At 43.2% G+C, this 144179-nt stretch overlaps 3 protein-coding genes and 1 long non-coding RNA gene across 8 annotated transcripts; 1 reads left to right on the top strand and 3 right to left on the bottom strand.

Moving 5' to 3' along the window:
• Positions 1–9924: 9924 nt before the first annotated feature.
• Positions 9925–73629, bottom strand: LOC109876023 (endoglin). Its single transcript, XM_020468501.2, has 14 exons — positions 73512–73629; positions 71348–71577; positions 39103–39251; positions 29675–29794; positions 23647–23818; positions 23322–23505; positions 23086–23191; positions 22647–22848; positions 20450–20598; positions 19808–20038; positions 19252–19318; positions 15603–15710; positions 15424–15471; positions 9925–15146 (listed from the first exon to the last, which is right to left on the bottom strand). The coding sequence occupies exons 2-14, from the start codon at positions 71409–71411 to the stop codon at positions 15022–15024; spliced, it is 1725 nt and encodes a 574-aa protein (XP_020324090.1). The 5' UTR covers positions 71412–71577; positions 73512–73629; the 3' UTR covers positions 9925–15021.
• Positions 73630–76390: 2761 nt separating this feature from the next.
• Positions 76391–78197, top strand: LOC109876019 (uncharacterized). The gene is made up of 3 exons (XR_002252914.2): positions 76391–76689; positions 76840–76906; positions 77039–78197. It is a non-coding gene; the product is annotated as an uncharacterized LOC109876019 (long non-coding RNA).
• A 99-nt stretch (positions 78198–78296) lies between these two features.
• On the bottom strand, positions 78297–96605 carry LOC109876022 (adenylate kinase isoenzyme 1). The gene is made up of 7 exons (XM_020468500.2): positions 96450–96605; positions 93232–93271; positions 92378–92413; positions 91657–91820; positions 91290–91406; positions 79053–79244; positions 78297–78780 (listed from the first exon to the last, which is right to left on the bottom strand). Exons 2-7 carry the CDS (start codon positions 93236–93238, stop codon positions 78712–78714), a joined length of 585 nt encoding a protein of 194 aa, XP_020324089.1. The 5' UTR covers positions 93239–93271; positions 96450–96605; the 3' UTR covers positions 78297–78711.
• Positions 96606–108888: 12283 nt separating this feature from the next.
• LOC109876021 (G-protein-signaling modulator 1) lies at positions 108889–142857 on the bottom strand. Of its 5 annotated transcripts, XM_031802851.1 has the most exons (16): positions 136852–137251; positions 134369–134479; positions 130340–131208; positions 128682–128903; positions 127612–127747; positions 127276–127418; positions 126654–126777; positions 126223–126338; positions 125744–125899; positions 121359–121467; positions 120997–121111; positions 116780–116850; positions 116450–116614; positions 111299–111461; positions 110895–111100; positions 108889–110651 (listed from the first exon to the last, which is right to left on the bottom strand). In XM_031802851.1, the coding sequence occupies exons 3-16, from the start codon at positions 130486–130488 to the stop codon at positions 110454–110456; spliced, it is 2073 nt and encodes a 690-aa protein (XP_031658711.1). In that variant the 5' UTR covers positions 130489–131208; positions 134369–134479; positions 136852–137251; the 3' UTR covers positions 108889–110453. The 5 variants fall into 5 exon arrangements, with proteins under 5 accessions (XP_031658711.1, XP_020324088.1, XP_020324087.1 ...); XM_020468499.2 differs by having other exon boundaries at positions 111299–111458; positions 130340–134479; positions 136852–137254; XM_020468498.2 differs by lacking the exon at positions 136852–137251 and having other exon boundaries at positions 134369–134570.
• Between the last annotated feature and the right edge of the window lie 1322 nt (positions 142858–144179).

Below are 144179 nucleotides of genomic sequence, written 5' to 3'. Positions count from 1 at the left end.
CAGCCGCTTACAATGAATAAGCCTAGAATCCTTACATCGTAATGCAGCGGGAGAGAGTGGTTTTGTCACTGTAGCACATTCTGAGATCGATGTATAGCCAGAAATTTGAAATAATCAATAGATTTGAAAGAAAAAACACTTTCCGTTTGTCATATATGGACAAAATTAATATGAGATGAAAGGTGAGTTCCTAGTGATTTCAGGAAGCCACGCTAGAGCTCTGTGTGATGTTAACCATGATGGGGGCAGACGTTTTGATAAAGAGAGCCCTTTAGAAAATGTGCAAATCTTCTCTATCCCTAAATATACAGTACATATATGTATTTTACAGTTATAAGGAAGTAGTTAGTCACTTTATAAACTGATTATACTAAATGTAGCCTTATTCATACAGTTTTGTTAAATAGGAAATACATCATTATATCAAAATATTTCATTCTCATATTTGTTTCATATTTATACTGTGTACTTGAGCTTGTGTCGTCAAAAGTGACTATACCTCAGCAATTTGTAATAATTTTTACCAAAAAAGGTGAGTTTGAACCTTTCTTGGAGTATGCAGCCTTTCTAGTTGTTGTTTATGGCCCTCTCATGATAAATAATTACTTTTGGGGATTAAGTAGATTACATTTAGTTACATTTAAGAGATTTTAAAGGATTACCCTAACCCCGGTTATGGGTGTGCTGTGTGTGTTTGTGTGCGCACACTTGTGTATTTGTGGGTATGCGTGCATCTGTGTTTGTACACGTGCCTGCACATACACTCGTCTGAATACTGGCTGTACACAAGCTCAAAGTGAGTAAACAACCTTGTCTGCACTAGAGTGCCTCAGGGTGTGAAAGTCTTGGGGAGAGGCAGCTTAGCCAGCAGGGGAAGTAGCTGCAGCCATGCTTACATCTAGCTTATAGAATCTAAATTGGCCTGGAGTCTTGCCAGGCTACACACGACAGGATCAATCATATATTTATTTGGTAACCCCCTCCCCAGACCACTGCATGGAAATATAGAGCTACTGTACAGTTTGAACAGAATTGGTTTGCTACCTTTGATCTTGCAGTACTCTCTACTCCACTGCTTTTGATTTGTGAAGTGCTATCCCAAAACAACAAGACGTATCTTGATTGATTATCTCTATAAAGCCTGTTCATAACAAACTGAGTCAGATGTTTACAGCATTTCCAGACACTTATACTACACTTAGTGTTCATATGCACCTCAGTAAGTTACTCACTGAGACTCCAGCAGAAGCAGGATCTCTGACATCATCTCTCCTCTTCGTACGTCTCAGCAGAAAAACATCCCCTGACATCGTCAATTGAGAGGAGAAGTGATGTGATTTATTTGGAATCGGCTATCAACTTTTACTTGAGCTAATTCAACTCACTCAGCTGTGTAGCTCATTTGTTTGTTTGCATTTGGTGTTAACTAGATAGCTAGCGTTCATGCCAGGCTGGTCATTAGGTTTTCAGTTGTATAGCGGGGCACGTGCCCTTGGGACCCCTTGAAATATTTTTCAATGTGATTGTACTATTTTGTGCTGTTGTTTCTCTGTAATACTACTAGCAACCTAGTCATTTTATTAAGTTTGCTTCAACTAGCCCAGATAGTTTCTCAATCTCCCCATGACTAGCTACCAAGAAACCATTTTAGGCTATCAATCAAGTTAGAGTAGCTAGCTTGTCTAACTACAGTGCCTTCATAAAATATCCATACCTCTTGAATTCTACCAGTGTCCATTGGAAATCAGACTGACCAGGTTTTCCTCTTGAATTTTACTTGTATTTAGCTCTTTTATGTTTCTTTGTATCCTAAAAAACACTCCTTAGTTCTTGCCGATGACAAGCATACACATAACATGATACAGCCACCACCATGCTTGAAAATATGAAGTGATACTCAGTGATGTTAAGTGCTGATTTTGCCACAAACGTAATGTTTTGTATTCAGGACATAAAGTTAATTTATTTGCCACATTTTTTGAGGTTTCATATTAGTGCCTTGTTGCAAGCAGGATGCATGTTTTGGAATAGGTGTATTATGTACACACTTCCTTCTTTTCACTCCATCATGTAGGTTAGTATTGTGGAATAACTACAATGTTGATCCATCCTCAATTTTCTCTTATCACAGCCATTAAACCCTGTAACAGTTTTAAAGTCACCATTGGCCTCATGGTGAAATCCCTGAGCGGTTTCCTTCCTCTCCGGCAACTGAGAGCAAGTGTAGTAACTTCAACCCGCTCAAAGGGATATTCAATGTCTACTTTTTTATTTGTACCCATCTACCAATAGGTGCCCTTCTTTGTGAGGCATTGGACAACCTCCCTGGTCTTTGAGGTTGAATCTGTGTTTGAAATTCACTGCTCGACTAAGGGACCTTATAGATCATTTGTTTGTGTGGTACAAAGATGAGGTAGTCAAAATCATGTTAAACACAATTTTTGCACACAATGGCGTGCAACTTATTATTTGACTTGTTAAGCACATTTTTACCCCTGAACTTATTTAGGCATGCCATAACAAAAGGGTTGACTCAACATATTTCAGTTCATTTTTTATTAATTTGTAAAGAAAGTCTAACATAATTCCACTTTCACATTATGGGGTATTGTGTGTATGCCATTGACAAAATCTTAATTGAATCAATTTAAAATTCTAGTTGTTACACAAAAAAATTTGAAAATGTTGAGGGGTGTGAATACCTTCTGAAGGTACTGTATCTTAGCTGGCATGCCGGCTTGCAAGGTTGGTAGACTTTAGAAAAGCACTCTCAATGGTGCAGCTGTATATCTTTTTTTGAGGATCTGAGGGCCCATGACAAATCTTTTTAGCCTCCTGAGGGGGAAGAGGCATTGTCATTCCCTCTTCATGACTGTGTTGGTGTGTGTGGACCATGATAGTTCCTTAGTGATGTGCACACCAAGGAACTTGAAGCTCTCGACCTGTTCCACTACAGCCCTGTGGTAAGGGGTGTGCTTGGTCCTCTGTTTCCTGTAGTCCACAATCAGCTCCTTTTTTTCTTGTTGATGTTAAGGGAGAGGTTGTTGTCCTGGCACCACACTGCCAGGTCTCTAACCTCCTCCCTGTAAGCTGTCTCATCGTCAATAGTGATCAGGCTTACCATTGTTGTGTCGTCGGCAAACTTATTGATGGTGTTGGAGTCGTGCGCTGCCCGTCAGGAAATCCAGAATCCAGTTGCAGAGGGAGGTATTTAATCCCAGGGTCGTTAGCTTAGTGATGAGCTTGGGGGGCACTATGGTGTTGAATGCTGAGCTAGAATCAATGAACAGGATTCTCACTTAGGTTTTCCTTATGTCCAGGTGGTAAAGGGCAGTGTGGAGTACAGTAGATATTACGTCATATGTGGATCTGTTGGGTTGGTATGCGAATTGGAGTGGGTCCAGGGTGTCTGTGATGATGGTGTTGATGTGAGCATTGGCCAACCTTTCAAAGCATTTCATGGCTACAGATATGAGTGCTACGGGGCAATAGTCATTTAGACAGGCTACCTTGACATCCTTGGGCACAGGGACTATGGTAGTCTTCTCGAAACATGTAGGTATTACAGACTAGGTCAGGGAAAGGTTGAAAATGTCATTGAAGGCACTTGACAGCTTGTCAGCGCATGCTATGAGTATGCGTCCTGGTAATACATCTGGTACTGCGGCCTTGCAAGTGTTAACCTGTTGAAAAGTCTTACTCACATCAGCCACGGAACACATAGTCATCCGGAACAACAGAGGTTGTCATGCAACACTCAGTGTTTTCCTTCGAAGCGAGCATAAAAGGCATTTAGCTCGTTTGGGAGTTCTGCGTCACTGGGAATCTCACGGCTGGGTTTCCCTTTGTAATTCGTTATCATCTGCAATCCATGACACATCCGACGAGCGTCGGAGCCGGTGTAATAGGATTCCACCTTCCTCCTATATTGTCCTTTTTCATGTTTGATGGCTCGTCGGAGGTCATGGCAGCCTTTCTTGTATGAGTCTGTCCGTTCTCGTAAGAGGTAACTCTAGCTTTTAGCCAAGTATGGATACTGCCTTTAATCCATGGTTTTTGGTTTGGATACATTTGTATGGTCACTGTGGGGATGACGTTGTCTATGTATTTATTAATGAAGCTTGTGACTGATGTGGTAAACTCCTAAATGCTATCGGATGAATCCCGGAATATATCCCAGTCTGTACTAACAACACAGTCTTGTAGCCTCGCATCTTCTAAATATGATATTGGTAACAGAGAATTTCAAGAGAAATTTCCAACCTTTATACACGGCTTTGTCAACTGTACATGTTTTTCTCACTAAACAGTAGGCGGGCGGTCAGTTAGATGTAATCTGATTACAAAAAACCTAACTTTAATCAGTTATGTTAGCAGCAAAATTATTGTAACAAGGTTAGAAATAATTTCGAAAAACTAGATGATTACTTCTTAGATTACTTTTAAATTCAGAAAGGTTGTTTGTGAAAAAATACATTAAGAAACCTTTGTTTTCTAAATGACGTTCAATTCAGCATTGATAAAAGGCACAAAAGGCTTTGTTTTGTTCCACCCAAGCGAGCGACCACAAGTCTATAACAACTGTGATGACACACCAAATGTATTTGATAGATCCTTTTTGTCTTCTTCTTCGGGGGGAAGTATTCCAAAAGTAACTGAAAGTAATTAATCAGATTAATCATTCATCCAAAATTGTGTTACTGATTACCATTTTGGACAGGTAACTAGCAACTGTTACATTTAGAAAGTCATCTGACCAACACTGATAACCCCTGACAACAACATCCATTGATGAACATCCTGTACTCTGTTTTCTCATGCGTTCCTCTCCATGTTGTCGTCTTCAGAGACCCACTGGAAGATACTGGCATATTGGACAATCTGGCAGCATCTGGTGGTTGTCAGGGGAAACTGCATTCATGCAAGGAACTGTAAACCATGAAGTAGGCCTATCCATTTAAGAGCATAGGACAGACGACCAATGACGGGGCCAATCTTCATATAATTCAGGTGCACTCAGACAAATGACAGGTTAGTAGACACAGTGGACGTACTCAGACCTTTTCCATAAAGGACAGGGTCAACATTACCTTCTGATATAATTTCCTGCTTTGTCTGCCCTACTCAAATTGAATAGCTTCAACCATGTCATATTGACTTGGAAATAATATTATAATGGAAAGACTGTAATATATAGAGCGGCAGAAAATGACTATTGCTATGGAACCCTCTAACAAAGGATTGGAACAGGGTTGTGAAAATACCTGGAATGATGCTATTGCGGTAGTAGGCTCCAAAAGGCAACTGGGAAAATTACATTTCCAGCACATTTCATATAGATTTCCTAGTTTCAAGTCAAAGGAAATACCAAGCCTTGTGGTACATTTTAAATGAGCATTAACTGTCTCCTGGGACTGAACATACATTAAGCTCAACACCGTTCTAGAAAAGCCAAGGGTTTCTCTATGGTCTACTGCCATGGGCTAATCGTGAACTAGACCGTAGGTTGCTGCATGTTCCCTGGGGCTAGAACCAGACAGTATTTTCCAGTAATAGAGTACAGTAGCTGTCTTTAGTTGATATGTACTGTAATGTAAGTGGTACTGTATGTTTCAGTGGAAGTACTGAGAAACACATTGGAGTCCAGAGAAACATCCCAGGAGTGACAATGATGAACCTTAAACACTCGACAACTTCTGTTTCAAGAACCAAACATTTCTATTTTGTTAATATTCTTTGAGTTTGGACTACTACGTGACTCAATGTACCAACTGCAATTATGTTGTCATTTACACAAAAATTCCACAAACTTATTTTTATGTAATTAATTTAAATTCATGAATTAGACGGGCTCAGTTATAACTCTAATATGGTTTGCCCTGTTGAAGCGCTCCATGCAAGCGCTGAAACAGTGTTACCGCAGATATATGACCTAAAACATTTCATACCCGATGGGCTCATATGAACTTAACAGACCATTTTCACCATTGAGTGCAGGTGCCCAATTTGAAATAAAACCAATTAATTTAAAATTATTTAAGGCAGTTTAGATCATTAACTACGTGTTTGTCAACATTCATTAGTATTCAGACCCTTTACTTAGTACAAGCTCTGTGAGGTTGGATGGAGAGAGTTGTTGCACAGCTGTTTTCAGGTCTCTCCAGAAATGTTTGATTTAGGTTCAAGTCCGGACTCTGACTGGGCCACTCAAGTACATTCAGAAACTTGTCCTGAACCCCTCCTGTGTTGTCTTTGGCTGTGTGATTAGGGTCATTGTCCTGTTGGAGGTGAAAAGGTGAAACTTTGCCCCAGTCTGAGGTCCTGGAGCAGGTTTTCATCAAGGATCTCTCTGTACTTTGCTCCGTCCATCTTTCCCTCAATCCTGACTCATCTCTCAGTCCTTGCCGCTGAAAAACATCCCCACAGCATGATGTTGCCACCACCATGCTTCACCATAGGGATGGTGCCATGTTTCCTCCAGACATGACACTTAGCATTCAGGCCAAAGAGTTAAATATTGGTTTCATCAGACCAGAGAAACTTGTTTATTTTACTGAGAAGTGGCTTCGGTCTGGCCACTCTACATTAAAGGCATGATTGGTGGGGTGCTGCAGAGATGGTTGTCCTTCTCGAAGGATCTCCCATCTCCACAGAAGAACTCTGGAGCTCTGTCAGAGTGACCATCGGTTTCTTGGTCACCTCCCTGACCAAGGCCTTTCTCCCCCGATTGTTCAGTTTGGCTGGGCAGCCAGTTCTCGAAAGACTCTTGATGGTTCTAAGCTTCTTCCATTTAAGAATGATGGAGGCCACTGTGTTCTTGGGGACCTTCAGTGCTGCAGAAATGTTTTGGTACCCTTTCACAGATCTATACCTCGACACAATCCTGTCTCTGAGCTATACGGACAATTCCTTCAACCTCATGGCTTGGTTTTTGCTCTGACTTGGACTGTCAACTATTGGATCTGATATACAGTTGAAGTCAGAGGTTTACATACACCTTAGCCAAATACATTTAAAATCAGTTTTTCACAATTCCTGACATTTAATCCTAGTAAAATTTCCTGTCGTAGGTCAGTTAGGATCACCACTTTATTTTAAGAATGTGAAATGTCAAGAATAAAAGTAGATGATTTAAATTCAGTAAATGATTTATTTCAGCTTTAATTTCTTTCATCAGATTCCCAGTGGGTAAGAAGATCTTATCAGTATTTGGCAGCATTGCCTTTAAATTGATTAACTTGGTTCAAATGTTTCAGGTAGCCTTCCACAAGCTTCCCACAAAGTTGGGTGAATTTTGTCCCATTCCTCCTGACAGAGCTGGTGTAACTGAGTCAGGTTTTTGGCCTCCTTGCTCGCGCACAGTTTTTCAGTTCTGCCCACACATTTGCTTTGGGATTGAGGTCAGGGCTTTGTGATGGCCACTCCACTACCTTGCCTTTGTTGTCCTTAACACATTTTGGCACAACTTTGGAAGTATGCTTGGGGTCAATGTCCATTTGGAAGACCCATTTGCGACCAATCTTTAACTTCCTGATGTCTTGAGATGCTGCTTCAATACATCCTCATAATTTTCCTTCCTCATAAAGCCATCTATTTTGTGAAGTGCACCAGTCCCTCCTGCAGCAAACCCCCACAACATGATGATGCCACCCGCATGTTTCACGGTTGGGATGGTATTCTTCGGCTTGCAAGCCGCCCCCTTTGTCCTCCAAACATAACGATGGTCATTATGGCCAAACAGTTATATTTTTGTTTCATCAGACCAGAGGACATTTCTCCAAAAAGTATGATCTTTGTCCCCATGTGTAGTTGCAAACCATAGTCTGTCTTTTTTATGGCGGTTTTGGAGCAGTGGCTTCTTCCTTGCTGAGCGGCCTTTCAGGTTATGTCGATATAGGACTCGTTTTACAATGGGTATATATACTTTTGTACCTGTTTCCTCCAGTATCTTCACAAGGTCCTTTGCTGTTGTTCTGGGATTGATTTGCACTACGTTCATCTCTAGGAGACAGAACGCGTCTCCTTCCTGAGCGCTATGACGTCTGCGTGGTCCCATGGTGTTTATAGTTGCGTACTATCGTTTGTACAGATGAACGTGGTACCTTCAGGTGTTTGGAAATTGCTCCCAAGGATGAACCAGACTTGTGGAGGTCTACAATTTTTTTTCTGAGGTCTTGGCTGATTTATTTTGATTTTCCCATGATGTCAAGCAAAGAGGCACTGAGTTTGAAGGTAGGCCTTGAAATACATCCACAGGTTCACCTCCAATTGACACAAATCACCTTGCATACCACTGCTGGCTTGCTTCTGAAGCTAAGCAGGGTTGGTCCTGGTCAGTCCCTGGATGGGAGACCAGATGCTGATGGAAGTGGTGTTGGAAGGCCAGTAGGATGCACTCTTCACTCTGGTCTAAAACAATATCCCAGTGATTGGGGACACTGCCCTGTGTAGGGTGCCGTCTTTCGGATGGGACTTTAAACGGGTGTCATGACTCCCGGAGGTCATTAAAGATCCCAATGCACTTATTCTAAGAGTAGGGGGTTGTTAACCCTGGTGTCCTGGCTAAATTCCAAATCTGGCCCTAAATAAACCATCGCGGTCACCTAATAATCCCCAGATTGCAATTGGCTCATTCATCCCCCTCTGTTCCCCTGTAACTATTCACCAGGTCATTGCTGTAAATGAGAATGTGTTCTCAGTCAACTTACCTGGTAAAATGATGGATTAATAAAAAAATTAAATGTGCCTATCAGAAGCTTCTAAAGCAATGACATACTTTTCTGGAATTTTCCAAGTTGCTTAAAGGCACAGTCAACTTAGTGTATGTAAACTTCTGACCCACGTAAATTGTGATACAGTGAATTATAAGTGAAATAATCTGTATGTAAACAATTATTGGAAAAATGACTTGTGTCATGCACAAAGTAGATGTCCTATCAACTTTCCTAAAACTATAGTTTGTTAACAAGAAATTTGTGGAGTGGTTGAAAAATGAGTTTTAATGTCTCCAACCTAAGTGCATGTAAACTTCCGACTTCAACTGTAGGTGTGTGCCTTTCCAAATTATGTCCAATCAATTGAATTTACTACAGATGGACTCCAATAAAGTTGTTGAAACATCTCAAGGATTATCAATGGAAATAGGATGCACCTGAGCTTATTTTCGAGTCTCAAAGCAAAGGGTCTGAATGCTTATAAGGTATTTCTGTTTTTCATTTTTAAAACATTTGCAAATATTTCTAAAAACCTGTTTTCTCTTTGTCATTATGGGGTATTGTGTGTAGATTTATTACATTTTTATTTTATTTAATACATTTTAGAATAAGGCTGTAACGTAACAAAGTGTGGAAAAAGGGAAGGGGTCTGAATACTTTCCGAATGCACTGCATATTGTAGGCAGTTAATCCGTCCATAGAAGTGTTCAAACAAGCAGTATGAATGTATACTTTGACAGACAGTAATAAGGGTGTGCTGTATCTCATGTAATGCTGACCTTCAACAGCACGGGGGTGGAAAAGTCAACTTTGCAATTTACGGACAGCACGAATCCTTGCAAACCAAATGAATCATTGTGTGGTACTTAAGAACACACAAAATCCAACAGCTCTAGTTTAAAAACACATGGTTCCTTTCTTCCCATGATCGGAAGTGATTAATTGAAGACTAAAAGCATGCTGCTGCTGGCTGGCTTTATGCGTGATGCTCCCTGCCTTGCCTGTGAAAGTGCACGGCCCAGCTTGCTAGCCTATATTATTGCTCTCTGATACTATGTGTCTAACATTGTTGGAGACCCAATATATAGCAGTGGCTTGAGTCGCACAGCAGCTATGTTATGTCTTCAACCCTGTTCTTAAATGTAATGCAGCAAGGGAATCATAATACTGTAGATCTGAAGATATCACAATAAGAGTCACAAACAATTCCTTTGGTTTATTCATTTTATTAAGACGTTTGATACACAAATAAAATATACATTTTTCAAAAGACAACATACAAATATATAATGTATAATTTTAGTTTGGTCAATGCGCCATAAAAGGAAAGATGGAATTCCCTGTGCCACGAGAACAACGCATTTAAAAAATATATATTTGGAGCAGCCATTTTGTTAAGATGACAGACTCTAACAAAGTTAACAATCCTGAGGGGTGACATTCTGTGTAGAGAGACACATTAAACACAGGTGCATCCAAGCTCCGTTATCTAAGGCCTTATTTCTAACACAGCAGCCCAGTACAGATCACTATGAGGAAAAGGACTTTATGTTGTTGCTTTCATTTCAGAAAAAAATAGATAACATAAAAAGGTATTCCTGTGAATAAAATTCCTGTGGAGGGAACTGTGTGTGTGGGGGGGGTGACTTAATGGTTAACTACGGTTTAGATACAGTACTCGGCCACTTTATTCTTCCTCTCTCTTTTAGTTACAAAATATGTGACCAATCGATTCGATCTTTTGTAGCAACATTTGAAATTGTGTTTTTTACAACATTGAATAAAAGCAGAGACTCAGATGTACAAAATTGAAAATCATACAACATGGTTGAGGAACAATGGGAAAGTCATTATTTGCAAGTTGATAAACTAGTAACCACACTTTTGAGAAAATGGCTCTTGAATGTTTTGATAATTCTACAGGAGAGCTCTTCTTTGATTACAACTATTTAGCATCATTCACACCCTCTTAAGCCTTAGACCCAGCCATCAATTTAAGGATTCACATGTAAGGCCATGTGCTAAACAGAGTGAGTAAGGTAGTAGCCTAAACTAAAACACTCCAGGTAAAACTGAACTTTATCTACTAGCAATACAAACTGATTGTCATAGCCAGCAACCATGCATGAAATGATGCAGTTTGAATCTGCAGGTAGCTAAAGCTAACCAACTAGGTTCAATGTTAGCTAGCTAGCTAACTTCAGGCTATAACTAGCAATGCAAATGGTTTCTGAGATAGGAATAATATTACTACACAGTTCACACACGCAACGTTTGCCAGCAAGCTAACGTTCACTAGCTAGCTAACAGTATGCTTTAACTTGCAATGAAAACACATTTCTGACAGACAAAAACAATTTGAAATGTACAATAGCTGAAAATGTAGCTAGACTCTTAACCGTACACATGGATGAACGCTTCATGGCAGACTAAAACCCCTTTATTTCCGTTTTGTTTGTACAACTTGTTTGGCTTGCGTTGTGTCAAGTCACTCCGGCTCACACTGACCATTTGCAGAAAGTAGTGTATCACAACTTTTTTCCACTGATAGTGCTTGCTAAATTCAGGGCAGAAATGCTGTGGAGAGCAGTAGCATATTATGTCATAAAACTCCAAATGTAATCAGCTTGTTTGAGTGACTACCATTGCATGTGATCACAGAAATACTGGATGACATTTTGCTCCACCACGTAGACCTTGCTTATTTGGGAGCATCCCATCTTGAGAGCTGCGTTGAGTTGATCACTCAATAATAAAGATTCCCTCTCCTTTCTGTATTGAAATAAAGACACCTTCCCAATAGACACACACTCTCAAATGCACGTACACGGTCTTAAACACACATACACCATCTGTCTATCATTGTGAGTACAGGGAAACGTGCAGAGTGTGGAAGATTGCTTGGTGCGTGTGCATCTCTGAGCAGAAGTAGTCAGAGCCAGAGGTCATGCAGGAATCTGCTGGGTTAACGACTGGATTAACTGACGGCTCATCTGATTTACCCTGTGTTCTGTCAGTATTCACAAAGAGCCTAGCTGTCACTGACTGTCTGATACTACAACTCTCCCTCAATCCACTGTTGCTTGCCTGTTTGGAGGTTCAGCTCAAGGGGATGCCACTCATTCACTGACTGTCATGTGTTAAGTTTTTGGCACACAATGGCTGCTGTGCATCAGGTGGGTGCTGCATATCGGTGGTGGATGAGGTTCATTTCTGTACCCCCAAACAAAGAAATTAAGTGCTGCTGGTCCACAGTATTACAAATGGAATGCATCAGCCTATCACACCAGTACAGAGTATCTTGAATCAGAGAAGATTAGCTTTTGTTATTGTATGGCAGGGGGTTTAGGGTGAGATTAAAGTTGAATGGAGTAAGTTAGAGCAACAATAACTGTTTACATAACACCAGTAATGTGGGCTCTGGAGTTTGGCTTTAGCGACTTGATGGTTGTTTTAATGATGTTTATAGAAATTAATAACAAAACCAATCATACGATTTAAACTGGAATATAGAAAGTATAAATCTATGGCCATCTGGTTACAAATGACTACAAGTTTTAAAAAACTGCATTTTGTAATAGGGAATAGTCCAAGTTCTTTGGAACATATGGAGAATAACACAGAAGCTATGGAATTTATAAAATAAGAATATAAGAAACAACACTCCTACAATATAAACTGTATGGACATTACATATAGAATTTACTCCTCATATTACGCAAATACTCAAGTGGCAATTTATAATGTTTTCCTCTGAGTGTACACATCTTAGAGTACATTCACACACACACACACACACACACGCACACTTGCATGCATGCACTCACTCGTGCATATGCACAGAAACACGCACACAACGCATTATTAGCTACATCATTTTAAAAATAAAATGTAAAAAACACATTGGGGCATTAAAAACACAGTGCTGGGTTGAGGAAGCTCACTTGGTTTTAAGATCGCTGCTTTTGGTGATGGTATCAAAACAAATGAATTACGAATCAATTATTAACTGCTTAACAAATATAGATTAGACTCTGTGTCGCTGTACATTGGCATACTGAACTATAAAATAACTAGTACAATCATTACAATAACATTTTAAATGATATACTGTATACTTAAGGTACAGTATTGCTGTTTCTTTAGGAGATACGGCTGGATGGAATGTTTGAAGGGAACGTCTTTATACCCAGCAGGTCATAACCACAAGGCTTTACTTTGTATTGTGAGAGCAATTTAAAATAGGTTTTAAAAAAAAGGCAATACAATCAAAATACATTTACATTTGTACACTTAGAACAGGTTTGCACTTACAATTCAATCTGATTTCCATTTTCCTTGGCACTTGACATAAATAATTTCACGCTAAATTACAATAATGCCACAGTTTTTCCTGAGTTCAATCATTTTGATTTTGAATCTTTTTTTCCATCTTAATAATGTAGCTCAATTTATTTGGTAACAACTTTTGCTTTGGTGTTGACTTTGGTCTTCATTGAGGAAAGTGAAATGTTTATCTAGACATAATACAATTTCAGATAAATATTATATTTTTAACAATTACTATAAAACCAACTCATTTGCTAAGGCTCATATACACTACATGACCAAAAGTATGTGGACACCTGCTCATTTAACATCTCATTCCAAATTTATGGGTATTAATATGGAGTTGGCCCCCCCTTTGCTGCTATAACATAATCCACTCATCTGGGAAGGCTTTTCACTAGATGTTGGAACATTGCTGTGGGGACTTATTTCCATTCAGCCACAAAAGCATTCGTGAGGTCGGACACTGATGTTGGGCGATTTAGGCCTGGCTCGCAGTCGGTGTTCCAATTGATCGTTTCCACTGAGCATTTCCACTGCTCCAGAGTCCTATGGCGGCGAGCTGTACACCACTCAATCCGATGCTTGACATGGCACATGGTGAGTTTAGACTTGTGTGCGGTTGCTCTGCCATTTCATGAAGCTCCCAACAAACTATTCATGAAGCTCCAGACAAACAGTTATTGTGCTGACGTTATTTCCAGAGGCAGTTTGGAACTCTGTAGTGAGTGTTGCAACCGAGGACAGACAATTTTAACGTGCTACGCACTTCAGCACTCGGCGGTCCGGTTCTGTGAGCTTGTGTGGTGTACTACTTCGCGGCTGAGCAGTTGTTGGTCCTTGACGTTTTCACTTCACAATAACAGCACTTAGTTGACCAGGGCAGAAATTTGACAAGCTGACTTGTTGGAAAGGTGGCATCCTATGACGGTACCATGTTGAAAGTCGCTGAGCTCTTCAGTAAGGCTATTCTACTGCCAATGTTTGTCTATGGAGGTTGCATGGCTGTGTGCTCAATTTTATACACCTGAAATGGCCGAATCCACTAATTTGAAAGGGTGTCCACATACTTTTGCATACATAGTGCAACATTTGACTTGCAAGAAATGTTTTGCTATAAATTCTGCTTGTATGTAAGACATGGCTCTGAGCAAAACAATATGATGTAACTCAAGTGAAATGGAATGAAAGAGAAAATAGTTTTTATTTATCTCACACTAGCTCACCAGAAGAAGCCATTGTCAAGCTTATGCTTAACAATCCGATATCTACATAAATTAAGAGGTAGCCTTTTCCCAATCTTTCCTAAATCCCATGAAGACAGATTCCCCTTGTTGTTGGAAGAGAACATGTGATATTATAGCTTTTTACTGTCTGAAATCTTTAAATCTGACATGGTGTCTTCCAGCCACCCATATACAGTAATACAAATTTTAATTCAAACTACAGTCAACGTCAAAGAACGGATGTCAGTCCAGAATCTATCTCTAAATTGCCTGGAAAAAGGGGCCTTGACATTTCCTATCACAACAATTGTGGATGTTGAGAGCCAAAACAGTTTATCTAATAATGTTTTTAAAGTCAATCTTTTGTCGTCCCCCCCCCCCCCCCCCCCCTGACTGATTCTTATTGTGCCGCCATCAGAGAGGAAGAATGCATTGAATTTCCTGTTAGTTCTTGGGGATATGCTTTGTTTTTCCTGTTGCTGGGAGCCAGGGCCTTTTTTTTCCACCCTCTCTGACTTCCAGTCTGGAACGTTTGCTGGGAGGACGGAGAGGAGGGTGTTAGGAGCCTAGACTAGACTACAGCTGCCCCCCCCCCCCCCGACCTAACCCCCCTCAGGTTGGTGAGAAAGGATGCGTGATGTGGTGTGACTAAAGAGAGGGGGTAATGCTTTCTTAAGCATTGTGAAAGAGCGACCAAATAGCATGGAGCCCCCTCAGTGTGACGGAGAGGGGAGACGGTGGTGGTGATGATGTCATGCCATGCTGCTTGTTGGCGTGCTCTGAGTGCTGCCAATGCTGGCGTTGGCACTACTGTTCTCAGAGGGGGAGGGGTTGTTGGAGACAGGTTGCCGTTTGCTGGTCAGAGAGCAAGGACATTCTGGAGAGAAAGGACAATTTTTTGATTCATGTTAACCAATTTGTCAAACTCAATTTCAGCTTGCAAACCAACTGCTTCTGGGATAATAAAGACTGATTGACTGGTTGGTTGGTTGTTTGAGGGATAGTGATCATGAGAAAGATCAGAAAAGGAGGAGGAGACAGGTTTACCTCATCGATATGGTTTGCCTACTTTACTATTCCCCCTTCAGGGAAAATAGAACTCTATACGTTTAACTGGGACTGGCATCAATCAGAAACAGTGACTAGCATCTTACTCGAGAGGTTTGCAGTAGTCGACCCTACATCCAGTCCGGTGGGGTATCCTAGATCCCATAAAACAAAATAATACTGTTTTAAATTAAGTTTGAATGAAAAGGGAAATAGACCTTGAAAAACCCTTTTGTATGGTATGTAAATGTAACACCACAAAAGAGATAGGCAGACTCCGACTCACCTGTGCGGATCTTGATGACCCACAGAGCTCCAATGAGCAGAACTCCGATCAGGAAACCTCCAAAGGCAATGCCCAGCACGGCTGACAGACCAAAGTCAATACACGCCACTAGAACACACAGGAGAAACACATGAATTCATGTCTCACATTGAGGTGTTTAGTAGAATTGTTGGATATCCATCGATATGGAGAGAGATTATTCCTCCTATGATTTCCTCATTTCCAGCACACAACCAGTTAACATTACAAGCTCATGAATTTTTCTTTGTCTCAAGCACATTACACATTGCACAATTGAGGCCAAATCTGTTTGTGGAAACAAATGGTTATCACTGATGTGATGAAGTTTTGGCTCTGTCATCATGTGAATTTAAGTTTGTGGTCACACTGCTTGGCCCTGGCAGTGCCCCCTGGGCAGCCTGTGTGTGGCATTGTCCCACACAAGCTGTTCCAGCAATTACAGACGTAGGAGCAAACAAAACAACTCTTAAGCCAATGGCTGAGGCAAAATTGCTCTCCCTCGACGGAGCTCTCAAATCAGCTTCGATGAAAACAGGCTCTGGCCATGTGCTGCTAGCTCTGGCACTGACACTGACACTTACACACACACACACACACACACACACACACACACACACACACACACACAAACACGTGTGCATCCAAGCACGCGAGCATACGTGCACAAATGTATGCACACAAAGACACACACACAAGTTCCCCAGCTTCTGCTACTTCCCTAATGGAAATCTCCAACATGGATCCTGAGAATTTGGGAGGAAGCTAATCATCCGTCCTCTGGGCAGGAGCCATCCTGTGTCTTAACAATGACTGAATATATGAATGGACAAGGCCATCAATCACGTGACACCATACATTCCTATGTGAAAACTCAATAGCTAATTGAAGCCAAATTAAGTATAATGAAATGTTCACATAACATGCGCAGTTTGAGCTACTCCAATCCAGTATCCTTGGGATGTCCTTAACCCATTGAAGTTGACATTTAAAATGGTTAAGGGTTAAGATTAAGTTATAGTTAAGGTTAGGGTTAGTGTAAGGGTTAGGAGGGTAGGGATGTCACAAAGATCCCCGATAGCACTGACCCTCCAGGATGTGACTTTGCAGACTGGCTCAGTGCTGCCCCCTCTCATTGAGTAACTCAAGTTGAATGCCGACTGGGGTACTGCAGGCTGCCATTAGCAACTAAATTATCCTTAAGTTCTTCTGCGTGCGGACATACATTTGGTGTATTTGCGGACATACATTTGGTGTATTTGAAGCAATTATTGGTTGTCTTGAATTTCTATTTTATTTACACGAAGATTGACCAGATTGCCATTTTTCCATTCACTATAGTGGGGGATCCTGTTTTCTAACAACGCCTGCAGTACCGCAGTCAGCCATGAACTTCCATGGCTTCAATGACAGTCATTCTCCCCTGTGCTTTACACTAGGCTCTCTCTTTTCTTGAAGGACAGGAAAGACAGGATGCAGGAAGAATGAGGGTCTGCATTCTGTTTGTTTGGCTGCACCGCTTGCCATCATCCTGCAAGCCTGTTAATATTGCTATTGATGGTTTCCATGGATTCATCTATACGAATAATTAAGATAATTCATCCCCTCACCCTATTAAAATCCATCTCTGCTCTGCTGTCACAACATAATGAAATGCTTGTGTACCATCATAATGAATCTAATGTGGGCTACATCCTTCGATTAAATCTCATGAATTAGATTGTAAGTGATTAAAGTAATCTTTATAGGAGGGGAATTATCTACTACCAGCATATCTACTACCAGCATTCCGGCACAGCCAGAAGAGGACTGGCCACCCCACATAGCCTGGTTCCTCTCTAGGTTTCTTCCTAGGTATTGGCCTTTCTAGGGAGTTTTTCCTAGCCACCGTGCTTCTACACCTGCATTGCTTGCTGTTTGGGGTTTTAGGCTGGGTTTCTGTACAGCACTTTGAGATATCAGCTGATGTACGAAGGGCTATATAAATACATTTGATTTGATTTGATTTGATTACCGACTCAAAGGCCCTGTCCCAGTCCATGTCTAAACAGAAGCATGTTTTAAAGTATTTTTTACATTTGTTTTCCAGAATGGGCCGGAAAGCAAACAGGGACAGGAAGTAGAAGCTGCGTCGCAGGTGGGGTGGAGGGGACGGACAGCTGCAGGCCTGCGCTACAACACTACGACTCCCAAGAGTCCTCTGGGGGACAGCTACCAAACAGGAAGGACAGCCGAGGGGAAGCCATATCCTGGCCAATCAAAACAGGCGAGGCTCCCAGCAGCAGCCAGCAGCAGTCAGCCGGCCTCAACTGAGCTCCAATTCTCTGGCCAGAATTCTGAAGAAGAACTGAGTGGAACTGACTACATGACCGTAGGCGACCAATTCGGAGAGCCCATAGAGTTGGTTGGCTCCAGTTGTTTGGTGTGTGCACTGTGTGGGCAGGCATGGATGAAAGGAGCGCTGAGGTCAATGAGGAGTTGCCTGAAGTTTAACGGGAAAAAACGTGGATCCCTTGCCACGGATTCCCTTTCATCCACCATCACGTCCCTAAGTCCCTCCACGCACTCACATGACCTTTCCTTGACATAGGGACCATAATGGGTTGGCTGACAAAACAGGGACACAATAACAAAAATGAGCAGTGAGGGCCTGGCAGCATCAGCCTAAAACACCAACATCAGCTGATGATCCAACCTGTATCCTCTTCTTCTGTGTGAGGAAATTGCAGGAAAAAATAAGTTGTTGGCCAAATTTGGGGAGCTGTGTGGTAAGCCAAAACATGAACCTGAAGTTTGTCGTCTTTTCTTTTCCTTTTTGCAAAAAAAATGATGGGTTTCCCTTCTGGGCTTACAGCGGTTGAGGAATGCGATATTTGTTCCTGACTCATCTGCCCGGAGATTGTCCTCCCCTTTGAAAAGTAACACCTTCCCCCTTTTGTGTTCAGGGCCTCTGTCTCTGACAATAGCGCCAGGCCCGGGGCCCATGTTTGGACAGATGGCCCAGCAGCCAGACCTCGGACACAATGGATCCCCCCCGAGGGTCATTACTGGCTGATTGTGGCCACAAGGTCAGGCTGCAGGCCTTCCTAAGGAGGAGGCCCCACCTTACATCCCCTCCATGACCCGTCTCTCTCTGTATATCCTGATCTCATCATCGGCATGATGACGGGCCCAACGTTGGAGTGGAGCTCGATGGTAGGCAGTAAAACCGAGATGGACAGACAAGCCAGCCAGCCTCTGCTGTGGCCAGAATGAAATGGATGATGGAATGTTCCAATAGAGGAATTATTGAGGGTTGAGGAGGACAATGCGGTGTCTCTCCTACTGTTGCATTTGACAGCAGTGTTAGTGGTGATTTCATTTGACTATCTTTTTTCTTTTTTTAAAAAGGAAAAACAATTGCGCAGAATAGGGGAAGGTAGGGTCATCTCAAAGACAGAGAAGAGTCGTGTTTTAAAATACACCCAAATATGAATTTGACTAACAATGGGATTATCATGTGTACTGTAAATGTTACCTGATGCCAAAACTGATCAGAGAAAAATGAAGGACAGGGTTGCCAGAAGGACAAACTACAGTACAACAACAGAGCTGGAAGGCTTTAAAACGTTGCAGTTAAAACTGAACTCACTTGGTGGTGGGATGTATGTCTGGGTGACCTCCAAGTTCCTCTTCACTCTTCCTCCATCTCCACATTTCTACAAGACATTACCAAAAGAGAGAGTGATACAAACCGATCATTAAGTGTACTTTGTTGACAAAGATACTAAAAAATTACTAAAGTAAACTCGAAACACCAAAAATGCCTTGATGATGAAGTGAAAGTTCACTGGAGATTTGGCTTGTTGACTAAGCTACAGCTTAGAATTAACATAGTTTAGTTAAACATGCCGGCACACACTATTACTTTAAGAATCTACTCAGCTTATGATATTTCAGTCTAACTCTAAAAGTACACGTACTAGAAGCATAGCTACTGTTATGATGTTGAAATAAATGTGTCAGAGAAAATTCAGATTTAATGAATAAATGCTCAATGGAAACATCTATTTGGATGTTTTGGCACACCAATTTTTTTATTAAAGAAAAGATACAAAAATAAATTACAGCAAAATAATGTGTCCTATAAGTCAATAAAGCAATACCCCTCTTTCCCCCCACCACCCATATCTCCTCCACCTACATACCTCGCTGAAGCAGAGTTTGACGGAGCACTCCAGGTCCCAGCTAGTGGAGGCCAGGTCTTGGAGCAGCTCTAAGGAGAAGCTAACCCTGGTACTGTTGGGGCACACGGTGGAGGAGCATACCTCTGGCCTGAAGGGCATGTCCCTCACCACCGGGCAAGAACCCTTGGAGCGCACCGAGCAGTTGATCACCTTGATGGTCAGGACAATCTCCCCCAGTGTCCGCCCTGAGATCTGGAGAGGAGAGGGATGTTTGGAGTCCTGGAAATGTTTGCATACACTACAGTATGGGTGTTATTTTGTAGCGTAGAGCAGGCCTGGTGGGAGATGGTGGATGTATTTGCTGGTGGATGTATTTGCTCTCATAACTGTATATGGTCACGCTCTATCATGCATGTTGTTATATACTGTACATAAATAGTACGATACTATCAAAATTATTCTCGAACAAGTTCTCTCTCAAACATGAATACCTGTCTAGCTTGCCATACTATGGAAGAGATGTTTTCTCTCTGTGTTCGGAGTCATGCAGTTGTGAAGGTGTGCAGGGCTTAGGGGGTGAGAATGTGGGCACGGCTGAGGAACTGGGAGTGGATTACTAAGAGCGGGAGGGTGCTGGAGTGAAATAAATAAAAGGGCTCTCACCTCTGCGTAGATCCTCTTGTCGCTCTGCACCTTGGTGTTGGGGTCCAGAGGGGAGCGGTAGTCTGGAGAGGTGTACAGTTGCATGAGTAGAGGCATCTGAGGGGGGCTGGGGGGCGATGGGGTTGTCTCGGTTGGTGCAGCCTCTGTGACTGAGACAGCAAGACACAAAAATCACCCGACAGTAATAATCCATTTGTACAGGATACTACAGGATTGGTGCACCTTATAGATTAGTTGAACTGATTAGTTAATAAACACCCTAACCCTAAATAATAATAATGTTGGCAAAGCAAGCCAGTCTATTACAGAGCTAGTCTAGTACAGAGCTAGTCTAGTACAGAGCTAGTCTAGTACAGGGCTAGTCTAGTACAGGAGCCAGTCTACTACAGGAGCTAATCTACTACAGGAGCTAGCTGGCAACAATGTCATACTGTTAGCTACCAATTACTGAGAGCTTACTAAAGCATATTTTTTACTGCACCATTTTACCAAACAACAATATGAGCATTTAAGTTCTTGTTGAACGGGTCACTCTGAATTTGGATTTACTGTTTGGGCAAGTTTCCAGACAATTGACAGGAACGGTGTCATAACACAACTCCCTAGTCATTCTAGCCTTGCTAGAGGTGAATAGTACTACAGTGGCTTCAGAAAGTATTCACCCCCTTGACATTTTTCCTATTTACAACATGGAATTAAAATATATTTTATGGGGGTTTGTATCATCTGATTTACACAGCATGCCTACCACTTCGAATATGCAAAATATGTTTTATTGTGAAACAAACAAGGAATAAGACAACAAAAAATAACTTGAGCATGCATAACTATTCCCCCCCCCAAAAGTCAATACTTTGCAGAGCCATCTTCTGCAGCAATTACAGCTGCAAGTCTCTTGGGGTATGTCTCTGTAAGCTTGGCACTAGCCACTGGGATATTTGCCTATTATTCAGGGTAAAACTGCTCTAGCTCCTTCAAGTTGGATGGGTTCCGCTGGTGTACAGCAATCTTTAAGTCATACCACAGATTTTCAATTGGATTGAGGTCTGGGCTTTGACTAGGCAATTCCAAGACATTTAAATGTTTCCCCTTAAACCACTCGAGTGCACGCTTAGGGTCATTGTCCTGTTTGTTGGAAGGTGAACCTCTGTCCCAGTCTCAAATCTCTGAAAGACTAAAACAGGTTTCCATCAAGAATTTCCCCGTATTGAGCGCCATCCATCATTCCTTCAATTCTGACCAGTTTCCCAGTCCCTGCAGGATGGTGTTCTCGGGGTGATGGGAGGTGTTGGGTTTGCGCCAGACATAGAGTTTTCCTTGATGGCCAAAAAGCTCAATTTGACCTTCTTCCATATTTGGGAGTCTCCCATATGCCTTTTGGCGAGTGTTTGCTTATTTTTTTCTTTAAGCAATGGCTTTTTTCTGGCCACTCTTCTGTAAAGCCCAGCTCTGTGGAGTGTACGGCTTAAAGTGGTCCCATGGACAGATACTCAAATATTTGCTGTGGAGCTTTGCAGCTCCTTCAGGGTTATATTTGGTCTCTTTGTTGCCTCTCTGATTAATGCCCTCCTTGCCTGGTCCGTGAGTTTTGGTGGGCGCCCTCTCTTGGCAGGTTTGTTGTGGTGCCATATTCTTTCATTTTTTAAAATTATGAATTTAGTGGTGCTCCATGGGATGTTCAAAGTTTCTGATATTTTTTTGTAACCCAACCCTGATCTGTACTTCTCCACAACTTTGTCCCTGACCTGTTTGGAGAGCTCCTTGGTCTTCATGGTGTCCCTTTCTTGGTGGTGCCCCTTTCTTAGTGGTGTTGCAGACTCTGGGGCCTTTCAGAACAGGTGTACACACTGACATCATGTGACAGATCATGTGACACTTAGATTGCACACAAATGGATTTTATTTAACTAATTATGTGACTTCTGAAGGTAATTGGTTGCACCAGATCTTATTTAGGGGCTTTATAGCAAATGGGGTGAATACTGTACATATGCACGCACCCCTTTCCGTAAATAAATAAAACATGTTTTCAACAAGTTCTTTTTTTCATTTCACTTCACCAATTTGGATGATTTTGTGTATGTCCATTACATGAAATCCAACTAAAAATCGATTTAAATTACAGGTTGTAATGCAACAAAATAGGAAATACTTTTGCAAGGCACTGTATGCTCACTGTGTCTCTAGCTGTATCTTACCTGAAGTGTGGTCCTTATTCCCTAGGACCAGTGTGACCATGGTGCCCTCGGTTCGGATCTCAGAGTAGCTGGTGATGGTACTGGCTCTGAAATGGTCCAAGGCCGTCTTCTGTACAGCATCAGCACTGTCTGTGGAGATGGTGATAGTGGGAGGGATCTTATGCATCATGCTGGTGGCAGCAAGCAGGATCACATTGTTGGACTGAGCGAGAAAGAGAGAGTGGGAAAGAGAGATCAAATGAACCATATATAGTAGAGAGTATTTTTCCATTTCTATAGGACAACTTTGTCAGTCACATAGAATAATTCAAGTTATGCACGCATAACTGGGCATGAAATGAACACCAGAAAAATGCAGGTAACATATGAGTCATTGGTGATTCAGTTTCAGACATTGATACTACAATTTAGCCAGCAGTAGATGTTGTCCAGTGCTTACACTGAAGCTGGTGTGCTTTGGGTCATGGATGCTCCACACGGTACCCTGAGGTCCTCTTAGGAACAGACTGATCTGCCTCTCACTGATGACGTGCACAGAGACAAGGCTGGAAGAACAAAATACTATGTTACTTTACAGTTCAAGAGCACCAACACACATTACAATCACCTATATAATGCCCCTATCATGGAATGTGTTGCTAATGTTTTCAGCCAAGAGACTCTTCGGTGTCGTACCGAATGCTGACATCCTCAGGGATGTTGACGATGTACAGTTCTTTCTCAGTGTGGCTGTGGGGAAGCTGGTTCGAGCAGGATTTGAGCAAACGCATGTTTGATTCTAACTTCAGATAGTGCTTGAGCGCATGCCATTCGTTTTCAAGAGTACAGTTGTTGGAGCCAGTTGGAAGGAGTCTTGTTCCTGTAAAATCATTAACATTTATTATTCAGATGTGTTACATTATCTGCCAATATTCCGCCACAGTTTATCTTAACAAACAAAGCAAAAAAAAGGACTTGAGAATTGTGTACGTTTGAGGAACGTTGTATGTATCTGTCTCACCCTCTCTCCCTGTGGAAGCGATGCTCATCGGGTTCTGGATGGTGGTGAAGGACGTCACCCCACCAAACTTCTCGGCGGCCCACCTCACTATATCTTTATTGTCTGTGGGAAAGGCTTTTTTCTGGACGTTCACAATTGTACCCATGATTTGCATATTGGAGTCATTTGCCACCTGGTGAGTAAAGGAAAATACATTCGACATTTAATTTCCGTACTTTGACCATCTATCTATTATTGCATGTCAAGTTATGATTCTATAGGTTCAAATCAATTGAACCTGTATTGCAATAATGATACCCAGTATCTCTTTGACCCCTGGTCAAACTAAATCATAGAAGAGTATTAAGGAGGCTGCTATAAACTACTAATTTCCTACTATTCTCAGGTTATTCTCACAAGTATATTTTTCCAGTTTTCTTAGAGAAGACGTGTGTGCCTAGGCAGTAGTTTATCAACAAATACACTACATGTACAAGGCAATTGAATATGACTGAATATGTCTGTTAACATGATCCACTACATTCTTTTTTGTTTCCTTTATGTACATGGAGGGATTATTTTTTATATACAGCCCTAAGTCATTAAGACACTACCTCTAGGAGGGCCAGACAGCTCTGCTTGTCAGAGCCTTATTTAGAGCCTGCTAACTCATGTTTGCCCAATGTGTCTGACAACAGCCACATTAAAGCACCCCCCCCCCCTCTTCCTCACCCTCCTCGCTCTCTCCCTCTTTCTGCCTGTCTATTGATCTCTCTCTTTTTTCTTTTTCTCTCTCTCTCTCTTTATTTTCTGAGCAGAGCAGGGCCATTTGAAAAGGAATGTTTATTATGGTAAAGTGTCCACGAGCCTGTTTGCACAACCCAGTTGGAGCCAAGGTCTTTCCTTTGCTTCCTGAGTGGGGCTGGGAAATGAGACCTTTTTAACTCTGTGCGTCAGTGGAGTCGGCTGGAATCTGGCTCCATACGGGTATACATATATACATCCAGCCTAGCGCATACACACCACAGCACACATTCCCCTGTTCCCCCGCCAGGCTAGAGGAATAATGGATTGTAGATGAATCACTCAAGTAGGGGGTCTACTGTAATGCGGCGGTTAAGTGACGTTTCAGTGTAACCTAAGAGTCGTGCCAGGGTTAGGATCAATTCTGAATTTCTTAATTCGATTCAACCCATTCATTGAAATTTACATTTTAATTGAACACACCCCACAGGAAGCAGAATTTGAATGAAAATAAGTATAATTTCAACTGAGACATTCAATTCAAATGAGACATTAAGCATGACAGTCTTATTCCTTTGACAAATCTTTTACCAAAAACATCTTCCACTTATTACTGCAAAGAATACGGATACCATTTCAAATATTATTGTCACAAGTTTTTATTTTTATTTTTCTCATTAGATTAGGTTGATCCCTTCCATTCTGTGGTTTTTTTTTGCATTCTGGGAATTTTGTATGAGATGTAATTGAATTATGAATTATTCTAAACCTACAAAAGGATTTTAGAATATTTCCAGACTACTGTAATTATTTTAAGTACATGTAAGGAGAATGAGTCTTAAACAATCTGTTCCATCCATATGTTTTAGATAGTATTGGTCTCCATATATCAAAAATAAACATATGTATAGTACTAAATTAGCCATTTGAATTTTATTGAATTAAATGATACTTTCTTTAATTCCAATTCAATTCAAATGCTGCTTCCTGTGGGGTGTGGCCAATTCAAATTCAATTCAAATGCTGCTTCCTGTGGGGTGTGGCCAATTCAAATTCAATTCAAATGCTGCTTCCTGTGGGGTGTGGCCAATTCAAATTCAATTCAAATTCAAGAATTTCATTGGAATTTAAAAAAGACACTCGGAACTCATAGCTGTAAAAGACAGCTATACCTCTAAAAGCATATTTTAAAAAAACATGCCATCATTAGTCCAAGAGGTTTAGACTAGTCAATGTATATACTATAGAGAGCAAATGGATGGCATTCAGCAGATATCTATTTCCCTTTGGATCCTGTCTCAACAATGGCTTCATTTTCTCCCCAATCAATGTTCTCATAGCTATTACCGTTGCATTCCAGCTACTGTAGCACACAGATGGACATCTTGTTCTGGAATGGGGGGACTTAAATAGGTCTGCTGTGTTACTACAATTAATTTCATGATAATGGATATCATGAAAACAACAACAAACACAATTAGCTATGCTGCATTGCACAAACTCACAGGAGGTATGTGCTCAGTGTTTTGCCAAGAAGAGGCCAGGGAAGGGGGAGAGAGCAGCAGTCGTTGTGTTTGGAGTTGGAGGAACAAAGTCCATGTATCTCCTGGTGATCCAGATGTTAGGCTGAAAACTGAGGTCTGGAAAAAAGACCACTGATTGTTTTCTTTCTGGACCTTCATGTTAGCTCTGTGTGTGTGTGTGTGTGTGTGTGTGTGTGTGTGTGTGTGTGTGTGTGTGTGTGTGTGTGTGTGTGTGTGTGTGTGTGTGTGTGTGTGTGTGTGTGTGTGTGTGTGTGTGTGTGTGTGTGTGTGTGTGTGTGTGGTGTGTGTGTGTGTGTGTGTGTGTGTGTGTGTGTGTGTGTGAAGGCCTGCCGGCTGTAGCCAGAAGGCTCTGCTGAAAGCCAAGAGAACCAGTGTGATTGATTGGTCCTTCTCATGCGTGTATATTTGGTTTAGATTGGATCGAAATAGAAAGACAAGAAACTACGAGGACAAAAAACTAAAACACGGAGAAAGGAGTAAGTCAGGAAGAGAGAAAAAGAGTGAGAGCGATCGATGAATGAGAGAAGGAACAATATAGACAGGAATTTGTCTCCTTGGGGTCAGAGTTCGACATGGCACAGCCCGGGGATATATTGCATGACAGGAAGTAGTCCAAGCAAGGAGTGGCGCTTCCAAAAACTTTTCAGATTAGACTTCCCTTTGCCTGATCCAGAGGGGCTGAATGAGCCTGGAGTCGGGGGGATATAAGTCTCTGTCAGAGAGAGCTATCTGATGGGCTGTTTAGAACAGGCACCCACCCAACAGAGATTAGGTTCAGGACAAGGCCACTCGCCTGTCTATCCTGTCTCTGTCCCTTTGGCTCCGAAGACGCATCCGGAACTGTCTCCACGAGGGCGTTCAGGGGACAATTCCAGAGGAATAATTAACTCTTACGTAACATAGTAGGGAGAGAGACCACAGTGTACTATGACTTGGTGTAATGGTAAACTACCCCATATTAGATGGGGAACAACCGTCAACTTCAAAAACAGTTAGGATTTGAGGGACAATTGAGGTTGAGAGACCTTGAACCTTGATGTTGAACCAACAGGTTGGTGGCTTTTTGTGAATGTAAGCAAATGTACTCAGTCCCATCTGAGTGTGTGCGGTGACTTGTCCCTGTCCCGGTCACAGCTGGATAGAACACTAGGCAAGTAACCAGCAGATCTGTCAGCCACGTGACGCACTTCCTCAGACACACACCAGATGCAGTTTCCTTCTTCCTTAAAATGGTAACACTCCCCAGTGATCCACTACACACTATCCCGTCCTTCCATTCCACAAAAACATCCCCTCTTCATGTGCAATGTTCCCCCTATCTGCAGGACATTAAAGGCTATACCACAGACTGCTGACAGTGTTGTAAACATTGAATAGTCCTATTTCTCGTGGAAGGTTATTGAGAAGTTGATATGGCCAACTTAAACAGAGACTAGAGGGTTGAAATAGATAAAAGATAAAGTTAGTTATTTTACCCCTTGTGTGAGATGCAGAGCTCAAGAGGAGGATGTGCTGTGCTGTGGACTTTGTCTGAACTCTCAGCTTTCATTGTGATGAAAAGCAAGAGTTCTGTATGCCTGCAGACAAGGGTTGGTTAAATTCCCAGGCAGGGATCCCAAATCACTAACACTATCATTTACTCAAACCTCCAAACAAAACATCCTATCAGTCCTAGAGATGCACACTTTCCCTTCTGCTTCATTTCCAATATTCTATTGACAAGATGAAACCCTTTGAGATGCACAATCTCTCTTCTGGAGTCATCTCTTTCTGGGATGATTGAAACAACACAATACTCAAGTTAATGTCTCCACCATAACACTATACATCCACTGTATGACTGAGACGACCCACTGGGCAAACTATGTCACATTAACGTGGAAATGTGAGAAATAGTTTGTTGAGATATTTATTCACCTACTCAAAATGGCAGGCAGAAGTTTGTTGAATTCCCAATGTGTTATCACTGTTCTTCATTTAATGACCAGATGACCTGGATTGCAGTTGATATTATATTAAAAGTACATAGTGCAAGTGGTCAATGCTGTTCGAGATTCTGACTATTCTGACTATTATAGCAATTGTGAAGCTCTCCACAGACCTGCAACCTTTGCATACTATCATCTTGAACATGCACACTTTCTATGATGACATAAGAAGACATATATAGTTACAGTAGGCTAACCTCAATATGTGGCCATGGATGTGGTACTGATTTTAAGGTTGAATAAATACTGCTACATTAGATTCTAAGATAGCCTCAGACTATTTACTATACTACAAAAGTATTATTGAATTGTGTTTGGTTGACAACGCAACAATATATCAACATTTGAATGAGATGTGTATTTAGTCTGGTTTTAATTCCAGTTTTACCACAAATTAATCATTGATATGTTGGACTCACATCTACATCTCAACCAAACATTGAAGTTAAAGAATATATTATTTAAAGTGTATTTAAAGTTTGATTTGCCTTAGATGGAGACTTGAATCCAACATATCAGATTATTAATTTGATGAACACTGGATTAAATTGAAACAATAGCTGTTGTTGACTTTGCAAATGCTATATAGACCTAAATAGCATCATTGAGGACATATGACTTATAAAGTTTGGTCACATTTCATTTGTTCTGTTAAACCTAGCCTTTGGCATGTCTTTTGATAGCAACAGTGAATATATTAGGTATTAAGAGATCTATCAATAATCATTCTCACGATAGCACATTGGTAGGAGTCAGTGACAATGTTTGGTCGAAGCTAAGCATGGCTGAGCTAAAACCTTGGGTGAGAGAACAAATGAATAGTTGTAGATAGACTCCAGTAGAAGGTGCTGCCCAGCTTATTGTTTTTTTATGATAGTGGATGCAATGTTGAAGATCTGACATTGTTTCAAAGGTACAAATTCAACATATTTTACACAAGGTTTGTCTATGTTGAAAGTGTGTTACCATGGTGACAGAATCCTGTCATTTCACCTCAAAACAACAATTTACCTTGATTACTTTTTTCAAATCCAATGAATTTTCCACATAGACTCCATGTCCCAATACATTGACAAATTATTTTGAAACCACGTTTGTTCCCAGTGGGCATTAGCTTGTTCTGATCACTCCCTACCTCCAACACACTCTGAGACCCTTTTTAGGATGCTAACCATATATAAAATACATACAGGTCCTTAGGGACCACAAAACTAAACTAACAAGGGTAATTGCTTCTCCAAACTGGCCCGGGGGGTTGCACAGCTGCGGCTGGTTGCTATGTCATACAGCTGGCCCATCTGGCACTGCAGGAAAGCATTTCTCTCCTGGTTAACGATGGAAGTAGGGAGGCCTGGCAGTGAGGCTCTACCCCCCCCCCCCCCCCCTCCCCAGGCTCCAAACACTAGTGCTAAACAGAGCAGAGCAGCTCAGCTGGCAGGAACAGGAGAAATGCCAGGCAAGACTCCCAGCCCTCGCCAAGCTCCCATTAGCCAGCTATCAGTTTCAATGCAGTCATACCTCCCGAGATCCTTCTCTATTGCAACAGAGGCTATTGGGCATTTAGATGTAAGTCTAATAGCCTAAGACGTTGAAGTTAGCACCTACTTTCCTCCCAGCTAGTGTAATATTTCTGGAATAATAATTTGCATAGATAGTCTTCATACTCTTCATACACTGACTTAATGTGATGCTGTTATACTAACAGATGCAAACCCCTAAGGAAACAAGTAGGATGCAAAAGGCAACACTTACATAAGGAGAGGTGGTACTTACGTAAATGCTGACATCCGTGTTAGCATGGGCATCAGTGTATATGATCTGCTTTGAGTCTGTGGTGATGATGAGGTGCATTGGCTTGGCAGCGGTCATATTCAGTGTAAACATGTTGGGAGTCTAGAGAAAAGGACAGAAAAAGCAAGTTAAACTTCAGGAAAAATGTGGTGATGACTGTAACACAATTTTTTAAATGTCATAATTCACAATTCGAGTTTGTTAAATTCAGAAAAATACGTTTGACCCCCTCCACCATCTGAGTGTTCAGTACACATCAATATCATCACCACATCAACAATGGCTATACATTCAAAACAGCGTCCTGCATAATATGTACAGTTGCTGTAGCATAAACAACACGCATGGTTGCCAGGGGAGCTGGTGGTGGTGGTGTAAATTCCCACAGGAACTTTGCTGTGATCAGGAAGAAATTTAATAAAGCGGCATAAACATTTGTTTTGTCCTCTGCCACTTTTGGGACAGGGTCACACTGGGGTGGGTGAAACAGAGGGCAATGTCTACTCTAGGATTCTGAGACCTAATCTGTTCTCATTTCGGTCACCCTACAGACCTTCCATAAGGGGCACTTTGCAATTATTTTGTTTTTCTGACTGACTAGAATATACTGCACACACACACACACACACACACACACACACACACACACACACACACACACACACACACACACACACACACACACACAAGCACACAACCAGGTTCCAAATCTATTCCCCTCATATATTGACTCCAAACCTCCAAAATCTACTTCCCTTTCAACAGTGTTATTCCATTTCACAGAGTCAGCGCATGGCATCATTCAAAATACAATGACTGCACACCACAATGTAATGATCATATGGTGGGGTAACACATGTTGTTCTCGCGACACAAATTTAATCCAACACAACACCTTAATTTATTTTGAAAGGACCGAGCTTGGGTTTGGAATGTTGTCTGACAGCTCAACACAAGGGTTTCTACTGTGTTTTCTCTCCCACAGAGAAAGTCATTGAGAGATTCCCATTTCTGTTCCCTTCCAGAGGCATCACATCAGGACAGTGCATGTGAAAAATACAAGGATGGCCCGGCCCGCATGCTAAATTATGTACCGCTTTCTCCACTTCTTCAATTCCAGAGAAGACAAGATGAGAAAGATTCCGTTGATGGTAGATGTAATTTGTGTGATTTGATAGCGTCAGCTGATGAGAAACAAGACATCATGTAGTCTCTCTAGTAATGGCAAAGTTAGCTACTATAAATCACTTTGTAATGTGGAAATATGACATTCATCCCCAGTGGCAGGTGTTGGCTGACTGTTTTAATGGCTAGGGCTGAGGAACAAGCTACAGCAGAGGAACAGGCTACAGCAAAACCTGTCCAATGCTACAGTCAAACCAGCACAACACTAGCAGGACCAGCTCATTAATCCAATCCAACAGCAGTGATCCAAGTCCAGCACCAGTTCCTGCTGTGAGGCTTGGGGTACCAGGAGGAGGTGGGGTGAGAGGCTTGGGGTACCAGGAGGAGGTGGGCTGAGAGGCTTGGGGTACCAGGAGGAGGTGGGGTGAGAGGCTTGGGTTACCAGGAGGAGGTGGGGTGAGAGGCTTGGGGCACCAGGAGGAGGTGGGCTGAGAGGCTTAGGGTACCAGGAGGAGGTGGGGTGAGAGGCTTGGGGCACCAGGAGGAGGTGGGGTGAGAGGCTTGGGGCACCAGGAGGAGGTGGGCTGAGAGGCTTGGGGTACCAGGAGGAGGTGGGTGAGAGGCTTGGGGTACAGGGAGGAGGTGGGTGAGAGGCTTGGGGTACCAGGAAGAGGTGGGGTGAGAGGGTTGGGGTACCAGGAGGAGGTGAGTTGAGAGGCTCTGGGTACCAGGAGGAGGTGGGGTGAGAGGCTTGGGGTACCAGGAGGAGGTGGGGTGAGAGGCTTGGGGGACCAGGAGGAGGTGGGCTGAGAGGCTTGGGGTACCAGGAGGAGGTGGGGTGAGAGGCTTGTAATACCAGGAGGAGGTGGGTGAGAGGCTTTGGGCACCAGGAGGAGGTGGGGTGAGAGGCTTGTGGTACCAGGAGGAGGTGGGTGAGAGGCTTTGGGTACCAGGAGGAGGTGGGGTGAGAGGCTTGGGGTACCAGGAGGAGGTGGGGTGAGAGGCTTGGGGTATCAGGGGGAGGTGGGTGAGAGGCTTGTGGTACCAGGAGGAGGTGGGTGAGAGGCTTTGGGTACCAGGAGGAGGTGGGGTGAGAGGCTTGGGGTACCAGGAGGAGGTGGGGTGAGAGGCTTGGGGTATCAGGGGGAGGTGGGTGAGAGGCTTGTGGTACCAGGAGGAGGTGGGTGAGAGGCTTTGGGTACCAGGAGGAGGTGGGGTGAGGGGCTTGGGGTACCAGGTGGAGGTGGGTGAGAGGCTTGGGGTATCAGGAGGAGGTGGGTGAGAGGCTTGTGGTACCAGGAGGAGGTGGGTGAGAGGCTTTGGGTACCAGGAGGAGGTGGGGTGAGAGGCTTGGGGTACCAGGAGGAGGTGGGGTGAGAGGCTTGGGGTACCAGGAGGAAGTGGGGTGAGAGGCTTGGGGTACCAGGAGGAGGTGGGGTGAGAGGCTTGGGGTACCAGGACGAGGTGGGTGAGAGGCTTGGGGTACAGGGGGGAAGTGGGTGAGAGGCTTGGGGTACCAGGAGGAGGTGGGGTGAGAGGCTTGGGGCACCAGGAGGAGGTGGGGTGAGAGGCTTGGGGTACAGGGAGGAGATGGGGTGAAAGGCTTGGGGTACCAGGAGGAGGTGGGGTGAGAGGCTTGGGGCACCAGGAGGAGGTGGGGTGAGAGGCTTGGGGTACAGGGAGGAGATGGGGTGAAAGGCTTAGGGTACAGGGAGGAGGTGGGTGAGAGGCTTGGGGTACCAGGAGGAGGTGGGTGAGAGGCTTGGGATACCAGGAGGAGGTGGGGTGAGAGGCTTGGGGTACCAGGAGGAGGTTGGTGAGAGGCTTGGGGTACCAGGAGGAGGTGGGTGAGAGGCTTGGGGTACCAGGAGGATGTGGGTGAGAGGCTTGGGGTACCAGGAGGAGGTGGGGTGAGAGGCTTGGGGTACCAGGAGGAGGTGGGGTGAGAGGCTTGGGGTACAGGGAGGAGATGGGGTGAAAGGCTTAGGGTACAGGGAGGAGGTGGGGTGAGAGGCTTGGGGCACCAGGAGGAGGTGGGGTGAGAGGCTTGGGGTACAGGGAGGAGATGGGGTGAAAGGCTTAGGGTACAGGGAGGAGGTGGGTGAGAGGCTTGGGGTACCAGGAGGAGGTGGGTGAGAGGCTTGGGATACCAGGAGGAGGTGGGGTGAGAGGCTTGGGGTACCAGGAGGAGGTGGGTGAGAGGCGTGGGGTACCAGGAGGAGGTGGAGTGAGAGGCTTGGGGTACCAGGAGGAGGTGGGGTGAGAGGCTTGGGATACCAGGAGGAGGTGGGTGAGAGGCTTGGGGTGCCAGGAGGAGGTTGGTGAGAGGCTTGGGGTACCAGGAGGAGGTGGGTGAGAGGCTTGGGGTACCAGGAGGATGTGGGTGAGAGGCTTGGGGTACCAGGAGGAGGTGGGGTGAGAGGCTTAGGGTACCAGGAGGAGGTGGGGTGAGAGGCTTAGGGTACCAGGAGGAGGTGGGGTGAGAGGCTTAGGGTACCAGGAGGAGGTGGGGTGAGAGGCTTAGGGTACCAGCCTGAGCAATGGAGCAAACGGAGCTGCTGCAAACGCTTGTTTAAATAAATAAATACAGCTGCACAGTATTGTCTTTTATCGGTTATGCGGTTATGATATCGTTTAGGACCTTGAGTGTGGCTGAGGTGCACCCATGACCAGCTCGGAAACCAGATTGCATAGCGGAGAAGGTACGGTGGGATTCGAAATGGTTGGTGATCTGTTTGTTAACTTGGCTTTCGAAGACTTTAGAAAGGCAGGGTAGGATAGATATAGGTCTGTAGCAGTTTGGGTCTAGAGTGTCACCCCCTTTGAAGAGGGGGATGACCATTGCACCTTTCCAATCTTTAGGGATCTCAGATGATGTTTTGGTTCATTGGCGTTAGAAAGCACTAGTTGCACCACTGGTGTTTAAAGTGAAAAGGCACCTGCAAAATAAAATAGTTTATCTACATTTGTATTGTTGTTTCATGTCCAATGGTGTTGGTCCAATGGCTCTGAGTAGGCTTCCATCAGCCTACCAAAGGTTGCACCTTAGCAGAAAACTGCAGGCCCAGTAGCAAGTAGATACCCACTGGGCACACACTAGTATGCCTAATATTACATGATTATATTTGTGACATAATTTTCCTCACCAAGGCATTTATCGGCATTCTGCATTCTTGGAGTGGAGGTGAGAGGCTTGGAGTACCAGTAGGAACAGAGGTGAGAGGCTTGGAGTACCAATAGGAACAGAGGTGAGAGGCTTGGAGTACCAATATGAACAGATGTGAGAGGCTTGGAGTACCAGTAGGAGCAGATGTGAGAGGCTTGGAGTACCAATAGGAACAGAGGTGAGAGGCTTGGAGTACCAATAGGAACAGATGTGAGAGGCTTGGAGTACCAGTAGGAACAGAGGTGAGAGGCTTAGCCATATCCTCTCCACTAATCTCTTCTCCCCTCTCCAGTGACAGCAGAGTCAACATGTCCACCTTGCCAGCCCCCTGCAGTTGACTTCCAGCCCTGACAGAGAGAGGACTGGATGTGCATCAATGCCCTCCTGTACACTATCTGCCTCAGTGGTCCTGGAGGAGATTAGACAGCCTCTATCTGAGTGGCAGTGGCCCCGACACATGCTTAGCTCACAAAGCACAGCTCCACTAGGCTGCATCAGGATTCAGCAGGCTGGTAGCAAAATGTACAGAGGGTCAGAGAAGCATATTCTAGTTCACAGTTCGTACCACAGTAGACAACAGGTAAACAGTGTTGGACTTCAGCTTTAGGTAAGTCAAATATGTTCTTACAATATATACCTGGTAAGTCAAGAATGCGTTGTAAGATAGTGACGTTTACAAAGAGCAACACAAAAAAGAGGAAGAAAGGATTTTAATATTCTGTTTTGAACTTAAGCCAATGAATTACCTTAAATTAATCAATTTTGTTGTTAAAATACTGAAGTGGACGACAGTACTTAAATACCTCCAAAATACAATTCTGAAGAGCTGGCTTTTGGGGAATTAACTATTAACATTAACAAAAAGCCACTTTTATCCAGACTTAAAGCCTCTAAACTCTTGCTTGTTTTGGAGCTGGATTCTCTTGGCTGCTGGCATTTGTGTGGAGGGTACTGTGCGAGGGGGTTGAGGAACACGGTGTCTTTCTGTTCGTCTATGCTCACTCTTATTAAATTGATCGTCTGCTGCCTGCTGTTGACAGCGTGCATTCTGAGAGGGCCATGCTGAGCTGAGGCGAGGGGCCAAAGTGGAAAATGTGGACCCCTAATGTTTGACGCTGGTGGGAGGAGACCCCCAATGTATTGTCAGAGGCCTACTGCAGGGCTAATACACAAGGCCTCTGCAAGGGCCATGTTCAACACACACACAAACACAAACAGACAGACAACACACCACAATAGCTGCTGTCAACAGGCCAGTGTGTTGTGGATGTAAGAGAGCAACAGATGCTGTGTCCATGAACACACACACTCATTTAGTGTGCCCAATAGGCAGTTTGATATCATCTCCCCTCTGTCCACCTTAATTGAATCACTCGTCTTTTCTATCAGTCATCTTCACAGAACACACCTGTGATCGTCTCCAATCCACAGACAAACCTTCGTCAAAGATTATGGATATACTTTTTTCTCAAAGTTGCCGGGATGTCACATGTCCTACTTATATCAGGACACTCGTAAAAACCAAATTACTGCAGAACTTATATTTGCTCAAATAGACCTCACATAGCAAATAAGCCATTAATTTTTATGTTGACCAAATTCGACACTCTCTCATTAAACTCCATACAAAATCTCATTGTTGGTGGGCGAAACAATACAAAAAAACGCCACCTGCTGGAGGGAGACAAATTTTCAACCGAGTTGGGCCTCTCTCTTTCTCTTCCTCTCTGCCTTCGTCTAATGAGTCTCGCAGGAGGGAAGTTGTCAGGGCCCATTGGCAGGAAGTCCAAAATAAAAGGCATCCCTGTTGTGTCCCGGCGTTAATTTTTAGCGCAGACTTAAGAACATTTTCAGAGGTGAGCAGTCTGGGGCACGTGGATTAGTGAACAAAGAGAATACTTAAGTGCTGTGTGTGTTTGCAAGGATGGTGGGGGAGAGTGTGTGTGTGTGTGTGTGTGTGTGTGTGTGTGTGTGTGTGTGTGTGTGTGTGTGTGTGTGTGTGTGTGTGTGTGTGTGTGTGTGTGTGTGTGTGTGTGTGTGTGTGTAAGGATGGTGGGGGAGTATGTGTGTGTGTGTGTGTTCATGTGCGCGAATTACAGACAAGGAGTCAGACCGAGCTGCAGGCAAACAGTCTAACTGATTACATTATCCGTGTCCCTTGCCACTGTCTATCATCACAGAGCATTAAAGTACATCGCTTGCCTAGTCTTTTAAGTAGTGTCAGTATAGGTTTATCATCGAAACTCAGAAAATGCCTCCTGAAATACCCTGAAGGAGCAGGATTACTCAATTACCAGTCAGCTGAGAGATGCATGTTTTCTTCTTCTGCCATTCATGATATAAATTGGCCTCAACAAGTGAAGGGGCCATAGTTTAGACTTTGTACTTTGCTAACAACTAGACTTTACACTTCCCTTTCAATGAAACACAGTAGGGTCTTAGATGGTTGGAAATAGTTTGGGGTTGAGAATCCTATTGTTATTCCATGAGTGTTCTAGCAAATCACACAGTATACAGTAAATGTATGACTCATTTTTCCTGTTATCTGACAGTGTACCAGTCTGGTATGGACAACTTATTCACTATTCACTCAGTTTGAGTCAATAGAGTCAAGGATGTGTCTGTGACTAATATACTATATGAGTCAAAAGGATTTACGCATGCAAATCAGTTGGGAAATACTTTCACGGTTAACCAAAACTCAAAGGTCTTTATAAAAGAACTGTCCTCGATTCTTCTTCTTACTTTCTCCATCACTATCTCCAATTTACTCTAGAAGTTGGAACAATGCACGTTGTCGTCCCTGGTCGCTCGCCCTTGCTATTTTTGTTCCTGTGCTTTCAAGATACAATTGTTTTCCTCCTCAGACTTTTTTTTTCTCTAGGGCTTTTGCTGGTGCATAACAGCTTCCCGTTATTCTTTGTCTCTCTCCCCTAACCTAAGCTGGCTCCGACGGTCCAGTCTCGGCTGTGAGCCAAGTCCAGTGCCAGAATGTGACATCATTGGGGTCTGGACAAGCCCCTCCCCTTCTGCCTTCTCTCCTCCCTTCTCTCCCTCTTGTCCCTCCATCCCCCTGCCATATTGAACAGACCGCCAGGCAGCCACACTTTCAATATGAAAGACAGACATACAGGCAGACAGACAGACAGACAGGCAGGCAGGCAGGCAGACAGAGACAGGCAGACAGACAGACAGACAGACAGACAGACAGACAGACAGACAGACAGACAGACAGACAGACAGACAGACAGACAGACAGACAGACAGACAGACAGACAGACAGACAGACAGACAGGCAGGCAGGCAGGCAGGCAGACAGAGACAGGCAGACAGACAGACAGACAGACAGACAGACAGACAGACAGACAGACAGACAGACAGACAGACAGACAGACAGACAGACAGACAGACAGACAGAGAAAAAATATCTTCTCTCCATCCACTGGTCATTTTGCCTTCAGCCAAGGACATACCCCTGCTTTGTGTCTGAGGATAAGCAAAGCCTCCAAGCCTTCCAAATCGTACATTTTCAGCACTGCCCCAAACTGATGCAGTAAATAGAGTGATAAGGCTGTGTGTGTTGAGAAATAGCATGAACCCTCACTCTCCAATTCCAAACATTTAGCCTGGTCCCACAGGAGAACAGGATACGCTTGCTCTGTGGAATGTCCACGGGATCACACGGCTGGCTCCAGTTCCGGACAAACTACTGCCTTTGTGTTCTTCCTCCTCTTCAATCTTTCGTGTTTCATAAAACCTGGCAGTAAAGAAGTAACATTTCTTCTACACCACATTTCTCTTTCTTGGACCACTCTAGGACCATTCTTGGAAGAAATCTGTCTTTGTTTAGCTGTGTACATAAAAACACGAGTTAAGAACAATTTAACATGTTATAGTTGTTTTCTATGACGCCAGAGGGAGAAGCAGAGGAAGACAGGAAGAGATTTTCCAGTATTTTTCCATTTAGTGCAGGCAGGCCGAGGGCCTCCTTTAGCCTTCATTAAGGTGAGGAATCCAGGCAGCCATCCTCAGATACTGTATTATCCTGTGATGGTGTCTCATCCGAATCACAACCACACACTAATGGGTACCACACAGACCCACTCCTGGGTGAGCCCCCTTTAATTAATATTAAAAAGGGAATGAGAGAGATAAAGTCAGTGTGTTTGTGTGCCTGTGCATGCTTGCGTGTGTCAGAGAGAGAGAGAGAGAGAGAAACAGAGAGTGAAGGACGAGGGAGAGAGAGAGCACAGCACTGATAAAGAAATTACTAATATGTGCTGACCAGACACTGTCAGAAAATGAAAAAGGAAGTCTGCGTAGGAAATAGCAGTGTAGGATTACATTTGTCCTCCTAAGCACTGATCTAGGGTCAATTTCCTCAATTGATTTCCAATTGGTCCTACTGCAATTTATGGTACATCTTTTTGACATCCACACACACAGCCCCATTCCCCATGCAGGCTGTTGGATGCGGTAGTGTGTTTTCACACTACTATGTATGTAGTGTAAGCCTGTAAGGGGTGACCCCAGCTCCATGTTATGTTTGGCATGTGTTTGCACTTATCAGGCTAACCAGAGGAGGTATCCCTAATGTTGACTCTCAGCCACATGGGAAAGCTAGCTAACCTAGCACGCTAACACTCATCTGGCATCAAACTCATGAGAAAGCTAGCCTAGTGTGCTAACTCTCATCTGGCATCAATCTCATGAGAAAGCTAGCCTGGTGTGCTGACGCTCATCTGGTATCAATTTCACACAGATACTCTCCCAGAACAACATTTTCCCCCGGGAACGGGACAAATATTCCAGCTATATGGAGCTACCGTAGCTATCTACTATATGGACTCCAGATATGATGTGGGCTATACAAACTGAATTGAATCTAACAATGCAGAACATTTTGAAAAGTTAATGCTCTTATTTGAAAAACTACAGTCATTTGAACAAATATGACTACAGTAAAATCATATTACCTCACATATCAGTGTACTGCATATTGGAACCTGTGTCTTAATCTTGGACATCTTTACACTGGACATACTGGTCGATTGAAATGCAGTGGAAGCCTTCCACAGTAGTTTAGGACAGGCGAACCGTATACAGTAGATTGCCTTACCTCAGTAGTGTAATGCAGGCTGAGGATGTGAACTTCTTTGCCGTCCTGAGTGGTGTAGTTGGTCCAGCAGCCTGGAAGCATCTCTCTCAACCTGATCCAGGCATTCTGGTTTTCAGGGACCGCCACTGGCGCACAGGTCTGCTGGGATGCTGGGGGAGAGACAGAGGGAAACCTGGTTAAACAAAGTAGAGAGTTCACATTTTCTAGGACCATACATTTTATTGAACCTTTATTTAACGAGTCTAGATCTAATTCTTTATTACAATGATGGCCAATAATGTGGAATGGGTTCTGCATGGAACCGAAAAGGGTTCTACCTGAAACCAAAAATAGTTATTCAAAGGGTTCTCCTATGGGGACAGCAGAAGAACCCATTTTAGGTTCTAGATAGCATAATAAAAAGAGAAAACCAAGGAGAGCTGATTGAGCTAACACCCTCTATTATGACCATATGAATAATGCATTATGCATTTCCTCATAATGGTTTATGCATAAACCATTAATACAGTAAAGCCCAAGATACAGTATCATTAGCTAAATATATTAATAGATATGTTAGGCAACATGCAAGAGCTCGGTAGACTAGCACTATAATACATGATCTGAAACACATATTCAATCACCTTCTTGGTTACAGATTAGCCTAGCCTATGGAGGGTGTTGTTTTCCTGTTCTATTCATCTCTGATTCCTCCACATGCACTCCATCACTCGTGACTCAGTGACTGTCTATGGAAGGGAAGGAGGGGACAAGGGTTGCATGGTGGGTCATTAGGAAGCAGCACTGCCGTGTGTTGTAATCAGGAGATAAAGTAAGGAGTATGGATGCTAAATGTGTGGGAGGGGCTGCCGGTCTGACTGGCACGGCTGATAAGTGGAGTTTATCTGAGACCTCACGGCCATATGGGTAACATTAAATCAAGTCCATTCCTCTGCTATTCCTCACTCCCTGACTACACCATGCCGCACCACAGGGAGTTTCCTCCCCAACCTCTGCTCTCTGTCACACAGACACAGGGCAGCTGATTTACTTTTTTTTAAGTATGTATTTGCTTTATCTGTTCCTAATACTTTATCCCCTGGTTGGAGTGTCCTTTTGGTGCTTTATAAATATTCCCCACCATTAAATCGCCTCCTTCCTCAGGATGAGCAGGGTCAGGTGTCGCTTCCTACCCAATCAACAGTCAGCACTAGGACCAAGTCCCGCCCATCACAGTGAGATCTGATTAGGGTTTATCTGCACCTTGCGGGGTCATTGGGTGGCAGGCGTCACGGTTGCGGCACGTTCAGATCTGGATTGGCTGTGCTGGGGCCTGGGCTGGGCCCTGATGCCCCACAGCTCAGACTGTCTGTCTCCTGACCCAGATATGATCACAGGACAAATACAACAGACGACCCTGGTCTGAGTCTCTGAGTCCTAATCAGTAGACACGCATCTAAACAGGATACCACTGACACCCATTATGGAAAGGGATTATATTATTGAGCACAGAGGACAATGCTCCATTGAAAAATGTATGAGGATTTTCAGCTTGTTCTATGTGATGGATCTTTTTTTTAAATTGGAATGAGTCGGTGGTAAAGATAAATCGAAAACCTCGCCATTTTCTAGAAAGATCAGTTATCATTCAGCTGATATGTTTCACAGTGGCAGAATTAAATGACCGGATTTAGACACATATAATGATTTATTCTGATAACTTATTACGAGAGTTCAAAACTGCTATGAACTTCTAAGAGACAATCATAGCTTCTCAGTTTCTTGGCCTGTTCATATTCACAAAGCATATGAGAGTACCAGTGCTGTTCTAGGATCAGGTCACCCCTGTCCATATAACCTTATTCATTATGATCTAAAAGGCTAAACTGATCCTATATCAGCGCTCCTGCAGACCAAGGCCTTCCTTACTATAACTACAAGGTGCAAGGCCTATGCCCACCACACAAACAGCTCTTCATTTCCAGCCTCTCATCTTTTCGTTAATGAACTGCTTTCTTTCTTTCTTTCCCCACTGCTCCACAAGCGAGCTCCTCCCTCTCTTTTCTCATCATCCCTCTTCTCCTGCCCTAGTCAAGGCCTGGCTTCCTGTTATTCTGCCCGTGCCTTCATAATGTCCACTTAACAGCCAGATTACCTGCCATAAAGAAACGCTGTCTTGTGACAGAGTCAACAGCCTGTGACTGCGCCGGACTGCTTTACGTAAATCAACCCCGGGTGTCTGCCACCACCGGGTAAAGCACACACACACCACACACAAACACACACACACAGATCCTCTCCTTATCCTATTTACCAGTCACTAAAAATATAAACCATAGTCACACTAACCCCTCTGCCTGACCCGGAAATGCCAACGGCCTCACTAAGCGGTTTGCTGGTAAATGAGCTATAGAGAAGTGCTGTTCCATTCCTCCTCTGTCTTTATCTATTTTTATCAGCAGCGCCTTACATTTTATTTTCCATTGGAAGAAGAGATGTTTAGGAATGATGGTGGTGGTTCCCATTTAGATGTGAGTTAGATGTGAGGCGGAGTCAGGGTTGAATGAATGCATCATGATTTTAGATGCCAGAGGATGTAGCCTACAGTGTATGAGATGTATTATGTGATATAGGATGATAGGATAGTAGAGGATGTTTAGGAAATGATGATGTGTCACAGTGTTCATCTGAGTATTTAGGTCTTTGGCTTGTATCGCGTCTGGCAATCTTGCTGAATCTGCCATTAATACCTCTCCTCCTCCCTTATCTTTTTCTGCCTGCTTGTATCTGTCTCTTGACTGCCCCTTCTAGTCTCATTGTTCTGGTCAACTCCCAGACCTGATGCTGAGCCAAAGAAAATGCCCAAATAGGCATGTGTCTCCTGTCTGAGGGGCGGACTACAGTGGGGCTCGAGGTATGGGGAGGGGGGATTTCTCAATACTGTAAAGTACACAAAGTTAGCCCTCTGACACAGCCTGGTACATTCCAAGTCTACTATCTGTGCCTTCTTGTTTTTTTTGTGGGAAATGTTTAATATCTACAGATGACCCTGACGTATTACACAACTAAACAGCAAAAATCATTTGAATTATTATTTCCAATCTTGTAATCTTTTTTTGCAACTTGCCCATCTCTTCAAGGCATACTGTACCGATCTTAATTTGACCATCCTATTGCAGGATAAATGTTTAACTTGTAGTATATTTGAGGTTTAAAAAGGCTTCTGAACTTTGTACTTAGAAATGTCAGACTTTGATCAACTCCTACAAAAATTTACATAAATTATAATTGTGAAAGAGCAGAAAGGCCCGCACACTGTTTATGCTCCCAATTCTCCCCATGCTTCCTGAAGCACCTCCCATAAATTGGATTGGCTTGATGGGCACTTCTTACGTACCATACGGTCGAGCTGTTCTCATAATAGCTCATTAGGGTTGGAGCTGTGCTTTGGGTCATTGACCTGTTGTAGGAGGAAATTGGCTCCAATTAAGCATCGTCCACAGGGTATGGCATTGCATTGCAAAACATTGATAGCCTTCCTTCTTCAAGATCCCCTTTACCCTGTACAAATCTCCCACTTTACCACCACCAAAGCACTCCCAGACCATCACATTGCCTCCACCATGCTTGACAGATGGCATCAAGCACTCCTCTAGCATCTTTAAATTTTTTCTGTCACGGCCTGATCTGTCTCACCTGTCCTTGTGATTCTCTCCACCCCCTCTAGGTGTCGCTGATTTTCCCCAGTGTATTTATCCCTGTATTTCCTGTTTCGCTGTGCCACTTCGTCTTGTATGTTTCCAAGTCAACCAGCGGTTTTCCCGTTCTCCTGCTTTATGCATTCTCTTTTCTCTAGTCCTCACGATTTTGACCCTTGCCTGTTTCTGGACTTTGTACCCACCTGCCTGACCATTCTGCCTGCCTTGACCACGAGCCTGTCTGCCACTTGACCACGAGCCTGTACCTCCTGGACTCTGATCTGGTTTTGACATTTTTGCCTGTCCATGACCATTCTCTTGCCTATCCCTTTGGATTAATAAACATTTTAAGACTCCAACCATCTGCCTCCTGTGTCTGCATCTGGGTCTCACCTTGTGTCATGATATTTTCTGCATCTCACGAATGTTCTTTGTGAACCGAACACCTCAACTTAGATTTGTCTGTACGTAATACTCTTTTTCCAATCTTCCTCTGTCCAGTGTCTGTGTTCTTTTGCCCATCTTAATTTTTTCTTTTTATTGGCCAGTCTGAGATATGGCTTTTTCTTTACAACTCTGCCTAGAAGGCCAGCATCCCAGAGTCGCCTCTTCACTGTTGACGTTGAGACTGGTGTTTTGCGGGTACTATTTAATGTAGCTGTCAGTTGAGGACTTGTGAGGCATCTGTTACTCAAACTAGACACTCTAATGTACTTCTCCTCTTGCTCAGTTGTGCACCGGGGCCTCCCACTCCTCTTTCTATTCTGGTTAGGGCCAGTTTGCGCTGTTCTGTGAAGGGAGTAGAACACAGCGTTGTACGAGATCTTCCGTTTCTTGGCAATTTCTCGCATAGAATAGCCTTCATTTCTCAGAACAAAAATATACTGAGTTTCAGTAGAAAGTTCTTTGTTTCTGGACATTTTGAGCCTGTAATCGAACCCACAAATGCTGATGCTCCAGATACACAACTTGTCTAAAGAAGGCCAGTTTTATTGATTCTTTAATCAGAACCACAGTTTTCAGCTGTACTAACATAATTTCAAAAGGGTTTTCTAATGATGAATTAGCCTTTTAAAATTATAATCTTTGATTAGCTAACACAACATGCCATTGGAACACAGGAGTGATGGTTGCTGATAATGGACCTCTGTACGCCTATGTAGATATTTCATAAAATATCTGCGTTTTCCAGCTACAATAGTCATTTACAACATTAACAATGTCTACACTGTATGTCTGATCCATTTTATGTTATTTTAATGGACAAAAAAAACAAATTTCGTTCAAAAACAAGGACATTTCGAAATGACCCCAAACTTTTGAACGGTAGTGTACATATGGTCATAAAGGATTACATGCAATACCCACCCATATGACCATTGGCAGTGGCCGTAGATATAATTACAGTGACCTATTTCAAAAACAACTTGTGTACCTCTAATAATTGTATATCAACGAGATGGGCACATGTAATAATTACAGAAAATATAATATACTGTATACTGTATGTACAAAATGACCAAGTGGAGACCTGGATGGCAGGACAAATCAATGTGACATATTCATGTAAGAAATGGTCTGATATCAAACTCTTGGTTAAGACCTTTTGTAGACATGACAGACAAACGGTGAATCCAATACAATTCTCTTCTCAGTAATACACTATCAGTATCTCCAAAGACTCTTAACATGTTCGATACCAATGTATCTCGGAGAGCTGATATTGTAACGAGCCTCCATGAAATGTGCCACAGGGCTTCTCTGGTCAAGAGTACTGGTATTACTCATGTGTTCTGCTATCCTTGTTTTCAGAGCTCGTTTTGTTTTTACTACATAGCATAGACCACTTATACACTTGATCAGATATACCACATTTTTGGTGGAACACATAATGATGCCATTAATCTTAATGGCCGTGCCTGTAATAGGGTGATTGAACAGTGTGCATTTTTTCATAAAGTTACTTAATTATTCATATTTCTTGTTGTTGCTGTAGCAAACTGGCTCAAATTAAGATCCTACATCTGTAGGTGTATTGAGAACAATGACATCACGTAGCGGATAAAGCCAGTGTGGCTCTTTCCTCTAAAAAACTGTCAAAAAGCAGAAATATTAAACCGATTACTTTATCATCAGCCTAATCTGACTTGGATCAGACTATCAGTTCTTGTTTGAAAGGTGAAAGGTCCAACGTCAGTATTCTGTGGAATGGATCTCCCGACTCAGCAGAAAGAGGACCTTGGCTGGAAATAAAAACCCACACAACTCTGACATTAATGGTAATATATTCAAGAGAGGCATTGTGACCCTGCCAGCAACAAGCCACATCCTGGAATCAGTGACTTCCTTTATTGAGTCTCTTCACAGAGTCAAAGGATCAAACCACTATTCACTTTGACAGAGAGGAAGAGCAAAATGCAGATGTGGAAGTTTTGACTTGTACTATTCTACATTCACCCTTTATTTGAGATAGGATATTCATTATTGTACATCAAGACCTAAGAATTTTGTTTAAAAAGATAGTCTGGGGAAGAGTATTTTTTGTTATTTTTTGTTATTCATGAATACAGTAGTCTGCCAAAAGCCACAGACTTGTAGCCGCCACTACAGGACCCGAACAATAAATCTTACACATTGATGAAAACTTCTTCTATTTTAGTCTAGCAGTAGTATTCCACTACTACGTTAAAAAGTACAAAATAATAATCTGTTATTTTGCTGTATAAAATGTATTTCAGGCATGGGCAGTATTTATGTTACATGTACTTGAAATATGTATTTAAAGTACTTTTCAGTATTTTGTCATTTGGATTACACTGAGCTGAATGACAATCAAATGTATTTTGTAACAACATACTTTGGAGAGCTGTAATTTGTTTTTTCTAAATACAAAATACTTTTCTATGCCATTTCTTACAGTGGTTCACCATTTTGTGCCCCCCTTTCACCTTGCATTGGTATCAAAGGTCTGATGACACTATGGTGTGAGCATCTGCTAAATTAATTAAATAAAAATGGCCTGCTCCCGCATCTCCAGCTCTACACACCTATTGTCCCGCTGTTTCCACGGCTGCAGACTGAGGCCTGACCATCTACAGGAAAGTAAACAAGTTCTTATCAGCGCTCTGCAAGGGCCCACAATGTCCCCAGGCCTCTCACCCCTATACTGCACTGCACAGTGCCTTAACTCTCTCCTTATATCCTCAGGCCATACAAATCTCCACAGTCTATCAATAAGTCCCTGATTATCACTGTCACTTTCACTGCTACTGTGTATGTACAATTGAAGTCGGAAGTTTACATACACTTAGGTTGGAGTCATTAAAACTCGTTTTTCAACCACTCCACAAATGTCTTGTTAACAAACTACAGTTTTGGCAAGTCAGTTAGGACATCTACTTTGTGCATGACACAAGGAATTTTTCCAACAATTGTTTACAGACAGATTATTTCACTTATAATTCAGTGTATCACAATTTCAGTGGATCAGAAGTTTACATACACTAAATTGATTGTGCCTTTAAACAGCTTAGAAATTCCAGAAAAGTATGTCATGGCTTTAGAAGCTTCTGATAGGATAATTGACATAATTTGAGTAAATTGGAGGTGTACCTGTGGATGTATTTTAAGACCCACCTTCAAACTCAGTGCCTCTTTGCTTGACATAATAGGAAAATCAAAAGAAAACAGACAAGACCTCAGAAAATAAATGTAGACCTCCACAAGTCTGGTTCATCCTTGGGAGCAATTTCCAAACACCTGAAGGGACCACTTTCATCTGTACAAACAATAGCACGCAAGTACAAACACCATGGGACCACGCAGTCGTCATACCGCTCAGGAATGAGACGCGTTCTGTCTCCTAGAGATGAATGTACTTTGGTGCAAAAAGTGCAAATAAATCCCAGAACAACAGCAAAGGACCTTGTAAAGATGCTGGAAGAAACAGGTACAAAAGTATCTATATCCACAGTAAAACAAGTCCTATATCGACATAACCTGAAAGGCTGCTCAGCCAGGAAGAAGCCACTGCTCCAAAACCGCCATAAAAAAAGCCAGACTACAGTTTGCCACTGCACATGAGGACAAAGATCGTACTTTTTGGAGAAATGTCCTCTGGTCTGATGAAACAAAAATAGAAGAGTTTGGCCATAATGACCATCGTTATGTTTGGAGGAAAAATGGGGAGGCTTGCAAGCCGAAGAACACCATCCCAACCATGAAGCACTGCAGTGGCAGCATCATGTTGTGGGGGTGCTTTGCTGCAGAAGGGACTGGTGCACTTCACAAAATAGATTTCTTATTGAGGAAGGACAATTATGAGGATATATTGAAGCAACATCTCAAGACATCAGTTAGGAAGTTAAAGCTTGGTTGCAAATGGGTCTTCCAAATGGACATTGACCCCAAGCATACTTCCAAAATAGTGCCAAAATGGCTTAAGGACAACAAAGTCAAGGTATTGGAGTGGCCATCACAAAGCCCGGACCTCAATCCAATAAAATATTTGAGGGCAGAACTGAAAAAGCGTATGCGAGCTAGGAGGTCAACAAATCTGACTCAGTTACACCAGCTCTGTCTGGAGGAATGGGCCAAAATTCACCCAACTTATTGTGGGAAGCTTTTGGAAGGCTACCCAAAACGTTTGACTCAAGCTAAACAATTTAGAGGCAATGCTACCAAATACTAATTGAGTGTATGTAAACTTCTGACCCACTGGAAATGTGATGAAAGAAATGAAAGCTGAAATAAATAATTCACTCTACTATTTTTCCGATATTTCACATTCTTAAAATAAAGTGGTGATCCTAACTGTCCTAAGACAGGGAATTTTTTACTAGAATTAAATGTCAGGAATTGTGAAAAAATATATTTTAAATGTATTTGGCTAAGGTGTATGTAAACTTCCGACTTCAACTGTATGTGGTAGTACGGGAGATGGGTATTTTGTGTGTGGTGTGTGCGTGTTATTTGGGGATGTTATGTGGCACGGACATTGGTGATGTGAAAGCTGATCTGGAGACAGCTTTTCTTCATATACAGTAGCTCTGTTTATACCTCTGGGAGCCGTTTGTCAGATGTCTCCTTTTGTCGGAAGTACAGTAGACGCAACAACAAATCCAATGACGCATGGAGGGCCTAATGTTACACTATCATTTACATCTGCTAACCATGTGTATGTGACAAATAAAATTTGATTTGATTTCTTAGAGGCTTGAGAGTTGTCTCCCAGTTAGTCTTCATGGCCTGTCTGTGTGCTGCTGTTCCTAAAGCAATATGACGCCTTGATGTAGACAAACTGTGTGTGCTGTTGTCATTCACTACACTAGCAGTTCTTTCCTAGAACTGTGATGCAAGAAACTTTCGATATGGTGAATGTTAAGTACATTGCCGTTCCCTGTTGACATATGCTCTCCCACTTTCTCCATATCTCTCTCTGTATCTCCCTTTCACACACACACATACAGAAACATCTATCTGTAATTTTCGAGGCAGCATCAGAGAGGGCGATGTTTTTTGTTTTGTTGGTTCAGTTGCCTCTTCTGTCAAATTGACAAGGTGTTCCATAAACACTTTATTAGCTCTCAGTCCTCAGGTTGGTCCCAGTGTGAAGAAATTAATTCATTGTAAAACGACGAGACATTTTGAATTTGCACTATAGCGATAGTCTATTAATCTTCCAGGAGTTAATTAGCAAACGTGGCTTTTGGAGGGAAAGACTAATTTAGCGGTTGCTGTGCTTACACTGTTCCGTCGAGCAGATGGAAGCAGCAGCGACGCATTGCATACTGGGTGCTTCCAATCATTCAAGATTGATATCGCTTTGCGCAGCATATGTTTCTCATAGACCAACAGACATTAACCCGTTTTTCTCCACTGATTTCCCAGAAAAACGAGCCCACTTTTGGTTGGTCACATCGGGGATAGCGTAGCAATTAAGATTTTTATACTTTTGCCACGTTTGAGAAGTTGAAGAAGTGGAGACAGAACCAAAGATGAAGAGATTCCGCATATTTGCAGTGTTGAGTTTGATTTTGATTTATATTTTTATATCACCTTATTTAACCAGGTAGGCTAGGTGAGAACACCTTTATTTAACCAGGTAGGCTAGGTGAGAACACCTTTATTTAACCAGGTAGGCTAGGTGAGAACACCTTTATTTAACCAGGTAGGCTAGGTGAGAACACCTTTATTTAACCAGGTAGGCTAGGTGAGAACACCTTTATTTAACCAGGTAGGCTAGGTGAGAACACCTTTATTTAACCAGGTAGGCTAGGTGAGAACACCTTTATTTAACCAGGTAGGCTAGGTGAGAACACCTTTATTTAACCAGGTAGGCTAGGTGAGAACACCTTTATTTAACCAGGTAGGCTAGGTGAGAACACCTTTATTTAACCAGGTAGGCTAGGTGAGAACACCTTTATTTAACCAGGTAGGCTAGGTGAGAACACCTTTATTTAACCAGGTAGGCTAGGTGAGAACACCTTTATTTAACCAGGTAGGCTAGGTGAGAACACCTTTATTTAACCAGGTAGGCTAGGTGAGAACACCTTTATTTAACCAGGTAGGCTAGGTGAGAACACCTTTATTTAACCAGGTAGGCTAGGTGAGAACACCTTTATTTAACCAGGTAGGCTAGGTGAGAACACCTTTATTTAACCAGGTAGGCTAGGTGAGAACACCTTTATTTAACCAGGTAGGCTAGGTGAGAACACCTTTATTTAACCAGGTAGGCTAGGTGAGAACACCTTTATTTAACCAGGTAGGCTAGGTGAGAACACCTTTATTTAACCAGGTAGGCTAGGTGAGAACCTTAAACCAGGTAGGCTAGGTGAGAACACCTTTATTTAACCAGGTAGGCTAGGTGAGAACACCTTTATTTAACCAGGTAGGCTAGGTGAGAACACCTTTATTTAACCAGGTAGGCTAGGTGAGAACACCTTTATTTAACCAGGTAGGCTAGGTGAGAACACCTTTATTTAACCAGGTAGGCTAGGTGAGAACACCTTTATTTAACCAGGTAGGCTAGGTGAGAACACCTTTATTTAACCAGGTAGGCTAGGTGAGAACACCTTTATTTAACCAGGTAGGCTAGGTGAGAACACCTTTATTTAACCAGGTAGGCTAGGTGAGAACACCTTTATTTAACCAGGTAGGCTAGGTGAGAACACCTTTATTTAACCAGGTAGGCTAGGTGAGAACACCTTTATTTAACCAGGTAGGCTAGGTGAGAACACCTTTATTTAACCAGGTAGGCTAGGTGAGAACACCTTTATTTAACCAGGTAGGCTAGGTGAGAACACCTTTATTTAACCAGGTAGGCTAGGTGAGAACACCTTTATTTAACCAGGTAGGCTAGGTGAGAACACCTTTATTTAACCAGGTAGGCTAGGTGAGAACACCTTTATTTAACCAGGTAGGCTAGGTGAGAACACCTTTATTTAACCAGGTAGGCTAGGTGAGAACACCTTTATTTAACCAGGTAGGCTAGGTGAGAACACCTTTATTTAACCAGGTAGGCTAGGTGAGAACACCTTTATTTAACCAGGTAGGCTAGGTGAGAACACCTTTATTTAACCAGGTAGGCTAGGTGAGAACACCTTTATTTAACCAGGTAGGCTAGGTGAGAACACCTTTATTTAACCAGGTAGGCTAGGTGAGAACACCTTTATTTAACCAGGTAGGCTAGGTGAGAACACCTTTATTTAACCAGGTAGGCTAGGTGAGAACACCTTTATTTAACCAGGTAGGCTAGGTGAGAACACCTTTATTTAACCAGGTAGGCTAGGTGAGAACACCTTTATTTAACCAGGTAGGCTAGGTGAGAACACCTTTATTTAACCAGGTAGGCTAGGTGAGAACACCTTATTTAACCAGGCTAGGTGAGAACACTTTATAACCAGGTAGGCTAGGTGAGAACACCTTTATTTAACCAGGTAGGCTAGGTGAGAACGCTAGGTGAGAACACCTTTATTTAACCAGGTAGGCTAGGTGAGAACACCTTTATTTAACCAGGTAGGCTAGGTGAGAACACCTTTATTTAACCAGGTAGGCTAGGTGAGAACACCTTTATTTAACCAGGTAGGCTAGGTGAGAACACCTTTATTTAACCAGGTAGGCTAGGTGAGAACACCTTTATTTAACCAGGTAGGCTAGGTGAGAACACCTTTATTTAACCAGGTAGGCTAGGTGAGAACACCTTTATTTAACCAGGTAGGCTAGGTGAGAACACCTTTATTTAACCAGGTAGGCTAGGTGAGAACACCTTTATTTAACCAGGTAGGCTAGGTGAGAACACCTTTATTTAACCAGGTAGGCTAGGTGAGAACACCTTTATTTAACCAGGTAGGCTAGGTGAGAACACCTTTATTTAACCAGGTAGGCTAGGTGAGAACACCTTTATTTAACCAGGTAGGCTAGGTGAGAACACCTTTATTTAACCAGGTAGGCTAGGTGAGAACACCTTTATTTAACCAGGTAGGCTAGGTGAGAACACCTTTATTTAACCAGGTAGGCTAGGTGAGAACACCTTTATTTAACCAGGTAGGCTAGGTGAGAACACCTTTATTTAACCAGGTAGGCTAGGTGAGAACACCTTTATTTAACCAGGTAGGCTAGGTGAGAACACCTTTATTTAACCAGGTAGGCTAGGTGAGAACACCTTTATTTAACCAGGTAGGCTAGGTGAGAACACCTTTATTTAACCAGGTAGGCTAGGTGAGAACACCTTTATTTAACCAGGTAGGCTAGGTGAGAACACCTTTATTTAACCAGGTAGGCTAGGTGAGAACACCTTTATTTAACCAGGTAGGCTAGGTGAGAACACCTTTATTTAACCAGGTAGGCTAGGTGAGAACACCTTTATTTAACCAGGTAGGCTAGGTGAGAACACCTTTATTTAACCAGGTAGGCTAGGTGAGAACACCTTTATTTAACCAGGTAGGCTAGGTGAGAACACCTTTATTTAACCAGGTAGGCTAGGTGAGAACACCTTTATTTAACCAGGTAGGCTAGGTGAGAACACCTTTATTTAACCAGGTAGGCTAGGTGAGAACACCTTTATTTAACCAGGTAGGCTAGGTGAGAACACCTTTATTTAACCAGGTAGGCTAGGTGAGAACACCTTTATTTAACCAGGTAGGCTAGGTGAGAACACCTTTATTTAACCAGGTAGGCTAGGTGAGAACACCTTTATTTAACCAGGTAGGCTAGGTGAGAACACCTTTATTTAACCAGGTAGGCTAGGTGAGAACACCTTTATTTAACCAGGTAGGCTAGGTGAGAACACCTTTATTTAACCAGGTAGGCTAGGTGAGAACACCTTTATTTAACCAGGTAGGCTAGGTGAGAACACCTTTATTTAACCAGGTAGGCTAGGTGAGAACAAGTTCTCATTTACAACTGCGACATGGTCAATATAAAGCAAAGCAGTGTGAACAAACAACAACACAGAGTTACACATGGAATAAACAAACATACAGTCAATAATACAATTATTTATCTTCCTCTAAGAGTAATGACATTGTCTGAGTGCGGAGAGTTGTCAACAAACTGGACTATATTCCTTTAGAAAGGGAAGTACAGACTATTAACCTGTTAAATGTAATGTCGATGTAGATTTCCGCCTAAATAGACATTCCCAAAAGTAATTATTTATCATGAGAGGGCCATTAACAATACTTAGTAATGATTATACTGACAGAAATATTTAAATCTAAAAAAAACATATTTTTTTTAAATAGTTATACAATTCTGAGGTGTAGTCACTTTTGAGGACACAAGCTCAAGCACACAGTGAGAATATTATTTTTTTAAATGAAAATATGAAAAATCATAGATGATTTTTTTCCTATTCAACAAAAGTGGGGGAATAAGGCTTGAGATGATTGAAATGCTTTCTAAATATAGCAACAATCTAATTATTATAAATTACTTATGATAAGATTTCACCTTTCTTATAACTGTAAAATAAATATGATCATACTTAGTGACAGTACAAAATTGGCACCATTTTATTAGCTGAATGTTCTGCCCAGCATCCTCTGAGCGACACAGAGACACCATTATATACCTGCTGACTCATTACATCTCACAACGTCGTCCCTCTGTGTTTAAATGTGCCTTTTTCATGTTGAGAAATCAATCCTTTGTCTGGATAGGCCAGAAAATGCAAAGGAGGTGTCAGATTTCACAATCCTGAGGGCGCGTTTCACAGCTAAGGCAAGGCGATGCAACAACCAATGGTGGTGTGCCATGTTATAGACTGTGTCATCGACTGACAAATTGCTATAACATATGATATGGTTAGCTGATACTTAAAACACTTATCCAGGCATTGTAAGATCTGTCAGGTGTCAGCAACGTCTAAGCATAAGAAACTCACCCTGCATCATAGCGGAGAGCGGCATGTGAAGCAGGACAACCAGAGTTTTCCCAGGGTGCACAGTAATTCAGATTTAGATTAAAGGGAAAACAATAGAGGGAGTAGAAGGGGGTGGGGGGAGGTCAGCAGGAGAAAGAATGTCCATAGGGGAAGTAGCAGGTAAGGTAAGTGAGAGTTGAGGGTGTGTGGGGGGAATGTCCATAGGGGGGAGTAGCAGGTGGGAAGGGGAGCCGGTAGCTGACTAGTGGTGGATATTCAGCAGCCTGTCTCTCAGTTTTTACCATGATGCTCCTGTACTGCTCGCGTCTGAGTGATTGAAGCAGGGAGAACAGGGCATGGTTTGGGTGGCTGGGGTCACTGATGATCTTCTTGGCCTTTCTGCGACATCTGGTGTTGTAGGTGTCCTGTAAGGCAGGCAGTGTACACCGAATGGCTCTGAAGAGCCTTGCGGCCCGTGGTGGTGGAGTTGCCATACCAGGCTGTGATGCAGCCCGCCAGTATGCTCTCAATGGTGCTCCTGTAGAACACTGTGAGAGTGTTCAGCACCCTGAGGTTGAAGAGTTGCTGTCGTACCTTCTCCACTACGGTGTCTGTGTGGTTATACCATTTCAGCTTCTCTGAGATGTGTACGCCAAGGAGTTTGAAGTTATTTACCATCTCCACAGGGCCCCATTGATAACCAGGGGGGCGTATCCAGCCTGGTTCCTCTTGAAGTCCACAATTAGCTCCTTTGTTTTGTTAATGCTGAGGGAGAGGTTGTTTACCCAGCACCATGCCGTCAGAGTGCCTAGCTCCTCCCTGTAGGCCTTCTCGTCGTTACTGGTGATCAGGCCTACTACTTTTGTGTCATCAGCAAACTTGATGATGGTTTTGGAACTGTGTGAGGCCATGCAGTCGTGGGTATACAGAGAATACAGGAAGGACTGAGGATGCACTCTTGTGGGGCTGCCGTGTTGAGGATCAGTGTCGAGGGGGTAATGTTGCCTACCGGTACTGAAGGCCGCGCTGTAGTCAATGAACAGCATCTTCATATATGCATTCCTTTTGTTCCTGGAGGGTAAGGGAAGTGTGCAGTGAAATGGCGATTGCATCGTCTGTGGATCTGTCAGGGCGGTATGCGAATTGGAGAGGGTTGAGTGTGTAGGAGAGGGAGGAGGTAATATAGTCTTTGACTAGCCTCGAGAAGCACTTCATGATGACTGAAGGAAGTGAGTGCTACTGGTCGGTAGTCATTCAGTTCAGTTACATTCCCTTTCTTGGGCACGGCGATGATAGTGGACATCTTGAAGCAGGAGGGTATAGAGGCCTGAGCTAGGGAGAGATTAAAAATGTCAAAGAACACAGCAGCCATCTGATCTGCACATGCTCTGAGGGACGGCTAGAAATACCATCTGGGCCAGCAGCCTTGCGAGGGTTAACATGTTTGAATGACTTACATACGTCCTCAGTGGAGACTGTGTGTGTGTAGCCCACATTGTCATCGGAGGCTCTTCTCAGCAGCCCATGGTCATTATGCTCTAATCTTGATGAAAAAATGTAGCTCTTCTGGTAGGGTGGCATTGGTGACCGTGAGGTGGTTGGCTTTCTTTTTGTAATCTTTGATCGTTAGGAGCCCCTGCCACATATGCCTTCGTCAGACCTGCTGAATTGCTCCTCCACTCTGTCTCTATACCTGTCTAATTGATGTTGCGCCATTCACAAAGCGTTCTGTACACAAAAAATGTTGGTCGGAACCAGTCCAGAACCGCTAAAAGTCCCCTAAATAGGCCTATCCCTGGATTACTTTCTGCTTTTCAATTCATTCATAATGGGAGTGTAGTGGGGTAATATTAATCCTGTATGTACAGTGCCAGTCAGAAGTTTGGTCACACCTACTCATTCCAGGGTTTTTCTTGTACTATTTCTTGTACTATTTTCTACATTGTAAAATATTAGTGAAGACATCAAAACTATGCAATAACACATATGGAATCATGTAGTAACCAATTTTTATATTTGAGATTCTTCAAAGTAGCCTCACTTTGCCTTGATGACAGCTTTGCACACTCTTGGCATTCTCACAACCATGCATTTCATCATAGCGCTTGATGGTTGTTGCGACTGCACTTGAAGAATCTTTCAAAGATTTTGAAATATTCCATATTGACTGACCTTCATGTCTTAAAGTAATGATGGATTGTCGTTTCTCCTTGCTAATTTGATCTGTTCTTGCCATAATATGGACTTGGTCTTTTACCAAATAGGGCTATCTTCTGTATGCCACCCTTACCTTGTCACAACATAACTGATTGGCTCAAACACATTAAGAAGGAAAGAAATTCAACAAATGAACAAGGCACACCTGTTAATTGAAATGCATTCTGATTCCAAGATGGCGTAGCAGTCGGACGTGTGTTTTGTCTTGTTCCGTCCTGTCCCGAGTAAATATCGTTTTACATATCATTTTCCTTGTTTTTCCCGTATATATTTCGTATATATTTTAATCTCACGGACTGAATATACTCTCCTGCAACCCGCCTCAACCAATTAATTTTTTTATACTTTAGAACCAGACCCCCCATCAGAAGCTAGCCAGCTAACTAGCTACTAGATAGTAGTCAGTTAGCCACTGCTATCGGTCTTCACCGTTAACTCGGACAACAGCCAGCCTCAGCTAGGTCAATACCTGCCAGCCTGCACAGCACGATATCAACCCAGAGCATATAGGACTGCTTTTTCTCTGCCACATCTCCGGATTCCTACTGCAAGTTCTGAAGCTTTACACCAGATCATCGCAGCTAGCTAAGTGCAATCCGAGTGGCTACTCCTGGCTAACGTCTCTGTCCGGAAGCAAGCACCAGTTAGCCTTGAGTTAGCCTCGAGCTAGGCCCATCTCCCAGGCTTGCCGAAGAGGTCCACCAGCTAATTCTTGAGCTACAATACCTCTTTTGCCAATTGGCCTGGACCCTTTACTGCCGACACAGAGCCCTGCCGATCCATCACGACTGGTCTGCCGACGTAATCGTCCGAGGTGGTTTCAACAGGCTCTTCCATTGCGACATCGCCGAAGGCCCATCTACTAGGCCCGGCCCGCTAGCTGTCTGAATCGCCGTGTCTCCAACTCGCCTAGCGTAGTAGCTACTACTGAATCGTCTCCCTGACTCACCTATTGCTACTCATTGGACCCTATGATCACTTGGCTACACATGCCTCTCCCTAATGTCAATATGCCTTGTCTATTGCTGTTTTGGTTAGTGATTATTGTCTTATTTCACTATAGAGCCCCCAGCCCTGCCAAATATGCCTTAGATAGACCATTTGTCCCACCCCCACACATGCGGTGACCTCACCTGGCTTAACTGGTGCCTCTAGAGACAAAATCTCTCTCATCGTCACTCAATGCCTTGGTTAACCTCCACTGTACTCACATCCGACCATACCCTTGTCTATACATTATGCCTGGAATCTATTCTTCCATGCACAGAAATGTGCTCCTTTTACTCTCTGTTCTGAATGCACTAGACGACCAGTTCTTATAGCCTTTAGCCGTACTCTTATCCTACTCCTCCTCTGTTCCTCTGGTGATGTAGAGGTTAACCCAGGCCCTGCAGCCCCCAGCACCACTCCCATTCTCCAAGCGCTCTCATTTGTTGACTTCTGTAACCGTAAAAGCCTTGGTTTCATGCATGTTAACATCAGAAGCCTCTTCCCTAAGTTTGTTTTATTTGCTCCTTTAGCACACTCCGCCAACCCTGATGTCCTAGCCATGTCTGAATCCTGGCTTAGGAAGACCACCAAATATCCAGAAATGTCCATCCCCAACTACAACATTTTCTGACAAGATAGAACTGCCAAAGGGGGCGAAGTTGCAATCTACTGCAAAGATACCTGCAGAGTTCTGTCATACTATCCAGGTCTGTGCCCAAACAATTCAAGCTTCTACTTTTAAAAATCCACCTTTCCAGAAACAAGTCTCTCACCATTGCCACTTGTTATAGACCCCCCTCAGCCCACAGCTGTGCACTAGACACCATATGTGAATTGATTGCCCCCCATCTATCTTCAGAGTTTGTACTGTTAGGTGACCTAAACTGGGATATGCTTAACATCCCGGCCGTCCTACAATCTAAGCTAGATGCCCTCAATCTCACACAAATGATCAAGGAACCTACCAGGTACAACCCTAAATACGTAACCATGGGCACCCTCTTAGATATCATCCTGACCAACTTGCCCTCTAAATACACCTCTGCCGTCTTCAACCAGGATCTCAGCAATCACTGCCTCATTGCCTGAGTCCGTAATGGGTCCGCAGTCAAACGACCACCCCTCATTACTGTCAAACGCTCCCTAAAACACTTCAGCGAGCAGGCCTTTCTAATCGACCTGGCCCGGGTATCCTGGAAGGATATTGACTTCATCCCGTCAGTAGAGGATACCTGGTTGCTCTTTAAAAGTGCTTTTCTCTCCATCTTAAATAAGCATGCCCCATAAAAAAAATGTAGAACTAAGAACAGAGTCACGGCCGTCAAAAGAAGTGGTCCAAGGTTCAGCGTCGTCAGCGTACATTTTCTTTTATTTATATAAAATGTCGCCAACAAAACAAGAACTAACAAAACAACTGGGAAGCTTAACAGGGCTAAGTGCCACAAACAAAGTTAACGAAGCCTACCAAATGATGATTCCCAATCAGAGACAACGATAGACAGCTGTCCCTGATTGAGAACCATACCCGACCAACAGATAGAAACACAAATCATAGAAATGGAGGACATAGAATGCCCACCCAAATCACACCCTGACCAAATCAAAAATAGATTAAAAAAAGGCTCTCTAAGGTCAGGACGTGACAAACAGATAGTTCAAACAGTTCACTCCAGACCTGACTGCCCATGACAAGCACACAAAAACATCCTGTGGCGTTCTGCATTAGCATAGAATATCCCCCGCGATATGCAACTTTTCAGAGAAGTCAGGAACCAATATACACAGTCAGTTAGGAAAGCTCAGGATAGCTTTTTCAAACAGAAACAAGTTTTGTGACACTGTAAAGTCCACGGAGAATAAGAGCACCTCCTCCCAGCTGCCCACTGCACTAAGGCTAGGAAACACTGTCAACACCAATAAATCTACGATAATCGATCATTTCAATAAGCATTTTTCTACGGCTGGCCATGCTTTCCACCTGGCTACTCCTGCCCCGTCCAACAGCTCTGCAGCAACTTGCCCAAGCCCCCCAAATCCAGAAAGCTGATGTCCCGAAAGAGCTGCAAAATCTGGATCCCTACAAATCAGCTGCGCAAGACAATCTGGACCCTCTCTTCCAAAAATTATCCGCCAAAATTGTTGCAACCCCTATTACTAGCCTGTTCAACCTCTCTTTCGTATCGTCTGAGATCCCTAAAGATTGGAAAGCTGCCGCGGTCACCCCCCTCTTCAAAGGGGGAGACATTCTAGACTCAAACTGTTATAGACCTATATCCATCCTGCCCTGCCTTTCCAAAATCTTCGAAAGCCAAGTTAATAAACAGATCACCGACCATTTAGAATCCCACAGTACCTTCTCCGTTATGCAATCTGGTTTCCGAGCTGGTCACGGGTGCACCTCAGACACGCTCAAGGTCCTAAACAATATCACAACCTCCATCGATAAAAGACAGTACTGTGAAGCCGTCTTCATTGACCTGGCCAAGGCTTTTGACTCTGTCAATCACCGCATTCTTATCGGCAGACTCAATAGCCTTGGTTTCTCAAAAACTGCCTCACCTGGTTCACCAACTACTTCTCAGATAGAGTTCAGTGTGTCAAATCGGAGGGCCTGTTGTCCGGATCTCTGGTAGTCTCTATGGGGGTGCCACAGGGTTCAATTCCCGGGCCATCTCTTTCTCTGTATACATCAATGATGTCGCTCTTACTGCTAGTGATTCTCTGATCCACCTCTACGCAGACGACACCTTTCTGTATACTTCTGGCCCTTCAAACCTCCAAACGAGCGTCAATGCCATACAACACTTCTTCCATGGCCTCCAACTGCTCTTAAATACAAGTAAAACTAAATGCATGATCTAAAACTGATTGCTGCCCGCACCCGACCACCCGACTAGCATCCCTACTCTGGACGGTTCTGACTTAGAATATGTGAACAACTACAAATACCTAGGTGTCTGGTTAGACGGTAAACTCTCCTTCCAGACTCACATTAAGCATCTCCAATAAAAAAAAATGTATCTAGAATCGGCATCCTATTTCGCAGCATCCTTCACTCATTCTGCCAAATATACCCTTGTAAAACTGACTTATCCTACCGATCCTTGACGTCGGCAATGTAATTTACAAAATAGCCTCCAACACTCTACTCAGCAAACTGGATGTAGTCTATCACAGTGCCATCCGTTTTGTCACCAAAGCCCCATATACTACCCAGCACTGCAACCTGTATGCTCTCGTTGGCTGGCCCTCGCTACATATTTGTAGCCAAACCCACTGGCTCCATGTAATCTATAAGTCTTTGCTAGGTAAAGCCCTGCCTTATCGCAGCTCACTGGTCACCATAGCACCACCCACCCATAGCACGCGCTCCGGTAGGTATATTTCACTGGTCACCCCCAAAGCCAACTCCTCTTTGGCCGCCTTTCCTTCCAGTTCTCTGCTGCCAATGACTGGAACAAATTGCAAAAATAAGCATCAGCTGTCAGAGCAGCTTACCGATCACTGTACCTGTACACAGCCAATCTGTAAATCGCACACCCAACTACCTCATCCCCATAATGTTATTTATCTTCTTGCTCTTTTGCACCCCAGTATCTCTACTTGCACATCATAATCTGCACATGTCACGCCTGATCCCGCTTTTCCTCCCCCTCTCCAAGCCTGCTTGCCCAGCGCCCATGCATCAGCCTGCTCAACTAGGTGGGACGCCGGGTGGCTCCTAGAGGGAGGGGGTACTGTCACGCCTGTTCCCACTCTTCCTCCCCCTTGCACACGAGGGCACCAGGCTCTCCAGGATTACGCAATCAAGCCACCATCAGTACGCACACCTGCCTTTCCCCATAATGCGTATCTGCGCTCATTAGACTCAGTTGAACTCTATTACTTGTGTTATTGCCTTCCCTTCCCGGGGTGGCAGGATAGCCTAGTCGTTAGAGCGTTGGACTAGCAACCGAAAGGTTGCAAGTTTGAATCCCCGAGCTGACAAGGTACAAATCTGTCATTCTGCCCCTGAACAGGCAGTTAACCCACTGTTCCTAGGTCCTCATTGAAAATAAGAATTTGTTCTAAACTGACTTGCCTAGTAAAATAAAAACATATTGCTCTGTTCCCTAATTCAGGATTGATGTTTGTCATATGTCCTTATTTACCTGTGTGCTGACACTGTTCCTGTTGTGTTCTATGTCTGTTCCCTATTAAATATTTTGGAGTTTAGACCAAAAAGCACTATTTTAGTCTCATCAGACCATGACCTTCTCCCACTGGATCATCCAGATGGTCATTGGCAAACTTCAGACAGGCCTGAAAATGCGCTGGCTTGAGCTGGGGGACCTTGCGTGCGCTGCAGGATTTTAATCCATGACGGCATAGTGTGTTACTAATGGTTTTCTTTGAGACTGTGGTCCCAGCTCTCTTCAGGTCATTGACCAGGTCCTGCAGTGTAGTCCTGGGCTGATCCCTCACCTTCCTCATGATCATTGATGCCCCACGAGGTGAGATCTTGCATGGAGCCCCAGACTGTAGGTGATTGACCGTCATCTTGAACTTCTTCCATTTTCTAATAATTGCGCCAACAGTTGTTGCCTTCTCACCAAGCTGCTTGCCTATTGTCCTGTAGCCCATCCCAGCCTTGTGCAGGTCTACATTTTATCCCTGATGTCCTTACATAGCTCTCTGGTCTTGGCCATTGTGGAGAGGTTGGAGTCTATTTGGTTGAGTGTGTGGACAGGTGTCTTTTATACAGGTAACGAGTTCAAACAGGTGCAGTTGATACAGGTAATGAGTGGAGAGACGGCATTCTTACTGGTTGGTAGGTGATCAAATACTTATGTCATGCAATAAAATGCTAATTAATTACTTAAAAATCATACAATGTGATTTTATGGATTTTTGTTTTTGATTCCGTCTCTCACAGTTGAAGTATACCTATGATAAAAATTACAGACCTCTACATGCTCTGTAAGTAGGAAAAGTGTATCAAATACTTGTTCTCCCCACGGTATGTTATTTCATAGTTTTGATGTCTTCACTGTTATTCTAATACACTACGGGTCAAAAGTTTTCTTTATTTTTACTATTTTCTACATTTTTTTAAATTAGTGACATCATTATTCCCATACAAGGCATAAAGGTTAAGTTACAAGAAAATACTAACATTAACAAAACATTAAGTATCTAAGTATGATCAGAAAGCGAGAGAGATAGACAAAGAAACCAGGGAGAGAGAAAGAGAGTAGTGTTGTCACAATACCAGAATTTTGACTTCGATACTGATAACAGGTTCAGTATCACGATACTCAATACCACAATCATACCAAAACAATACCAAAGGGGGAAAAAAAGGTGTATTAGCCAAAGTCACAGCATGGCACTTGAGCCAGACATATAAGCTCAGCTATTGCTCTGTTCAGTCATTGGGCATCTTTTGAGTTCAATATCATTACATTAAAAATTTGATGCCAACATTTTTCAGAGACAGCCATATATGAATACATGAATCAATTAATTTAACATTAATTTTAGCAATCTAACTACAATACATAACAACATAAAGGTAATAATTTATTTGAATGGTAAATCTCTGTTGATAAACTGGGTAAATCAAGATGTAGCATAGGCCTATCCACAATACAGGTGAATTCATATGCCATATGAGTGTGCGCGTACATTGAGTTATTGAGCTTATTTTCGATGATTTCATGTGGCTACAGATGACAAACAATCTGGGACTCATTTGGGATGTATTTTATTATAGTGATCAATAACATTTGCATAGAAGTAGCAATCTCTTCTTTTATAAAATTGCGTGCTGTCTCTTTAAACATAGTAATGGCGTCATTCACGACGAGGCACACGCCCACTTGTGGTGCACGACTCCGGGATTGTTGCTCGACTCCCAAAACACACTGAAACGGATACGCACACACGTACACAACATGCAATTATTGCAAAGTCCTACTAGGAAGACACGATTTGCATTCTAGAAGACTGACATGAGCATGATGCTGCCCATTTGCTCATCAACTTAGCCTATAAAAGGCCTATTTGGTTTGAATGTGGAAGGTGATGTGTAGGAACTAGAATATTTCAGTAATATTTCTGAGATGGGATGATGCAGCACACTTTACTATTTGCCATGTTATAGACAAATTCTGATGGGTATCACTAGAGACGTTGGTTATGTCATTCTTTTAAGATTATTCTATTGATTTTTAAAGCAATCCACGATTGTGCACCCCAATACATGTCAGAAATGCTTTTAAATGATGTACCCAGTAGGTCCCTTAGGTCTTCTGACACTGTCCTTTTAACTATCCCAAAGCCGAGGACCAAGAGGCATGGAGAGGCAGCCTTTAGATATTATACCCTCAGCCTCTGGAATAGCCTGTCAGAGAACCTTAGATCACATATTTTTAGCTTTGCTTTTCCTTTTTAGTCATTCCGTTTAGATATTCCGTCATTCCATTTTGTCATTCTTTAGTTTTTTATCTTGTGTTTGTTCTGTAGTAAATATTTCAGCTTTAAGTTTCATTATTTTATTTTTTTCCCTGTGAAGGACAATGCTTTGCATTCCAAGACTGAAATGTGAAGTATAAATAAAGCTTGATTTGATTATTATCCAAGCATGTGCGTTATTCTAGAGCACGATTCACACAGGATTTGTTTTTCCAAATTGCTCCCAGTAATTCTTAATTTTTTCACATGACATGAACTCTTATGAAGGAAGCCTGGAGGTTTTTATTCTAGGCATGAAGATATTTCAACATCATGTCTAGACGATAATAAGCTACTCTGATAGTGGCCTATAGGTGTCCCCATAACATTTAAATTGATTCAGTGAGATCAGGTTAGTTACAACTAGGGTTGGAGCGAAAACCTACAGGAAGGTAGCTCTCCAGTAACATGGTTGGAGAGCCCTGACCTAGGTCATCAACAGCCCACCAGGGTTTCATTAAATAAACTATAGGCACAATACTTTTTATTGCACATCTAGGCCTATTTTCTGTGAATTTCCGAGGCATTGTAAGACAAAACACTGAAAGATTACCAAGATGTAGCCTATGTGCATTAATCCGACTGTATGTCTGCCTGCCCCGATGCCCGCTCTCCCTCACTGGCTCAACTGCTATTTCTCTTCGCTATGAAAAACGCTAGTGTGTGTTTGGTTTTCAGTATGTTGTGTGTATGTCACGCCCTGACCAGAGAGATCCTTTTTTTCTCTATGTTGGTTAGGTCAGGGTGTGACTCGGGTGGGTTATCTAGGTTATTATTTGTCTTTGTTGGCCTGGTATGGTTCCCAATCAGAGGCAGCTGTTTATCGTTGTCTCTGATTGAGGATCATATTAAGGCAGCCTTTTCCACTGGGTTTTTGTGGGATCTTGTTTGTTTGTGTGTAGTTGCCAGTGTGCACTGCATTTGACTTCACGTTTCGTTTTTGTTCTGTATTGTTTTGGTGAGTTTCTTTGATTAAACATGTGGAACTCTACGCACGCTGTGCCTTGGTCCGTTAATTCTACAAACGACCGTGACAGAAGATCTCACCACTCACGGACCAAGCAGCGTGCACAGGAGGAGAGGGTATCCTGGGCCTGGGAGGATATCCAGGAGGTAAAGACATCCTGGACTTGGGAGGAGATAATGGCAGAAGACGAAAGCCTTCCATGGAAGCAGACGCAAGCGGTGAAGGAAGGACAACGACTTGGTCCGACATTCATTACGAACAACGTGACAGAATATCCCATCAAAACAGGACCAAGCAGCGTGCCCAGGAGGAGAAGACATTCTGGACTTGGGAGGAAATTATGCAAGTGGTGAGGGAAGGACAGCGACAATGCGGCCACAATGGAAGCCCAGGAAGCAGCCTCAAAAAACATTTGGGCGGAGGCACACGGGGTGGTGGGCAAAGTTGAGGTGTGAGTCAAAGACCGTCGAGGAGTTATTGAACAAATTGGAGGAGAGTGAACGGAGGGGAGAGTTAGAGACCTTCGAGGAGTTGTTGGACAAATTGGAGGAGAGTGAAGCGAGAGAGCTATTGGTTTGACGTAGTATGCACAGCATTCACCCTGAAGAGTGTGTTAGCCGTCCAATGCCACCTGTGCCAGCTCCCCATTCTCATCCTGAGGAGCATATCATTTGTCCGGTACCACGTGGGCCGGTTCTACGCACCAGGTCTCCAGTGTGCCTGCACAGCCCAGTACTTCCTGTGCTAGCTCACCGTGCGGAGTGTGTCATCGTTCCTGCACCATCTGTGCCAGTTCTACACACCAGGGCTCCAGTACGCCTCCACAGCCCAGTACATCCTGTGCCTGCTCCTCACACTCTCCCTCAAGTGCGCCTCCCCAGTCAGGTACGTCCTGTGCCTGCTCCTCGCACCCTCCCTGAAGTGCGTGTCCCCAGTCAGGTACGTCCTGTGCCTGCTCCCCGCACTCGCCCTGAAGTGCGTGTCTCCAGTCCAGAGCTTCAGGCGACGGTCCCCAGTCCAGAGCTTCCGGTGACGAGTCCCATTCCAGAGCTTCCGGCGACGAGTCCCAGTCCAGAGCTTCCGGCGACGAGTCACAGTCTGGAACCTCCTGAGACGGTCCAGAGTCCGGAACCTCCTGAGATGGTCCACGGTCCGGAACCTCCTGCGACGGTCCACAGTCCAGAGCCTCCTGCGAGGGTTCCCAGTCCAGAGCCTCCAGCGAGGGTTAATGATGGGTTACCATCATTAAGTTTGCTGATGACACAACAGTGGTAGGCCTGATCACCGACAATGAGACAGCCTATAAGAAGGAGGTCAGAGACCTGACCGTGTGGTGCAAGGACAACAACCTCTCCCTCAACGTGATCAAGACAAAGGAATTGATTGTGGACTACAGGAAAAGGAGGACTGAGCACGCCCTCTTTCTCATCTACGGGGCTGTAGTGGAGCAGGTTGAGAGCAAGGCACTACAGAGGGTAGTGCGTGCGAGCCAGTACATCACCAGGGCCAAGCTTCCTGCCATCCAGGGCTTCTAAACCAGGAGGTGTCAGAGGAAGGCCCTAAAAATTGTCAACGACTCCATCCACCCTAGTCATAGACTGTTCTCTCTGCTACCGCACGGCAAGCGGTACCGGAGCGCCAAGTCTAGGTCCAAGAGGCTTCTAAACAGCTTCTACCCCCAAGCCATAAGACTCCTGAACAGCTACTAAAATGGTTACCCAGACAATTTGCATTCCCCCCCCCCTCCCCCCCACGCTGCTGCTACTCTCTGTTATTATATATGTATAGTCACTTTGATAACTCTACCTACATGTACATATTACCACAATTACCTCAACACCGTTGCACTGTACATTGACTCTGTACCGGTACCCCCTGTATATAGCCCCACTATTGTTATTTACTGCTGATTTTTTATTATTTGTTATTCTTTTCTCTTACTTTTTTTGGTATTTTCTTAAAACTGCATTGTTGGTTAAGGGCTTGTAAGTAAGCATTTCACTGTGTGGTCTACACCTGTTGTATTCGGCGCATGTGACAAATAACATTTGATTTGATTTGCAGTGAATTGATGTAAGCTAGCAAGGAAAGTTAGACTACAAAATTGGAAGCTACCGGTATCTTCTTGCTCTAGCCTGTAATGACGTTGTTTTGTGAACAGTAACTATGTTTGAACATTTCTACATGCCATGTTGCATTATTCAAGTGTGTTAACTTCTGTGCAGCATGAGTGGGGAGCAGTGGAGGCTGGTGGGATGAGCTATTGAAGGACGGCTCATTGTAATGACTGGAATAGAATTCGAGCCATTACAGCCCAGACTCCCAGTGCTCTAGCAATGAGTAAGTGGAGCAGGCAAGAGGCATGAACGGTGCGCCCGCGCTATAAGGGGACATTGGCTGCGCTGATAAACAGACTTTATGACGTGAGACACATTTGACAGAAGAACCTAAAATAACAACAATTCTAGTACCGAACCATTTTTCATGTTCAAGTATCCAAGAAGTTTCAGTACACCATGCAACACAGAGAGTGCATCTCACCACGGCAGGTCAGGAACAAAGAGCAAGAGACAATTAATCTAAGTCTCTTTAATAACATCTGAGTTGTTTGGATTTAAAATCTGAGTTGTTGACCAATCACAATACCATTGAATTAACCTCCAATCAGATATGCAACCTACAGAATGTAAAGTCAACAGCACTTACTGCTTCACAGAGGTGTGACAGAATGGGGGATTTGGAGAGCAATACAGAGAAGGAGACAATAAAAATTTTGCGTGGAGTTTATAAGAGTCACTTCGGGGGCCGCCCTACTGGAGAACTAATCAAAAGCATACGTTCATATTCAGAGGTACTCTCTATAACTCTAAATATGGCCCCTACACAAACACAACAACAGGCACCCACACACACACAAGTCCCTGAACACACCAAGTTTGTCATAAATCAAAGAGAAATTTCAGCACTTTACCACATGAATCCAGAGAAAGCAGAACAAGTTTCAATTAAAACCTATGACACCCATCACAGCTTCAAAGCATCAACTGTTCAATAATCATTTCCTGTCTTTTAAATGTTTAGCTGACAACTCTTTATGCCTACTGCTTTGATCAAAGCAGCACACCAACAGAGCATACTAAATACTTGCATTTGCATAGTGGGAAATGCAGAATAGGTACCAAACAACCAACCCAGTACTACTCTCTCTGGGATTTGGGGAAAATACAAAAAACTTACAGTCAAACAAGCACTTTGCCTGAGTTTATTTTTTATTTTTTAAGGGACAGGTACAAGTCCCCCTTCAACACTTCTGATTGGGCAGACATTTGGCTGAGCAAGGGCAGACTGGCCAGAGATAAGAGCTGCACAATGTCATGCCTTATCTGTCCATAGTGTGCAGACGCCCGCTGCTGGCATTGGCACAAGGAGATCGCCATTTTGATGAAGAGTTTATATCAGTGTCCGCTACTAATGAGCCATTCAAGGCTCACACCACAGCCACTGACCAGCCTGACCTGGGGGACCCAGGAGCACAGTAGCCAGTAGGTTACTGTAAATGTACAGTAAAATACTGTCAGCACAGAAGCCAGTAAATTACTGTAGATTTACTTGCCTTTACAAATTGACAGCATATTGCTGTAACACCTGACTACAGCAACATTCTGTATTTCTAGAATTTACAGTGCATTACTGGAAGCACAATGGTTAGTAAAGTGTTGCAGATTCACAGTGCAGCTACCTAGTGCCAACGATGGGCAGTATTCACTAGCCTGAAGTGCAATTGATGTATTTTGTAACAGTTGAATTAGAATACATGTGTTTTTTATTTTCTAATACAAAAATAAACTTGCAAGTAGCCCGCTTAACTACAGCAATATTCTTGGTAACGGCAACGTAAACATTTTACTTGCCACCAGCTTCCTGTACGTTACTGTAATATCAGAGTAACGATACAGTACAATACTGTAAAATTAGCCTACTAGACTGTAAGAAAGAAAATGCTACAGTAATTACATGGGATTGGTGCAAGCAGGTTTGCTGTTAGGTATTTGTATATTACAGCATATTTACTAATATTTGGTGTTTTATATCACTTGCTCTTCGAGAGGCCTAAACAAAGGCTTCCAAACTGTCTGTGATTACAAGGCAAAACAGAAAAAAAGTAATAAAGCCTCTTAGAAGGCAACCCTCAAAATATGTTAATGAGCCAGAGACTCCTTCCCTGAGCACAACATTATTCCACAATGCACCATAATTCACAATATGCTGCTGTAAATACACAGCCAAACTGATAACACAGTACTTTTATGTAACATTTTATTGTAAAATTACAGTAATCGCTGTAATTTCACAGCAGTGTAGCGGAATGCCATTGAGCCCTCATAATGCATTTCTCTTTACAGTACCATACTGTAATATAGAATTACAGTAGCTAACTGTAAATGTTTTGCTGTAGATTTACAGCAATTTGTTAGTGATATGCACTGACTAACCGCACATCCAACCCTTACACACACGCACACACACACACACACACACACACACACACACACGCACACACACACACGCACGCACACACACACAGGGCTACTGTTCTATTATATACTATTGATTCCAGTACCCATTTTATATTTGTAAATACAGTGTAAATACAGTCCATTACCTCTTCTATTACTTCTACTACTTGTTATTTTTTACTCAACTCTTTTCATTGTTTTTATTGATTATTGACTAATGTACTGCATTGTTGAGGGAGCTAGCACATAAGCATTTGCTGTACCTTTTTGTACCTGCTGTAAACTGTGTATGTGATGAATACATTTGACGTGATTTGAAGCATCTCCTTGCAGATGAGAAACAAACTATTGTAAATGTTAGCCGCAAAATATGTTTCCTAGATATTAAATATTAAATAGGTTTAAGTTAAATGGTTTCCTAGATGAAAGTGTGCCTACATCAACATTAGGTTATGCATAGCCTATATTAGACTGAGCTAGATGTGTTTTACAGTGCTTTGAAATGCTGTATGTCTTGTCGCATGAGGGGAGTGCCTTGTTAACAACTTACTTCAAGAACAACATAACTTGCAAACTGGAAAGAATCCTTTGGCTCTCTAATAGTTTTACATGACACTGCTGCCATGATTTACTCCAGAGATTACATCAAAATCTACAAACAAGAAAAGTTATCCACTTGCAAACATTATCATAAGCCATCAAACGCTTTCTCTTCCTTCCAGGGATGACTGGGAGAGAGCGAGAACGAGAGAGAAGAGATGAGCAAAATACTGTAGCATAGCTAGTCCCACTCAGCGCTGCTAGAGTCAAAGAGAATAAAAGAGAGGCAGTCAGAAATGAATTGCTAATTGCAACAGTGAGATAGAAATCAGTCTGGAGTCGCGTCACTACGTCTCCCTGGTCCTGCCACCCAGTCTGGCTGCAGTCTACAGGGCTGGCTCTGCTGTAGTGTGGGGAAGTGTGCTATTTAGACTCCCAGCGCCATTTTTAACAGAGGCAGCCGGGGCTTTCTTTCGGTTTGTCATTTCCCTCTATAAGGCCCTACTAAGGAGCTGTCTGTCATCTCTATCCATCTCTCCCTGTTTTGTCTTTCTCTCTGCATCTTGCCATATTGTATTTCTCTATCTCTCTCACTCTCTTTAGTCCCCTCCCTCTTTCTGCATCTACCTCTCCTTTGCATCATCTCCTATCTCAGTCTCTCCATCTCTCTGCCTCATCCCTCAATGCATCCTCTTTCTCTCTCTCTCCTTCCCTCTCCTTTCATCCCCCTCTCTTTCACTGCACCCCTTTCCCGATTCGCCCCCCACTGTGCCACTGATATGCTCTTGGAGAGTTACATAATCCCCTCACACCACCACCACCATCATCTGCAACCCTCCCCACCCTTCAGCCTCCAGCATGGCTTCCTGAGGATGTGGTCCCAGTGGCTCCCCTGCCTGCTGTTCTGCTACTCGCCCTCCCTCCCTTCCATCTCCCTCCATATGTCTGCTTCCCCCAAGGTCCCCTTCAGGCTCCCCTCCCTTTCAGGCGGTTGACTAATCGCTTTTGTACTTTTCCTTCAGTCTGTGGAGAGGGACCCGGCTAGGAGTCGACAACCGTCACGTCAGGCTCCCACAGCGAACTAATTGCAGCTGGGAGCCGATATAGTCACTACAGCCCCCCTGGAAGAAGGAAGGAGGAACTGTGGCAGGCTCCTATGGAGAACTACAGCAGAAGGGGACAATAATCAATACATTGCCGCTTTAGGGGAAGAACAATTAAGAGTCTCCTATGGAGCTACTGCAAAGAAGAAGGCAGGAGTCAACACAGCCCCCCGTTGGAAATGACTGGCCTGCAATGAGTTCTACAGTCGACACAGCCCCCCGTTGGGACACCCCCAGAGAGAGACTGTAAAGCTGACAGCCCCCATGGAACTACAGAACAGAAGTCTGGAGCCCAACTACCGTCTGGACTGGAGCGCAAATGGAGGCCCTCAACAGGGATTTAAACCAGTGAGACCCAGACAGGACACAGATCCCCAACCAGAATCCACTACAGAGGGCTAGACTGTCAACAGACAGTACAGTCGCAACCTCAGCCTCTCACAAGTGATTGGAGTCAACAAAATGCTGTGTTCAGCAGCATTACTACATAGTATTCCCATGTTGAAATCTTGAGGGGCTCATAAAATACTCCAATAAATGTTTTGGCATGAATAAAGTTATTTTTTTAATGTGTTGGTTATGTTTTTGGCTGCTTTCTTTTTTCATCGTGAGCCAAATACATCAAATGTGCATACTAAGTACAAAGTACCACTTGAGCACAGGGTGGATATAAGTGTATGAACCTGGGGGTCTTCTGGAATGGCCTGCACCACATCTGCTTCATCTGACTACTTAACCAACTGACAATAAGCATCACCCAAAGGATCCACCACAACTGTTAGCAGGCTAAGCATAATACAATACCTGTCAGAGCATGCAGATACTTTTACATTGCCTACATGACACTCCAGCTAGCTGCCAACTAGCAACTACAGCCATTTATCATACCTAAAAATATACATGCAACGCAAAAAAAAGTCTACCCTGCCTATAGCATATACCAGTACAATAATAAATGGATGCACACATGTATCATTTAGTCCTTATCCTTTACAAGTTTAAAATAAATTAGGCTTTAGGAATTATTGTCAGTTAGGCCCAAAATTAAACAATATCTCTGTACCTAAACGATATCCTATTATACAGACTCATCCAATCAACTGGAAATCCTAATGGTTTACAGAGAGAGAATAAAGCTCTCGGTTGGTTTTTCAAAAATAGTTTAGAATAACAAAGTCTTGACAGGTCAAATTGAAGATGAATGGCATTTTTTTCTTTTTACATTGCTTACTCTGAAGGAAAGAACCTCTAGGCTTCAATTCAATATCAGTCTCCAAGTCAAGTCTAGCACACTAGCTGTCAACCAACCACATTTTCACTAACACAACAATTTAAAAGAGATGGAAGTTGGAGGTTCAACCAAACATTGGTCTTACCTGTAGTGGCGATGGCAAGGCAGAGTAGAAGTAGAGGTAAACGCGACATGTTGCTGCTCTCCATCTCAAAGTCAGCTATCTGCGGGAGTCTCAAAGAAGCACTGGCCGGTGTCTAGGTGCTTGGGCAGTGAGAGCAGTGTCCAATGGCAGCACGGCTGTGACTGTGGTGACAGTGGTTCTGCTCCAGAAGGGTGACCACACAAATCCAGCCTTGATAGGTCAAAGGTTAGCTAAGAGAAAAGAGGCAGGGTGTCAGTTGGAGATAGCCGACTGCCAAGCAAAGTCATAGGGAGAATCTCAATTGCATACTCCTCGCGTCCTTTCTCCACTCTCCTCCCGCCTCCTTCTCAAAACCCATTGGATGAAAAAGCGAGGTCCCTCCCCTCTGACCTTCTCCTCCAATGGGTTTTGAGAAAGAGGCGAGAGGAGAGAGGATGCGAGGAGTATGCAATTGAGATGCTACCATAGATGAGGTGATTCAAATAATACTGACACGGTACAACCAATAAGAAATAGTGCATACCTCTGATATAACTGATGTTGAACATTTATATCATCACATAACAGTAGAATATAACTGATGTTGAACATGTATATTACCACATCACAGTAGAATTAATATAATTTCAATGCACATACTTTTTCTTTGCCATAATTAAAAAATACAAATTAATCAATGTGATACTCATTCTCTACAGTCAATGCTGGCAAGCTTTACAAATCCCCTCAAGGAACCTTTGCCATTGAAAATGAAATGGTGAGATGGTGTTGCCAAGATAAACTGCATCACTTTATCTTTGATCTATTTTTCTGTATTTTATCTAGGACAGTGCTATGCTATGTGAGCTTATTATAGGATTTAATTTTCTCTCCTGAGGGCCTGTTCCTAAACGGGAAGGATGAGATGCAGCACGCTGATTAACATCTTTAAAAGTGATGATTAACAAGGCCATTTCTAATAAATGTATTGCTCTCTACTGTGCTGCTCTCTACTCAGCTACCCCCCCATTTTCTAGTAAAGTGCTTGATTACAACTGTTGCTATGATACCTAATCAAGATTCAAAATATGATAATCACTTAATTCTTGACAAATATGACCAACTACAGCACGTGCAACAAGCAGTGGGTGGTTTATCATTTTAAGGGTATGGAATAACTATATATTAAATCAGCATGTGAATACAGAGAATCCTGAGGGGAGAGACTGCTCTATTTATAAGGATGCAGCACAAAATGAGTTGAAATAACTTTTACTTTTACAGTTTCGCACAACAAAAAGTATTGCTCCTCCCTTGTTATGTGTTGCCATTTGAAGTAAAACACAGGGAATGTATTGTGTTAATTAACAATGCATGCTAGAATAAGCTTGTACAATATCAAGCATGGAACTTCTTGATTATTAATCATGTAAAAACATTGTAATGATAGGTTACAAACGTATTAAGTTTATACTTCCAATGGGACTATCTGTTCTTGCACAGCCCAGTTTTATTCACATTATGGCGCAGAGCTCTATGGGTAATCCAGTTGTCAGTAACTGCTGGCCCAGTCTGTCAGGAAATGGTACGGCGTCGCTTTCTTTAAATAATATTACAATGCTGAGATCTGATAAACGGGAGAAACTGCTCTCTTGCTGTTCAGATACTGCGAGGGGAAAATACTTTCAACTGTTTATATGCAACCAAAGCAAAACAAATGTAACTTTGGATACTTCCTTAGCCAGACAGACCCGAATAATTGATGCCTAATAACGCTGACATTGTGTTGAACATCAGAACCATAGTGGTCCATACATTTTTTTTAAATAAACAAATCACTATAACTATAGAAAATGGACATTAGAAAGTAGTTCAATATTTCAGGCAAGCTGAAGACAGGCTATTGAAGTGAAACAAAATAAAAAAACGTTACTTTTTAATTTGACTGATATAAATAGGATGAAAAAGTGAAACTCGTCGTTAATATTTGGTTGCATATACAGCTACAGGCTAATATACGTTTTTCCTGACAATAGCTCACAGTTGACAACTTTGTAACACTTGTTAACACGTTATTTTACGTAATTGTCACCTACCATTGGCTTTAAATAAACAACACAACAAGGGAATACATTGTATCAGTGACAACAACTAAAGCTGACAACAAATCATTGATATAACTCACATATGAATGGAGAATGGCCGGGTGTAGGCTAATCCACGAGCGCGTGAGAAGCGGTCAGTCATGTAAACTTTCAGAAAATGTCTAGTGTGGCCAGGCGGGCGAGCACAGATTTACTTTAGGACCACTCCCACTGATCAGAGCCTCTCTTCACTCACGTCAATGCCCGGATTTCTGGTCAGCACAGTACATTGTGAAAGACAGCACAGTACATTGTAAAAGACAACCCAGGGATTTCTTTGAGATTTTGCAACTCAGGTGAATCGACAGCAATCACATATGGTCGACAGGTATCAACCCAATGAATGAAAAGAAAGTCTAAAAAAGACAAGTATGAATGAGTTTGTTCTTTCCATAATCCATTCAGCATTATTACATCGTAATATCATTGTAGAAACCCACAATGTTACGTAGCCATTTATCATAAGTAAAGGGCTTGTGTCCTTATAATCTCAGATGGAATGACGATGATGATGATGATGATGATCCCTGGGTTTTGGAAGAATCTCACTTCAGTTTTCACAACCAACTGGGTATCACACCGCCCTCTTGAGGAAAATATTGCTACAACAATCATTATTTATTCCTCTATTGTGGTGTTGTAACTTGTGCACTAATTCTCAATCCTCGAGACTGTTTTGTTTATAACACATTTAGATATTGTAACCAGGGATGTAATTCCAGAGTTAAAATAAGACATTCTAATGTATAAACATATTACTAATATTGTCACGCCCTGACCTTAGTTATAATTGTTTTCTTTATTATTTTGGTTAGATCAGGGTGTGACGAGGGTGGTATGTGTGTTTTTGACTTGTCTAGGGTTTTTTGTATTTCAATGGGGTTTTGGTATGTCTAGGTATATGTAGGTCTATGGTGGCCTGAATTGGTTCCGAATCAGAGACAGCTGTTTATCGTTGTCTCTGATTGGGGATTCTATTTAGGTTGCAATTTTCCATTTTGGTTTTGTGGGTTATTGTCTATGTGTAGTTGCATATCAGCACTCGTGTCTTATAGCTTCATGTTCGTTTTGTTGTTTTGTTAGTTTGTTTAGTGTTCTTCATTTTAATAAAAGAAGTATGTATTCATCTCACTCTGTGCCTTGGTCTCATCGTTATGACGAACGTGACAAATATAGAATATTATGATGTTGTGATGATGATATCCGGCAATTGTCCCCTTGTCAAATCTCTTATTTGATAGACAAATTAATAAATTGTATTTTTGGGAACAGAGAAACAGAGAGGGCATAACAGGTGACTGCAGTGAAGGATAAATTACACATTCATAATTTCATACTGTAACAATGGCTGCAGCCTTCATGGAGACACACGACAGGCTTTTCATTTAAAAGAACATATCACAGTACAAGACTATCATTCTCATGTGTTTGAGCTTTGAATATATTTTTCGCCGTATTCTGGTCAAGAATAGGCGAAGTCATTGGCGGTGCCACAATGTTTATAACCCTGTGCCGTATATGGACCAAGGGCAGATATTTGAATGTTGTTGTTGCTAAGAACAGAACAGGAACAAGGATTGAAATGTATGTGGTATTACATTGCCTACTGTTGGCCTACAAGCAGGTTAATATGTTTGTGAAAGTGTTGGAAGAAACCTTTTCAAATAGATTGGATATTTTTTATGAAAATCTACAAAAAATAGAGGCAGTTTGTGTTTGTTTGGAATATATAATTATTGCTCAATATGTTCTGTAACCTATACATGTGCTATAGTACCAGTCCTGTGTAAGAACTTGACTATAGGATTTGGTGTATGCTATGAAGCCTACAAAAACACTTGACTCATGACTCCAGACTCATGTCCTGTATTAGGAAAATGTATACAATTTCAGCTTGTTGACACCAGACTTAGAGGGGGGATACCCTAGATAACATTCTTTCCTCCAGAACTCCATGGAAGAACAAACACAGGCGACTTGTAAGTATCACATAACTCAGATCCTGTTCAATAAAACAAGCACAAACTCTCAGCTCGTTGTAGACTCCCCTCTACATGTAAGTAGACACAGGAGGAGGACTACAGTACATTGGCCATTCATCAAAGACGGCTAGGTAGATAAACACCCACATGCCTAGCATAGCAGCGTCCCAGACGATACAGACAGACTGCACGTACACATCGGCGTTCAAGGTGCGACTCCTCTATAAGCTTGTGGGGGGGAGAATAACAGGAAACAATCCGGCGCTCTGTGTCATCCTCTTCTGTCGCCAGTTCAGCGGGTTGACGCAGGTTTTCAGCACGGTGCCACTGGTTTCCATGTCGCCAGTCAGCAGCACGTCAGTCGGAGGGGGAAATTTGTGAAAGTGTCCATGCGCCGGCTCACAGGTTTCCTTTTGGATACAAGGGCAAGGCTGTGTGTTAGCAAATAGCTTTGGTGCATGACGTGGGAGATGGACAAGACGGGATCTGGAGGTCATACGGTGCATTTGTTATATCGTGTTGGCCTAAGGTTTTAGGTGTACATGTTGCCCTATCAAGCGTTTTGTCGATACTCCCCATTTCTCCCTCCACTAGCCTCCACGGAGTTGTATGATGGCTGGTGGATGGAATGCATTGTAAAGTCCCCAAGTCAATAACGGCTCAATCTGACATTTTTACTCTTAAATGTTTTATGTGATGTAGGCTACAATGTGAAAGGCTGATTGAACTGGCCCATTTTGGTATCCTAATGCATGATGGTACACACAAGTTGTTTCGTTGCGCTGCCAGTGCAGCGCGTGAGGGGGGGGGGGGGGGGGGGTACTGTCACGGGTCCCTCCGGAACTTTCTTCACGCACACCTGGCCCCTGTCCCCTATTCCCACTGATTACTATTTGTATATATGTGCCCTTTGGTTTCCATTGGGGGGGGGGGTTGATTAGTGTTACAATGTCCGTTGGTGCGTGTGAGTACCTGTGCTGTGTGTTTTGGGCTTTCGTGCTTTCGTGCCTTCAGATTACAGGTTTTGTCCCGTGTGTTAATCATTGTGCGCGTGTGTATTTATTCAATGTACTCCTCACTCTTTTGTTTGGGTTTCAATCCTGTTTTTTTGTACGTGGTTGTTTGGTCTTAGTCCCCGTTCCTTTTTACTGCACGCCGTAATTTGGTGTATAACAAAAAAAACTATTACGCATTCCTGCGCCTGTCTCCCGAATCATTGTTACCAACGTGACATAAGGTACTGTATCTATACTTTTACTCAAGTATGCCAATTGGATACTTTTTCCACCACTGTGTACAATTGGTATTGGTTTGTCACATAATGCTATACAGATCACATGTAGGCTATCATCTAATTTGTATTAATGGTTTCTCTAAAACCTTATAGCACAGCAGCCATCTTCTTCCTTCCTGAGCTCTTCTATGTAGATTCCAGACGTCTCTACATGGACAAGGTATGTGTATGAAAACCGTTGTCAAAAGTGAACAGTTCTTTCATTCACATTTACCACAAAAACCAAGGTATGAATACTGCCATGTGCATGCTTTGTTAATCATCTGTATAATTATTATTTTTGTATTCACAGATTTCATCCTCCCTACACGCTGATGAATATAACTGGAAACCTGTTCGATCACCATTCACTGCAAAATCATTCTTGCTATGGATACGAAGGATATCAACATATTAACACGCCAGAGAAAATATTGACTGAACTTGGAGCTCTGCTGGGAGTTTACCTAATATTTATATTTTTGAATTCTGCTTTGCCACTAAAATCATAATAAACATTGACTACTAAACTATTGTGTTATTGTTATGCTGATTAATAATACAAATAATGGGGGGAAACCCCAAAGGGTTATTCAAGGAACCATTAAAGTTTTTTTTTAAGAACTTAAAGGTTCCCCCAGTTTCAATTTGAAGAACCCCTAAAAGATCTTCCAGGAACCTTTTCTTTTTAGAGTATAATACTTCTGAGCCAACTTTATAACTCTGCCCATAGCTTCTGGACTTTATAGCATTCCCAGAAGGCATGGATTATTGAGTCGTTGTTAGTTTTACACTTAAGACATGCCTCTGCCGTTGTGCTGTAGAATTTGTGAATTTTGTCTTGTATAATATATTCTGTACATTTGTTTATACTGGATTAAAAGTACAATGTTAGCTGTAAATGTGTTAGTTATGTTCCAACATTCCTCCATCGTGTGCTGATATCAGTTCTTTTTTAGTCTTGATTCCAATAGTTAATTTTTTTCTAAGAGATTGTCTGTTGGATAGGCTCTCTGCAAGGTTTTATATGTCTTACCTATCAAATGAATATCCTTTTCTGACTCAAATAGGATCCCTTCAAGACACAGCAGATCTGTTATGTGATGAGACATATCATGAGCTGTTAGAGAGTGGAATAAGATATGAACATACTCTATTTTCTTTTCTTTTACAACTATTGTACTTTTCCTGCTGTGGGAGAACTATACTATATCCTGAATGATGGATATGGCCTGCTGCCATGTCTGTCAATGCATGACATTTAGCACCAAGCATAAAGGAGTCTAATCTCCATGCTTTCCCATATACTCCAGTGCCCATATGGCGACACATGAGCGTAGAGAGTGCAGCCGAGCCCAACCCAGGAAGGCATTGTACATGTAAGGTCAGGCGAAGTGTTGACAGCCCCCTCTTTTAATTACATAGAGCTGAGATCAGCACTAACAGTAAGGGTGTGTGTGTGTGTGTGTATATGTGTGTGTGTGCTATTCTGTGAGATTGTATCAACCTATTATTTATCCAATTGAGAAGGTCTCTTCTGTCAGATATTAAATAAATATGCAGTTGTTTGGTTAGGGTTTGAAGGTGATGTTTTAATGAGACAGAGGAACAGATAGGGTTTTTAGAAAACCACACACACACACAGACACACACACACATACACATAAATACCTACACACACACACACACACATAGACTTACAGTACTGTAAGTGTGGACAAGACATGGCAGGCAAACAGGAAGTGAACAGTAGACTCTCGAGAAGTTGTGACATTCTTGTAAATATGGCCGTATATGGGTGTCGGTTGTGGTTGGTGAACTGTAACAAGAGATTATTGCTGGAGGAGAAGTACAGTGTTGAATTAAGGCATCGCTGTTCTTTAATGGCCTTTCATTATAACCAAGGTGGCTCAGCAGATTGTTGCTTTTTTTCGGTATAAAATGGACATAACCAAAAATACATTTAGATCCAGTCATGTTTGCTTTTTACTTCAGGCCGTCGATAGCTTTGGCAACGTGTCCGAAGACTTCATCCACAGGCAGTTCGGAGTCGATCTGAGGAGAACAAGAGAAAGAAAGGCATGAAATTAGATTACAAAGGGGGTGGCATCGTCATTGCAAAGTGAAGAGTATTTTGTGAGCGAGAGAGTGTTAGATTTTTCAGAGAGATGTGAGATGAGACACTTGGGTGTACTGTCACATTGTATAAATTTTTTTACGTGCCATTTAAAAATACAAATAAAATTATTCCACTGTGCTATACATGACAAACTTCCTCTGTCTTTTATCTCATGACAGTAGCCTATAGCTATTAGTTCCAGCCTCACCTTCCTGACGATGCCGCGGCTGGAGTAGAAGGCGATGACTGGCTCGGTGGCTTTGTAGTACAGGTCCAGGCGCTTCTTAATGGTCTCCTCATTGTCGTCAGCTCGGCCGCTGGTCTCACCGCGCTTCATCAGCCTCTTGACCATGGTCTCACCCTTGGCGTCAATGTACAGCAGCAGGCAGGGAGCTCCGATCTGTGAGAAGACAGACAAAATGGTGAACACAAAGGTTTTTGAAATGATAAAGGCATCTTAAGTGGGAGGTGATGGGAAAAATCTAAATATTTATTGAGAGAAGATCAATGGGAAATAGAGGAATATTGAGCTATTGGTGATTTATGAATGGACAGGACACCTCGTAAGTTCATGTATGGATCGTTCTACAGAAGTAGTGTAAAAATGTCCATTTAAATCCTATTTCTCCAAACTTTTAGCACACATGTCAGGTAGACATATATACTACTCACACACTTTGTATTGCATATCTGAAATATGTACCTGAATTCCTTACCACCCCACTAAATGTGTCACTGCTGAAACATAGTGGGAAAAGTTGCTATAAAGGGAGAACCATGCACAGCAGGGATCATTTTGATTAACATTCTATTACAGATTCATCTTCGATTCGCATACCAAATTTACAAAATAGTAAAAACATGATTTTTTTCCAAAACCTTTACATTTTATTTAGAGAAATATAATCTCTATTGTTCTCTGTAAAATGTTCAATGTTGATTGAATTACTTATGCATAAAACATTTTTATGTTGTTAGATGTTTAAATGATCACTTTATCTTTATTTTGGTCAAATACCAGGCATTTCAGTGTCAAGTGTTTATTATTACTTTATTGAATGTTGAATATTGAACAATTAAAACATACAATATACTTGTAGTGAAGCTGCTCAACAACTGCATCACATTAGTCATCTAACAGCCTCCCATCCAGAGCGACATACAGAAGCAACCAGGGTCAACGACCTGCTCATGGGCACGTCAACAGATCTCCCATCCAGAGCGACACACAGAAGCAACCAGGGTCAACACCCTGCTCATGGGCACGTCAACAGATCTCCCACCCAGTGTGACATACAGAAGCAACCAGGGTCAACGACCTGCTCATGGGCACGTCAACAGATCTCCCATCCAGTGCGACACACAGAAGCAACCAGGGTCAACACCCTGCTCATGGGCACGTCAACAGATCTCCCACCCAGTGTGACATACAGAAGCAACCAGGGTCAACACCCTGCTCATGGGCACGTCAACAGATCTCCCATCCAGAGTGACATACAGAAGCAACCAGGGTCAACACCCTGCTCATGGGCACGTCGACAGCCTCCCATCCAGAGCGACACACAGAAGCAACCAGGGTCAACACCCTGCTCATGGGCACGTCAACAGATCTCCCATCCAGTGCGACACACAGAAGCAACCAGGGTCAACACCCTGCTCATGGGCACGTCAACAGATCTCCCATCCAGTGTGACACACAGAAGCAACCAGGGTCAACACCCTGCTCATGGGCACGTCAACAGATCTCCCACCCAGTGTGACATACAGAAGCAACCAGGGTCAACGACCTGCTCATGGGCACGTCAACAGATCTCCCATCCAGTGTGACACACAGAAGCAACCAGGGTCAACACCCTGCTCATGGGCACGTCAACAGATCTCCCATCCAGTGTGACACACAGAAGCAACCAGGGTCAACACCCTGCTCATGGGCACGTCAACAGATCTCCCATCCAGAGCGACACACAGAAGCAACCAGGGTCAACACCCTGCTCATGGGCACGTCAACAGATCTCCCATCCAGAGCGACACACAGAAGCAACCAGGGTCAACACCCTGCTCATGGGCACGTCAACAGATCTCCCATCCAGAGCGACACACAGAAGCAACCAGGGTCAACACCCTGCTCATGGGCACGTCGACAGATCTCCCATCCAGTGTGACACACAGAAGCAACCAGGGTCAACACCCTGCTCATGGGCACGTCGACAGATCTCCCATCCAGTGTGACACACAGAAGCAACCAGGGTCAACACCCTGCTCATGGGCACGTCGACAGATCTCCCATCCAGAGCGACACACAGAAGCAACCAGGGTCAACACCCTGCTCATGGGCACGTCAACAGATCTCCCATCCAGTGTGACACACAGAAGCAACCAGGGTCAACGACCTGCTCATGGGCACGTCAACAGATCTCCCATCCAGTGTGACACACAGAAGCAACCAGGGTCAACGACCTGCTCATGGGCACGTCAACAGATCTCCCATCCAGTGTGACACACAGAAGCAACCAGGGTCAACGACCTGCTCATGGGCACGTCAACAGATCTCCCATCCAGTGTGACACACAGAAGCAACCAGGGTCAACGACCTGCTCATGGGCACGTCGACAGATCTCCCATCCAGTGCGACACACAGAAGCAACCAGGGTCAACGACCTGCTCATGGGCACGTCGACAGATCTCCCATCCAGAGCGACACACAGAAGCAACCAGGGTCAACGACCTGCTCATGGGCACGTCAACAGATCTCCCATCCAGTGCGACACACAGAAGCAACCAGGGTCAACACCCTGCTCATGGGCACGTCGACAGATCTCCCATCCAGTGTGACACACAGAAGCAACCAGGGTCAACGACCTGCTCAAGGGCACGTCAACAGATCTCCCATCCAGTGTGACACACAGAAGCAACCAGGGTCAACACCCTGCTCATGGGCACGTCAACAGATCTCCCATCCAGAGCGACACACAGAAGCAACCAGGGTCAACACCCTGCTCATGGGCACGTCAACAGATCTCCCATCCAGTGTGACACACAGAAGCAACCAGGGTCAACGACCTGCTCAAGGGCACGTCAACAGATCTCCCATCCAGTGTGACACACAGAAGCAACCAGGGTCAACACCCTGCTCATGGGCACGTCAACAGATCTCCCATCCAGAGCGACACACAGAAGCAACCAGGGTCAACACCCTGCTCATGGGCACGTCGACAGATCTCCCATCCAGTGTGACACACAGAAGCAACCAGGGTCAACGACCTGCTCATGGGCACGTCAACAGATCTCCCATCCAGTGCGACACACAGAAGCAACCAGGGTCAACACCCTGCTCATGGGCACGTCGACAGATCTCCCATCCAGTGTGACACACAGAAGCAACCAGGGTCAACACCCTGCTCATGGGCACGTCGACAGATCTCCCATCCAGAGCGACACACAGAAGCAACCAGGGTCAACACCCTGCTCATGGGCACGTCAACAGATCTCCCATCCAGAGTGACACACAGAAGCAACCAGGGTCAACGACCTGCTCAAGGGCACGTCAACAGATCTCCCATCCAGAGCGACACACAGAAGCAACCAGGGTCAACACCCTGCTCATGGCCACGTCAACAGATCTCCCATCCAGTGTGACACACAGAAGCAACCAGGGTCAACACCCTGCTCATGGGCACGTCAACAGATCTCCCATCCAGAGTGACACACAGAAGCAACCAGGGTCAACACCCTGCTCATGGGCACGTCAACAGATCTCCCATCCAGAGCGACACACAGAAGCAACCAGGGTCAACACCCTGCTCATGGGCACGTCAACAGATCTCCCATCCAGAGCGACACACAGAAGCAACCAGGGTCAACGACCTGCTCAAGGGCACGTCAACAGATCTCCCATCCAGAGCGACACACAGAAGCAACCAGGGTCAACACCCTGCTCATGGGCACGTCAACAGATCTCCCATCCAGTGTGACACACAGAAGCAACCAGGGTCAACACCCTGCTCATGGGCACGTCAACAGATCTCCCATCCAGTGTGACACACAGAAGCAACCAGGGTCAACACCCTGCTCATGGGCACGTCAACAGATCTCCCATCCAGTGTGACACACAGAAGCAACCAGGGTCAACGACCTGCTCATGGGCACGTCAACAGATCTCCCATCCAGAGTGACACACAGAAGCAACCAGGGTCAACGACCTGCTCAAGGGCACGTCAACAGATCTCCCATCCAGAGCGACACACAGAAGCAACCAGGGTCAACACCCTGCTCATGGGCACGTCAACAGATCTCCCATCCAGTGTGACACACAGAAGCAACCAGGGTCAACACCCTGCTCATGGGCACGTCAACAGATCTCCCATCCAGAGTGACACACAGAAGCAACCAGGGTCAACACCCTGCTCATGGGCACGTCAACAGATCTCCCATCCAGAGCGACACACAGAAGCAACCAGGGTCAACACCCTGCTCATGGGCACGTCAACAGATCTCCCATCCAGAGCGACACACAGAAGCAACCAGGGTCAACGACCTGCTCAAGGGCACGTCAACAGATCTCCCATCCAGAGCGACACACAGAAGCAACCAGGGTCAACACCCTGCTCATGGGCACGTCAACAGATCTCCCATCCAGTGTGACACACAGAAGCAACCAGGGTCAACACCCTGCTCATGGGCACGTCAACAGATCTCCCATCCAGTGTGACACACAGAAGCAACCAGGGTCAACACCCTGCTCATGGGCACGTCGACAGATCTCCCATCCAGTGTGACACACAGAAGCAACCAGGGTCAACGACCTGCTCATGGGCACGTCAACAGATCTCCCATCCAGTGCGACACACAGAAGCAACCAGGGTCAACACCCTGCTCATGGGCACGTCGACAGATCTCCCATCCAGTGTGACACACAGAAGCAACCAGGGTCAACACCCTGCTCATGGGCACGTCGACAGATCTCCCATCCAGAGCGACACACAGAAGCAACCAGGGTCAACACCCTGCTCATGGGCACGTCAACAGATCTCCCATCCAGAGTGACACACAGAAGCAACCAGGGTCAACGACCTGCTCAAGGGCACGTCAACAGATCTCCCATCCAGAGCGACACACAGAAGCAACCAGGGTCAACACCCTGCTCATGGGCACGTCAACAGATCTCCCATCCAGTGTGACACACAGAAGCAACCAGGGTCAACACCCTGCTCATGGGCACGTCAACAGATCTCCCATCCAGAGTGACACACAGAAGCAACCAGGGTCAACACCCTGCTCATGGGCACGTCAACAGATCTCCCATCCAGAGCGACACACAGAAGCAACCAGGGTCAACACCCTGCTCATGGGCACGTCAACAGATCTCCCATCCAGAGCGACACACAGAAGCAACCAGGGTCAACGACCTGCTCAAGGGCACGTCAACAGATCTCCCATCCAGAGCGACACACAGAAGCAACCAGGGTCAACACCCTGCTCATGGGCACGTCAACAGATCTCCCATCCAGTGTGACACACAGAAGCAACCAGGGTCAACACCCTGCTCATGGGCACGTCAACAGATCTCCCATCCAGTGTGACACACAGAAGCAACCAGGGTCAACACCCTGCTCATGGGCACGTCAACAGATCTCCCATCCAGTGTGACACACAGAAGCAACCAGGGTCAACGACCTGCTCATGGGCACGTCAACAGATCTCCCATCCAGAGTGACACACAGAAGCAACCAGGGTCAACGACCTGCTCAAGGGCACGTCAACAGATCTCCCATCCAGAGCGACACACAGAAGCAACCAGGGTCAACACCCTGCTCATGGGCACGTCAACAGATCTCCCATCCAGTGTGACACACAGAAGCAACCAGGGTCAACACCCTGCTCATGGGCACGTCAACAGATCTCCCATCCAGAGTGACACACAGAAGCAACCAGGGTCAACACCCTGCTCATGGGCACGTCAACAGATCTCCCATCCAGAGCGACACACAGAAGCAACCAGGGTCAACACCCTGCTCATGGGCACGTCAACAGATCTCCCATCCAGAGCGACACACAGAAGCAACCAGGGTCAACGACCTGCTCAAGGGCACGTCAACAGATCTCCCATCCAGAGCGACACACAGAAGCAACCAGGGTCAACACCCTGCTCATGGGCACGTCAACAGATCTCCCATCCAGTGTGACACACAGAAGCAACCAGGGTCAACACCCTGCTCATGGGCACGTCAACAGATCTCCCATCCAGTGTGACACACAGAAGCAACCAGGGTCAACACCCTGCTCATGGGCACGTCAACAGATCTCCCATCCAGTGTGACACACAGAAGCAACCAGGGTCAACGACCTGCTCATGGGCACGTCAACAGATCTCCCATCCAGTGTGACACACAGAAGCAACCAGGGTCAACACCCTGCTCATGGGCACGTCAACAGATCTCCCATCCAGAGCGACACACAGAAGCAACCAGGGTCAACACCCTGCTCATGGGCACGTCGACAGATCTCCCATCCAGAGCGACACACAGAAGCAACCAGGGTCAACACCCTGCTCATGGGCACGTCAACAGATCTCCCATCCAGAGCGACACACAGAAGCAACCAGGGTCAACACCCTGCTCATGGGCACGTCAACAGATCTCCCATCCAGAGCGACACACAGAAGCAACCAGGGTCAACACCCTGCTCATGGGCACGTCGACAGATCTCCCATCCAGAGCGACACACAGAAGCAACCAGGGTCAACACCCTGCTCATGGGCACGTCGACAGATCTCCCATCCAGAGCGACACACAGAAGCAACCAGGGTCAACGACCTGCTCATGGGCACGTCAACAGATCTCCCATCCAGTGTGACACACAGAAGCAACCAGGGTCAACACCCTGCTCATGGGCACGTCAACAGATCTCCCATCCAGTGTGACACACAGAAGCAACCAGGGTCAACACCCTGCTCATGGGCACGTCGACAGATCTCCCATCCAGTGTGACACACAGAAGCAACCAGGGTCAACGACCTGCTCATGGGCACGTCAACAGATCTCCCATCCAGAGCGACACACAGAAGCAACCAGGGTCAACACCCTGCTCATGGGCACGTCAACAGATCTCCCATCCAGTGTGACACACAGAAGCAACCAGGGTCAACACCCTGCTCATGGGCACGTCAACAGATCTCCCATCCAGTGTGACACACAGAAGCAACCAGGGTCAACACCCTGCTCATGGGCACGTCAACAGATCTCCCATCCAGTGTGACACACAGAAGCAACCAGGGTCAACACCCTGCTCATGGGCACGTCAACAGATCTCCCATCCAGTGTGACACACAGAAGCAACCAGGGTCAACACCCTGCTCATGGGCACGTCAACAGATCTCCCATCCAGAGCGACACACAGAAGCAACCAGGGTCAACACCCTGCTCATGGGCACGTCGACAGATCTCCCATCCAGAGCGACACACAGAAGCAACCAGGGTCAACACCCTGCTCATGGGCACGTCGACAGATCTCCCATCCAGTGTGACACACAGAAGCAACCAGGGTCAACGACCTGCTCAAGGGCACGTCAACAGATCTCCCATCCAGTGTGACACACAGAAGCAACCAGGGTCAACGACCTGCTCATGGGCACGTCGACAGATCTCCCATCCAGAGCGACACACAGAAGCAACCAGGGTCAACGACCTGCTCAAGGGCACGTCAACAGATCTCCCATCCAGTGTGACACACAGAAGCAACCAGGGTCAACGACCTGCTCAAGGGCACGTCAACAGATCTCCCATCCAGTGTGACACACAGAAGCAACCAGGGTCAACGACCTGCTCAAGGGCACGTCAACAGATCTCCCATCCAGTGTGACACACAGAAGCAACCAGGGTCAACGACCTGCTCAAGGGCACGTCAACAGATCTCCCATCCAGAGCGACACACAGAAGCAACCAGGGTCAACGACCTGCTCAAGGGCACGTCAACAGATCTCCCACCAGCCCTCCAAGATCCCCCCCCACAGTTCCCCAAGAGTGGACCCTCAACCATCCATTCCCCACCCCCGAGTACCCCCCCCCTCCCAATGCACCAACAACCAACAAAATGAACAAAAGAGAAAAAAGACAAAGACAAAGGAAAACAGAAAACAATGCAAAAAAACCATAACAGCAAGGCCAATGAAAAACGTTTGAGTGCATGTATGGCACTATTTACATGTGTGTGTGTCCATATGTGTTTTTTATTTAACCTTTATTTAAGCAGGCAAGTCAGTTAAGAACAAATTCTTATTTTCAATGACGGCCTAGGAACTGCCTGTTCAGGGGCAGAACAACAGATTTCTACCTTGTCAGCTCAGGGGTTTGAACTTGCAACCTTCTGGTTACTAGTCCAACACCCTAACCACTAGGCTACCCTGCCACCCCAGGGTGCATTTGAATGAGAGTTTGTGTACAAACACCTGCACCTCATCAGCCTCAGGCAAACCAGCATTCACTGTAACAACACTGTAACAACAACAGTGTCATTCAAACTTACTTTTTGTTATGTCTTATTTTGACTTTCTTGTTTTTACTTTTACTGTCAAGTGTCAGTCATAGGTAGGTCTGTATGTGGTCTTGAGTGGTCTCAAGACCAAGACCACTAGATCAAGAGTCCAAGGGCCCTTTCTTCAATTGTTAGAAACTCAAGTAAAGTAAACTTAATTAAGTAGGGTACAGTACAGCAGGGTACATTACAGTATAGCAGAGCACAGTAGAGTACAGTACAGTAGAGTAGGTTACAGTACAGCAGGGTACATTACAGTATAGCAGAGCACAGTAGAGTACAGTACAGTAGAGTAGGTTACAGTACAGCAGGGTACATTACAGTATAGCAGAGCACAGTAGAGTACAGTACAGTAGAGTAGGTTACAGTACAGCACAGTATAATAGAGCACAGAGTATAGTTTAGTACAGTAAAGTAAAGCACATTATAGACGTCTATGTTTTGGCCAAATAGATGTCAATGTTTGGGATCTTGGAGGATTGGAGCCCCCCCTGCTGGCTATGCATTTCAATACTCTACACTTTTTCCTGAAGTTTGCACTTGTCCACTACCCACATGGTGGTCCTCTGTAGCTCAGTTGGTAGAGCATGGCGCATGCAACTTTAGATTGGAGATGCTGCTGGTGCTGTCACAGACTCCATGCTGGCACAGATACAAAGATGAGACCTCTATTGTTTCAGTTGTGACGATTTTGACAAATTTTGTTCTTAAAAAAATCACCATTGCTAACATATGGCTGGCTGTCTTTCATGTGGGCATCCCAGCGAACATATATTTTAGTCCCAAAACCATAAGTGTGTGTGTTAGGAGTGTCTGTGTGTGGGTGTGTTTGTGTGTGTCCCCTTACAGTCCCCACCATTCCATGATTTGTCTTTTAATCCGTTTTTTAAAGGTCATTTTGCTGTTTGCCTAAGTGATTGGAGCTGGAAGGGAGTTCCATGAGATCAAGGCTCTATATAAAACTGTCCGTTGCTGTGAATTCGTTTTGGACTTGGGGACTGTGAAGAGATCCCCGTTGGGATGCCTTGTGGGGTATGTATTGGTGTCTGAGCTGAAAGTTATTTGATTCTGCAAACAATCTGGATTTTTTATCACAGTAATACTTCTCATAAAAACTAGAAGAGAAGCAGTTCATATTTCGTCCATCCTCAACTAGGAAAGACTGGCATGCATGTTGTTGATGTTAGTTCTGTATGTGCAATTAAGGTCAAGGCGTGTTGCTCTGGTTTGAGACAGCTGCAGCTTTGCTATGTCTTTCTTTGCTGCACTTGACCATATTACCGGACAGTAGTCAAGATGGGACTAGATCAGAGCCTGAACAACTCGTACAATTGATGTTTGTGTCAAAAACACAGAACATATTTTTTTATAACAGATATACCTCTCCCCATCTTCATAACAACTTTGTCAATATGACTTGACCATCCAATGTTATACCTAGCAGTTTAACTTTTTCAACTCTCTCAATGGTCACACCCTTTATACACAACTCCAGTTAAGGTCAAAAGTGGGGACAGCATTTTTCAGAGAAAGATTTTATTTAATTTTTATAAACACAACTAATAATTAGATCATTATCTTTGAACGTAATAATAGAACAACTCAAGATGTTCTATTTAAATAAGTGTAAAAAAATATATACACAAATCATGAATTGCTTTATTTTCGAACATGAAGTTTAGGAATCAGGGTTTGGGACAGCTACCTCCAAATAGAAATAGGTGTATGAACAATGACTTGTATATATTAATAAAAAAATACAGTGGCAAAGAAAAGTATGTGAACCCTTTGGAAATACCTGGATTTCTGCATAAATTGGTCATAAAATTTGATCTGATATCCATCTTGGTCACAACAATAGACAAACACAGTCTGCTTAAACTAAAAACACACAAATAATTATACATTTTCATGTCTTTATTGAACACACCATGTAAACATTCACAGTGCAGGGAGGGAAAAGTATGTGAACCCTTGGATTTAATAACGGGTTGACCATTGGCAGCATTAACCTCAAACCAAATGTTTTCTGTATTTGCGGATCAGACCTGCAGTCAGGAGGAATTTCGGTCCATTCCTCTTTACAAAACTGTTTCAGTTCAGCAATATTCTTGGAATGTCTGGTGTGAACTGCCCTCTTGAGGTCATGCCACAGCATCTCAAATCAGCTTGAGGTCAGGACTCTGACTGGGCCACTGCAGAAGATGTATTTTCTTCTGTTGAAGCCATTCTGTTGTTGATTTACTTCTATGTTTTGGGTCGTTGCCCTGTTGCAACCCCCAATTTCTTTGAGCTTCAATTGGCGGACAGATAGCCTAACATTCTCCTGCAAAATGTCTTGATAAACTTGGGAATTCATTTTTCCGTTGACAGAAAGCTGTCCAGGCCCTGAGGTAGCAAGCAGCTCCCTCCACCATACTTTACAGTTGGAATGAGGTTTTGATATTGGTGTGCTGTGCCTTTTTTTCTCCACACATAGTGTTGTGTGTTCCTTATAAACAACTCAACTGTAGTTTAATCTGTCCACAGAATATTTTTCCAGTAGCGCTGTGGAACATCCAGGTGCAGCAATGTTTTTTTTGGACAGCAGTGGCTTCTTGAACACAATGTCCTCCCATGAACACAATTCTAGTTTAATGTTTTATGTATCGTAGATTCTTCAACAGAGATGTTAGCATGTTCCAGAGATATCTGTCAGTCTTTAACTGACACTCTAGGATTCTTCTTAACCTCATTGAGCATTCTGTGCTGTGCTCTTGCATTGATCTTTGCAGGACAGCCACTCCTAGGTAGAGTAGCAGCAGTGCTGAACTTTCTCCATTTATAGACAATTTGTCTTACTGTGGACTGATAAACATCAAGGCTTTTAGAGATACTTTTGTAACCCTTTCCAGCTTTATGCGAGTCAACAATTCTTCTTCTGAGATCTCTTTTGTTCGAGGCATGGTTCACATCATTTACTGTGCTTGAGGCATAATAAATAAATAATTGAAAAAAATCTAAATCCGTCTGTTTAAGATAGAGATATCTGTTTTGCATGGGCTACGTCTCATCCACCACATCCGCCAATGTTTGCCTTCGACATCAGTGGTGGAAGGTGGCCCTAGCTACAGAGTTGTTTGTCAGACCAGGAGACATCCCGATAATGGAAAATGAGACATAGATCAATGATGGCTAGAAGACCGGTGACATCGACCGCCGAGCACCGCCCGAACAAGGAGATGCATCGACTGTCGTGACAGTAACCTGGTACTGGGCTGAACATTTTATTTGAGTGAATTTTATACAGCATTTCCACATCAAAGGTATACAGGTAATTCCATGATAAATTCTTATTATGTTTGTAGCTTATTTCTCTAAGATATACAGGTGCTGCTGATAATACTGCCATCGTCGTCGATGCAGAGGACATGTATGTGCATGTGTAGCTCATGTATCGGATGGTGTCTGGCCAAAACGATTAAGGCATGTCATACTCTTTTTGGCCAGACAGTATCAGATACATGGGCTACATATTGTAAAGCAGAGGGGCACTATTTCGCTCGATCGAATGCTTTCTCTGGTGAGCCACTTGCGAATTGAAGGAAAGTTGGCAGGTGCACAGTGCACTGTTCGCATGCTGGAATTATTTTGGATGAACATACTAAGGTAACCAGTTTTTTAAAAGTGATTTTTTTTGGGACAATCAGATGAAAACATCATGACTGGTTGTGTTCATGGCACATTAAAAGGTAATACATTTTTACAGATAAATTACATGTCTTTACTATAAATCCCATAACACCTTTTTGAGAAGGGACGGGGAGGAGGGGTGGCCTCAGACTGGCCTCTGCCTGGGACCTCCAAATCACAAAGTCCGCCCCTGGGAACAGTAAGGATTTTCTAAATGTGAATCCATGTTCCTGTCTCCTCTTACCTTCTTCTCGAACTCCTCGCCCTGTTTGACCTCACGGGGGTAGCCATCAATAAGGAAGCCCTTGGACACGTCAACCTTAGCGATCATGGCATCCTTGATCATGTCCAAGACTGTGTCCTATAGGAGGAAAGCACGTGTACTATTTATTGACATGAAACAAACTCACCCTCATAGAAAGATGTTTGAACAGTTTTACTTCTGTGTTGATAAATAACTATGAACACAATAACACCCCTATAACAATTGGTATTTACCTGATTTATTGGTGCTTATTGCAAAAAGTTCAGCAGAAATTAATTGACGTGCTGTTATGCAGTAAGTGCTTTGTGGATATGATTCGAAAAGCTGTCCAAATGCAGCCACTCACCAGGGGTACGAGCTCTCCCTTCTGCATGATGGCCTGGAGGGTCTTGCCCCTCTCAGAGCCGGAGGCCACCTCAGCACGCAGCAGGTCCCCGGAGGACAGGTGGGTGTAGCCATACTTGGCCACCACCTTCTCACACTGGGTGCCCTTGCCAGAGCCAGGCCCGCCTTGGGGACACGTACAAAAAGGACAGGCGAGGGGTTAGTGGTGTTTGGTCGGTTGGTGAATCCCATCTAGCCATAACCTTAGTGGTGGTTGGTGAATCCCATCTATCCATAACCTTACTGGTGGTTGGGGAATCCCATCTAGCCATAACCTTACTGGTGGTTGGGGAATCCCATCTAGCCATAACCTTACTGGTGGTTGGTGAATTCCATCGAGCCATAACCTTAGTGATGGTTGGTAAATTTCATCAAGCCATAACCTTAGTGATGGTTGGAAGTGTGGTTGGAAGAGGGCTGTTGTATGTATTTACTGTATACTTTAGTGCATTCCTTCAAGAGAAGTGTTGTCTACACATCTAATGTTTTATTTTATTTATTTTATTTTACATTTATTTAACTAGGCAAGTCAGTTAATAAGAACTCATTCTTATTTACAGTGATGGCCTACGAATATCAGGCATTTAGAACATGTACACATGTTGTATTGTGTTGCCTGATGGTGTTGATTCTGATTTTGTGTGGAGTTTCACAAAATTAGAGGAAAAATCTATTTCACTCACCCACAACAAAGATGATCTTGGTGTCCTTGATTTTGTCTAGAAGGAACAGAGACAACAGAGCAACATGTGAGTCTTGGTAGTTCTAGAAACAACTTTAGACGTTTAGGTTACTCATTAACCCTGCAGCTTGCTAAGAGTAAACCAAGTAATAAAAATGTTTTAAACGTGACAGTGTAATAAACCATCATCAGAATGGACAAATCGTCCAGAGCTGCTGGCTGAGCAACCCATCTTGACACGGAACCTCACTGCACTGCACTGCTGCTAGCGTGCCATGCTCTACTCTGCCTAATTAGACTACAATGGAGTTACCTTGGCAACTATAACCAACCACAATGCTTTGTGACCACATAGAAGATGACCCCTAACTAGAATTCTGGGGTAAGTTCACCCAAATTCACTGTAGTCACACACATTTGGTAGCAATTTGGGAAGTTTATGCATAATATTATTTAACATGAGGAAATGCCATGTTAAAGTCACTAGGGAATCCAAAAGTACTTTCTAGTAAAGTCTTATTACATCTGGATTGGATTTGCACAAGCAGTGCAAATATATCTCTCAATGGAAAAAATGTATCAGTCACTGATAAGTAGTAGCTATAAGAAGTTGCTAAGAAATCCATGTTTGCCTCATCGATTTATCAACAACAATAGAATGTATAGCTACAAACTCATATAAACTTTTTTCCCATGTGAGTGTTGTGTTAACTGTGAATGTACAGTATGTTCGTTTCAGCTGTTGCAATATCAAAAATAACTAGCAAAGGTCACCATATCCTAAGGATGCACTTCCACCATGAAAACAGTCTTATGTAAAAGGCTGACCAACATAAAATGATTTCTCATAATTACCTGCCATCTTGATCTGTTATGTAAGGGTTGTTCCTTTTAACTGAAATAGAAGACAGAGAATACAGATGTTAGCTTGTACATTCAGAGCTAGTATCACATTTCAACTGCAACTATGCAAATATTTTGGTAAAACAATCTAACTTTCTTATTTAAATTAGTCACCCATATAATTTCAAAGAGAACTAAAGACGGTAATATTGGTCAGTAGTTTATCTTAGTATACTTACGAATCTCTGTTAAAAGTTCATTACTGCAAATTACATAATCTAATCTGAAAACATTCATATTCATTATATTGTAGTAAAGCCTATACTCTTTCTCAGGTTTGACATTAAGACAGTTGATGTCCAAGCAAAAGAGAAAATGTGTAAGTGAGAATAACCACTTACGCCTGAACTTGCTACTTTCTTATAATGTACAGTCCATTCGGAAAGTGTTCATACCCCTTGACTTTTCCACATTTTGTTACATTACAGCCTTATTCTAAAATGGGTTAAATACATGTTTTTCCTCATCAATCTACACACAACACCCCATAATGACAAAGCGAAAACAGGTTTTTGGAAATATTTGCAAATGTATTACAAATTAAAAACAGAAATACCTTATTTACATAAGTATTCAGACCCTTTTCTATGAGACTCGAAATTAATCTCAGGTTCATCCTGTTTACATTGATCATCCTTGAGATATTTCTTGATTGGATTCCACCTGTGGTAAATTAAATCAACTGGACAAGATTTGGAATGGCACACACCTGTCTATATAAGGTCCCACAGTTGACAGTACATGTCAGAGCAAAAATCAAGCCATGAGGTCGAAGGAATTGTCTGTAGAGTTCCGAGACAGGATTGTGTCGAGGCACAGATCTGGGGAAGGGTACCAAAAAATGTCTGCAGCATTGAAGGTCCCCAAGAACACAGTGGCCTCCATCATTCTTAAATGGAAGAAGTTTGGAACCACCTGGACTCTTCCTAGAGCTTGCCACCCGGCCAAACTGAGCAATCGTGAGAGAAGGACCTTGGTCAGGGAGGTGACCAAGAACCCGATGGTCACTATGACAGAGCTCCAGAGTTCCTCTGTTGAGAAGGGAGAACCTTCCAGAAGAACAACCATCTCTGCAGCACTCGACTAATCAGGCCTTCAGACGGAAGCCACTCCTCAGTAAAAGACACATGACAGCCCGCTTGAAGTTTGCCAAAGGCACCTAAAAGACTCTCAGACCATTAGAAATAAGATTCTCTGGTCTGATGAAACCAAGATTGAACTCTTTGGCCTGAATGCCAAGCATCACATCTGGAGAAAACCTGGCAGAATCCCTACGATGAAGCATGGTGGTGGCAGCATCTTGCTGTGGGGATGTTTTTCAGCAGCAGGGACTGGGAGACTAGTCAGGATCAAGGGAAAGATGAACGGAGCAAAGTACAGAGATCATTGATGAAAACCTGCTCCAGAACGCTCAGGACCTCAGACTGGGACGAATATTCACCTTCCAACAGGACAATGACCTTAAGCACACAGCCAAGACAAAGCAGGAGTGGCTTCGGGACAAGTTTCTGAATGTCCTTGAGTGGCCCAGCCAGAACCTGGACTTGAACCCGATCTAACATCTCTGGAGAGACCTGAAAATAGCTGTGCAGCAACACCCATCCAACCTGACAGAGCTGAGAGGATCTACCCTACTCTATCTTCCTTTTTCTGAAGGCTCAGTAGTCCAGGTCCAGGGTTTTATGTAGGGGCTGTTGACCCTGTGGTCTTTGTAAATGTCACCCAGGCATCTGAGTCTGTGCTGTGCCCTTTTGGGACTCCCTTCCTGGCCTATTATGGTGCTCTCATCAGGGTCTCCAGCCTACTTGGAATGCCAAACACTCACAGCCTCCAGTCAGGGGAGGACCAGACATGTCCCAGGCAGCTGGGGTTACCGTTATGAAGTATGATTGATTTGACATGAGGCGTAACAAGTGTGTTATATTGTGTTACGCTGCACAATGTTGACCACATACATTGACCTTTACGTTGACTGTACATTTTTTGTGCACCTCTCTTTCCCCACCTATAAAAAATACCCTGTCAGTCCCCCGTGCAGTTGTTTCCAGATACCATGTCAACTATTCCCAGAAAGCACATGGAATGCTGTATTGCACTTGCAGCTGGGAAAGCCAATGAAAGTGTAGCATATAGTATTTCGCAATAAGCACATAATCCGTCATTACAACTGCAGTATTCCCTGCTCGCTGTTGTGCAAAGCAGGTGATATACTGTATTGTATGTGGTCCTCCTGTGGTACTGCTACTTTAATAGTGGTGATATGCCTTTAAGGGAAAGCAGTGAAACTCTTTGACATCATCAGCCCAGTCTGAGTTATGATATTCTGTAGTCTGAGAGGGCGAGAGAGAGAGGTCTACTGTAGCTTGTTGTGTGTGTGTGTGTGTGTGTGTGTGTGTGTGTGTGTGTGTGTGTGTGTGTGTGTGTGTGTGTGTGTGTGTGTGTGTGTGTGTGTGTGTGTGTGTGTGTGTGTGTGTGTGTGTGTGTGCGTGTGCGTGTGTGTTTTCCAGGCTGTAGGGCTTCACTGTTTTGGAGCTGCACCATTAACTGAGAAGAATCAATAGAATCAGAATGCAAAATGCTGTAAATAGAGTCATATTGCAAAGCAGGTAGGCTGATGTCTGAATGCAAAAATAACATGAGGGGAGAAGCAACAGGACCGGCACAGGAACATGTAGGAAATTCCAGTTGAACTTCATGACAGCTCAATAAAAGATGAGCGAGTCAAAATCCAGCCAAGCCTGTTCTTTTTATCTCCTTCTGTGCATGCAGCCTAGGCATGCTCTTGTCAGTCACTGGGATTTATAAATACTGTGCGATAGTCTAGTCCATTCACAGCCATGGTGGATGACACATAGAATGACACACGCTTCCTTTGGCTGTCAGCTTTCCATAGCCTCTAAATGAATGCATCAGAGAAGCAGTTACAGCTAAGGTCAGGCGCCACTGCAAATGCTCCTCTCTCTCTCTCTCTCTCTCTCTCTCTCTCTCTCTCTCTCTCTCTCTCTCTCTCTCTCTCTCTCTCTCTCTCTCCAGCCAGTCCAGCAGCCCTGCTCACTATTCCCTCACAAGCCTCTCTCTGTGTTCCTGCAGCACAACAAGCCCCCAAGCCATACTTCCTGCACTCTCTCTTCTTCTGCACTGCTGCCATTGTGTGTCTGTACTGTACTGACCTCTCTGTAACGGTGCAGATCTGTCCACCAGTGTCACTGTCCCTGTATCCTGTGTGTGTCTGAGCAGTGTCCCTGATGCACGGTGGCCCTCCCTCTCCTTCCTCCTTCTTTTTATAGCGCAGCTCAGCCTGCTCAGACACCAGTGCATTCTGGGAAAAGAGGGAGAGGGAGGGAGGGCGAGAGACAGAAGGAGAGGGAGGGGGAGGGTTTGCAGGCAGTGTGCTGCTCTAAGGATTAATTATTGTTGTGTTGTGTGTTCGATCCGCGGCTGCTCCCTTTGCATTTAAATGTTACGCCCTGCTTCATTAAGGAGAGGTTGTGTAATCGAGGGGAAGAGAGAGAGTGCTAGGGAGACACCAAGCTAACGAGGAAGTCAGTTAAGGGGGGGGATTATCAACCTACTGCAGATTGAGATGTAGTTCCTTTAATATGGACTGAACCAACTGCTGGGGAGGTCAGGAGGGAAACACACTGCTACTGTACAAAGGAGCCCACTGAGCACAAACTGGTTGAATCAAAGTTGTTTAAATGTAATTTGTCAATGTATTCTGACGTGGAATCTACATGGAAAATACATTGGATTTGAAAAAAGTAATCAATTGTTGTTTAGTAGGGTAACATTTCAACCTCAGGATTATGTCATCATTGTAACCAATTTTCAGCATAGACAAACCTTGTATAAAATGTGTTGAATTTGTACTTTTGAAACAACGTCATTAATTCAACATTATATATATGTATATATATTTGTTTTTAACAATAGGCTGGTGTAACGAACCTCGTCCTCCTCTTCTGAGGAGGAGAAGCGAGAAGGATCGGAGGACCAAAACGAAGCGTGGTAAGTTTCCATAATGTTTATTTTAAAACATAAACTGAACACTACGAAATACAAAACAGTAAACGTGAAATGAACGACACAGTCCCGTGTGGCGACAAACACTGACACGGAAGACAAACACCCACAAACCAAAAGTGAAACCCAGGCTACCTAAATATGATTCTCAATCAGAGACACCTGCCTCTGATTGAGAACCATACTAGGCCGAACACAAAACCAACATAGAAAAACAAACATAGACTGACCACCCCAACTCACGCCCTGACCATACTAAAACAAAGAATAAAATAACAGAACTATGGTCAGAACGTGACAGCTGGGCACCACCTCCTACTGGAGATTTGATCTACAGCTGATCATTTAGTCTCCCATTCAGGGTTTTAACCAAGCCCATCACAGCTCAGCTATTATATTTCGAGAGCTTGGGTCTATATTGTTCTATCCACAAAATGTTATTCTGATATAATTGTCTTTAAAGTTACAATCCCTCATTTGTATTTTTTTGCATTTTATTAGTGATCCCCATTAGCTGGTGCTTAAGCAACAGCTACTCTTCCTTGGGTCCAAACACATCAAGACACTTACATTACACACAAAAAAAGATAAAATAGTAGTTTAAACAGATAGCTCGGTGCATTCAGCTTGGCAACACTTCTTACAAAAACAAGTAGTGATGACATCAATCTCTCCTCCACTTTGAAATTAACATGCATATTTATTTATTTTACTAGGCAAGTCAGTTAAGAAAAAAATCTTATTTTCAATGACGGCCTAGAAACAGTGGGTTAACTGCCTTGTTCAGGGGCAGAACGACAGATTTTTACCTACTCAGCTCGGGGATTCAATATTGCAACCTTTTGATTACAAGTCCAATGCTCTGACCACTAGGCTACCTGCCAACCCTATCATTAATATTAGCTCTCCATGTACATTTAAGGGCCAGCCGTGCTGCCCTGTTCTGAGCCAATTGTAGTTTTCCTAATTCCCTATTTGTGGCACCTGACCACACAACTGAACAGTAGTCCAGGTGTGACAAAACTAGGGCCTGCAGGACCTGCCTTGTTGATAGTGTTGTTAAGAAGGCAGAGCAGCGCTTTATTACGGACAGACTTTGCCCCATCTTAGCTACTATTGTATCAACAGTTTTGACCATGACAGTTTACAATCCAGGGTTACTCCAAGCAGTTTAGTCACCTCAACTTGCTCAATTTCCACATTATTAAGTACAAGGTTTGGTTGAGGTTTAGGGTTTAGTGAATGATTTGTCCCAAATACAATGCTTTTAGTTTTTGAAATATTTAGGACTAACTTATTCCTTGCACCCATTCTGAAACTAACAGCAGCTCTTTGTTAAGTTTTGCAGTCATTTTAATCACTGTAGTGGCTGACGTGTATAGTGTTGAGTCATCCACACACATAAACAAATTGGCTTTACTCAAAGCCGGTGGCATGTCGTTATAGTAGAGATTGAAAAAAGGTAAGGGGCCTTGACAACTGCCTTGGGGAATTCCTGATTTGACCTGGATTATGTTGGAGAGGCTTCCATTAAAGAACACCCTCTGTGTTCTGTTAGACAGGTAACTCTTTATCCACAATATAGCAGGGGGTGTAAAGCCATAACACTTGTGTTTTTCCAGCAGCAGACTATGTTTGATAATGTCAAAAGCCGCACTAACTTTTTATCATCAATTTCTCTCAGCCAATCATCAGTCATTTGTGTAAGTGCTTTGCTTGTTGAATGTCCTTCCCTATAAGCGTGCTGAATCCCATCCTCCTTAATAAAACGTGTTTTGTTTCCTAAAGGTATCGAAATTGTCAAAAAAAGTTATACTCTTTGAGATGCAATAATCACATAGTCAGTTGTGAAGAGAAAGAATCCTGCTAAAGCTTTCAATGCCATGAATCAGAGAGGGCATAGAGCCAGATATGATTGGGGGATACCTATACAACCTGTACAAGTGAATGCATTCAACTGAAATGTGTCTTCCGCATTTAAACAGAGAATCAATCATCTCTTTCAAATCCAGTTTAAATTGTTCAGAACTGCCCTTCGTTGATTTGAATGGTGTGAGCAATTTTTTGTCTTGTAATCTTTTGAATTTAACAACATGAACTGGGGTATTTAGGTAGAGAACATTGAACAGAACACAGACTACTACCAATGTGCTATCATGAGAATGATTATTGAGAGACCCCTTGATAGGTAAATATATTAGCTGTTGCTATCGAAGTCGTTCCAAAGGCTAAGTTTAACCGAACAAATTAAATCTAACCATACTTTACACATCATATATCATGAATGATACTATTTAGGCCTATATAAGCATTTGCAAAGTCATCAACAGCGATTGTTTCAATTCAACACAGGGTTCAACTGAAAAATAAACAATACATATAGGCCTATAGTTTCAAGCTTTGGTTGATTTCAAAAGTATTCTTCAAGTTAATCATTAAGACTCTATGTTGGATTCATGTCGCCATTTCAAAAATCTAAGTTAAATCCAACTTTATCTAAAGTACATTCAAAGTTAGATTAGATGAAATGTTGTCCTATTTTTTTACTTTGACTTTAGGTTGAGATGGAGACGTGAATCCAATTACTAATTGGAAGACAAACTGCATATTGAATTAGTGTTTGCTTGTTAATGCAACCAAATATCAACATTTGAAGAAGATTTATAATATCTTCTGCTTAAATAGTTCTATCTGTGCCACTGACTTAGTCTGGTTTTAATTCCAGTTTGTCTCCAAACAAACATCTAAGTTTAAAGAATAGGACTAAATGCAATCAAACTTTAAATTAACTTTAAATAAAGTTGAACTTTATTCAGTCTTAGTCTTTAACTTGATTTTTGGTTGAGATGGAGACGTGAATCCAGCATATATGTCACGTTCTGACCTTTATTTCCTGTGTTTTGTATTTAGTTAGTATGGTCAGGGCGTGAGTTGGGTGGGTAGTCTATGTTTGATTTTCTATGATTTGGGGTTTTCTATGTTTCGGCCTAGTATGGTTCTCAATCAGAGGCAGGTGTCATTAGTTGTCTCTGATTGAGAATCATACTTAGGTAGCCTGGGTGTCACTGTGTGTTTGTGGGTGATTGTTCCTGTCTTTGTGTTTTGCACCAGATAGGGCTGTTGAGGGTTTCACACGTTTCTTGTTTTGTTGTATCAGTTGTTCATGAGTAAATTTACATATTAAAAGAACCATGGACACTTACCACGCCGCAAATTGGTCCTCTGATCCGTTTCGCCTCTCCTCTTCGGAAGAAGAGGAGGAAATCCCTTACAATATAAATTCTTAATTTGTAGACAAACTGGAATTTGTTGACAACCAAACACATTTCAATATAACTTTTGCACTACAGTAAATAGCCTATCAACAAGTTAACATATTAAATGTTGGATTCACGTCTCCAGCTAAACCAAAAATAAGTTCAAGAATAGGATTAAGCCAGTGGCTCAGATGAAACTATCTAAACATTAGATACCCTTTAAATGTCGATATTTGATTGTGCTGTCAACCAAACACAATTCAATAATCTTTGTAATACAGTAAACAGCCTAAAGCTGAGGCTATCTTAGAATCGAATGTAAGAGTATTTCTTCAACCTTAAAATCAGTAACACATCCATGGCCACTTTTTGAGGTTAGCCTACTGTAACTATAAATGTCTTCTTATGTCATCATAGAAAGTGTGCATGTTCAAGATGATAGCATGCAAAGGTTGCAGGTCTGTGGAGAGCTTCACAATTGCTATAATGATCTGTGTAGAATCTTGAACATCATTGATTACTTACACTATGTAAACTGCAATCCAGGTCATTTGGTTGTGCTAATACAAGATGTACAGTGATAACGTATTAAGTTGTTGAATAAATACAAAATATCTGTCATTGTATAACCATTTGCAATTTGGTATGCCTTTAAATGGCTGAACGCATAGTGATAACACATTGGGAATTCAGGAAACTCCTGGCTGTCTTTTTGAAATCTCATTGACTAACGTCTCAACCAAATGTTACCCACATTTCCACGTTTAAATGACGTGGCGTGCCCAATGAAAGGTTTGTGGTCTGTTCCAGCAGAAGATTGGAGTTGCATGGGAATTGCTTGGCCTTTGCTCACTTCTTTTCCCATAGCAAGCTTCCCTATGACATCATAGAGCAGAGGCTGTTTATGTACAGTAATTATCAAAGGAAGGCTGATCCTAAAAGAGTCAAAGAGAAATGATGCATCTGTGTTTTTGCAACAAACAGGAAAAGAGCCAATGTGCAAAGGTGAACCACAACTCAAGCTGAATAAAGAGCTTTGCAGTCTGATCACTGTTACATGGTTTCAAGTTTTAATTGCACATGCACAATGCAGTAATCAATAGCAATCTAATAGAAAAAATAATAAGGTAGAACAAAAACACAAGATATAAAAATAAGAAGTACACGATAAAGTAAGTCAGCATACTATACCGAACAAAAATATAAACTGTCACACCCTGATCTGTTTCGCCTGTTTTTGTGCTTGTCTCCACCCCCCTCCAGGTGTCGCCCTTTTATCCCATTATCCACAGTGTATTTATAAACTCAGCAAAAAAAGAAATGTCCTCTCACTGCCTACTGCGTTGATTTTCAGCTAATTTAACATGTGTAAATATTTGCATGAACATAACAAGATTCAACAACTGAGACATAAACTGAACAAGTTCCACAGACATGTGACTAACAGAAAAGGAATAATGTGTCCCTGAACAAAGGGGGGTCAAAATCAAAAGTAACAGTCAGTATCTGTTGTGGCCACCAGCTGCATTAACTACTGCAGTGCATCTCCTCCTCGTGGACTGCACCAGATTTGCCAGTTCTTGCTGTGAGATGTTACCCCACTTTTCCACCAAGGCATCTGCAAGTTCCCAGACATTTCTGGGGGGAATGGCCCTAGCCCTCACCCTCTGATCCAACAGGTCTCAGACGTGTTCAATAGGATTGAGATCCAGGCTCATAGCTGGCCATGGCAGAACACTGACATTCCTGCAGGAAATCACGCACAGAACGAACGGTATGGCTGGTGGCATTGTCATGCTGGAGGGTCATGTCAGGATGAGCCTGCATGAAGGGTACCACATGAGGGAGGAGGATGTTTTCCCCGTAATGCACAGCGTTGAGATTGCCTGCAATGACAACAAGCTCAGTCCAATGATGCTGTAACACACCGCCCCAGACCATGACGGACCATCCACCTCCAAATCGATCTCGCTCCAGAGTTCAGGCCTCGGTGTAACGCTCATTCCTTCGACGATAAAAGCGAAACCGACCATCACCCCGGGTGAGACAAAACCGCGACTCATCAGTTAAGAGCACTTTTGGCCAGTCCTGTCTGTCCCAGCAACAGTGGGTTTGTGCCCATAGGCGACGTTGTTGCCGGTGATGTCTGGTGAGGACCTACCTTACAACAGGACTACAAGCCCTCAGTCCAGCCTCTCTCAGTCTATTGCGAACAGTCTGAGCACTGATTGTGCGTTCCTGGTGTAACTCAGGCAGTTGTTGTTGCCATCCTGTACCTGTCCCGCACGTGTGATGTTTGGATGTACTGATCCTGTGCAGGTGTTGTTACACATGGTCTGCCACTGCGAGAACGATCAGCTGTCCATCCTGTCTCCCTGTAGCGCTGTCTCACAGTGCAATTTATTGCCCTGGCCACATCTGCAGTCCTCATGCCTCCTTGCAGTATGCCTAAGGCACGTTCACGAAGATGAGGAGGGACCCTGGGCATCTTTCTTTTGGTGTTTAGTAGAAAGGCCTCTTTAGTGTTCTAAGTTTTCATAACTGTGACCTTAATTGCTTACCGTCTGTAAGCTGTTAGTGTCTTAACGACCATTCCACAGGTGCATGTTCATTAATTGTTTATGGTTCATTAAACAAGCATGGTAAACAGTATTTAAACACTTTACAATGAAGATCTGGGAAGTTATTTGGATTTTTACCAATTATCTTTGAAAGACAGGGTCCTGAAAAAGGGACGTTTCTTTTTTTGCTGAGTTTACCTGTGTTCTCTGTTTGTGTGTTGCCAGTTCATTTTGTTTGTCAAGCCTACCAGCGTTTTTCTCCTTGCTCCTGTCTGTTTCTAGTTCCTGTTTTCACGGTTTTGACCATTCTGGCTGCCCTGACCCTGAGCCTGCCTGCCGTTTCTGTATCTTGTCACACCACCCTGGTTTACTGACCTCTGCCTGCCCTTGATCTATCGTTTTGCCTGCCCCCTGTTCTAGTAATGCACTTTTGTTACTTCGACATTGGCTGCATCTGGGCCTTCCCTGAAACGTGAGAAACGCAACATGCAACAATTTCAAAGATTTTACTGCGTTGCAGTTCATTTAAGGAAATCAGTCAGTTGAAATAAATATATTAGGCCCCAATCTATTTATTTCACATGACTGGGAATACTGATATCAGGCGTGTGGATCAGAAAACCAGTCCGTATCTGGTGTGACCACCATTTGCCTCATGCAGCACAACACATCTCCATCCCATAGAGTTGATCAGGCTGTTGATTGTGGCCTGTGGAATGTTGTCCCACCCCTCTTCCAATTGCTGTGCGAAGTTGCTGGATGTTGGCAATAACTGGAACGTGCTATTATACACATCGATCAAGAGCATTCTAAACATGGGACCAACACGTTGCATTTCTTTTTTTGCTCGGTGTACAGTAGTTAGCAGTCTTATGGCATGGGATAGAAGCTGTTCAGGAGCCTGTTGGTGTCAGACTTGATGCATCAGTACCACTTGCCATGCATAAGAAGAGAGAACAATTGTTACATCTGCTCCTGCCACGCCCTCTACTTCTCATCCTGTGTCTCCCTAACCTGCCACCACTCCTCCAGTGCTCTCTCCCTCTCTCCCTGTGTGGGTGTATGTGGTTGTGTGACTAGAGACAGGTGTGCTGGAGGCGGAACAGATCCCCACCAGCTGCAACCTGTTCCATAATCAAGACCTCTACAAATACTCTTCCCCTGGCCGGCTTCCCCTGGAATCCCATCTCCCCCCTGCTTTTCAATAAACACCTTAGTTACCTTATCCCTGTCTCCTTGTCTGAGTCTGCACCTGGGTTCACCTGCTCCGCCCTGCCTAACAACAATGGCTTGGGTGGTTGGAGCCTTTCACGATTTTCCGGGCCTTCCTTTCACTTTGACTGATATAGAGGTTCTGAATGTCAAGGAGCTCAGCCCCAGTGATGTACTGGGCTGTCATTACCACCCTCTGTAGTGCCATGCAATCGAGGGCGGTGCTATTTACATACCAAGCAGTGATGCTGCCAGTCAAGATGCTCTCACTGGTATAGCTGTAGAACGTTTTAAGGATTTTAGGGCCTATGCCAAACCTTTTCCACCTTATTCACAACTGTGAGCACGTGTGTGGACCATTTTAAATTCTTAGAGATTTGGATACTGAGGAACTTGAAGATTTCGACCTGATGATAGACCATTGATGTGGATGGGGGCATGCTTACCCCCTGTTTTCTGTAGTCCACAATTAGCTCTTTGGTCTTACTGACATTGAGGGAGAGGTTGTTGTTCAGGCGCCACACTGTCAGGTCACTGTCATCCTCCCTGTCGGCTGTCTCATCTGGCCTACCACCGTTGTTTCGTCAGCAAACTTGATGATGGTGTTGAAGTCATGCGAGAACAGGGGACAAAGCACACACCCCTGTGGAGCCCCTGTGTTGAGGATCAGCATGGCGGAGGTAATGTTTTCTACCCTCACCACCTGGGTTCAGCCCGTCAGGAAGTCCAGGATCTAGTTGCAGAGTCCTAAGCTTTGTTACGAGCTTGGAAGGGACAATGGTTTTGAACACTGAGCTGACGTCAATGAACAGCATTCTCACATAGGTATTCAAATCAAATCAAATGTTATTTGTCACATGCACATGGTTAGCAGATGTTAATGCGAGTGTAGCGAAATGCTTGTGCTTCTAGTTCCGGCCATGCAGTAATATCTAACAAGTAATCTAACAATTCCACAACAACTACCTAATACACACAAGTGTAAAGGAATAAGTAAAGGAATAAGAATATGTACATACAAATATATGAATGGGTGATGGCCGAACAGCATAGGCAAGATGCAGTTGATGGTATAGAGTACAGTATATACATATGAGATGAGTAATGTAGGGTATGTAAACATTATATAAAGTGGCATTGTTTAAAGTGGCTAGTGATACATTTATTACATCAATTTTTCCATTATTAAAGTGGCTAGAGTTGAGTCAGTATGTTGGCAGCAGCCACTCAATGTTAGTGATGGCTGTTTAACAGTCTGATGGCCTTGAGATAGAAGCTGTTTATCAGACTCTCGGTCCCCACTTTGATGCACCTGTACTGACCTCACCTTCTGGATGATAGCGGGGTGAACAGGCAGTGGCTCGGGTGGTTGTTGTCCTTGATGATATTTTTGGCCTTCCTGTGACATCGGGTGGTGTAGGTGTCCTGGAGGGCAGGTAGTTTGCCCCCTGATACAGCCCTCGATTGTGCATCTGTAAAAATTTGTGAGTGTTTTTGGTGACAAGCCGAATTTCTTCAGCCTCCTGAGGTTGAAGAGGCGCTGCTGCGCCTTCTTCACCACGCTGTCTGTGTGGGTGGACCATTTAAGTTTGTCCGTCATGTGTACGCCGAGGAACTTAAAACTTTCCACCCTCTCAACTACAGTCCGTCGATGTGGATAGGGGGCTGCTCCCTCTGCTGTTTCCTAAAGTCATCGGTCATCTCCTTTGTTTTGTTGACATTGAGTGTGAGGTTATTTTCCTGACACCACACTCCGAGGGCCCTCACCTCCTCCCTGTAGGCCGACTCGTCGTTGTTGGTAATCAAGCCTACCGCTGTAGTGTCGTCTGCAAACTTGACGCAGTCGTGGGTGAACAGGGAGTACAGGAGAGGGCTGAGAATGCACCCTTGTGGGGCCCCAGTGTTGAGGATCAGCGGGGTGGAGATGTTGTTACCTACCCTCACCACCTGAGGGCGGCCCGTCAGGAAGTCCAGGACCCAGTTGCACAGGGCGGGGTCGAGACCCAGGGTCTCGAGCTTAATGACGAGTTTGGAGGGTACTATGGTGTTAAATGCTGAGCTGTAGTCGATGATCAGAATTCTTACATAAGTATTCCTCTTCTCCAGATGGGTTAGGGCAGTGTGCAGTGTGATTGCGAGTGCGTAATCTGTGGACCTATTGGGGCGGTAAGCATATTGGAGTGGGTCTAGGGTGTCAGGTAGGGTGGAGGTGATATGGTCCTTGACTAGTCTCTCAAAGCACTTCATGATGACGGAAGTGAGTGCTACGGGGCGATAGTCATTTAGCTCAGTTACCTTAGCTTTCTTGGGAACAGGAACAATGGTGGCCCTCTTGAAGCATGTGGGAACAGCAGACTGGGATAAGGATTGATTGAATGTGTCAGTAAACACACCAGCCAGCTGGTCTGCGCATGCTCTGAGGACGTAGCTGGGGATACCTTCTGAGCCTGCAGCCCTGCGAGGATTAACACATTTAAATGTTTTACTCATGTTGGCTGCAGTGAAGGAGAGCCCGCAGGTTTTGGTAGTGGGCCGTGTCAGTGGCACTGTATTGTCCTCAAAGCGAGCAAAGAAGTTGTTTGATCTGTCTGGGAGCAAGACATCCTGGTCTGCGACGGGGCTGGTTTTCCTTTTGTAGTCCGTGATTGAATGTAGACCCTGCCACATACCTCTCGTGTCTGAGCCGTTGACTTGCGACTCTACTTTGTCTCTATACTTATGCTTAGCTTGTTTGATTGCCTTGCGGCGGGAATAGCTACACTGTTTGTATTCGGTCATGTTTCCGGTCACCTTACCCTGATTAAAAGCTGTGGTTCGCCCTTTCAGTTTTGCACGAATGCTGCCATCAATCCACGGTTTCTGGTTGGGGAATGTTTTAATAGACACTGTGGGTACAACATCACTTGCCGATGCACTTGCTAATAAACTCGCTCACCGAATCAGCGTATTCATCAATTTTGTTGTTCGACGCTATGCGGAACATATCCCAGTCCACATGATCAAAGCAATCTTGAAGTGTGGAATCCAATTGGTCGGACCAGCGTTGAACAGACCTGAGCGCAGGTGCTTCCTGTTTTAGTTTCTGTCTATAGGCTGGGAGCAACAAAATTGAGTCGTGGTCAGCTTTTCTGAAAAGAGGGCTGGGGAGGGCCTAATACGCGTCGCGGAAGTTATAATAACAATGATCCAGGGTTTTGCCAGTCCGGGTCACGCAATCGATATGCTGATAGAATTTAGAGAGCCTTGTTTTTAGAATAGCCTTGTTAAAATCCCCAGCTTCAATAAATTCAGCCTCGGGATATGTGGTTTCCAGTTTACATAGAGTCGAATTAAGTTCTTTCTGGGCCGTCGATGTGTCTGCTTGGGGGGGAATATACACGACTGTGATTATGATCGAAGAGAATCCTCTTGGTAGATAATGCGGTAGGCATTTGATTGTGAGGAATTCTAAGTCAGGTGAACAAAAGGACTTGAGTTCCTGTATGTTGTTATGATCACATCACGTCTCGTTAATCATAAGGCATAACCCCCGCCCTTCTTCTTACCAGAGAGATGCTTGTTTCTGCGTGAAGAAACCTGGTAGCTGTACCGACTCTGATAGCGTGTCTCGAGTGAGCCATGTTTCCATGAAACATTGAACGCTAGTCTCTGATGTCTCTCTGGAAGGCAACCCTTGCTGGGATTTCGTCTACCTTGTTGTCAAGAGACTGGACATTGGCGAGTAGTATACTCGGGAGTGGTGCCCGATGCGCCCGTCTATGGAGCCTGACCAGAAGACCGCTCTGTCTGCCCCTTCTGCAGCGCTGTTGTTTTGGGTGGTGGGCCAAACAGAGAATCCGCTTCGGGAAAGTCGTATTCTTGATCGTAATGTTGGTGAGTTGACGTTGCTCTTTTATCCAATAGTTCCTCCCGACTGTATGTAATAAATCCTACGATTTCCTGGGGTAACAAATAAATAACACATGAAAAATAGGAATGAGAAATGAGGCGGCCATCTCTGTTGGCGCCGGAAGTATTCCTCTTATCTAGGTAGGTCAGGACAGCGTGGAGTGCAATTGAGATTGCGTCGTCTATGGATCTGTTGGGTTGGTATGCAAATTGGAGTAGGTCTAGGGTTTCTGGGATCATCTCCTCTAGAAAACAGAGAAAAGCAAACCAACATGTTTGGTCAGCCCACTGTGCCTTGCCCAACCAAGGGCAAGTCAATGACACTCTCCATCTTTTTTTATGGCCGTGTTTTCAGTTGCTGTTATAAGGAGTCATTCTTATCAGGGCGAGGAGACTGTGAAAATATTGTAAAATGTTCCATATCTGATATCTAAAGAATGTCCATGTCTTTGGACTGGGGGGAAATTGAATCACGCACTGCACGTAATGAGGGTCGGGCCATAAGAAAATTTGAGCAAAATACTGTAGAATGGGGTGGAATAAAAAAAGTCTGTCTCAACACCACCTACGTACAATGTGTTTCAGTTTAAGCATAGCCCCTAATTTGAAAGCAGACATTCTTATGGTAATCTTTAAAACAACACTGTTGATGACTACAGAGGCACGTGAAACATTTGAATCAACATTTTATTAAAAGCAGAGGGGACATCTTCATGTCCTCAAATGGAACATAAATACAAAAAATATGTACATATGGCAGTAACAAATAGAAGCGTAGCGGATAGGTCTGGACCAAGTTTATCCTCATAAGGTATGAGAAAATAGAGGAAATCAACTATTTTTGGAAAACAGTGGGGACCTTGTTACCCTCTTACTACAGAGATGGAGATGAATCATTTGGACCACGACCCATCCTGGGTTAGGTTCACGACCCTTGAGGTACAAAGAAGAGCTACACTCTAATACTAATACGTTTACAAATGGAGTCCCAAAGAAGAAGAGCAACTAAAAATGTCCATTGTGGAACATCAGTTAGGCAACATATATGTACAGTACGTTAGATCTTACTATAAGCCGTTTTTGTTTATTTTCCTCAGTTTGCACCCGTCTTTGGTCTGCTGGGTCTGTAACAGAATAACTCTGATATCCACAACTGAATAAAATACACACAAGGCACTACATTTTTGTTGCAAATACACTAACCTTTAAAAAATGATCAGCAAAAAATATGCAATGTACATACTGTACAGTTTAAGTATAGCTTGTCACTAAAATAATAAAAAGTGCTTAAAATCAATATACTTGCGCAGAAGATTACATCCTCAACCTTCCGCAGGAATTACAAATCATTTCCAATGGGGTACACAGGAAAGTTGTAGTATACAAGTGTCACCACAATGGGGCAGTAAACCAGCAGAATATGAGACATCTGTTGAAGATGATTGGAAATTGAAGACCAACAGCTGTGGCATTTTAGCAGGAGTTCCCTGCAAAACAGGATTCTGTGTGCATAGGCTGTGCATCTACTCCCTTCCTGTCCTAAAAATTCCCCTGATCCATCTACTCCAGTTCTCCCTTGAATTTCTCCCTAAAATGTGCTTTTCTTGATTTTGTATACTATTATCCATAAAATGTATTTTCACTGTATCTTTTACTATTTTGATAAATTGATATATTGTTTTAAAACCTGTTTGGTTGTGCTCCAGAGGACATTAACTCAATAATGAAGAGACCTTAACTAACCATGTTGTTGCCACCGAAAACTGTAGCCAATACTGTTTGCTACACCAATAATACCAGCAGCATTCATCGTCATCCTTCAAACCGAATACTATTCTATCATGCACTTTGAACCCACAGACCCCTGACACTTGGGAATACAATCTGAGTCAGAGAAAAACTGATTAAGGCAGTAAATGGGGTAAATATGAATATCTGTTATTTCTTGTTGGCGTCTCAATCGCTAGCGAAACACCCCAAACCATAATTCACATAAATGTATCATATATACATTCCATTTCATCATTATCGGATTTACACACATTTCAAACCTAAACAGATTCACAACAGCTGAAAGGGGGCCACATATTGCACATAGGGTTCGGATCTTGCATCACACATCAACCTAATTTACTTTCACCCCTTCACAGATCTCCTCAGGTGTTGGCCCATTTCTCCTCTTTCTCTCCACCTTCTATGAGGCAGACTCCCCGAGGGATGTGTGCTTGGGTCCCTAGCTGGAGTCTCCGGAGGGTGGTTCTGGGTCGGAGTCGGGCCCATCCTGTTCATCTGACGGGAGGTGGACCCGCTGCTCGTCCATGCGCTTGGCCTGTACCCTCTGGATCAGACTAAAGAAGTCCTCGTCAGGCACCGTGGGGGCCCGGGGCCCCCCTTCTGGTGGGGAACACCGTTGGTCATCGATCCTGGAGGACTGGAAGCAGACACAGAGAGTGAGAGAGAGGGAGAGACAGACATCTAAAATAGCAAGTCCTGCAGTTATGAATCCTACATAGCCTGAGATACAGTATGCACAAACATTTGAGTATTTTACCTAAATCATGCATTGATTGATGGTACCAGAGACTGACTCAACACAAACATTTGAGTTATTTGCGCAGATCTTAGGTTAAGATTCAACCCATAGAGATGCTGAGGCAGTGAGACATGGCCCTACCTGGCACTTCATGAGCATGTTGAAGAAGTCATCGCTTGGCTCCTGGGGGTCTGCATCGACACACAGGTGGCCCAGGTTGTTATGGGTGATCCTGAGGCCGGGTAAGTTGCTGACGCTGACCCGCTGGTCGTCCAGGCGACGGCTCTGGGAACTGACGATCAGGTCAAATAGCTCCTCTGTCTGGGGTGACGTGATGAGTGTAGGGTCTGAGAAGCACAAGAGGAGGAGAACTATATTGTACTGTCATTGACAGAAGATATTCCAAGCCACACATTTCTGACTAGAGACCATTGCTTTGAGTGAATCATGCATTGACGTCAAATCAAGTCACTGGAAGTAATGACGGTCCCAAGTAGTATTAGTGATGCTCTAGCTTTAGACCGCCGTCACAGTCATTAACCTACCTAGCATTTCATTGAGAGAGACGGCCCCTCCGTTCTCGCCATTTTCTCCATTCTCTTCGTTCAGGTCGTCTAGGTGGCAGCGCTGGTCGTCCATGCGGCTGCTCTGGAACTTGCTGAGAAGGTCGAAGAAGCAGTCCTCATCGGAGGGGTCCTGACCTAGCTTCTGAAACAGAGGGACATGTTGCTAAGTGATGTAACAGGCGCATACAGTGCGTTGGGAAAGTATTCAGACCCCTTGGCGTTTTCCCCATTTTGTTACGTTAGATGAATGCCAAGAGTGTGCAAAGCTGTCATCAAGGCCTAGGGTGGCTACTTTGAAGAATCTCAAATATAAAATATATTTAGATTTGTTTTACACTTGATTGGTTTCTACATGATTCCATGTGTGTTATTTCATAGTTCTGATGTCTTCACTATTATTCTGCAATGTAGGAAATAGTCAAAATAAATAAAAACCCTTGAAAGAGAAGGTGTGTCCAAACTTTTGACTGGTACTGTGTGCAAATTGATAAGGACAAAAATAAATGTAATCGATTTTAGAATTAGGCTGTAACGTAACAAAATGTGGAAACCGGGAAGGGGTATGAATACTTTCTGAATGCACTGTATTTCCACATACACTGACCCACTTGTCTCTTGTATCCTGTTTATGTGGTTTCTGTTTGGCTTGTTTAACAGGATGCCTGGTTTGGGGCAGTTGGTGTTCCAGATAGAGGAGAACATTTGCTTCGCATATCAAGTACTATCGAACTGCTGTGAAATGACCATGCAGTATGTCCTCGTATTAGAGTGTCTAATGAGTCACATGGCCAAATAGATACACAGTCTGTCTGTTTGTCTCCATTGACTATTGGCTATTAGATTCTCCAATTGTTGCCCAATGCAATCAGTGGCAGTACAATTATTGGCTCTCTGCCATTATGGTGACCTGTACCATTATATATTGAGTTGCTGTTGTTTGCGTTGTTCTCAACCTTTTCATAGCACTTTGGACAAAAAATGTCTTCGATACTAACTGGAATAGCACATAACAGTGTTCTCACTATCTGACCAACTAGGATGCCTTCAAAAAATTGCTGTTTGGTCATCAAACATAGCACAACCTCTCAATATAGTATTGAGTTTGGGGCAACAGGTAGTCCAGTGGTTAGAGCATTGGACTTGTTACAAGATCAAATCCCCGAGCTGACAAGGTAAAAATCTGTTGTTCTGCCCCTGAACAAGGCCCACTGTTTCTAGGCTGTCATTGAAAATAAGAATTTGTTCTTAACTGACTTGCCAAGTTAAATAAAGGTATAAAATATAGTACACATATAAAGCCTCCTCTGAGTATCAACATCCAGTACTGTGGCCATCTACAATATCAACATGATTCTCTGTATTGGTCAGTGTGTGATCCTGCCTCCATGTTGATGATAAATCCCTGGGCAGGTTAATGGCAGGCATCAAAGGCAGTGAGCCACAGGACACATCATGGATCAATAATGGCTGATGGTGTCCTTATCCTCCTCACCCTTTCCCCAACACGCCTTGCAGGCACACACACCATAATGTCCCAATCAACACCAAACATTATCTCCACAAAAATAGGACTGGATACACGTACTGTACAAGGCAATTTTGTCTGGAAGCAAATTGTATATATTTTTTAATTTACGTTGATAATTAAGAACCTTTAAGTCTCAACTCGGTACAGTGTGATTTGTACAAAGGCAACTATCAGTGAATAAGCTCACCAGAATCTGGTCAGAGGCTACAATGTTCAATAGTATGATACAACAGTGCTGTTGCTGTAGGCGGTCACATTTTCAGCAGAGACTTTTCTTGTGAAAACTTTGGACCAAAATTAGGCTACACTTCAAACGTTTGCTTTACTGGGCATCGTAAAATAATTCATTGCCACAAAATGTGTCTGCCTCTCTGGCAGAGCAAGAAACAGACATTTAGGCTAACAAAGTCAAAAAATTAGAGAGACTAGTTCAAGCAACACCATCATCCATCAAATGATCATACAGATAAAGAGTACAGTGAAGTGTCTTACCACACAAGCACCTCTCTTTCCCTTTCTTCACTCTTTCTCTCTCTCCGAGCGCTCTCCTCTTTCCCTCACTCTCCACACGCCGGACTCACACTCCCCTGTCTTCCCCCCTTCCCTCACCACTCTCCTCCTTTCCACCCTTCCCTCTCGGTGATCTCTTTCCCCCATCCGTCCCCACTGACGCCTGTCCTCCTCATTACGCCCTCCCCTCTTCCCCTTCTCCCATCTCTCATCGCTCCCCCTCTCATTGCTCCCCCCTCTCTCATCGCTCCCCCTCTCTCCTCTTCCCCCTCTCTCCTATATCCCCCTCATTCATCGCTACCCCTCTCTCTTCCTCTCATCGCTCCCCCTCTCTCATCACTACACCCTTTTTCCTATATCCCCCTCTCTCCTATATCCCCCTCTCTCATTGCTCCACCCTCTTTCCTATATCCCTCTCTCTCCAATATGCCCCTCTCTCATCGCTCCCCCTCTCTTTCCTATATCCCCCTTTCTTCTATATCCTCCTCTCTCCTATATCCTCCTCTCTCCTATATCCCCCTCTCTTCTATATCCCCCTCTCTCATCGCTCCCCCCTCTCACATCTTTCCTATATCCCCCTCTTTCCTATATCCCCCTCTCTCATTGCTCCCCCCTCTCTCATCTTTCCTATATCCCTCTCTCTCCTATATCCCCCTCTCTCAATGCTCCCCCTCTCTCATTGCTCCCCCATCTCTCATCACTCCCCCCTCTCCTATATCCCCATCACTCATCGCTCCCCCTTTTCTCATCGCTCCCCCCTCTCCTATATCCCCCTCTCATCTCTCCCCCTCTGTCATCACTCCCCCATCTCTCCCCTCTCATCCCTCCCCTCTCTCCCTCTCTCATCACTCCCCCTCTCTCCTATATCTCCCTCTCTCATCCTTCCCCCTCTCTCCTCTCCCCCCTCTCTCATCACTCCCCTTCTCTCCTATATCTCCCTCTCTCATCACTCCACCTCTCTCCTATATCTCCCTCTCTCATCCTTCCCCCTCTCTCCTCTCCCCCCTCTCTCATCACTCCACCTCTCTCCTATATCTCCCTCTCTCATCCTTCCCCCTCTCTCCTCTCCCCCCTCTCTCATCACTCCCCCTCTCTCCTATATCTCCCTCTCTCATCCTTCCCCCTCTCTCCTCTCCCCCTCTCTCTTTCTCTCTCTACCACTCATTCATTCCTTCATTCATTCATATAATTATATATCCATCTTCCCCCTCCCTCTCTCTCTTCTGCAGGACATCTTTGTCCCAGCTGCAGCTCTCTCTCCCACTGTGGGAAAATAACTCATTATGAGGAGAGGGGGGTCCTCTGATGAAGGTCACATTGTCAGCCAAGGCAGGGGGATGGGCAGCGAGTGCCCACTAACAAATCACGGGAACAACAAACTCTGAGCACTGCCAAGAGACAGTTCCGGCAAGCACAATGGAACATCTCATTGGGTTCAATCAAGCCATCTATTTAATAATTGTATCTATAGCAGCAATAAATTCATATGGATCTCTCGTGAATACTATAAGTTCATTAAAATGCTATTCTGTGATCAATTCCCAAATTGACCAGCAAAAGAAGAAACATTCTGTGCGTCTTCCTGTGCCTCAGCTGAGCTCCATGTGATTTTCTCCCCCTCCGAGCATAATGAGCTGTGACTTCCTGGATTCTGTCTGTTCTCCTCTTGCCTCTCTGTCTAGATCTTTCCTCTGCCTATGTATTGTTCAATTACTCAATTATGGTGAAGGGGAGCGAGAGAGTGAGGTGGAAGGAGAGAGTGTGTGAGTTGGGAGAGAGAGAAAGGTGGAAGTGAGAGGGGAAAGGACTCTCCCTAAATTAAATCAGTGTTGCTAAGGAAACCAGAACTCAAAGTTGCGCTGCTATCCTTAATAGACACACACAGAGGCACACAATGGTAACCATTGACATTTCACCACATCCCAATGGCCGACCCCTTCCCCTCGCATTTTGTGATCAGAGTGACTTATGACCTAGTGTGATTTTTTTTTGATCAAGTACCCTTTTTATTGTCAGTTCAATATATTATTGAGTCTAGTTCTGGAATACAGAGAGAGATAAGCAACAGAGGAAGTGGACCTTGTCTCCATACCACCCCAGAATGGTACAACAGCTATTTTAGTCAGCCAATAAATAACAGGCATCCTTCACACAAGGGCTTCCTCACTCTTTTCAACGGCAGTCCACTGATTACAACAATTAACAGCATCACAGAACCGAGATGCATGGTTGGTCGAGTCAGGCGCTGAATTACACAACCCCATTGGCTGAAGCTGGCCGATGACGTTCTAAGGATAAGGACAGCACAAAGGTGTATTGTTATGAACAATCTCAAGCAGTCAGAAAGGCCAGCAAGTTTACTTAGTGTTATTCCTGGAAGCGCCATCAGACATAGCACTCCTCTCTACCAGGAAGTAACCTGGAGACCTAGTCTGGCCATTAACCCTCATTAAATCACATCATGTTTCACCTACAGCACTTTCATCATATGACGTAAATCTGGATGCAAGGACCCTACAGACTTCAGAAGCCTCTTCCTGACCAACAGCATTGGCTCGCTAACCACATTTATGCAGTTTTAGCTGTCAGGTTAGCTTTCATTGATTGTTTAAAAGGCTGCCGATCCTTAAATGCAGAGGGGAAACTGAAGCTGGAGTCAGTAGATAATGCCTTTCAGTAGAACACTTTCATACGAGGTGGAAAGTGTGAGATTTAATTAGGGCTTTAAGGAGAAACAAGATACTCAGAGGAGCAATCGCTACTGTTAGCTAAAGCTAACACAGTTCAAAGTCATTGTGTCTGAGTCCATTATAGTGCTACACTACACATTGAAAACAAGCCTTTTAGTGGAGCTGATGAGACAGGGATGAATTTGACTGATCTAAATCAACTCAGCTAGTAAACACCAGGTGCATGTTATTGTTAAGCAGAGAGATACTCAGAAAGTGAAGTTATATGCCATCGAGAGGGCTGGTATGCAATTTTTTTTTTAAATCTACTCAGATTAAAATCAGTTGAGTGGATGGAAAATCATCTTTCTTGGTTAACTGAGCTTTTCAGAGCATTAGTTGAAATTGAAAATTAAGACTCACTGGAGGCGGGACTTGGACAGTTATGTCATCGGTGTCCACAGGGGATTCCAACCATTGCCTGTCATCTGAGGACAGGCTGTCGGGGTAGCCCTTCCCTCTGCCTGGCTGAGACTGCTGACTCTTGGTTCTCCGGGATATACTGTCCACATCCTGGCTGTCTCCAATCTGCAGGGAAAGTAACGTATACCAATGGATTAGCATTTATTTTACATTTGTGTGCTGTCATTTTATAGAAACTTGAAATGTACCATGTAAGTTGTGTTACAGAAAACTGTCAGAGAAATGATGTGAGAAAACGAAAATGGAATAAACAAAATGACTTTGTTTTACCTTATCTGACGAGTACTTCCACAGTTCGACACTGTCCATGCTGTTTCTCTTGGTGTATTTTGGTCTGGCTCCTAGAACAGAGAAGAGCGCAAAAGAGGACATTAAAGCAGATACCCTTTGTAAAGTTGTCAATGGAAGATTAAGTGTGCCCTTTAGTAATGTAATGAATGGAGGGCCATTATTGCCCTGAGTGGGGCTTTAAAGACAAAACATCCTATCCACAATCCCACGTCAGAGACACAGTAACTCATCAAGGCTAGGATTGTTACAGTGAATACAAATATTTGATCAATAATCATCAGTTCATGATTGAATCTGTGCAATCATCATAAACTATAAAAAAGCTGAAATACATGATCCCAGAAATTTCCCATACACACAAAAAGTGTATTCTCTCAAATTTTGTGCACAAATTTGTTTACATCCCTGTTAGTGAGTATTTCTCCTTTGCCATGATAATCCATCCACCTGACAGGTGTGGCATATCAAAAAGCTGATTGAACAGCCTGATCAATGGCCTTTTATTGTCCTGTGGACAATTCTAAAATGTGATTCTAAAATGTGCAGTTTTGTCACACATCACAATGCCCCAGAAGTTTTGATGGAGTGTGCAATTGGCATGCTGACTGCAGAATGTCCATCAAAGCTGTTGCCAGATAATTTAATGTTAATTTCTCTACCACAAGTCGCCTCCAACGTCGTTTTGAATTTGGAAGTACGTCCAACCGGCCTTACAAAAGCAGACCACGTGTAACCACGCCAAACCAGGACCTCCCAGGGGGGCTGCTGAGGACTATTACTGTCTGTAATAAAGCCCTTTTGTGGGGAAAAACCAATTCTGATTGGCTGGGCCCTGGCTCCCCAGTAGGTGGGCCTATGCCCTCCCAGGCCCATCCATGGCTGCGCCCCTCCCCAGTCATGTAAAATCCATAGATTAGGGCCTAAAGAATTTATTTATATTAACTTACTTCCTTCCTCCTTACATGAACTGTAACTCAGTAAAATCGTTGAAATTGTTGCATGTTGCGTTTATATTTTTGTTCAGTGTATCAACAGTTTACAAACCCCTTATAGAGAGTTGAGTAACGTTCTGTTTTACTAATGACTCTAACATTGATGTATTACAGAAAGTTCTGTATGTTGACCATTCAAAACTACAGTGCACAACCGTGAGATAAATCTCGTAAACAGAAAATCGACAGTTTTTCACACATACAGAGCAAACAGTTGAATCCCATGAACTCTATGGGAGCTCAACGTGGCGTGCATGGTTTCCCATGTGTGTGCTGTAGTCTTATGATGTGCAGTGAGGACGAGGTTCAGTCAGACAGCCAGGCAAACAAACTATGAATAAGGGGCCGTTTACAAGTCATGCGCCCATAGCAAATGTTGGGCCAGTGTGTGACCTGGAGGACCTTCACAGAGACCCAGAACAGCTCTGTGAGGGATGGGACTGCATGTCCATTTCTGCAGTCCACTTCTCACACTTCTACTATCTGTGTAGATCTACAGATGTAGGATCTTAATGTGATCACTCTTATTGCAGAGAATGTTCCTACACTGCAGGAAATGCAGGTATGCTTAATACTTTACATAAATTCACTGATAACCTGCAGTAACACACGGTTATATTAACAGTATTGGACTTTTCATGCAGCCTACTTTTGTTTCAGCTAACAGCCTAACCAACAGTCAAGCAACGTTGTGGACTAAACGTTCAATTCCTGTTACTGCAGGATTATTTTGCTACTACAATACTGGTCAAATTAAGATCCTACATATGCATCTGTCAGTCATATGACACTTGAAAAGTAGAAAACGAAAACACTATGTATGCATTTGGTTGTATCGTTAGCTCTAGCATTATTGGAATGAATTAACAACTACAGTTAGAAAGTTATGTTATTATTATTTGACCAATGGATTTGAACCTTGTACTGTATCTGGGGCCTATTTATTCAAAATGGGACGCAAATGCCTCTCTATTTACAGTGTGTTTATGTTATGTGCGTCAGAGAACCCACCTGTCTATTTATTTAGAGGGAAAAAATGTTTTTAGATATCTACAAAGGTATGTGGGTTTCACGCTGGATTTGGCCACCCCAAATCTATCTACACTCGTTCCCTTTGGCTCACACGTGTTCCAGTGTACTGACACACTGAAGAGCTGTCACAGACAGACATCAAATGAATGGACAGGACATATTTTATCATACATCACCTAACCAATAAGGCAGAAGGCTACATTCCTGCATAGAGAAAAGAAAACACCAATAAATCACCAACACAATCTTAATCACCATCACCAGTCGGAGTGTCTGTTCTACTTGTTGTATTTCTATTCTGTGAGGTGGCAGTGCCAGGGCTGCCTGACCTCAGGTCCCACCTAACCACAGTCTATACAGTGTGGGCCTGCTGCTCCAAACAGACGCTCCCTGTTTTAAATAAACATCCAGCGCGTCCTCTCCGTACACAGAAAAGGGCTGTGTCCACCTGACTCACCCTTTCCTCCTAGACCCGGACGCAATGGAAGATGCAATGGCCCAGAATGACCTCAAACATTGACCTGTCAAACATTGACCTGTTGATCAGTCTATCTTCATCAGACAATGTCTCACATGGCCCCTTTATCTTTCTCCTGTCATAGCCTTAGAACATTGTTGTAGGAAGACAGAGTATATTGCCTGGATATTGGTTTACAAGCTGTCACAATGACTTAAAGGGTTATTAAGACAAGGATAATACATGGAATTCCTCTTAACTCTCAGCACTGTGCATGTAGAATTGTAGAGAATGTACAACTGTACATCATTTGTACAACTGTACATGAATAACTAACACACATTGACAAATGAAGTGCACGTCTGTCTGGCAGACACATTAAGAATATATTTTCCTTTACAAAGTACACATATCCATCGTCTGATCCATGATTGATTGAATCCAACCTCAGAACAATAGAGCTGAAATGATGACTCTATAGAATACTTTTTACTTGTACAGAAATCCTTTTAGAGGGTCATACATAATGTATTCACTAAGACTATGGCCCTAGAGATGAATGATCAGCAGAGGAAGATTCTGTTGACAGAAGCACAGTGACACATCATCTATCTACGCCTGGGGCTTGGAGATATTTGCACAAGGACAAATGTATGTATTCTCTAGAGCTTATTCTGAGCTTTGTTAACATCACTCCACCTCTGACATATACTGTACATACATCTCCCTCAACCGATTGAATGGAAAATGGGCTATAGCATTTGACAAAAGCCTTTTAAAGTGTGCATTCAAACCTCTCAAGTATTCTTTACAGATTCATGGCAACTAGAAAGTAAAGCTTCCAATTCCATGTACAGTATTTTGAAAGAATTAAAAGGCTATAATTAAGCCTCGACCTTGCTTACCTCATACTCCGGACTCAGAGAGCTATGGTACAGTTATTGTTGTCAATCCCATGAAATTTAAGTCAAATGTTGCTATAATTGTTATTAGTCTGTAGTTGTATTCCATTTGCAGTGTCCAGTAAGTATCCTGGAGGAACTAATCACAGGTCCTGCCTCTCTCAACTCAAAGTTTGATGGAGAAGTGATATGTTCTCCTTCTGAGCGAGTGTGAGAGCGAGTCTGTGCTCAGGGTTGTGCGTGGGGTGTGGTAAGGAGAAAGAGAGAGAGAGAGAGAGAGAGAGAGATGGGCAGTGCACGTGGACTAAGGCTGGTCAGAGACAAAACTTACTGTACAGGACTTTCCATATGTATTAATACTGTCATTACCCAGAACAAAAAGCGCAGACATGGGTCAAATTGAAAATCTATTCATTATAAACAACAAAAGTAGATTAAATCATTTGGACTGTTAGTTCAGCATGTTATGATTTTGGCGCTCCAGGTAGAATTATCTAGAATTATACAATCATCTTTACACTCCTCAAATCCCACACTGAACCACCAAGAGGACAAACACATCTAGACTCAAACCAGTGTCTACATGGGAAACTTCATCCCTTTCTGAAAACAACTCCAGTGGTCATAATTGATGTATTTAAGCAGAACCCTGTGGCAGAGAGGGGCACAGACAGCATGGTCGCGAGGGTCCTTGTGTGGTCCGGAGTTGGGTGCTTTGACTGTTACACCAGACTCTGGCACATGGTCATAATTTCCTCTCACACTGAAAATACAAGTTCAAGGAAGAACCATAGAAAGAAATCTCCCTGTTACCTTGCACCTCGAACTCTGACCCACATGATGAAAGGTCACTCTCGTTGACCCCCAGAGCCTCCATCATCTGCTCCACATTCATCCTGGCAGTCAACTCGCCATTCCTGTCCCCAATCTGAGAGTAGGTTAAGCGAGAGAGAGAGAGAGAGTGAGAGAGAGACACAGAAAGAAAGAGAGACACAGGGAGAGAGTGAAAGAGAGACACAGAGAGAGAGAGAGAGAGAGACATCGTATTGACTAAAGGTGTATGGGATTTCAGTTTTCAAAAAGCGACTGCAAATATATTGGTGTTGAAAATAAACTGTCTTCACAGTAATATACCTCCTTATAAAAATTGTGTAGCTGCAGTGGTCACTAGTTACCTCTCTGGAAATTTCTAGGTATTTGCGGGAGTAGTGCAGGGCCTGGCGATGGTTCTGTAAAGACACATAGGCATTTCCCAGACTCCAGCAGGCACGGCCCTCACCAACCCTATCAACACAAGCACAGTTAGAGAAGGAACAAATCAAACACCATAATGATAAGCATTTTAAGTAAAGGTTTTAAAGTGCGTGTGCGTGTAAAGGCTCAGACACTCCAAGGATACAGACTGCTGAGAGGTACACATCTGCCCGGCAGTCAACTTTTTTATGTTCACATAGCACAGATTCCCAACCGATCAGCCTAGTTAAAATACTCCAGACCACAGTGGCAATAACTTAATTAAGCTACAGGTATGTTTGGCTTGTGCCTGCTGTAGATCAGAACTAGCAAGCTGCGCTAATGTTGTTGCCAGCTAGCTAGAATTTGTAGTAAGCCCTTGTCAATACTAGCCAGATGGCTACAACTGGAAAACTAGCGTACCTACCAACATTATAATTACATCAGAATGCATTTAATATAATAACATATGCCATTTAGCAGATAATTTTTTCTAAAGTGACTTATTCATATATTTTACATATATGTAGTCCCAGGAATCAAGCCCACTACCCTGGCATTAGAAGTGCCACGCTCTACAAACTGAGCTACAAAGGACTTGTTTCTGAATGAAGCAGCTGCCTATTAGCTGCCGAGAGTCAGTGGTGTAGCTAGCTAGCTATGTTGTCCTAACTGTTCCGCTAACGTTAGCTAGCAAGCGAGCTGTTACTGGCAGCATGGGAGAGTGGAGAGTGAATTTTTTTCTTCATCATCTTGCTAGATAGCTAGCTTGATAAAGCATTTAGTTTTGTGTGCATTGTGTTCCACTAACTCTCTTGCACACACACTGGACTCTACCCACACACTCACATACTTACACTGACTCCCCAACAGACACACACACTTTCACACTCACCACATATGATGCTGGCACTGTCTAGTATCTATCCTGTTGCCTAGTCACTTTACCCCCACCGACAGTGCCTTCAGAAAGTATTCATACCACTTGACTCATTCCATATTTTGGTGTGTCACAGCTTAAATTCAATATTTATTAGATATATTTTTATTCTCATCCAACAACACACAACGCCCCGTATTGACAAAGTGAAAAACATAGTTGTACACATTTTTTAAAATGTCTTGAAAATGAAATACAGAAATATCTAATTTACATGTAATTCACACTCGATTTGCTTTCCAACAGGACAATGACCTCAAGCATACAGCCAAAGCAACACTGGAATGGCTTCAGAACAAGAATGTGAAAGTCCTTGGGCTCTATTTTTATCAAACCTAACGCATTGGTAAATCTAAGCGCAGGCGGTAACACTATAGGTTCAGGGGTGTGGCAAATATTTTTGCTATTTTCACTCTCACAATTATCGGCTCACTTGCTGGTGTGGGTGCGATAGTGCTGGGTTGTGATGAATAAACAAGTTGTGGGTATGTCGAGGCTTGGCCCCTTACTGGCCAATCAGAACCTGCTCCATGCAGAAATATGTGGTTGCTTCAGGTTGTATGTTAATCTTAATCCGTTTTTATAGTTTAAATAGCTTACAGAAATGAAATAACAAATCGTAAACCTGTCTCATCTTTGCTAAATAGGTTAACTTGAACCTATTTGCAGTCCACATTCTTCTAAGTAATTGAATGACTTCAATAGCGTTCACACTGATATGGGGGCTATAGGCCTACTGTAAATTGCATTATGACTGAGCATGGACATGCCAAGCAATAAGGAAGATTAAATTAGGCCTAAAAAGATCATGAATAATTCTAAACAAAACTAAGCAACAACCTGTTTTAAATTGCCTATTTCGCACTTACAGGCACCATCATTTCTCCCAGTGGGCATATTAAACAACGCAGATTAGAGAGGGTTTTACCCAAATCCAAAAACGGAACATGCATGGCCAAAATCATGTGGGCCTGCCTACAATGCATTGATAAAGGTGAGTGTCAGCTCACTGTTTTACTCCTCTCAAACTTGATACTTTAGTAAAGCTTTGGTGATTTTAAGATTTATTTCCAAGCGGTCTCAGGAGCCTAACCCTTTATCGACAGTCTCCTTGCCTACTTCGTGATTGCATTGGGCAGACAAAAAAATATTCATTTAGAGGGGAGGCTATGCTTGTTTTTAATCAAATAAAACTAAATTGGGGGGGAGGGGTGAAGAGACATTTAGTTTGTTTCTAAATACGAAGTATACAGGCACCAAAAGCATATTAGGCTACTCTTGTTCTATGGGCAGTGTGTGTCACAGCTGGACAGGCTGAGTTTCTGCTGTCAAAATTCATACCATAATCAACCGCTAAAACCAGCTTTTGGTTGGTCTTGAATGGCTCTATCAGCACTGCCTGAAATTAGCACTTTGGATCATGACAAGGACACACCTCCAATTTTTCCACCCCGCCCATCTGAGCGCAAGGAGCTGATACAAAACAGATACATATCCGAACCGGGCGTTAGGGCTGGAACATGACAGTTAACCAGTTTTATTTTATTACGAAATTGCAAACTAACTGTGCATTTTGAAACTAGGACGGCCTTAACGCCAGCCAAAAATAGAGCCTCTTGAGTGGCCTCGCCAAAGCCCGGACTTGAATCGCCAAAGCCCGGACTTGAATCGCCAAAGCCCGGACTTGATTCGCATTGAAAATCTGTGGAAAGACTGGAAGATTTCCCTCCAAAAAATGTGCCAGAAATCCAGATGTGCAAAACAAATGCAGACATACTCAATATGACTCAAAGCTGTTATCGCCACCAAAGGTGCTTCTCCACAAAATATTCACTCAGGGGTGTGAATACTTATGTAAATGAGAGTTGTCTGTGTTTCATTTCTAACACATTTTCAAAAAATGGGTCATTGGTCTTTTTTGTAGATGTGTGAGGCAAGTCTACTTAATCCATTTTGAATACAGGCTGTAATTAAAAAATGTAGAATATGTCAAGGGGTATGAATATTTTCTGAAGGCACTATATAAGTACAGTACATAGCTACCTCAATTACCTCGTACCCCTTTTCTACTCCATATATACTGTCGCCTATATATATAGCCATGTTATTTTGACTCATTATTCACTGTATTTGTTCTTGTGTCACTATTTATATTTATATTTAACTCTGCATTGTTGGAGAAATACCAGTAAGTAATCATTTCACTGCTAGTATAAGTCTGTTGTCTACGACGCATGTGACAAATAAAATTTGATTTGACTCGCCACCCCATTCATTTCATGTGTAACTGCCTGGCAAGCTAATGTTAGCTATCTAGCTAACTAACGAGCAAATGGACATTATCAATCCTGACAAAAATCCCCAAGCACAAAACTCCTTATCTAGAAACTCTTAATTAAGGAACGGACCCTTTTTTTTCAATTTTCGCCTAAAATGACATGGCCATATCTAACTGCTTGTAGCTCAGGCCCTGAAGCTAGGATATGCATATTCTTGGTACCATTTGAACGGAAACACTTTGATGTTTTTGGAAATGTGAAAGGATTGTAGGAGATTATAACACATTAGATCTGGTAAAAGATAATACAAAGAAGAAAAAAACAACTGTATTTTTATATTTTTCTTGTACCATATTTGAAATGCAAGAGAAAGGCCATAATGTATTATTCCAGACCAGGTGCCATTTAGACTTTGGCCACTAGATGAAAGCAGTTTATGTGAAAAGCTTTAGACTGATCCAATGAACCATTGTATTTCTGTTCAAAATGTTGAATCAAGACTTCCCAAATGTGCCTAATTTGTTCATTAATAACTTTTCATGTTCAAAACTGTGCACTCTCCTCAAACAATAGCATGGTATTATTTCACTGTAATAGCTACGGTAAATTGGACAGTGCAGTTAGCTTAAATTATTGTTAATCTTTCTGCCAATATCAGATATGTCTATGTCCTGGGAAATCTTCTTGTTACTTACAACCTCATGCTAATCACATTAGCCTACGTTATCTCAACCGTCCCGCAGGGGACCCACCAATCCTGAAGAAGTTTTAAAGACGTAAAGAGTTGCTCGAGAAAAAAAAAGTGTTATGCAGCTTTTGTTTTTGGTCTCAATTCTAATTACACGGTGAAATGTCCCTTTTTTTTATGACCTTGTCATTCCTGTCGCCTCCCCCATGTGGAGGTTTGTGCACTCTGATTGGATCAAAGTCAAGATGTTGTCCATTGATGAAGTGCGATTCTACTAGTAGTTTGCTGGTACCGGGTCAATACACAGTGGTTTGTCATTGTTTTGGCAAGAGAAGGAACGGCCTTCTACTGTGCTAACTATCTATCGGCAGTCAGATTTCTCGGTGTGTGACTATTAAGTGAGTGTGTGAGTGTGCATACCTGTCCGTGAGCTCCTGGGCTATGAGGAGGTGTTTGAGGTGGTAGTCTATGGCTCTCTCGTACTGTTGCATCAAAGTGTAGGTGTTCCCCAGGCTGTAACATGCCTGTGCCTCCATCACCTTGTCCTTCAACTGACGAGACAGCTGCAGAGTTTTTCTAGATGGAACAGGAAGACAGGGTAATTGAGAGGGAGAGAGGAAGAAGGAATGAGATTTCTACATAGGGGTAGTAAGAGGGTGGTGAATGGATAAAGAGGTATTTAAAGGAAAACATTTGTTTGTTCCACACAAAATTCAAAGTATTTATTTAAAATGAAACATTCTTATTATAAATTAATCTCATACATTATATTGATCTTAAAACATTAATAGACTTGAATACATGCAGGTAATCAAGTACATAACATGGCGAAGCGCTCTGAGATCCATTGGTTGATACACATCAAGTCCACTAGGTGTCAGCGTGTAGTCTTTGTTTACCTGTAGTACTCTGTGGCAGTGTTGAACTGTCCCAGGAAAATCAGGGCGTTGCCTAGGTTACTATAGGCTCTACGTTCAGCTGCTTTGTCACCAAACTCCTTGGCGATGGACAGCCTCTGAACAAAAGAAAGTTGATACATTTTCTTGAATGTATGTGTATATTGCTCACTTTGACCAGTCTTTACCCCATTGATGGAACAATAGCGTTGCAAAACTGATACTTTTACGTCTTGTAAGTACGTCATACACTTTACATTGAGCTCATTCAAACAGACAAGTTGATGTGTTTTCATCCAGGTGCAAAATGGTCACGCGTGAGAAGACCTTTTCTTACCATTAATTATGTTACAGTATGTCACACACACAATAGTGTGTCTCTTTACTTGTACACATGATGGTGTTGACTACTGTCCCAGAGATATGTATATCACCTGTCTGTGGAATTTGATGGCCTCCACAAAATTTCCCAGCAAGTAGTGGGTGTTGCCTAGGTTACCAAAGGCCCTGCCCTGAGCAGCTCGGTCGCCCAGCTCTTTGACCAGACACAGATTCATCCTGTATGAGAGAGGAGGACTTGAGTTAAAGTATCGTGTACCAATTGTGTTTTACACAAATTATACAAAAATCTCATTTTTGTTGTCTTGAACTAAAAATAATATTTTTTATGCTGTGGTTGCACAAAGTAAACAGTACAGTACTTCAGTAGTTATGAAAGCTTTGATGTCGGAAACTGGCTAGTCAGTGTGTTGTCATACAAAAACGAAGGCCTGAGCAAGCCTCTCAGTGTGTCCACAGGGGATCGTGTACTACAGTTTTGACTTAACTGTAAAGGCAATTCACTTTTATCCCACTCCTCCACAGACTGATTCAGGTAGTGTTCATTTTCTGCAGAGATTTTGAAGGAGCTAATAGCCCAGTGGGATATTTCAATCATATGCATGCTGTCTGCGCTGTGTGCATGCATGGGTGCATGCCTGCTTGTGTTCTTGCATGTAGACTACATAGGTGTTCCTGTGCACATGTACAAGCATGTGTATACAGCTTAACACTCACTCATAGAAGCTAGTAGCCCTTTGCAGTGTATCTCTGACGACTGGTGGGAGGTCCCCAGGGTCCTGGGTACAGCCCCATAGCTGCTGCTTTCCTTTGGCATGGAACACGTTCCCTATATTATACAGAGCCCTGGCCTCTCCCACCTGGTCAGATGCAAAGGGGAAAAGAAGGCAAATAGAGACATTGGAAGAGGGTATTAGGGTATTTTTCAACTGAAATAGCATGGACCACACTGAAATGTATTTTCAATACAATGCCCCCTTCCCCAAAATCTGATAAATGGTACTTAACAGTTGCAATCCTCCAATCCAATGTGGTGGTGTGTGTGTGTGCTACCTTGTCCCCCTGCTCTTGAGAGATGTCCAGGTGTCTCTGACAGCACACCGTTGCCTCGTCGAAGCGCCCCAAAACCTTCAGTGTGTTTCCAAGGTTACCGCTGGCTTTTCCCTCCCCTATCCTGTCCCCTATTGTCCTGTAAATAGAGACCGTATCTCATTATCAGTCATGGTTTTGAAGTAATAATCACTGCGTACATAGCCTGAGTCCCAGATCTGTTTGTGATGTCTTGCCAAATCCATTGCTCATTGTCAATACAATAACACACATGCTACTGCTTAGACTTAGCGCTTAGGTCATCAAATCCAACTGTTTAAGTGGTCCCTACCTTCTTAGGACAGGGTTCCAGTTGTCCTGCTGTTATTGTAATGTACTGTAACTCAGCACCAGCCCTCTGGGTTTGTAGTCGCCAGGCTACCAACTGCACAACTCTCCACAGGAGACGGACTTAGTCATCTGAGCTAAATACCAAGGGGGTCTCATCAAAATGAACACTATCAAAACCTGCATCTTTCTTCTAGGAGGGCATCAGGCATACAAGTCATACAAGTAATGGGGGGGGGGGGGGGGGGTCGATACAGTTCATTATCGGAATATTATTTGTGACATTATGTTGTTTTGTTCTCTTTTTAAGTAGGGAGCCAATTTGTTTTCAGCACTTTTTTTTATTTCCGTGACTGATCAAAACTTGTTTTCTCATGGCTCTCTCTTGTCCCTCTGCAGCAGACATATGGTAAGCAATATGTTTGAAACGTTGAATTGCAATTAAATCTAATTATCGAATCACAATGCATATAGAATTGTGAGAATCGGAATACATATCAGCACCAAAGTAGCGTGATATGTCGTGAGGTCCCTGGAAATTCCCAGCCCTACTCTGTATAGTATGCAACCCATAGCTAAGGATAACTGTTTACATACGCTCTTGTGCTTTATGAATGACTTTAGTCTAAATGACATATACATCCATTGCACTGTATAAAACATATTCATACCATAGGTTGAAATACTTTAACTACAATTTGAATCCATAATCAGACATGATGTGGTCTGGTATTCCATGGCCTCACCTGGCCAGTGTGAGGTCGTGTCTGTGGTACTCCAGGGCCTTGCCGTATTCCTTCAGGTAAAAGTAGGCGTTGCCCAGTTGGCTGTAGATGGCACTGAGGGTCTTCAGGTCTTCTGTTCCCACCTGAACAGCCGCCTCGAAAAACGCTGTCCCCCCTTTAAAGTCCCCTGCCTTACATAGCCTCTCTCCCTCCAGGGCCAACTCCAGACATGAGGCCTCCATCCTGAACACACATGGACACACACACACGGACACACACACAGGGACAGAGAAAAAGAGAATGTCAGTATTACAGCATCAGGGTGCGAAACAGTGCGCCTATGAAGGTACCATGGCAATGGTGTCCGAAAACTGTCATTAACAATGAAAAGTTTATTCCTAAATGTCTCCATGGCAACAGTGTCTGAATCAATATCACTGTGTGGTTACCACAGCAACAGTGTCAGAAGAAACACTTGCCTTGACATAAGCACCTTGGAGATGTAGTCTTTTCAGCTCCTTGATCTCATCTCTATCTCTCCATAACACTACTGTTTAAAAGTCCAGTTTATATAGTGAAGATAACTGAGATGTCTTTTCTTCCCTGCATTGAGAATCAGTGTCTCATCCTCCCAGAGCTGTCCAGCCCACACACTCTAGTTCAGTCTGGTTTAACCAGGCTAGTGTTGATGCGCTGCAGGTCTTAAATGCTGCATTTGGAGACAGTGGAAAAAATGGGAAAACACATCTCCACACTGACAATAAGGAAGGAGAAAGAATTCATATCACTACACACAAATCCTCAAGCCCAATGAACATGCTCTGTGGAGGATCTCCTTGCCCCCTCAAGCACTGTATTATTGTCAGTGTTGTCCAAGCTAAATATTTTTCAGTACACTGTAGGGCCTCCAACGTATAGCCCAAGAGTACAATTATAAAGTCTCTGGGTTTAGTCAATAAAATAACTGTTCATTATAAATCTGAAGAGAATAGAGGGCTCATATGCCAGAAATAACTGCTGTAGAGCCAGGTCCCTCTCGCCCTCCAGAATGCCTTAGTTACCATGGTTACATAATACCATGCATGCCTAACCTCTTTCTGGACTTCACAACAGTTTCTGTCACTCAAAACTGTCCAAAATATTTGTAATATCAGCTAGCCTCATTATTGAGACCATTCTAAGACCTTCCCCACAGTCATCTAAGAACCATTGATACGATGAAAGTAACCAGCCAATGTGGATTTGGTTATGTTATCGTTTGAAGCGCAAAAGATGATGCCACTTGTTCTTCAGCAAGCTCAGTGTAGAGTTCAGTGTAGATTAGCCCCACAGTGTAATCCATATGTATATATATGATTAGTAGCACATTATTTTACGGTACACTACTTCCCTGGCATTTACTTAGAAATTACTTAATATTACACAACAATTACTCCTTTAAGCCAATTTCCAAGGGGTTGACAACAACAAAAAATCTTAAATACAGTAAGACTTATGACTCATGCAGCACCTGACACTAATTTGTCCCAAATAGGTTGGAAATGGAATTACTTGAAATATGCAGCCAACCAATAACCTTGCAGTCAGCATCTAGGCTATATGTTGAGCAAATGCCTTAATAGTACAGTCAAATAAAGTGCTACATCTGAGCCTGCTGTTGACAGAACTTCAACCAGTACCTGTGTTTCTGTTTGGTGCGGGTCTTCTCGACGTACACCCCCAGCTCCAGCCTTATGGGCCTCAGCAGGGCCCGGGGTCTGAAGCCCCGGTGGATCAGCCTGCACACCGCACTCTGGGCCCCAGTGAGATGGCAAGAGTTAGATGACATGGGATACTAGGTCAGCTAAAGGCACTCCTCAGCTGCAGGGATGTGTGGCATGAGGTGGAACTTTAGGGTGGAGGTGAACTTGAATGCAAAATCTCATGTATGCTAATGTTATACACTCAAGTGTTCTGCTAGAGAATCCAGGAGAAAAACATAGCAATACTATGCTGCCACCAGGATACACATACACACAGCCGGGTTTGGATTTCGGGCTTTGTATTACCCTGATAAGTCTATATGAAAGCAGATGTCCGATTTTATTAATTACTCCATAGTTGAATACGCCAACGTTGGCAACAGTGCATCCAAACCATTTGGACAGAATCCAATTGGAGATACTATGCACGCTTTAAAGCCCTGTTCCTCAGGTGTCCTCAAATGCTGCCCAAAGTACCAACGATGAATGTCTGAAGCTATTCGGGACAATGATAAGAATCCCCAAAACCCCTTGAGATTAGAACACAAACTTCTAACAAATCAACAAAGTTAGTCCTTCCAACACTGCAGATGTCTTCTATGGATATCCACAAATGTAAAACTCCCCAATTCCACAGAAGCACTATGAGGCAGGTTAACAGGTGACTCAGTAGATGACTGTATAGTGTTGTCCTCCCTAAGTAGTATTGCGTGGTCCTTCTCTCAACCAGCACTGAGTACTGTAGTCGATCCCGCTGAGCCAAGCTGAGAGAAGGGGAAGTATCTTGGAGCGAGGATCCTGGGTGACTGTGGTGACGACAGTGTGACACAAGCGTCTCTCAGCAGGACCGGTGCCCCGGTGTGAGAGAGAGCGAGAGAGAAAATAGAGAGAAAGGAAGGAAGAGAGAAATTAAACGAGTGAGCGATACAAATACGCAGGTTTACAAATCTGAGACAAATTGCAGTGAGTACACAATTGATTTTGATTCCATTAAATATGGAATATTTGGCATTATATTTGTGGCTGGTCTATTTCTTGAATCAGGGTGCTTTTGATGTATAGAGTAAAGAGCCTGAGTTTTATATCATCAGTTCTCATTTGAGCGAAGCACAGGCCTCAGGAAGGGAAAATAGGACACATTGGCTGTTGGTCTTTGAGACGGTTTCCCATGGTTACTGGGTTGGACTAGTGTAGGGTAAGAAGGCTAAGAGGTTTTTGGCTTAGATGGATCCTTTAGCCCCCGGAGGGACAGATTAACTAAACCTTTGCATTAGATTGATATCTGCAGTGCATGCTGCAGCCGGGCCAAACCAGAAAAGGCAGCTGCTGAACATAATCTGCTCAAAAATCCATTAATTCCTTCATTGTTATTATCAGAAATAGAAATATTACTGTTGAGAAACAAACATTATGAATTAAGTTTTCAATAAGCTACCCAGGAAAGAGTTGAAGTTAGCTCATATAAATTATATGTAGCCTCAGAAACAAAATTGATGAGATGAGTAATTTGCTAATCTTAGATCAAATGAATATATTAGCCATTTCTGATACTCACTTATACAGTACATTTGATGATACAGCAGTAGGAATACACGGATATAACATCTATAGAAAATACAGGAATATCTACGGGGGAGGTGTTAATGTACATATATATGTAAATGTGTGACGTGATATTTCGTATGTACAGTTGAAGTCTGAATTTTACATACACCTTAGCCAAATATATTTAAACTCCGTTTTTCACAGTTCCTGACATTTAATTCTAGTAAAAATTCCCCTGTCTTAGGTCACCACTTTATTTTAGTAATGTGAAATGTCAGAATAATAGTAGAGAATGATTTATTTCAGCTTTTATTTCTTTCATCTCATTCCCAGTGGGTCAGAAGTTAACACACATACATTCAATTAGTATTTGGTAGCATTGCCTTTAAATTGTTTAACTTGGGTTCAAATGTTTTGGGTAGCCTTCCACAAGCTTCCTACAATAAGTTGGGTGAATTGTGGCCCATTCCTCCTGACAGAGGTGATGTAACTGAGTCAGGTCTCCTTGCTCGCACACGCTTTTTCAGTTCTGCCCACAAATTTTCTATAGGATTGAGGTCAAGGCTTTGTAATGGCCACTCCAATACCTTGACGTTGTTGTCCTTAAGACATTTTGCCACAACTTTGGAAGCATGCTTGGGGTCATTGTCCATTTGGATAACCCATTTGTGACCAAGCTTTAACTTCCTGACTGATGTCTTGAGATGTTGCATCAATATATCCACATAATTTTCCTCCCTCATGAAGCCATCTATCTTGTGAAGTGCACCAGTCCCTCCTGCAGCAAAGCACCCCCACAACATGATGCTGCCACCCCCATGCTTCACAGTTGAGATGGTGTTCTTCAGCTTGCAAGCCTCCCTTCTTTTCCTCCAAACAGAACAATGGTCATTATAGCCAAACAGTTCTATATGTGTTTCATCAGACCAGAGGACATTTCTCCAAAAAGTATGATCTTTGTCCCCATGTGCAGAGCAAACCGTAGTCTGGCTTTTTTATGGCGGTTTTGGAGCAGTGGCTTCTTCCTTGCTGAGTGGCCTTTCAGGTTATGTCGATTATAGGACTCGTTTTACTGTGGATATAGATACTTTTGTACCTGTTTCCTCCAGCATCTTCACAAGGTCCTTTGCTGTTGTTCTGGGATTGATTTGCACTTTTCGCATCAAAGTACTTTCATTTGTACGAGACAGAATGCCTCTCCTTCCTGTGCGGTATGACGGCTGCGTGTTCCCATGGTGTTTATACTTGCATATTATTGGTTGTACAGATGAACGTGGTTCCTTCAGGCCTTTGGAATTTGCTCCCGGGGATGAACCAGACTTGTGGAGTTCTATAATTTGACTGATTTCTTTTGATTTTCCCATGATGTCAAGCAAAGAGGCACTGAGTTTGAAGGTAGGCCTTGAAATACATCCACAGGTACACCTCCAATTGACTCAAATGATGTCAATTAGCCTATCAGAAGGTTCTACAGCTTGACATGTCCTAACCGACTTGACAAAACTATAGTTTGTTAAGAAAAGTTTGTGGAGTGGTTGAAAATGAGTTTTTTTAATGACTCCAACCTAAGTATGTAAACTTCTGACTTCAACTGCCTTCGGAAAGTATTCAGACCCCTCGACTTTTCCCAGTTTTTTTTACGTTACAGCCTTTTTCTAAAATTGATTAAATTGTTTTTCCCCCCTCAGTCTATACACACAAACCATAATGACATAGCAAAAAAAAAAAAAATGTTTTAGCTAATTTATTAATTGAAATCACATTTACATAAGTATTCAGACCCTTTACTCAGTACTTTGTTGTAGCACCTTTTGGCAGTGATTACAGCCTCAAGTTTTCTTTGGTATGACGCTACAAGTTTGGCACACCTGTATTGGGGAGTTAGTCACATTCTTCTCTGCAGATGATCTCATGCTCTGTCCGGTTGGATGGGGAGCTATGCTTCACAGCTATTATCGGGTTCAAGACCGGGCTCTGGCTGGGCCACTCAAGGACATTCAGAGACTTGTCCTGAAGCCACTCCTGCATTGTCACTCTACCATTGTCACTCTGCAGCACTCCTGATTGGTGGAGTGCTGCAGAGATGGTTGTCCTTATGGAAGGTTCTCCCATCTCTACAAAGGAACTCTAGAGCTCCGTCAGAGCGCAAACATTTCGGAAAAAAACAGTTTTTGCTCTGTCATTATTGGGTATTGTGTGTAAATTGATGAGGGGGAAATAAAGATTTAATACATTTTAGAATAAGGCTGTAACACAACAAAATGTGGGAAAGGTCAAGGCATCTGAATACTTTCCCCATGCAGTGTATACAGTACTTTCATTCGTTTTTTGAACTGGTACCATGCGACCTTCAGATGTTGTGTGAGGCCTGTGGGCATCCTAGAGCAAAACAATCGACGTGTATGTGCTCGCGAGTCTCACCTTTGCACAGAGGGGTGTGTAGCCCATATTATTGTGTATCCCAAACTGTTTGGATGCTACAGACAGAAGTTGGCAGATCGGCTGTACCGACTTCAGACGAGTCCCAACATGCTTGTATGGGTAATAGAGCAAAACAGAGAACATCATCGTGAGAGTCCCATCCAGTGGCATAAAGTACTTAAGTAAAAATACTTTATAGTATGACTTAAGTAGTTTTTTGGGGTTCTGTTCTTTACTATTTATATTTGAGAACTTTTACTTTTACTCCCCTACATTACTGTACTTTTTACTCCATACATTTCCTCTGACACCCAAAAGTATTCGTTAAATTTCGAATGCTTAGCAGGACAGGAAAACGATCTAATTCACACACTTATCAAAAGAACATCCCTGGTCATCCCTACTGACTTTGATCTGGCAGACTCACTAAAGACATGTCTTGTTTGTAAATTATGTCTGAGTATTGGAGTGTGCCCCTGGCTATCCGTAAATAAATAAAAGAAAATGGTGCTGTCTAGTTTCCTTAATATAAGGAGCATAAAATTATTTTTACTTTGAGACATAAGTATATTTAAAGCCAAATACTTTTAGACTTTTACTCAAGTAGTATTTTACTGGGTGAGTAACTTTTTTACTTGAGTAATTTTCTATTAACGGATCTTTACTTTTACTAAAGTATGACAATTCTGTACTTTTCCCACCACTGGTCTCATTTTTCAATAGAGAGGTCATAATAGTTTGTAGGCCAAACCCTCCGGACACTACAGACGATTTTCTGAGGAGCGGGGGGGGGGGGGGGAAATCATAATTTTTCGAGACGTCTCATTGTCAGATGAACACTGGTCGAGCTCTGTCACATTTCACCGCAGATGTGGAAGTGCGACATAGGCGGATGCGGTGGATTGAGACGCAACCAATGCAAAATAAAACCTGCATACCTGTAGCTGAAACGGACATATTTTTATAGGGATTTTATTTATATTATGCTTATAAAATTTCCACAGGGGCGCGGACATCGACCTTAGGGGGGTTTAAACCCTAAATTGGTAGCTATATCGTTGTTTGCGCTTTGCTGTGTGGCCTGTATTTATTCATTGAGGGGGGAAAACAAATCATCAGTGAGTTAGGAGTAATACAATACTAATACAAATATTCTAATTTAACACCGGCAATGTTTAGTTGAATATTTACCCAAGCATATGATATCCGAATTCTCATTCACACGGTGAGGTTACTGAAGGACCCAGGGGCACATTCAGCAGGATGTAACGTTTTGTTAAATTCAGAGAAATATGCTATGTATCACAAAAATGCCTCTCTGACATGTAGAATAAGGAATCCCGTCGGCTCTATTCATGCATTTCTATCTGCAACGGTCCACAAAGTTTGGCTACTGGACGCGGCCCGAATTGAAGCCAGGATAAACCTCTAAAGAGTGGAATCAAAAAGGGAGCCATGGTTACTCTGGGCCAAAGATGGATAGTACTCTAAAAGGAATAATACATTTTCCTTTCGTGACAGTTGGTCTTTGCATAGTAACACTAAGTCGCCATAATATCCCAGTAGAAAAGGCTGTCTTGGTTTTATTGAAGATTTGGGAATCTGTGTGCAAAAATGTGGAGTGGAATTATGGTTTAGTCTGGAAAAGGGATATTTGTTATTGTAGCATGCTTCTTGATGTTTTCTTTTTACCTTGGATGTTTTCATTAATGACTTTATAGTTGAGGACAATGAGGAAATTACAATGAGCGAATGTGGAATCCTTCTAGACAAACAATAATTACACACCCTCATGCCGCTGAGCCACAAAGTAGTCGCATAAAAATGTGGTGTGTGTGACCACAGAGACTTCGTTTAGTCTTAAAAGTACAGTTATGAATTCAAACGAGGTCAAACGATTTCCTCTTTCCCAGAAACGATACTTGGATCATGTTTCTTGCATAAAGCTCCCAGATGTTGGCTGTGAACTTTTAAAGACATATGTAGAGTTCTCTTCTCTGAAGGGAAGTTATGTTGGGAAAGTATATATTTCCAATTAAAAACGGGCACAAGCTTCATCTGTGTGGCCTGAACTCAACACCCCAGCAGTAGTCAAGCATTATAGTGCCAATACAAAACGGAGGATGTCGTTGTTCTGATTGCGTAATCAGGGTTATTTTTACATGACCTTTCCCTTGGAAAGGAGGCAAGAGGGTCATTGGGGACAGTTGAGTTGAGCAAGTGACAGACAAAGTCCTAACTGAAGATGTGTGAGTAACATTGACCCGGCAGACAGACGAATGTAGTAAAAAAAACAAGATAAATGCACTGACATAAATCTTACATTATTGGCATGTATTGGAGGGTTTTTAGACCTGGCTCCCATACTGTATTTTCCCTGTGGCTGTTCTAAGAATGTGTCTGTGTGGTAAAGTCTGCCATGCTCTCCTCTGATTACTGCTCAACTTGGTCTGTTTGGAGACCAGCATCCCATAATAACCCACCTGTGGTCTGAGGGAGACGGCATGCTAGCTCAACACTCATGGCAGCCCCCGGGTTACACGTCATCGTTGGTCAGTTTACAGGAAGTGAGTTTTGTGAGTTCATCAGAGGTGGCTGTGTCATTGGTCGGTCACACTTATCAGACGAATGGGTGAACTTAAATGTATCTGTCTGAGAGAAGAAAAGGTTTTGGTTGAATTTGACTGTCTGAGTGGAGACATTAGCATGGTTGGGTAGGTTACTTTCTAAATGTAATCCATTACAGTTACTAGTTACCTGTCAAATTGTAATCAATACAGGGCCGGCACCAGAACAAATCAGATTGAAGGGCATTTGATTTTTGAAAGGTTATTTTTTCATGTGCACCTGCACACATTTTTTAAAAAGGGTTTTATATTGAAGACATGTAATTTAACTGTAAAAATGTATTACCTTTTAATGTGGCATGAACACAACCAGTCATGATGCACCCACCCGTAGCACGCGCTCCAGCAGGTATATTTCACTGGTTACCCCCAAAGCCAATTCCTCCTTTGGCCTCCTTTCCTTCCAGTTCTCTGCTGCCAATGACTGGAACGAATTGCAAAAATCACTGACGCTGGAGACTAATCTCCCTCACTAACTTTAAGCATCAGCTGTCAGAGCAGCTCACAGACCACTGCACCTGTACATAGCCAATCCAACTACCTCATCCCCATACTGTTATTTATTTATTTTGCTGCTTTGGACCCCAGTATCTCTACTTGCATATTCATCTTCTGCACATCTATCACTCCAGTGTTTTAATTGCTAAATTGTAATTATTTTGCCACTTTGGCCTATTTATTGCCTTACCTCCCTTATCTTACCTCATTAGCACACTGTATATAATACTTTTTCTATTGTTTTATTGACTCTGTTTGGTTATTCCATGTGTAACTCTGTTGTTGTTTGTCGCACTGCTTTGCTTTATCTTGGCCAGGTCGCAGTTGTAAATGAGAAGTTGTTCTCAACTGGCCTACCTGGTTAAATAAAGGTGAAATTCATTTATTTTAATGTAAGAAAGTTATTGCTGAAAGACCTTTGCACATGAAAGATTTTTTTTGTCATTGCCTTGTGATCACTTGTGTTAGGCTTATAGCTATTTTGTTGAATATTCTTTGGCCAAATTCAATTAAACTACATTTATATTGAATGTGCTGTGTGCCATATCTGCTTTTATTGAAAAATGAAAACTTCCTTAACTCTGAAGTCATGAAAATCGACTATTTTCTTAGCACCCCCACGTATTGGTCAAGCCCCCCCCTTGGCCCCGGGAGAGAGAGAATCCTGGCGCCGTATGAAATGGGGAATTTACTAACAAAACAAAAAATTAAAGGGCAAACAATTCACACGATGAATGAGCGAGAACTGGCGAGAGACAGGAGAGCCGAGCGCATGCATTCTGGTGAGCGATGGCCTATTTCTTCACAACACTCCCCTCCACTTCTTTTTGTCCCAACAATTTAAATTATACTCAAGCGAAACAGTACCCCTCTGTCTTACTATATATAGCCCATATATCTGATGCCGTCTGGCCAGAAAGAGTATGACATGCCATAATGTTTTTGTTCAGACAGCATCAGATACTGTACATGGGTTACACAAACTGAGACAGGGGCGCTGTTTTGCTCGCTCTGAAGCTTTACCTGAGATTGATGCGTCTTTGTCACAGAGCCATCTCTGTCAAATAATTAAATAATATATTATTTGGACAGGTAATGAGGTATGGTAGGGTGGACAAAGCCCCCTAAAGCCCCCCCATAACGCCGGCCCTGAATCAGTAACATAACTTTTGGATTACACACATTCATTATAGTAATCTGATTACTTTCAGTTACTTTGATTACTTTCCCCTTAGAGGCATTAGAAGACAAGTGATCCATCAAATGTATTTAATGTGTCATCAGTGGTCTCTGACTTGTGATCAGACTCACTCAGGTGGAACAAACTTAACTTCAATGCTGAATTGAATGTTATTGAGAAAACAACAATTTGTAAATATTTTCCTTTATGAATTTAAAAGTAATCCAAGAAATAATAATCTACTTTTTCAAAAATATCTGTAATCTGATTACAATATACTATGTAATCTGTTACTCCCCAACTCTGCAAATTAGTCTGTACTCAGTTTAGGGTGAAAAAGTGAGAGATCAGTCCCAAATGGTAAAACATTTGATGACTTGTGGTGGAATGCCCGTCCACCAAGATCTCTGATTTCAAAGCTAATATGTAATTTATACCAGGAAATACACCACTAATAAAATCAGACTAACATTCTCTGCCTTGATATTTGGCACAAACTGATATCAATGTCAATGTAATAGTAATGCGTCTCGTTTTATTCGATAAACATATAGATCTGTACCACAGACTTGTGGCTTTCTGACCAAGCTTTCCAATTCTCCAGTTTCTCCCATCCACCATAATGACAAGCCCAGCAATTATTGGACTATGCTGAGTTTCCTCTGGTTCTGATAAAGGTTACTACTATATTGATCGGGGCTCGGTCTGAGACCTGAAGACAGTTCTTTGACTTCAGTTTCAGTTGAAATAGCTCTATAACCACCCACGTTAATCAAATCTGAGTGTGGGCATGAGTGTCAAGGTGACACAGTTCAGATCTGTCCTGTTACATTTGGCAAGGCCAGAGTATGTGTCGTGATGCTTGGCTGAATGTGTATATGATTCTGGGTACTATGATTCTGGGTGCTATGATACTGTTCTCTTGGCTGCGTCCTTGTTTGGCTCAGGAGCACTGTGCTCAGAGTACTAATCCGACCATAATTGCAGCGAGGCAAGGCTGGTTGTCAGGGGAAACCAAAGAAACTCTCCAGGAATGTTTTTTCTCCTCAGTAAGTGTCCCTTTCAGTTTTGGCTGATCCCTGTCTTCCCCTCCTTCTCTCCTCTCTGTTTTTCCTTCTCTATCTTTCTCTTTCTCCTAGACACTCACACTATAATAGATGGTGTCAACAGATTTTACTGTCTGTGGAATTGGGAGAAAGTTTGAAGGAATGTAACCAAAAAAATGTATATTAATATCACATTAATACCACATTCAATGCCTCTTAAAATAGACTGATTTAACAGCGATGGCGCACTTTGCTTGAGGAGAAAGGTTTGGTTTATGCCATTTTAAGGACCTCAAAAGATCTCAGTTTGCATGTGAGCAGGTTATTCCTGATACACAGGTAGCTGTGTTCATCTCTCCAAGAAGCATGAACACACAACCACAAACAGGGTGTGCAACTTCAGGTCATAATGAGGCCTTCATATTACAATGTCATAGAGGTTTCCTGAATCCTTCTCTTTATTGCTCTTATAGTCTAGCTGCATCAATTGAATGCAATAGATCATGGAATAACTTGTCATTGACTATTTTGACAGAGCAAAACCTTTTGGTCACGGACAGATGAAGTGCCAGACACTTTCAGCTCTGTACAGGAACACTGACATTAGCTCTGAGACTAATGGATAGTCATCTATTGGGTTAGGAAACAGAGAGGGTCTGAAGCACCTCCTCAGAGCTGAACCTCTCCATACTCCAGCATTGTTGTCTGCACTGCCCACAAAGCCATGAATGGATTGTTGTGTATCAAACACAGACAGATGAAAGAGACTTTATTTAGCTTGTGATGAAAAAATTGCCCCAGACAATGCCCTGCTGTTGACTAATCTGTGTTTTTTTTCCCCTTTACTCACGACAAACACACACAGAGTACCATATAGGGTTGTTCCATTTCATTTCAATCATTTTTTTGACCACAACCCTTTTTGATTTGAACCACACTTTCCAAACATACTGTATTAGCCCATTGAAGAAGTGGTCAGCAAGTTACTTTATGAACCTGAATGCCAAAAGGTTTAGGAGATACAGTAGGTGTGCTCAAAGCTTATTTTGCACACCCTAACATGAGACATCCATGTCTTCATCACTGGAAAAGATAAACGGTTGAGTTTTATCATTTGAAAGTTTATAAACAGGATAGTCGCATTATTTAATATTTCCTTGAAAAATAAGTTAAATACCAATGTCATTTTTTTACCTTTTAATGTCCTCAAATGTCAACTTAGAATATAAATTCCCATGTATCTATATTTCAATAGGAGTCATATGGAAGATTGACAGTATAATTTAAAACAACTGATATTCTATTTCAGGTCAGTATTATCTGATGTGTGGACCTCCGACCATCTTCGTGCTACCATTTAAGTTGAAATGTCGATTTTTATTCCCATTTGAGTATACTTATCAGCGAAAACATGACACCCACCCTGTATTCAAGAGCATGTTGTGTCTCAACCAAAGACGGGCACAACCCAAAGAGCTGAGATGATGTAAAATAGGGTCTGAACCACAACATATGCAAACATGAAAAAAACTGAGTTTACATGTTTTTAGATCATTTACGGCAAAGGTAAAAATGATGACACATTTTTTGTTGTTGAAGATATTATACAATGGCTTTTAAATGATTATATCAAACAATGGTTTATTTTCTCCAGTGATGAAGACCGATGTCTCATGGCAGGGTGGTGAATGCAAAATGGGTGAACTTTGAGCACCTCTGTCTCCTGAATGGCTGGGCAAATATGTAGAAGTTTTTGTTCAAATCAAAAAGAGTTGCAGTTAAAAACTGAATTCAAATGGAACAAACCTAAACACATGTTGTGCATATTTACATACCCATTTTTCTGTTGTGATGTGTGTGTGTGTAACATATTTGGATAGTCCATCTGTAGACGCTCTACAAACTATCTACTAGCCCTAACCCTCATCTAAACCCTAACCCTTATTCCAAACCTAACCTTAGTAAGCAGTTGCTTATCAACAGATAGCACTGCATGACCATCTGCAGTGTAAATAAAGTATATGTAAATAAAGTGACTGAAAAACACAGGGTTAACCTGTGTATGTGTGTTTTGAGAGAGAGAGGGTAGCGTGATGACCTCGCAGGCCCTGTGAATGTTCATTCACAACAGTCATTAACATTGCCAGCAGACATTTTTTTATTTTTTTTAAAGCTAATGAATCCAACATGGTCTTACTGCTGATTCAGACAATCCACACACACGTCGTGTATCCCTTACTAGTTTAGGACATTCAAATCTAGAATAAAACTGACACACCATTATTTTCACTGACATACTTTCTATACAGTCTATAATTAAACTGTCCATAATGTTTAACCTTAAAGCAGTGTGAAACCATTTGATATAGTGCAGTCAGTAGTAGAGCACAGGAAGGGAACAGACAGAGGAGACAGAGAAAGGCATGGCTGTGCAAAGACACGGGAAGATTCATACACCCCTTGACAGACTGTTGCATATACAAATTCACCTATCCACCGACTTAACTGAGCAGCTGTGTGCTCTGCTTGTTCGTGTGTGTGTCAAATATTGAGCCCAATCTCAGCTGAGACACTCCACTCAGAATCCCACGTTCTTCATGGCCCCTTCCAGTCTGCTCATTCACTTAAGATCCCACAGAGCAGCATCAAGATCAAAGTCTGGGAGAGGAAAGGCTAAGCTATCCAGGACCAAGGCCAGGAATGAGGCTTTGGCTGGAGCCTACTTCCAGGGAGCTGTGGCTAGGCTAGCTCCCCTGTCTTGCCCTCCTCAGGCAGCCAGGCAGAGAGCCGGCAGCCCTTGTCTCTCAGCCCTGCTGCTCCCTCATCTCTCCCCGTCTTTCCACTCTCCTCCTCCCCACTAACAGGGTCTGTCAACCGTCCAGGCGTCCCACACCACACTAACCCCCCCCCCCCCACCCCCCCTACAGCTCGGGTCCTACCTCGTGTGGAGCCTCTTGCTGGCCAGATCCTGGTCCACACCGTTAGCAGACTGAGCCATGGGCAGTGTCCTCCAGTAGCTAGCCCTTCACAAATATTTATTCAAGCTGCTCAAGACCTCTTTCAATGTGCTGCTACTACCTCTTTCCTAGCAGCTCTCTCTGCCTCTCTCCCTCCCTCACTCGCTCTCAGCACAGCAATGGCAGATGCTGAGGAAGTTAGGCATTGTGCAAATAAAGCCATATAAGGCAAGCCCCTCCCCCGCTGCTGATATCACAGAGTTTTGTGTGTGTGTGTGTGTGTGTGTGTGTGTGTGTGTGTGTGTGTGTGTGTGTGTGTGTGTGTGTGTGTGTGTGTGTGTGTGTGTGTGTGTGTGTGTGTGTGTGTGTGTGTGTGTGTGTGTGTACAAACAGGGCTGCTGACTAAAGGGTAAATTACAACTGTCTCTTGCAGTGTTCAAAACAAAACATCCTGCCGGGCTGTATCACCGCCTGTTACGGCAACTGCACCACACACAATCACAAGGCTCTCCAGAGGGTGGTGGGGTCTGCACAACGCATCACCAGTGGCAAACTACCTGCCCTCCAAGACACCTACAACACCCGATGTCACAGGAAGGCAAAAAAGATCAAGGACAATAACCACCCAAGCCACTGCCTGTTCACCCCGCTCCCATCCAGAAGGCGAGGTCAGTACAGATGCATCAAAGCTGGAACCGAGAGACTGAAAAACAGCCATCTCAAGGCCATCAGATTGTTAAACAGCCACCACTAGCACAGAGAGGCGGCTGCCTACCTACAGACTTGATATCACTGGCCACTTTAATAAATGGAACACTGGTCACTTTAATAATGCCACTTTAAGAATGTTTACATATCTCGCATTACTCATCTCATATGTACAGTATATAATGTATACTGTATCATTCACTATCTATTGCATCTTAGCCGATCTGTCACTGCTCATCCATATATTTTACACTTAAATATTATTATTCCTTTACTAGATTGTGTGTATTAGGTTTTGTTGTGGAATTGTTAGATATTGCCTGTTATATACTGCTGCACTGTCGGATCTAGAAGCATAAGAATTTCGTTACACTCGCAACAACATCTGCTAACCATATGTACTGTATGTGACCAATAAAATTTGATTGGACATAGGTCGCACACACAGATAGGCTCTTTTTCTCACACTTCTCTTTGTTCTTTTCTTCTGTCTTACTGTATGCTGAGCTCTGACATTTTTCTGGTCTCTTTTCAAAGCACATAGCTAGACCTGTTTTTTTCCCCCCACAGGGTCCTTTTCCCCAACTGACTTACCTCTAAGCTCCTCCAACTTCCATTTCTCACCATCTTTCACATGTTACATTTAACCGTTTTCCCAGATCATATAAAATAATTCCAGGTAATTTTTTGTTTAACTCTTGAGAAACATGGCAGTGATGGTATCAATAGATAAGCAAGGCTCGGTCTGTGTTTATGGCAGGGTGATAACAAGTATGCTTTATGGCAGCCCCCTAA

This window comes from Oncorhynchus kisutch, linkage group LG23, assembly GCF_002021735.2.
Source record: "Oncorhynchus kisutch isolate 150728-3 linkage group LG23, Okis_V2, whole genome shotgun sequence".
Classification (NCBI taxonomy): domain Eukaryota; kingdom Metazoa; phylum Chordata; class Actinopteri; order Salmoniformes; family Salmonidae; genus Oncorhynchus; species Oncorhynchus kisutch.
Note: the sequence above shows the minus strand (reverse complement) of the source record. Positions and strands in the feature narration are given on the sequence as shown.

What these genes read in the sequence shown, in the direction of transcription:
- LOC109876023 (XM_020468501.2), bottom strand. Translation starts at nt 71,411, where the DNA reads ATGGAGAGCAGCAACATGTCGCGTTTACCTCTACTTCTACTCTGCCTT. An exon ending in ACACGGATGTCAGCATTTAC is followed by an intron (nt 23,819 to 29,674) that starts GTAAGTACCACC and finishes TTTACTCACCAG; the next exon opens with GTGGCAAATGACTCCAATAT. An exon ending in GACTACTGCAAACCTCTCGA is followed by an intron (nt 15,147 to 15,423) that starts GTAAGATGCTAG and finishes CTTTCTCTCCAG; the next exon opens with AATGTCCTTGCTCTCTGACC.
- LOC109876022 (XM_020468500.2), bottom strand. An exon ending in AGGGAGAGCTCGTACCCCTG is followed by an intron (nt 91,407 to 91,656) that starts GTGAGTGGCTGC and finishes TTCCTCCTATAG; the next exon opens with GACACAGTCTTGGACATGAT. An exon ending in GCCGCGGCATCGTCAGGAAG is followed by an intron (nt 78,781 to 79,052) that starts GTGAGGCTGGAA and finishes TGTTCTCCTCAG; the next exon opens with ATCGACTCCGAACTGCCTGT.
- LOC109876021 (XM_031802851.1), bottom strand. Translation starts at nt 130,488, where the DNA reads ATGTCATCTAACTCTTGCCATCTCACTGGGGCCCAGAGTGCGGTGTGC. An exon ending in CCATCAAATTCCACAGACAG is followed by an intron (nt 126,339 to 126,653) that starts GTGATATACATA and finishes TCTTTTGTTCAG; the next exon opens with AGGCTGTCCATCGCCAAGGA. An exon ending in CTCTCTCAATGAAATGCTAG is followed by an intron (nt 111,101 to 111,298) that starts GTAGGTTAATGA and finishes TGTGCTTCTCAG; the next exon opens with ACCCTACACTCATCACGTCA.